General features: G+C 38.5%; 3 protein-coding genes across 21 annotated transcripts; 1 reads left to right on the forward strand and 2 right to left on the reverse strand.

Annotated features, from left to right (window-relative positions):
• Positions 1–280: 280 nt before the first annotated feature.
• AGPS (alkylglycerone phosphate synthase) lies at positions 281–51,931 on the reverse strand. The gene is made up of 20 exons (XM_082763451.1): positions 50,969–51,931; positions 40,296–40,385; positions 36,507–36,597; positions 32,897–33,017; positions 32,745–32,819; positions 31,092–31,163; positions 29,235–29,314; positions 27,082–27,162; positions 24,463–24,588; positions 22,461–22,569; positions 21,848–21,975; positions 19,160–19,211; positions 16,762–16,838; positions 14,759–14,871; positions 12,943–13,012; positions 11,840–11,901; positions 9,970–10,059; positions 9,397–9,496; positions 8,618–8,675; positions 281–570 (listed from the first exon to the last, which is right to left on the reverse strand). Exons 1-20 carry the CDS (start codon positions 51,139–51,141, stop codon positions 449–451), a joined length of 1,890 nt encoding a protein of 629 aa, XP_082619577.1. The 5' UTR covers positions 51,142–51,931; the 3' UTR covers positions 281–448.
• Positions 51,932–77,533: 25,602 nt separating this feature from the next.
• NFE2L2 (NFE2 like bZIP transcription factor 2) lies at positions 77,534–103,717 on the forward strand. Of its 4 annotated transcripts, none has more exons than XM_082763452.1 (5): positions 77,534–77,749; positions 98,748–99,017; positions 99,181–99,276; positions 99,848–100,027; positions 102,068–103,717. In XM_082763452.1, the coding sequence occupies exons 1-5, from the start codon at positions 77,720–77,722 to the stop codon at positions 103,274–103,276; spliced, it is 1,785 nt and encodes a 594-aa protein (XP_082619578.1). In that variant the 5' UTR covers positions 77,534–77,719; the 3' UTR covers positions 103,277–103,717. The 4 variants fall into 4 exon arrangements, with proteins under 4 accessions (XP_082619578.1, XP_082619580.1, XP_082619581.1 ...); XM_082763454.1 differs by lacking the exon at positions 77,534–77,749 and adding an exon at positions 77,836–77,983; XM_082763455.1 differs by lacking the exon at positions 77,534–77,749 and adding an exon at positions 78,004–78,142.
• A 3,137-nt stretch (positions 103,718–106,854) lies between these two features.
• On the reverse strand, positions 106,855–125,764 carry HNRNPA3 (heterogeneous nuclear ribonucleoprotein A3). Of its 16 annotated transcripts, none has more exons than XR_014317792.1 (14): positions 125,615–125,741; positions 122,004–122,115; positions 121,515–121,538; positions 117,474–117,596; positions 117,236–117,382; positions 116,943–117,153; positions 116,604–116,693; positions 116,435–116,542; positions 116,243–116,323; positions 115,058–115,204; positions 113,690–113,815; positions 113,525–113,596; positions 110,355–110,429; positions 106,855–108,182 (listed from the first exon to the last, which is right to left on the reverse strand). XR_014317792.1 is itself a non-coding variant. In XM_082763490.1 (13 exons), exons 2-12 carry the CDS (start codon positions 122,067–122,069, stop codon positions 113,544–113,546), a joined length of 1,176 nt encoding a protein of 391 aa, XP_082619616.1. In that variant the 5' UTR covers positions 122,070–122,115; positions 125,615–125,741; the 3' UTR covers positions 108,338–110,429; positions 113,525–113,543. The 16 variants fall into 16 exon arrangements, 13 of the variants coding, with proteins under 13 accessions (XP_082619616.1, XP_082619615.1, XP_082619620.1 ...); XR_014317793.1 differs by lacking the exon at positions 106,855–108,182 and adding an exon at positions 108,338–110,158; XR_014317794.1 differs by lacking the exon at positions 106,855–108,182 and adding an exon at positions 110,517–112,244 and having other exon boundaries at positions 108,338–110,429.
• Between the last annotated feature and the right edge of the window lie 18,415 nt (positions 125,765–144,179).

Raw genomic sequence — 144,179 nt, forward strand, 5'->3', positions numbered from 1 at the left:
GACGTACTCCTTGGTGTAATCTCATCTGTCTCCTAGCAGCTTTCCTGTAGCAAGAGGCTGGGCTGAGCAGCTGCTTCTGTTGTCAGTCTTTGTTCTTGCAGGGGATGCTTTAGTAAGAAACCGCTGGCTGTATCCAGCATTGAAAATACCATCAGCTGTGTTGCCTAAACCAAACTTGGAAAACCAAATTTGCATTTCCTGGTTGGTAACATACTTTGTGCCCACCGGGTTGTTTAAGAGTTTAAGACCATTGTAAGTAAAAATCCATAAACATTAACAGTGATGTTTACACTTTATTGGGGGGAGGGGGTGGCAAAATCAGTGTAAGATACTAGTTTTAAAGTTTAGGCTATGTTATATTTGATTACTGGGATATCAGTACAATGAAAGTTGCGGAATTTCAACAGTAATTTTGAAGAAGTTTTAGTACATCATATTGTGCAGGGTTTTATAAAAGATTCTTGTTTCCAAAGATGTTATTGGGGTCCACATATTCTTTAACAGATCTCAGCATTCCCAGGCCAACATCAGAGATGCTCTCCTTCATCCAGCGCTTCCGCAATTTGCCTACTGGAAAAACAAAAACAAAGCGTTTCAATATATGGCAGGATTCTAGGAGCCAATCAATCTTGTGACCATGAATGAATAAACACTGTGTGATAAATGCTTTTATTCAAAAATGAGAAATGTTTTGCTTTATTTGATTTATTGAGCCCACCAGACTATCAAGCTCATTAAGCTCAGCATACTCCCAGAGGAAGACTGTGTTCCACACTGTCTACTTTCTTTAGAAACTATGAAATTTAGATGAAGCTTAGGCTGAAATTACATGTTCTATTAAAATAGCAACTTGGCAGTAAGTCTTGAAAAGCTACCAAACTAATCTTTTGAAGTAGAAAACCGAAGATGAGATTGCTAAAAAGAAGAACCCTCATGCCTCTCAACTGCTTTAAAGTAAGAATGTTCTCAAAAATCAGGAACAACCTTAAAATAGCATTGGTTTAAATAATCAAAACTTATTTTCTGAAGAGAAGGCCTAAAGTCTAGTTTTCAGACAACAGAATATCTTATTTTATTCCAAAACTTCTACACGGGCTGGCACTTGCACATGCTATCACACAAAAGCTTACTTTCCATGTTAAAAATGTATATTCACAACAAACAGCAATTATAAAGCAAAGCTGAAGCACTAGCCATTTAAGAACTCATTTCACTAAATTCCCACAATAGTTCTGTTAAATGGCCAAGTGTTCATATACTAATTAACCAAGTCATCAACTCTGATTTAACAGATCATGCAAAATAAAGGCCATTCTTTCATTAAACACAGTATAGCATTTAGCTTGTCAGCCTAAACCACAATCCATTTGTCAGTATGATGTGATATAGTAAAGGTTTGAGAGGCAGATGCTTTAAGAATATCTGAAGCTAAATTCAAGCCATCTTTTGTGCCCTGTTCTCAGGGTAACCATCAAACTGTCATCAGAATAATAAATTACAGGGACACCTCTGGAGAGCAGAGTATATTTGTTTATACCTTAAGGGATGAGCTAGTAACAATGCCAACTGAAAAAGCAAATAACGTGAGAAAGAGTGAAATTTGCAGTTTAGTAAGAAAACAACTACTACCAGCATACATGTCAAGAGCAAAGATCATAACCGAAGGACAAAAGCATTTTTCATGCAATAGGAACTGTGGCTGTATTTTGAAGCTTGGCTCAGAAAATATCCCCATCTGTAGGAAAAACACCTCTACAATTAGACTGACCAAGTTGATGCAGTTGCATTTTATCTGGGAATACTCTGATTCTAATACTACCAACACGCACAAAAAAAAAACACCACACCCATACATATACAAACAACCAGAGATAGATGGATGGGGTCTGACCATCACCTCAAGTCACTTACACTGGCTCATACACAGGCAACTGAAGAACAGTCATTACCATTCTCAACTGTTATCTGTAATATAGTTTCAGTGAATGTGTCCTGTGGTTATGGATGTAATTGTCCTGAAAAGACTGCAAACAACTGCTCCAACAAGATGGAGCACATTAGAATCACAGCAGGATGCCCAACAGCTAGCATGCCTGCCTCTTTTACACCTCCAGTAATAATGCAATTCCACAAGGAACTGAACTACTGTCTGAGCAGCACCAAACAGTCGTTGCATATTTAATGAAGTCGCTCACCAAGTGCTGGAAAACAGAAGGTGCTTGGAGTGCATCATTAGTTCTGTCAAAGTGATAATTTACACATCTATCTTGTCAAATTTTCTATGGTTTATACTTTTGCAATAATAAATCTAACATACATTTGATTAGTGAACTGGAAAGAAAAAAAAAAGCTGTACTACAGTTACCAGTGGTCCTTCACAAACATGTTCAATGAGAAGATTTTAACCCCTTGATAACAGCAGGTTGAGCCCCTGCTCCTAATATTCTTACCACTAAGATATATGTGGATTTTTCAGCTACTCCAAGTTCTTGTACCAGAATTAAAAAATAAGCTGAAGCAATTTTGCTTTTCAGATTTTATGTAATTGGATGGACCTGCTTAGAAAACAGACTAAATGAAAGAACAGATTTGTGCAGATGACAGTAATACAGAGAAAAACAACATAGCTTGTTTCACTTCAGGTTCGTTCTGCCTTTTGAATATTCTTTTCCTCCTCCGTTGAAGGATAGATACAGTTAAGTAATTCTAAGAAGCAAAATCACTTAACTCCACTCTAAGCCTTGCCAGAGAACGGCTTTGGGCTCAAAGAAGACACAACCTCTCCAATAATAAAAGGTCTCAGTTAAGCCTGATTTTTCCATGGACTAGATAAAACCTTTCAGTTTCTACCTACAGAAAGTAGACCATTTAGTTTTAAGGCCTGGATGATGCCATTTATCTAGAACTGACAGGAGACAAAATTCACATGGTTTTATATGCTACATCACAACGGAATTAGTAAGGTTCTCAAATCAGCGTAACATTGTGCAGGCACTGTAAACTGAGCATACAAGTTACTCAGCTATACACACCATTATACACACAATATTTGTTGAAGCAACTGGCAACATATAAAGTCTTACATACTTCCATCTTTTTCTTCTGAAGACACCTAATTTGGCATCTTAATTACCCAAAATGAATTATGACAAAGTTAGTTTTCAAGTTTTAAGCCTATAAAGTACTCTGTTCCTGAGGTGTGCTACACAGACAGCCACCCCATAAAACATTAATTGCTAGGAAGCCAGAAAGTGTGTTAAGTAGGCAACAGGACTGAGACAAGCCAAATTCAATGTAAAGCCTAGCTTGTATTACATAGAGTGCAAACACCCTAGCATGACAAAGAATCCACTTCAAACAAATCAAGTACCTCGGACCAGAAAGTCAACAAGTTTGTTCAGTAGCAGCTTGAAAAAGACAGTCCACGACCTATTTTTGCAGTTAATTTTCAGGTTTTATTATCATTATGGTGCATACATGAAACAAACATGTAATCTGAAAAAAATAAATTATTGTCCAGCCCATAGCTGGTTTTATTAGAGAAGTTGTTCATGCTTTTAGGAAATAAAATGCCCCTTGGTGAAGTGAAGCCACGTACTGCTCCCATAGAAGTACTAACATTACATTCTCTGCCAAAAATGAGTTTCCTATGTGCATGAGTTTTTAAAGAGAAGTGCATTAGATGGACAGCACATACCTGCTGGCCACAAAGGAAGCTAAAATGGGAGAAAAGCTCTACTGGCTCATAAAGGCTATGCTTGTTTGTCTTTGAAGATGCATCTGGATGGCTGCAAAAAAATCTGGCTGTGAGTGGAGCTAGCAAACAGCAGGCAGCAATCAGTTTTCTCACTTTAGGAAAATCAAGTACATGAACACACAAATGGTCTTCTAAAGGAAGTTTTAGTGTAGCTGATGGATCCCAGGAATAACTCTACCCCTCGTGCAGATGAAATTTATAGCAGTGTGTGGTCCCAGAGGAAATAGGCTCTAGGGCCATGAGCAGTGCCACTAGGCTTCCTCTGCTCCAGTCCTTCCAACTTAAAGAGGCTGTTAGTGGAAAACAATAGCTCCGCAGAAGGAGAAACAGTAACATAGGTCATAAGAAGGACGAGGCTCTTCCAGCTGTTGAATGCTCTTCCTGAAGCTGGTTGTCTCTATGGGAAGCATCTTTCCTCTCCTAGAAGTTGCTTAACAGGTTATTACTCTTCCAGAGAGAGCTCTGGAAGAGAGCTGAGAAAGGTCAGTGCATTAATCTAATACTTCAGTAGAAATGGAGTACATTGCACCAGCATACTTGGAGTATGCTACATAATTAACACTTCCCATCACTGTCCAACATCTGGCACACTTTCACACGATGCCTGAACAACTCAAGTTCTTTCAAGTTCTGTGCTGAAGAATCAGAAAGCCTTTGTGTTTATTTGGTGAAAAGGAGCACTGAAAATAACAATACCATTTAGACTTTCTACAGACTACGGAAGAAAATACAACTGATTATACTATTTCATGATAGTGTTACTTCAGGTCTGACAATTGTCAGAATTTAAGCTTCTCATTCTAATTAACAAGTAAGCTCTTAATTTATAAAATGACGGTATGGTCAGTCTCCAGAGCTTAACTTAAAGCTAAGAGGATTTTTTTCATGTGTAAAGAAAAGAAGGCTGTGTCCAATTCCACCCTCCTGCCCCCCAAGGAAGTTTTATAATTGCAGATTTTGTAGTTTGTGTGGATTACTGTGCTATACGCCTTCAGCCATGGCCTCTTAATGATACCAAAGAATTGCAATGTCAAACATGCAACTGAAGGCACATCAGTTTTACCACTTTTTTTTTCGCCTAAATTTTTCTACATAAACTGCCAGGAAATTGATAGTATACCTAAACCTGTGGAGCCTGAGCTATATTAACCTCTATTCTAGTCAATCTGTCTAGAAAGTGGAAGAAAATTAGTTCTATTATGTTAAGTATCTAAATGGAGTCATTTTGCTCAAACCCACAAACTGATAATTGTTTCCTTACGTAACCAGTTGTTAGTTAGAACATTCCCCTCAATGGAAACAATCTATTTTTATTTTTACAGAAGTGCTTAGATTGGTAATACAGAAGGAATCAAGCCCAAATCCAGATAGCTCCCTTCAGATGGCATACTCCAAAGCAAATACTATATATATATATAAATATGATCTATATAATATTTATAAACCAGTCCTACCTAGTTATTATTTCCTCAACATGTTATTTTATATGTACAAAAAAAGCATACATTTTATTAAAACAGGGATTCAAGAATGCAAGGAGTGACATCATATGAGCAGTCAGTCTTAGGACTTGCCATTAGAAAAATTGTTTACCTAAACTTAAACTTGTATCTACATTAGGTTGTCATTTCTAATGCTGCATTGAAAATGCTGAGTTTTAGGTGCTAACTGACTCTAGCAACCTGTACATACAGGACTTTCAAGTCTAAGGACGCTCATTGGCCAGAAAAATAAAAGGATTAAAGCTGTGTTCAAAGACGTACATAATCACTTCCTAAGTGCATGGCATAGTAAAGGCAAGGTGAAAACCACAGTCAAGACTGTAAAAACTTATGTGGGAAAAGAAAATAAGAAATGATACAACTTATACATCTAATACCTTTCAAAAATGTTTTAGTTAATGGCATATTATGCCATAGCATTGGCTAAAAGAGACAAAGAAAGCATAAGAAACCACTTCAAAGTCACATTAAAAACTCCTTTAAAACCTGTAAAAAAAAATTCAGCAGTTTGTTCACAAAAAAATAGCAAGAAACAGACCTACAACATTTAGACAAGATTGCTGGGATCGTGAAAAATCTGATAACCTGCTCTACAAGGGATCAATTCCTGATGCACTGGAGTATGGCTAAATTCCCCCAGCATAAGAAATGTTTGCTTGGTCAGCTACTTATTTTGGGTGCATTTTTATAGCAACGCACGTGCCTTAGATTGCTCATAAATGCAAGTTCTGTACATTACATAATCCAGAAACACTAAGTGGAAAAAAACCAATTCTGACATTTAGTGATTAGATGTAAATATTTGAAAGTCAAGAGTGAGGAAGTTAATCAAGTCATTGTTTCTTTTTTGAAAAGAAAAAGGTCATTTTTAAATTGCAGCATAATAGAAATAATATTCAGATATTATCCAGAAGTCTGGATTCTCCACCCCAAAATACAGGTTATTGTTATATTGAAAGGGCAAGTTCATTACACTAATGTGTATGTCTGGCTTCACTAGAATGACTTGTGTCCCTAAGATGCTTGCTTTAAGAGGCTGGTATGGATACACTTCTGCGATTTCTTTACAGGAATGTTCTTCCACTTACATATTGCGAAGTGTGATCTGAAGTGTAATCCATTAACAAATTGCAGTTATGCTTCTTTTAAGTTTTAAACCTCAAAAGGTATCATGGAGGGGATCAGGAAATACTCTCAGAGCATTGCTAACTGAGTCCTGCCTAGAAGCTAGGATATTTTTCATTAGCTTGGGGGAGGAGGGGAAGAGAAGAGCTATTGGGATTAATTTTCTGAAGTTAATCCTTATAAAATTAAGAGCATCACTATTTTAGTTTTCATTACACAACAGCTACCATGGGTATCCTGCAGTTAGTACTTTTCCAGATGTAAAGTAATTTAGAGCTTTACACATCTCAAGCTGTCATATATGACCACTTCTTCACTCAGAGTGGATGAAGATTGACTTAAGCAGGCTTTGTATTTCCTATAGCCTCAAGTCCCAGACTACATCTGTTTTCTTTGATACACAAAACCAGAGTTAAAATAGCTCCATTTATCACAGCATGATTGTAGGCAGACAAACCAGCCTGTCTGTTTCCAGATAGTGAAAACAACTGTTATTAATCACAATTACAAGACAAATACTAAAAGAAATTGCACCACTATTTTCTTTTACCCCACACAATAGACTGGCCTTAGCAGTGCTAGGAATGACAAGGCCTGAAGGTCAGTAAATTAAATTGATACCATTAGGCTAATTTTCAGCAGCACATATACAAAGAACAGGGTAAAAAATGGATCTTGTGTATCATACACCGTCTTGCACTGCCAGACAAAAGACACTTAAAGCAGAAAATATTTATCAAGAATTAGGCAGTCATGTATCCAACACAAGTATGAGAAGTCTGATAGAAACCAAATTTTCTGAATCTGTGGAGCCAAAAAGTAAGTATGTAAGTGTGTGAAAATGCTACAGAAGTATTTTTTTTGTTGTTGCTCGACATGCTGTAAACAAGATTTCATATGGTGAGGGCAAATACATCCAATCGTGACAAGCTACAGCTGCTTCTGAGTTAACGGATGAAATGCTAGTCACAGTAAATCATGGCTGCCACAGCAGGAGAGAGCACACTAGTAGATCATGAGGGCAATTCCACATCCATGTGTGAGAACTGACCAGTCCACCAGAATAACATTAAAAAAATCAGTGGATAATAAAAGCATATTAGAAAAAATATTGAAACCATTTCCACTCATGTTATCACTTATCTACATGTCTTCCAATATCCTGATATTGCTGAAGCAGACAATTGCAATTTCTATCACAAAGATGTATGCCTGAACACAGACCTAGATTTAAGTTTCAAGCCCAGGAAATCAGCAACATGTTTTAAAACATTGCTCCTACAAAATTTTGATTTAAATTTTACACCATTAGAATTCTTCCCTCTGCTCTTATTTCTGTGGTCAGGCAATGCCAAGACAGTTGAGAGAAGAAATGTATTTTAAACTGAATAATTTGAAGAAGTTAGCTACACAAATCAAACCAAATTTAAAACAAATCTTCCTGACACTTGAGTTTATATCATTATATAGGGCACATGCAATCAAAATTATTAGGCTACCTGAATATGTGGAAGAAACCTATTTAAATTATCAGGGTAACACTTATACATGGCATTGGTTCTTAACATTATTATTGGTTCTTAACATTTAACTATTTAAAGTGCAAAAATAGTTTGCAAAGAGACTAACTTATGACAAATTGTTTCCAAACCACAAGAGAAGAAACCAAATAATCAGAAGTTAGCAGACAGGAAGACAGTACTGTCAATACTTGCATAACATCGATTATGCAACAGATAGTAACCTACAACATAGTCCAGTTAAAGTCTCCAACTCTTTTAGGCAGATACTTTCACTAAATGCTCTGGAAATAGGGCTACCAGTGTTCATCTAGCCACAGGGGACATTAAATTGCTTCTCTTAGAATTATGAAACTGGTATTCTAGTCTACACAAGTGAATGTGCCTTTGTTTGCACAAGGTTCAGTAGAAGCTTATTACTACCGTTTCAGGTTCTCAGACAGTCTTTAGACTTCATATCAAAGGTTGGCATTCATATATATACACCATATTGTGTGACTGGACATCAAGCAAACTGGGTCTAGTGACATTTCCCCTAAAAGTCTTTTAAAGGAATAGAAAGTTCCTTGAAAGACTTACAAAATATTTTTCCAGTAATTTCAATTCATATCTGTGAAATATTTTTCAAAATTCTATTGAAAAGTGTTTGATGTACTCGTGAATATTTACCAGTATAGAAAAAATTACCATTAGACTGAGAACAAGAACAATACCTCCATGATGATGTGACAAACTTCCTCCATTGGCAAGTATTTCTTCTCTAGCAGCCCTCTAGATGTGAAAGATAAGGTATTCAACATTAAATGCACAAGACATTTGGTTTTAGTGAAATGCTTGCTATGGTACTCATTTGAACAGGTATATGAAAAAATTCAGAAACATTTAGGGTACACACTAAAGGTGAACACTTTAGTTTAAGTCTGCATATATTAATATAAGTAGGGATTTTCAAAACAAATATTACTAAAACCAAGACATTTCAAAGCACATCTGTTAGAATAAAGCTATTTTTCCAGAATGGAATCACTTTCCCCTTGCCAAAATGAAAATAATCTAGTGGGCTGGGGAGCTCATCCAGAAGACGGGTATGTGCCTACTGAAAAGAAACCTAAAAAAGAGAAAAGTTTGAAAACAAAAATCCCCAGTGTGACTGAAGTTCTTTATTCAGGCTAGAGTTTAGACCAAGATTTTCAAGATTTTGGGGTCACAACTGACTACTCTGCTGCGTGTAAAGCTTTTGGCAGAAAGCAAAATTTAAATTTTTATGTTGATGAAGAAATATTCAAATACTTTCAAGCTAAAACACTCATCTTGCAGTCTTTCTACTACTTGGTGCACTGTTGAGGTGTACCTAACTAATGATCAAAGCTTTATTAACAGACTTTTGTGATCTTTCCTGCAAAATTCTGTTAACTTGGCCAAAGGGTCTGGCATATGCTAGAGAACATCAGCTTCAACCCTCCCCCTTAACTGTTGTTCTCGTATACATTACCTCAATTTCTTCATAGACATGAATAGGATCACTAATTCCTCTGTAGTTAAAGGCAAAGTAGAAGTAGACACATGCACCCGCATCGTAAGTCTGTGTGACCCTGTTGAAGAGAACTGTATTACAAACAAAACTTTATGGTATTAATCCAACCCCTATGTCTTACTACACAATCCATAATGTTACTCATTTTATTTTAAAAGGTAGCTTTTTTTGTTTGTTTGTTTTAAGAGTTTTGTTTCCTTTTTGCTCCTACCTCATAGGAGCAAATCTGAATCAAGGCTATCACTTTCAAAGAGCTGAAGCTCTTAAATTAATCCTGGTTTGCTTGTAGGCACCAGAGAGTAAAGTGTAAGTGTCAAGACTAATAAAGTGCCACTATTCCCTTGAAATAAGTACTCTTATATGTAACCTACTTGCAGGTTAAAGAGAAAGGTCACGATCAGTAGTGTTTCTACTATCACTAATAGATGCACTTTAAAATATCTAAGTAGCAAGTTTAACAACTTCTTCTGTAGTTCTGTTACTAATAAAAGATCCAGAAAAAGTGAATATTTAAGTTGTTGAATAGCTTACCTGCAGGTGGAAAAGGGAGCAAACTGAACACCCTTCTCTTTGCATTCTCTTACTATCCTTTCCTTTACATTCCTACAGAGGTCTAAAACTCTGCAAAAGAAAGCACATTAAAATATAAAATCTTAATACATGATTTTATACCACTTCCTAAAGAAAAATGTAACTTCAACATTGGTAAACCTTATACCTTTAAAAAAAAATCTAACAAAAAGAAAACTGCCGCATTCTAAAACTAGTTTTAACCACTTCATATTTTATTCTAAGAATAAAGCAGTCCTCCATCAAGACTTCACCAGCATACCGCTCCTGAATAGCGAATCTACTCTGAAGTACAGCAAGGAATGAAGGCTCTTTTCCATAAGGAATAGAAGGCAAAAAGAATTCAGCAGGAAATACAGGTTGCCCATTTCTTTCTTTATTTTCTCAGCAAAATAGCCTCAAACGTAGCTCACAAACACAATAACCCATAGTAGAAAGCTTGCAAATTGTAAGACCTTGTATACTTGGCTAACACCATAGCTTTAATATGTTGCAAGGCAAGAACTAGAGACTCCAGCTATACTCTGCCAGCTTGAAACATTATAGTCTTAATATGGTAGTGAGCCATTAAAGCTTGTCATAAGCCATATTTATTTTGCTTTTAGTGATTTGTCTTTCCCTCCCCACCTCAGCAGACCTGCCAGGTACATTCAAAGCACTAGAGCAATTTAAAGAAAGCATTTTTCAAATTGCTATTTCTTTAGTATTGTATTCTCCCACAAAGGTCTGCAACACTATCCATCCTGTGCAGTTCAGATTTTTAAACATTTATTGCAGATTTAAAGCTACTTTTCCAGCTGACAGGAGTAATATATATGAGAAATTTATCCGTTTAGTGGATGAGCAAGTCAAGCTAAATATTTTATTCAAGTATCTTCAACCAGTCAGGCAGAGTAACTGACTGATTTGTGGAAAACTGCATAGCTCTTATGAGTCAAAGTAGAAAAAAGTTTTGAAAGCAGTTGCTTTGGTAAGCACAATTTAAGAAAAGCATTTGAAATTTTTACAAAAAAACTCATTCTCTCAGGTAAAACCAAAATAAACTGGTAACTAACCAGTTAACATACTTCAAGATCTATAAAGCTAAACCAAAATAAACAGCAATTTTGCTTTAAAAATCAACCTCTTCAAATCTCTCCCACCCACTGGCTTACCAGCTTACATCACACTTTCCATAAATTCTACTTTACATCAAAAAATGTCAAGTTTAACTTAAAATCAGTTCAGATCCTGGTTTAAGAGGTTTCTGGCTTACCAAATGGACAGAAGCGACCAAAATCATTTTCTATGTTAAATTTTGCTATGGTCAAGAGTTTCTCAGCTACAGGTAACAGATAAAGTAACTTTTGCTCAGGATTAAGATATTTATACCAAGTTTATCTTTTTTGTTCTTTCATTTCCCTGCATTTCTGGGTTGAAAAACACCTTTTAAACATATCTAAATATTCTTGTGAGCTTCATTATAAACTTTTCTGCTTGAAATACACTGCTGATCCCATACATGCGGCTGCTTACCCCACAATACTGCTATTGAAACCATTACCCGACTTAGAAAGCTGGGCAATTTCAAGTCCTGGATTTGTTACAGTAAGTTAACCTAAACAAAAATATTACTGAATGCTTTCCTACATTGTATTTAGAAAACTGAGACATAATTTACCAGCAGCTTTAGCAAAAGCACAGCTGCAAGATTTGAGGCACATCAGGGAGCCTCTAATACACATAAGGCCTAAATTAAATTAAGTTTCCTCATGAGCAAGCATGAGTTAGGAATAATTTGAATGAAATCAGGTACAAGGTTTTAAGCAACTCTGAAGAATAGTCAGTTTACCTATCCCAAGGAACAGATGTCTCAAATGATTCTCCTATTACATAGTAATCCAGGCCCAGGTCCTAATAAATACAGAAAGGAAATTATCAGTAACATTCAGCACCAACATCTGGGATTCCAGTGTAGGCTACACAGCTAGCAGTTGAGCAACTTGAGATAGAACTGAATGAGAACAACACAGAAAGACGATTTAGTAAAAACAGCCATCTGTCCTAGTGACATTAGTTTATAGTTATGGATGTAGAGCAGATCTTCCAAGACACAGACAACAAACATTTTGATGTCATGGCTATAAGAAGACAGCTTGCCAGAGTGTCAGTACACTTGCACTAATCAAATATTTGCACCACTAGCATCAATCCAAGGGCTGCACTGTTCTAACCAGCAACATAACTAAATTTCAAATAAATATTTTCTATTAAGTTCTAGGTATGAAGAAAAAAGACAAGAAATAGTCTGCCCATTTTACCTATAGCCTGCTGAAATAAAAAGAAATTAAGAGCCTGCTGAAATAAAAAGAAATCAAGTGATTTGTCCCAAACTATACAAGCCAAGTAAAAAGTAGCACTCAGGATATATATAGCATTCCGAAAAAATCTCTTAAATCCACTAAGACTGAAGTTCATAAAAACAGCTGCAGCAGTTCAGACTAAGATCCATTTGTCCTGGAATTCTGATTCAAACCATGACCATAAGTGTATGTCCAAAGAGAAAGAACTGAGAGTATGTGCATATTTTGAGTATTCTCCCAGGCTCAGATTACTTTCAACCTGTAGATTTTTAAGTCTGATCTGGTTTATTTAGCTGCTGCCAGTAGATCCTCCTTCAAACTCGTTTTTTTTCTAACCTGTATCGGTAACTATTTTCTTAAGTGTTCAAATTAATGCTTTTAAGGTATTTTGCCGACAAAATTCTATGACATGGAAAAGATACAATCCTCTGGTGACAAGTTTAAGAGATCATTCAAGGCAACCTAAATACAGAATTCAGAGAGGATCTTCAAAAAGACATGTTTGGGTGTGTTTGTTTGTTTGTTTTGCGTTTTTTTTTTTATTATTATTAAATTAATATAAGTTTCAGCAGGAAGGCAAGAGGTGACCTACCCGAATGTAAGCAATGACAAATGTCAGCATATATCCTCTCTGTCCATTATCTTCTCCAGCTGCCAAGCCACTGCAATTAAAGAATTTAATTAAACTTTCCAGCAGAGTATACACAGGTTTCCAAAAATAATTAGAAAAAAAATATACTTTGATTATAAAAAAATATGTGCAAGTTTAGCTGTTTCTAAATTGTGTTACAATAGCCAATAGTCATAGCATCTCTGTAAATAAAATCATGTTTTCCACACTTTGAGATGTTCATAAAGAAGAAAGTTGGGCAGAACAAGAAACAAATCAGTGAAAAAAGTCAATTCTCATAGGAATAACTTCGTAGTTTAGTCATTCATTAGGCAACATCCTCCAGACTGTTCCTTTCTACCAGCTCAGCTAAGATGTCAAAACTAAGCTGAGGCCTTCAAACATCACAAAAAAACACAAAGGAAACAGACATAGTACATCCCAGATGTTCCTGTAAATGAACGTTTGTTCAAACTGTTTCTAAGTGCATGTTGGATTTGTGCACCTGTGTTCTTACATAATAGCAAGACTAATGGCTTAAGATCCCAAAAGTTTGTGTGATGGGTGGATGAAAAGGATTGAGCCCTAAAAACAAAAAGGAAGCCCTATTTTCACTAACCTACCAAATTAAGAGCATTATGAAAGTCTTTTTCGTTTGCTTTTAAGTACTGGCTTTTTAGAACAAGAAAGGGCAGTATATCTAAACTGTCTTCCTAGAAGTTCCTAGGAATCTGACATGTAGGGACATCCAGACAACTTTAAGGAAGATAAAACATTTGCCTTTTAGACACAAAACTAGAAAGTTAAACCATTAAACAACTAATAGTCTGAAATAGTGTAGCACAGACAGCACCCTCTAACAAGCCTTTAACAGCCAGATTTCCATCCCTTACCAGTACTTTGTCTTGAATTACCCAAATACAAGAGAACTTGTAGTTGAAGCCTCTTCTTGCACACATTAAAACTGAAGTGCCCTTTAAAATGAAGGGCAATGTTTTGTCACTGAAAGGTGACAAAAGAGGCTCACATTTCATGTGAGGAAGCAAGCTGCTCACGTGAAATCCCATTTTTTTTAAAGTGGAAAATTCAAAGCACAAATTTCAGAAGTTATAGCCTTGAATTGGATTTGACATATTTTTGAGAAGCTGAGACTAATACAAGCAATAACTTTCTTAAAAAGAAAATCGTGCATTTTTGATATATCACCTTTAATGATAGTTTTCATCACTGTTGTAATCAAAGCAGATAAGCAGAAACTCAGCCTACTGCTACAGCGAAGTATTTTCTATTCCTTTGTAAGAACAGAAAACAGCCTGTAGGACACAGAAAATCAGCACATTCCTGTAACTACATGAATGCGTCTTTTAAACAAGCTTTGTGTATTCATTTGCTCACATCAGCCATGCAAAGACTTAAGTCCTAATACCCTTATGATTTTGTCTTTCTATCCTCCATTTAAAAATAAATAATCTAGTTGTGCAAAGCATATAGCCTCCAGGCCCGTAAGCAATTACAAGGGGTAGTTTCCATTCTAGTAACATCAATTCTGTACTTAGTCAAATACTCATTTTGATGTAGTATATAGACAGCTGAAGTTTTTCTTTAAAGCTACCTATTAAGAATTAACACAAGACTTATTTATCAAAGTGAACACTCAGTACCTCATCAATTATTCCCACTTCAAACTAGTAAATTGAGAACAGATCTACACAGTAATTGCAACAAAAATGGTAACCTTGTTTTCTCCTGGACAGTTAACTCTCAGTTTCATGTGAAAAAAAATCTTTGAAAAGCATACCCAAACTTGGTGGCAATGTCATAGACTTGTTTTTCATGCTGAAGAACCTTCTCTCTGTCACCCTCGAAGAGCAAGGTAGCTACACACAGTATGTTGGGATCAAATCCTTTAAACTGCAAAGAAAAAATCATTGCATTATGTCATAGCTTTCGTGGTAGAATGCAATCAACAAGTTTTTGCTTTTCAAATACACAGTGTACCCTCTGGTTGGTAGGTGTAACTAAGAGGAAAGACTAGGGAAAAACATCTTTCAAAAAATCACCCTAAAAGCAAGTAAGTTTTTTCTTTACAGGACAAATATTTACAAGCCCACTGAAGTAATCTGTCACATTTTTTTCCTCCTGTCAAAAAAAAAAAAGGCAAGATAGACAACAGCTGTCTATCTACTCCTGAAGAAAGAACAGCTCATAAATGATTTGAGCAGTAAGGAGACATTTATATTCTATCAACTATTCCTTTATTAAAGCATGCGGATGACCATGACAACAACGTCACTGCTCTCAAAACAGTTGTATTAGTGGTGTACCACAGAAAATCTCTAAGCTTGGGCAAGTCCTACTGAGTGAAAATAACTTTTAAACTCATGGCAGGGAGCATAGCCCAGTGAAAATTAGAAAACAAAAGTTGTAACAGTAATGTAGTCAGAATGCCTGTTTGGCTTTCTTTCAGTAAAAAGTTGAAAAAGCAAGAGCCAAATTTGGAGGTGACACTAGTTAAAAGCATCCAAGTTAGAATTTCTAAAAATGATCCTACCACCCCAGGAAAACACCATGAACACAAATATGAAACTACACATCTTCCTAGGCAAAGAATCTGTCTCATTCATTAGTCCTACAAAGCCAGCATAGCTAACATAATTAGAAAGAAATACTGCTACTACAGTGATAAACTCAAATCCCAGGAACAGAAGTCTATTAAAATGCCATTCACTGTCCTTTCTCATTCTAGAACTATTTGTATTTGATCTAGAGTGAATCCTTCCTTCTGTTCTACTGTCTCGACTGTAATGCTCAGGAAGCACCTTACAGTTCTCTTGAAGAGGCACCAGAGGAACTAGCTACAGCATGATCTGGTAAACACAAACAATACCTAAAGCATTTGTTTATCAGTGAGGAGTCGCCAGCAATATGAAGGAATAAACCGGAAAGACTCTGTCCCTATTCTTGTAAGTGGTATCTGTTAAACAACTCTTCCATTCAATAAAAAGAATAGTGTTAGTCTAATGCGTTCTGTATTCTGATGTTTACTTTTCTTTAAGCTTAACTTAAAGTACTAGAGCCAACGTAATCAATGGTATATTCAAGCAAGAAACCAAGACACATGACAGAATCTTCATATGGCAAGAGATCTCAGAGGTTGCCACTATCCATGAGTCACAACGTGAATTAGGAGGAGCAATTCATAGATGAAGTGAATACGTGAAAATTTGAGTACCTTGGTCCCAGTACACCTGCCATATCAATCTCACAGTCATTAAAAATGCTTTCTCTACTCCCAGCTGGGAGTATCACTGTGCTATATAGTACTATATAATACTGTACCCAACTGGGAGAATCTCTGAAGTGCAAGTTGCTTACACACATCAGGAGACTGAGCCCTAGCTCCAGATGTGTCACCAGCTTGGAGCCTCTGTCAGTATTACATAGCATTTCTCTCATTTCTTGAAATGTTCTTTTCTACTTGCAGAGCTGGAAGGACTGGAATTGCAGTGGACTGTAAGCTGGCTAAATTGGTTCCAGTCTCGCTCTGTCACTGCCTTACTGTTAAGGCAAGACACACTAACCTCATCTACACATGTGAAAGGTGAAAACATCTGTGAGAATCTCTCATGGAGTAACTCCTCAAACAGAATATTATTTTGGATTAAACCACCCTGAGATTCTCTAACTAATCCTACAATCTGTTAGACAAACTCAGAGCTGCATGAGACGAAATACCCACAGTCTTGAATTCTAAGGATAGCATGCAAAGTTCCAAGCAGTATTAAACCCTAAAACAGTTACCTTTGTGATGTAGAATTTTTTCAGTCCATCCAAAAATGATGTAAAAATGGAAGCAACTTGTGGTTTAAGAGCATGACCTTTGGCAAGAAGTAGAAAAAAATGTGTTAAGATTATCAGTGCTCTTAAAATCCTAACTTCAAGGAACCAAAAAAAATAGCTTGACACATAAAATTGCAAGAATTATTTGGAGCACTATCATAATCAAAGGGACCTTTCTCTTTAGAAGATTTGAGAAAAGGTTTTTTTATTAATTTTTGAGAGGCATACATACAACTGCGCACAAATATTCCATTTGACACTTTAATTAAGGCTGTCGTAGCTTAGATCTTCACAAGTATATTGCACATGGAAAATTTTGAAAGAACACTTCATTAGTTTTATACTATAAAACTAAGCAAAACCACTGACCTTTTTAAAGTTATGCCAAAACCACTGAAACCAATAGCCAAAAAATGGTGCAAGTTAAAGAGTTAAGCAGTTTTTTCCTTAATGGTTATGTCACTTGCACAAAATTTTCTACATAAAGCTAGTAATTGCTTCCTTAATCACATACGGAGAACTAAAATTACCAGGATATATAAATGGTGTCTTGGAGTCTGTTAAATTAACATCTCTGCCTCAGGACTGGATTTAATTGAGATGAAAGCCTTTTACTGTTTGTTCCATTGTTTTCAGTCACAAGCAACTTCTGAACTCCCATTACTGCTTCATTTTTACAGTCTTGCATCTGGCCTACACGCTGTGAGCCCAATTCATAAAAAAAGTTATGCACCATTTACACGATACTTCCTTCTAAAATACTTCACGAAGTATTTCCTCCTGAATAAAGCATGAACTTCAGTAATTCATTTGCCTCCTTCCCTCTTCTGTAAAGAGGTACTCTCCTTGCAGATATGAGAAAACGCCAAGGAATAGGCCTCCAAGTACACTTAAGTGAGGATACAAAAGCAGCAGATAACACAAGGACATTAATTTATTAAACCACAATCTGTAAAAACTAGTGGAGTTAAGCCTACTTAAGAAAACCACAAGAAAAACTCCTCTTTTTCACCTTTTGCAGATGATTGTATAAGCTGCAACATCAGATCAAAGCCAAAGAAAAGATCTACTTATCTAGGGTTGGATTTAAAGCTTATAATTGGTCAAGTTTTCTCCCAAATAAAAATAAAGAACTGCATCTGCCTTCTGTTGTACACGTTTGTGAGAGAGTACAACACAGTGATGACCAAAGCAAGATGCAATGCTTGCTGGGCTCTCAGGTGTTAGAGATACTAACTTAGTTCAAAAAACAAAGCTCAGCTTTCTCATCTCCAGATTAATGCCATTTAAAGTCAAGATTCATTACTGAGGCTTTTCTTCAAACCAGGTATCAGATTCTGACTTGTTCTTGTAGTATTAACATATAGGTTTTCAAGGTCAATCACAATTCATTTTTTCATCTTCTGTGAATAATCAAAATCGCATGGTCTTAGCAAGTGCTTCGAGTCCTATGAAGTACTAGTTGTGTGTTGTGCAACTTTAGGTTCTCTTGAAGAGTGCCCTGAGCCAGAACACATCTCTTGCCAAAGTTTCTACCGTTAAAATGACAGCTTTCCATAAGAAGGGTTCAAAAATGATTGATTTTCATGTCTGACGTTGTCCTATTTACGTAATGTCTAGGTTTAGTAATACTCCAGTAGCTTTACTGACTTTCTATACTTTCTATATTTAAAAAATAAAAAAGCCAACAGCTTAATTCTGTTTGCATACAGTTATGGTATTTACCACGTCTGAACTTTTTTAAAAACAAAAGCCAGACAGCTCATTTTTGATGTGTCATTGCCTCACCCCCACCCAAAACAATCACTACCACAGTAGAATATTTTCAAAATAAACTGCTACTTCTCAGGAATCTGTACACAGACTGTGATGCTCTTAGGAAATTTACATCAACCAATTTACCTTCAAAGTAAGATGCCTGCATTCCGAATCTCCCCTGCACTCTGATACCTGACTACTTGTTAATATTCTTCACAACCAAATGTTTCAAGGACTATATTTACAAAACTATCATTTCCACGCCTTCAATAGCAAAAGAGAGGCAGTGCCTCCAGTTTTTCAAAATTCCCAGAAGACTACATGCTGTTAAATGGAAAGGTTGCAAAAAATCTTATACATCTATATGCAGAGCAAAGCTCTTTACTGACTATTGTAGTTGACAGTGTTTTTCCAGAGGCAAAGACAGATTTCTGTTTCTGAAAGTACGTATTACAGTACTACCTGGAATTTGAACGTAGGGATCGTTGCCTTTGTTGTCTGGTTTTGAGCAAAAGAATTCCCAGATGATACAAACTTCAAATACTAAGATAATCAAAGCTCTTGGGAACAGGTATCCATCTGAGAAAATCTACCTACTTACCAAACTGGAACTGTGCATTGTCAACAAGGCGAATTGATGCAGGAGCACATCTCTTGGAGGCAGAGTTAGGGGCGTTGGAGGAAGGAAGAATAAAAGATTTATGAACAGGTATGCCAAAAATCATGACAGTGACATTTTCATTTAAAAAGAGCATAGAAGAAGCAAACTTAACATCAGAGACCTATGGCCATTATCATCATTGAAAATTGGTGATGATAAACTTGTTTTCATTTGAGAAGCAACATCTATTAGGCATGTCTAAACATATCGCATAGAGAATTTTCAGTTTACACTCAAGGCAACACAGGCACAGTCCCATGATCTTTAACCTTCAAGTACTGAATGTTTTTCTATAAAGTAGCCATATTGCCATAATGCACTAAAGATACCATATTTGATAAGAGTATTGAGCTTAAAAATCCATTGAAAAGAGACTAACTGTTGTGCCTTAGCCCCAGTATGCAGTTAAGTACCACACAGCTGCTCACTCACTTTCCTCCAGTGGGGTGGAGGAAGAGAACCAGAAAGGCAGAAGTGAGAAAACTTACAGGTTGAGATAAAGGCAGATGAACAGGTTTTCATTTTTATTTTTTTCCCTTTTACAAGTAATGCAAAAGCAATTACTCACCACCAACCAACCAATGCCCAGCTAGTTCCCAAGCAATGGTAACTCCTGAGAAAATTCCCTCAGCTTTATTGCTGAGCTTGACATCATTTGGTATGGAATCTTTCTTTGGTTGATTTGGTCCAACCATACCAGTTGCATTACCTACAAACTTTTTGCCCACCCCCTAACTACTAGGGGAACAGAGTAGTAAATGTAGAAAGCCTCGTCACTGCATAAACACTGTTCAGCAACAGATAAAACCTTAGCGTGTATCACTGTTTTGGTCACAAATCCAAACAGAGCATCATATGGGCTGCTACGATGAAAATAACCACCCAGACCTGGTACACTAACATTCTGTCATCAGATCACAATTAAAATCCATGCCTGGGTCCAATCTAGTCTATGCACTACACAGAAGTCTGAAAAACAGTAAGAATAGCTGTCTTCTGCTAAGCAAGCTTCTAGGTCATACATATGCTTATAACATGCCATCTATGATGGCTGTGTCCAGTCACGTAGTGAAATATATAGCTAGAGGAATACGACAAAGCATGGATTTTAGGCTAGCCTCAACCTAATCACAAAGATATAGAAGTATTCCTCTATCACTTAATCTGATGCATGTTCACCCTCTATTACATTGATGATGTACATTTTGTCACACAACAGGAAAAAGGGCAGAAGGAAAAAATAAAATAATATCTCACCAGGCAGGTTGACAGAAAAAGGCTGAATGAGTGGTTCTAATGACAGCAACCCAGTATACAACCTGCAGGTAGCTTTTTCTTACATAAAAATAGAGTAATAAATACAAAAAATAGCTTTTCTGTTAGAGATCTTTGTAATTGCTAAAAAGATTGATGTGAGCAGCACCAAAAGAAAAGAATAAGTAGTTCAGGCTTTAGAAAGCAGTGAAACAGAAGTAGCAACAGAAGCTTAGAAATGGAACAATGTAAGCGGCTAATATTGTGGTTTTTTTTCCTCTTCTAAACCCATAGTTAGGGAATAGACACTAGTTCCCTAATTGACTTAAAATGTTGATCAGCCATTCAATTAAGCATTCCCAAACAGTCTGCTTAGATACCTTTAATAGGAAGAACAAGCACTAGCAGTAGAAGCATGTGACAGAAGAACTGGCAAGTGCTGCTGACTAGCATATACATGTCATTCACATACCGGTTTGAACATCTGGCTTGGAACATTAAGTCATTAATTTAGACCCATCACTGGAAAAATGTAAAGCTGTATTTAGTTTGGCATTAATTAAAACATTTCTGAAATTACTTCCCCAATTCAGGATATACAGTCCTCCTTTCACAGAAGTGATTTGGTATGTTTTGCACAGTGCCAAGGAAAGTTAGCCTAGGATGATAAAGAAAGAAGCTAGCCAGTGTAAGATTTGCTTGGAAGCAGAGCCATCAGGAAAAACATTACAATTTGTATACCCGTGTCCAAGTTCTGTTACTTGAAATCCACTTCCCTGTTGTCTGATCATGCTACTCAGAAGGCTCTACCTAAATACTAAGACATAAGTACAATTCCACCTTAAAACATCCAGCTCACCCAAATACATTTCTGTGCTTCAGGTAGTGCTTTCTACCCACTGCAAACATAGGTCACATCCTTCCACTGCATGACTTTTGTTCCTTTTCACTTTAGAACCATGAATTCAACTGTCCTTTACTTGTATGCTGCAACTGAATTCCTCTAAATGCTGGTCACTTTCTACATAGCCTTAAATGACTCTCAGGATAAAACTCTCCTTTGAAGGAGATAAAGAGCCAAAATCTCTGTGCTGAGATATGCTAACAACTCCCACTTTTTTTAAAAGAAGCCATCAGAAGGCATATCCACAATTTGGCTAAGAATGCCAAGCAAATGATGGTCATGATCAATCATCCATCGCATCATTTCCAAAAGCCTCATTGGCCATATATACTTATGAGGTTCATATCCTCTTAACTCCTTTCCAGTAATTGATAATTAAGACTAGAGCATCAGCATACTCCTAGCCCTAGATCCTGGACTAGGTTAGAACCAGCATTCTTGCATGAATTCAGCATAAAGCTTCTCCTTACCTGCTTTGCCACTTCCCTCAAGCAGGCCACCCCTCGTTCAAAGTTGGGGAAGACCACAGAGCCATACTTCTGGTATTCAGGGAGTGGGCGAATCTTTATTGTAACTTCAGTGACCACTCCCAACGTTCCTTCAGAAAAAAAAGGAAAACTCAGTAGTAAAGTCCTGCAAGATAGAATTCTTGCAAATCACACAACTCAACCAGTGTTTACCATAGCGTTATAAAGTACCGTAAGTCAGAAAAATTCAAAATTTCAGTATTCAAAAAATATTCAAAAAGTATTGACAAATCCAAAATTCAAAAATTCAGTACTGCAGTCGTAAGCAATTTATTCCTGACAATTTACATGGTGAATTCTTACAAACCCCCTCTAACTCATGATGTGTACAGTAGATGTGTACAGTAACTCCACAGATCTGTTTTAAGCACTTTTCAGAGTTGCGTAACTTCAGTCCTAAAAAAAGTCTCAATGTATCATCCTAACACAAAAATTCACGCCTGCAGAATGCCACCCATAGACACACCAGAAGCGACAGCATTACATATATTCAAACCATCAAGCCATTACAGAAAATGAATTCAGATGCACTTATGTGAAGTTACTGAGTTTATACCTTCAGATCCCATAATGAAGTGATGGATATCAGGTCCTGTTGACATGCGAGGTACTTGACAGTTTTTTTCAACTATTCCTCTGGGAGTTACCATTTTTATATGAATCACCTGTTTAAACAATATACAATAACTATACATACTAGCATTAAGTACAGATTTTTCTGTATATTTATTTTCTATCAAGCATGACATGCATTTTATACAGTTCAGTTCTGCAGACTTCATACTTTCTGTAGGCAGCCCCAAAAGAACTTTCAGAATAACCTCAGGACTGTTACAAACAATTATCTCTAATGCAGCATGGTTTGCCCACACAACAGATTGCTCCAAGTTCTATGCCAAATCCAATCAATTGTTGGCCACAAGCAGACAGTACCAGTTAAGGCTGTTTTGTTTCTCAGTGTAGACAGTGCTCACCATGAATACTAGCGTTTAAATTCAGAACACGCATAATACTTCAGAGAGGAAAAAAGAGATGGCTTGCAGCAGAAGAAATGTTATTTCTTGCTTAAGTTTTGCTTTAGAACTGTTGCTTGATAAAGCTAATTTAATTTAGTCATCAGCTGATACAGAAATACTTCTACTAGGAAGAAATAAAACAGTGAAATACTCTGTCAATATTAAGTCTTCAGTAAGACTCATACATATTTAAGATTTTGTTTTTATTCTGTACTAATTTCTTTCCAAAAAAATCCTTCTTTGGTGCAGGTGAAGCTTTCAACTACAGTAAAATTACTGCATTTCAAACAGTGGCACTAAAAATTTCAGGCACATGTACCTAAGTAATTTTCATCCTGTTCTGTTCGAGAATTTTGTTATATGCATTTTATGAACTGGTGATTCTGTAACAAGTGGATTTTAGGCAGCTTATATAACACACTATTTCTAGATGTAAGATTTTCTCAGAAAGTAAACACCTCCCTAAAACTTCTCACTGTGACATCAGGAAATTCCTGAACGTTTCTGAATCAACTTTCAAACCTATTTCCTCCTAATGAAAATTTCAGAAGCTACATTTTAGTCTGAAGTTATGCTCTTGTGATAGAAAAGCCTTCTGCTTCACATCTCCCAGTCCAAGAAAAACAACACCAGACAGCAACACTTCAGGCAGTAGGGTACAGATGATACTTAACAAGTGCTAGCAGTTTTAGTTCAACAAGACCTACTGAATAAAAACTACTTATTTGCTGCCAAGCTCATTCGCTGATAGTCAAGTGTTTGTTCTGTGCACAGAACAGACGTGTTTGTGAACTACAAGATGATGAAAAAGCCTGAGGTGATAAAGATACAACTCAAGAAAGTGTGCTGCAGTAAAGGGAAGGGAGAAATAGCTAAGAAAGGGCTATTATGAGAAGAGCTAGAAGTTCAAAGCAAGGAGGCAGGATTTGACTTCGGTATACTCACTAAAAAGTATGTTTTTAATTCAAAATGCTTTAGGAAACAATTTACCTGGGTTAATATGAAGATGAACCATTTTAATGCTTAAAACAGATTTAAGAGTAGAATAATGCCATTCCCAGTCCCTTGCTTCCTTCCTCATTGCCCCCATATACTGCGCAGTGGGATTACAATTCACTGTTGTGTGCACACAGGATCAATTAGATCAGTGTGCTGGTTTGAAGAAAAACAATCTACAAGCCTATGGAAGTGGGAAGGCAGATCAAACTAGCTTGCTGTCAACATGTAGTGATTCCACCAGACAACTTCAAGAAAGCACAACAGGTAGGAGAGAGCGTGCACCTTTTGAAACAACCCTACAAATTTAACAGAATTATTACACTGGATTAATAGAAAGCATCAAAAAAGTGGAAGAAGGCCGCAAGGACAGGATAAGACAACACAATTCCTGAAGTTAGTCAGTGAGTACCAAAATGAAAACTGTATCACTTGTTAACAGACTTGCAGTTTATTCTTCCTTCTCCCTCTCACTTCATGTCATTACATAAATTAAACCACCAATCAAAAGAATAATTAATTAGAACAAGTATTAAAAATATTTACCAGATCTTCAATGTTTCCATAGATGTTTTTTTTCATGCCTGATGCTCGTGTTGCTACCCATCCTCCTAGTGAACTGAACTCCATGGAGTCTGGTTCATGGCCTGTACAGAAGCCACTTTCACCAAGCTAAAGAAAGTAAAAATACGTTCTACAGAGCTTGCATTAGCTTACTATTGAATATTTTAGGTTTATTTTATTTAAAAAAGCAAATATCCTGATAACACACACAATTATTCTGGCACAAATTTTGCATTTCATTTATATATCAAAGACAAATTGATTCTGCTTCTCCTGTGTATATGTTGTGCTATATATCAACCTATAATACTCCTCCCCCATATTTTAAAACTAAGACCTCTATTGTTTGTAAGAAGGTGAGAATTCAGATACATACAGAAAAAAATTATAACTAAGTAACTGCCAACTTTGCACAAATGCTGCCAATAAATAAGGCACTTAATCTCTTGTTCTTTCCATTCTAATGTGATATGCAGCAGGTCTGCAGAAAATGTGAGCAAATTGCCTGTACTTAATTCTCTCAAGGAGTGATGTGTTTTAATATACAGCCATCTGGTTGGGCTTCCTGTATGCAATGCTGTCAACTATTTGTGAGGCAGATCATGCATTCCTGTACATTAAGTAGTCACTTGTTTCTCATTTTTCTGTATTAGCTTGGCTTTGCCATCTGCACAGCACCTGAGGTTGATTGGATGCCCTTCGAATTGCAATACCAAAGCTGTTGGACAGAAAGAATTAAAGACCCAGCACTTTCACGTTAAGTGATAACTGTGTTAGTGTTTGAGATGATCAATTTGCAGTGGGCAACTGAAATACCCACATCCAACTAGATACCACATAATGTGGGTTATTAACTATGTTCTGTAGCACAACGTGATTCTAACTTTAGTGACTGTTTATGTCTATGTAATGGCTACGTGACTCATCTAGCTCGTGGTCCTTTCTCTTACTGGAAGAGCTTGTGACTTTAAGTGCTTCCTGATGACATTAAGGAAGTGCTGAAGCCTTGTCATACCCGCAGAGGACAAGAAATTTGCTTCACTCACAGCTTACAGATTTCTACAAGTTGTACAAACATAAGCACAGCAAGAGACCATGTTTTTGAATACTTGTAACTGACTGGGCATGCACAAAGCAGTAGATCCAAACACTGTGAATAGTGTTGTATAAAATAGGACGTGCTACAGACAGAGTAGAGCAGAGATTGTGTTATATACTTTTCAGATGAAAGAGATAGCCAGCATGGCCTGCTTATCCACAATTTGTATATACTAGCCTTTCCTATCGAATCACAATAGGATTCATAATACTCCTTCCCAAAATAAATAAAAATAATATATATTGTTCTATCTTTATTATCCTTTTGTCACCTTTGATTCTTTCCTGTTGGCTATTAATCCACATCCTATTATTCTGAGAAAAGCAAGCAATTCAAGGCTCCTCGATAGAGTCCACTACAATATCTGGAATTATGAATCTATCTTCTCATCTCACATAAAATGGCGTCTTAATCACATGACTATCACATGTAATTTTAGCTAGTGTAGTGATCATTTATTTTGAATGCCCCATTCAAAAACAGCCTAATTTTTCATCAGTGTCTGTTATTTGTTTAGAATTCAGCTCCTGATTTTAGTTAGTGTTGTAAGGTTCAAAATAACTGTTAGTGAGGAAGCCTACTAAGGAAGATCAGCACCCAAAAAAAAAGTGTGGTGGCTTTTAACCTGTATGATTTTCACAGCACAGTTTCTAGATAATGCCGGTAAATTCAGTTATGAAAACTGAAGTTGGATTTTTTTTTTCCTTGTATGCTCACCAAAATTTCATGTCAGTACTATCTCCTAGAAGACAAGGAGGAACAGAACTAAGATGCTTTACTCCTGCTGCTAATACAGTCCAACCTTAAAGTAAAATTCATTTTACTCTTGCATTTACTGTTACTCCAGCAGGGACTCATGAGAATTACACATTCCACCTACCTGCCACCAGAACTCAATTTCTTCCCTCCAAGCCTTGCCTGTTTCATACACCTGTACTTACCACATGTTCATAGTATTGACCTTTGAGGTTTTTTTGTTTGTTTGTTTTTTGTTGTTGTTTTGTGTTTTTTTTTTTTTTTTTTTTACCCTACTCATCTCTATCTTGCTTATGCTGCCCTCATGTGAAAATCCCTCTGTACTCTAGTTAACACTAGCAAGCTGCAAAACAGTCTTTCAAGCAGTTCCCTTTGCTGCACTGTCCAAATGAATATGTGCATTCTGTCTGTATTTCAGTGGAAGTCTGCACTGGCATTAATCACAGTACTCAAATTGTACTACACAAAACAAGCACAACGTGTCACACCTGGCAACCACTAGAGTGTATCCAAGGTCTGAAGTAGAAAGCATAGTGATGTAACAACTTAGCGTACATGTATTTTACAGCTATATCTAAAAGAAAAATTGTTATTTAAAAATGTGTATCAAACAGCATCCGATGTGGTTCTTAACTATGCACATAATGTTCATAACCATGTATGTAATGCAGCAATTTAGACAAGATATGAGGAACAACAAAGAATGTTATGGAGAAATACTAAATGCTTGACAAGTTAAAAAATACCTGTTTTTCCAAATCTTGTCCAACAATGCCAGCTTCCACACACGCTGTTAAGTTTTTCTCATCTATCCAGAGAATCCGATTCTGTTGGAAAGCCAATCAAAAGTAAGAATATATTAACATGACAACATAGAAATGAAAATAATGGTATGTGTACTATGTACTATGTCTGTCTTCCTGAATAAAGCTAATATCACTCATTTTCAACAAGAATTACTATCTGAAGGACCACAAGAGCCACACGTTTACATTTATATATACTACCATATACTAAGTGTAGATATTACACATTCACACAGTGACTTGGTAGGAAAACTGCTGGCAGTTTGGTTATTCAACTTCAGTATCTTTCAGAAGCCTTAATTATTATACAGAACTTAAGCCTTGACTTGTTGACAAAAAAATACATCAAGCTTCATTAGCCAAAACAACACTGTCCAACCTTCTTCAGATTTCTGGATACAGTTCTTCTACAGTCATTTATGCAGTTTCCATTTAGTACAGTTAAAAACTCACTATTTCTTAATGCTTATAGTATTTATGCTTTGAACTATGTGCTGCGTGTTGCATTAGAACTGTCTACTGCAGCAGAAGACTGCTGATTCACCTTTTACTCAAAGACAGATTTTGTTTTTATATGTATGCCCAAACTGACGTCAGATGAGAAGTTTATTATTGAAATCAACAAATTTCATGACAATGAAAAGATACAGGGAGCTCCTGCAAGTGCTCCAAATCACTTCTATGGCACTTGTATAATTTTGCATTATTATATTACATAGAAGGAGAACAGCTCTAGCTTCAGTTTGCCTTGCTTTCTGAAGTGGCAAATTTTGTAGTCCAGCTTAAACTATGAACAATTAACTTTAAAACAATTATTTCCCCTCAATAGCCAGCTGTTTTTACTCAGAAAACACTTTCAGTTTCAACATGGACTACTTAACTGATCTGAGATGCTATATAAATGAGATTTTATGCAACACAGACCCTACATGTAAGACAAAGATAACCATTAACTGCGTATTAAAACAGTAAAATTTGTCTGATCAACTTAATTGCCCTGGGAGTGCTTTCCACCCTAGTTTCTTTATTTTCACTCCACATCAATGACCACAAAAATTGCTTGGCAGCATTATTCAAGAAGCATTCAAAAAAGCGGTCTGTTTCCTGACCTGATATATATAATTACATGTCTAGCCAACACAAAAGGACGATAGCAGGAGTTTAGTACATTCCTTTCCCACCCCCAAACCAGACATTAGTCAAAGCTGTGGGCGATGAGTCAGTAAGTTCAAACAAAGGCCTGAACCAATATTGTACTCCGGATTTCACCCCATAGGCGCATGAAGAGTTTCCTTCAATGCACAACTGCCTTGTAGAAGAAAAGTCACTTTGTAGCCAGAAACACTCAGAAGCTACTAACTTAACTTCATGGAATAAACAGAGAAAAGGGAGCCAAAACCCAGGTACTACCTTCAAGGACAAAGGAGTTAATAAGCATTGCAGGTGCTAGGAAACAGTACAGAATTACATTAAAAGATACAGAGCTGTTTCTGAAGCATCTCATTACTATGTAACCACGAAATAACCACAAAATGGTCATTTTATAACTACAAAGGTTCTTTATAAAGGAAAGCGGAGTACTAGGACTAAATTTTACAAAACTTAATTTCTGGAATGCCATAGAACTTCATGTTCTCGCGATGCTATCTACACAAAACCCACCTTTTTATTTTATTTCTTAAAAAAGTTAATACTGCAGGTTGACTTATAGATATTACACCATCTTATCAGCCTTCACTGTTGAAGTATATTTTTAGGTCTGTAAAAAACAGTATAATTTTCAAGAACAAACAGCTTCCTCCTAGACTTTCACTTAATTCAGACAATTCTGATATAGAAAAATAGCACCTTCTTCTGATTTTGATTTAAGGAAAGCTGCCGTAAGAAGGTTCAACAGTAGGATTTTTTTTTCTTACTCTAAGTAAGAAGTAAGGTCATATAAAGTACAGGGCTAGATTAAACAAAATATCACTGTAACTGAAGGAGCACTAATTTAATCATACATGGTACAAGTTAATACTTCCATCTTATATTTGTTCTTCAACAAAGAAAGAAATTTCAACTATTTTTTTCCCCCTAGAAGAGAGACATACCATTTGTGATGTATCCAGTGAGATAATTGTTCTTTTTTCTTCTTCAGGGCATTCAAGGGCACTAGAGACACTTGTTCCTCCTGAAAATATGCAAGGCATATTGCAATTGAAAAATTCACAGGTAACCTTTTCCCCACATACCCATCCTTCTCTCCCTCATTTGTAACATTGAGCTTAATAAAATAAGATCACTGAAATTACCCGTTTGAAGCTAATGATTAATATTCTAAAGCTATCCTGGTCAATTGAGAGTTTCACAAAATCAAGGCAACACTAGCAAACAGAAGGCTTTAACAGCACTTGATAACAAGCCATGAAATTGTGACCATCTCATCTGCTGCTCTAAAGCCTGGAGCAGAATTTACAAGCAGGGAGGGATAAGAAATGAAACCACCCAAGAAAGAGATAGCCGTTTCTATGTATTCTTCTGAGAGCACTACAAAGGGCACTACAGCCCACTTCCTAGGTGGAAGTGAAGAGGTCTACTTAATTTAGGAATGCAAGACTTACCTGAAAGCAAGAAACAAACTGGAAGAGTGTAACTATAAATATGGATGAATAAAAACAAATACCAAACTTTTCTGGCGGTTTCTAGTGCATCTTCATTGCATGTTGCAGAACAGCGTCCAAGAAGCCTTTGGCTTCTCAAAGACTTCAAATGCCATAAGAAAAAAGAGACTAGAACACTACAGAGAAGAACAAGCAGTGGCAAGTACAGAGATGATGCCAGCTAATAAAACACCAGTACTCTTCAGGTGCAGCAAGACACGTCATCTTTGTTTCCAATAATAGGAAAGACGATATTTTAATACCAACCCCTACAATAGCTTCAGAAGTTGACCGTAGTTAAATATACCAGATTGGACAAAACCTGAAGATCTTCCTGTATCCCAGTCAGTGAACATGAGCTAGTCAATGTTGCTGCTCTCACCTATACTCATTTACTGGTACCAAAGATGATTTGTAGCAGGCATACAGCTCTCCAAGTGTATCTGGCAAGCGTTTTAGGGAGAAACAAGCATCATATCAAACTAATGGAGCTGAAATGACATGTTTATATTCTCAAATAGTAAACATCCTTCCTAAATGGGCCTGCAGCACAAGCACAAAGGCACAGACTTATCACACAGAATTCTTAACAAAACACTTCTTACAGAAATAAGCTTGTGAGAGCCAACATCCCATGTTACCTGCTGTCCAAGTCAAAAACAGGTAACTCACACTACCTCTGCAGGTTTAGAGGAAAAACCATGCACAATTAATAAAGTGAACTTCCTCAGAAATTATTTAGACTGAGAAAGACCCAGATTATACAGGCTTTTGCTTATGTTCTACAAAACCCAGAACGTTTCCTGAAAACTCCTTACAAGAGAAACATCTACTCTAACTTCCAAGTTGATCAGTGTCTAAAAGGAAATTAGAATTATGGTTCACGATTTTGCAAAATCGCGTCTGACAACTATCCTCCACGGACCTATGAGATTCAACAATACACTGCACTCTGATGAACAAACTAATTTACAGGTGTTTTTGGAAACAGAGCACAAGAAATGTATCCAAAAAATACCTTCAACATAAAAGACTTGCAAGCACAGAGGTAGATTTTAACCTCTTATAATCTCTCCTCTTGCACCCCTAATATTCATGGTTTTTACACTTCTGCTAACTTTTGCTAAACTAAATAGATCAGCTTTTAATGCTGCAAGATAAGAAAATTGACAGCACTCAATGTACTAATAGATCTAACTTTTGAACTATAGATACAATATATTACTAAAACCACAGATTTAATTGAACTGCAGTAGAATACTTTTGCACTGGTGATGTTAAACAGATCTGAGATTTAGTAATACTTACCACCAAATGGTATTATGCAGAGATTATGTTTACATGCTAATTCCACAATTTTAACAACGTCTTCATGGCAAACTAAAAACAAATAACAAACAGTTAAAAAGAGGATTTGTGCTTCTTACTGTTGCTTAAAAATCAGAGTCTAGATACTTAGCAGCTCCTTTTCTGACACCAGAAAGGAAAACATTTCAAAGATTTAGACACTAAAGGGATGGACCAAAAATTAGCAAAGCTCTACAGTAAATGTAGAATTGTTTCACATCTAAACTATAAAGAAATTATTTTAGACTTGGTCACTGCTCACAGACTGAGACCTTCTGGCAGTTCTCATGGCAAGACAGGCTACCACACAGTTAACAATTGAGGTACCTTGGAGAACAAGTTAAGTTCAAAGCTTTATTGAAAATAGGTTGTCCAATCTCTTTTAAGTGAAATTAATCTTTTTTGAGAGCTGAACAAATATTTTTTTTCCTGGCTGACGTTCCGTTTCAGAAGTAGACCTACTGGTCAAATTTACTTTTTCAGAATGTATTGTACATCAGGTCAAGGGTAGAAGCAGACACGCATGTGCACAGGGAAGGAGAAGGACCATCAAATAAAGATCAGCTGCTACATGCACTTGAATTTTTGCAAACAGCAGAGAATAAGCAGACCTGACTGCATAGGCTTACAAACTCTGGCCATACAGATCAGCTCTAAACCAATATAGTCATTTTACTTCATTTGCTTTCAGAGCTGCACAAAATAAAGTGGAGTGGTAATGAACACTGTTCATAGTCACCAACGCTGTCATGTCAGTAACTGTCCTCAAATATTCAGAAGCATCTTATAGCGTCTCTTTTTATCCTTCCCATGCAATTTTGTTTTCCTAAATAAAGTATGAAAACTGAGCTAAGACTGATCTTGGGGTCTCTAATACAGTGCAGCTATTGAAATTTCAGAAAATAATAAAAGGAAAAAAAAAAAAAGTTGGATTCATACAGCTTAGGTACTTAGACCTGATGCCTTTTTCATTAGCTACTGAAGAACAGCACATGGAAAGTAGGTCCCAGTGACCTGAGAAATATGACTTGCAAATAGAAAATTCACACAAGTGAGCACAAAGTTTTATCAGTTTAAATATTTGTCTTCTACTAGATAAAATCAAGCATTATTTTCTGCTACATGTTCTTACCTACAACAGCATTAGTGATTATTCTATTTAAAATGGGTCTAGCCCGTACTCAGATTGCACTGCCATTTCTTCGAGTCAATGCTCCTTTGTAAAGTGTTCTGATTGGAGTTACAGGTGTCATACTTTTTTAATTACTTCTGAAGAACTGCATGTCATAAGACCAAATTCTTTACTACAAACATCTTACTACCTTCATATCATCACGTTCTCCTTTAGAAACAAGATTTAGGCTGTCATTTAGACAACTGTTCTTGCTGCACACACAAGTTCACAATATGCTGTGGTTACTCAAGTCAAAAATTCAGCCTTCATCTGAAACTTCAACTATATTTAATAACGAATTCAACTTCCTCATGAAGTGAATCCTTTAGGCTCTCTAAAGACGAGAGAAGTCGATGAACAAAGATAGCTTCCCCATGACAAGAAAGCACAAGAATTCATAAACAGTTAAGAAGGAAGAAGAAAAAAATAGTTAAGCTTACCAGGCCATACAACTATATCAGGAATTCGCTTAAACATTCCTTCCCTGAGAACAAATATCTCATGTAGGCAGTGACCTGAAATACAAACAGTAAGTTAACAAGTTGAAACAGGAAGCATCTAAAGTACACTTATATAAATGAAGTTTTCTTACCATGAGCTCTGAATACCCTATCTTCTGCATCCTGTGAATATGAGATATTAGTGGCTCTAAGATCCTGAAGAAATTCTTCATTTACAATGGATGGAGGTACATCATTAACATTTAAGGATGCCTATGATACAAGAAGACATGTTCATTAAGGGTAGGCTCCCTATTATCACATTTCTGTACAAAATAAAAAAATAAAAACAGTTTGCCACTAACTGATACCAAAATGTAGCTATTTAAGATTAGAAATACAGAAGTTCTTTTCCTCGTCTTCAGCCATTGATCCCATTTGTCCTGCTTGGTATTCAGCTGACTAGATGCACACAAAGTTTTATTCCAGTAGTGCATTCTTACCCTTTTTCTTCCTAACAGATTTGGGGAAATGAACTAGCTTATGAGGGCATTTTAGACAAAATACTTTGTTTTACAGAATTCAAGAAAAACAACTGCCTGAATAGGACTAAAGACTCTCCTGTTGAGAAAGGATAAGGTCAAAATTCCTTTTTGAACATAAATTCCTCCTACAATACAGAGAAATACATACTAAAGCCACCATATACTATCCAGATTCCAGTACTTCCAGTTCTGTTTCTACCAACCTACTTCCCCTCCTTCTGTCACATACCAGAAATTTAAGTGTGATTGATCTAATATAACAGGAATGCTTTAAGCAGACCTCACACATCAGCAAGACTTCATAAAATCCTAGTGCAATCATTAACATGCAGGTGTTTTCAGAAAACCTCTAGATAGAGGTCCTGATCAGCTCCTTGGAAAAAAAAAGTTTTTCAGCCTTTCACATATAAAAATATATATTATTATTATATATAAATATATCCACACATCCAAGTTTCCTTTCCTGGAATAGAGAGTTTCACTCCTCTTTGTTCTGCATATAGCCTCCAGAAGTGCTCATACTTTTTGCCAACATGTAACTGGTGGCTTGCTAAAATAAAAGCTTAGAAGATAGCACCAGTTACCAAGCTAACAGTGAGAGGGGAAAAAAAAGATTATAGTCTCACATCTGCCAGTATGGCAGTCTGTTCTGAACGGGATGGGTCACAGAGCAGTGAGATCTGAAGAAACGACAATTTAACCTTCACAAGGAGAATTTTCAAGTAATGAGATGCATAGGTTGCCTACCAGGGTCCACCTCAGAAGAAAGTATGTAAGGTTACACAGAAATTAAGAGTACTTATAGGGATCACTTAGGAAAGAATATTTGCATTAGTTAGGTTCATGTCTGATGGCTCACGAAGCCTCAGGGGCACAAAATGACAGCCAAGTCTTTGTTTTAACATTCTTCATACGGGGCACATGACCTAATGAAAATACAGTTTTAATAATGATTTACTTCTGGGAAAAGAGAGAGGTGCTGTTTTGAGTGGCTTTTTAAGGGTGATACTATACTTGAATTAAGGTGTCAGACATCTGAGGAAAGGGTTTTATCTGAGAAAAAGGCTTTTCCCTCCAACATATTCACACTGTCACCTACAAATATAGAAGCTAGTGATTGTGCTGTTCAGGTGAGAGGCATGCAGCTCTTAAGAGATCATGATTTTAGGGGCCAGTCAGAATAAACACAGGGGAAGTCAGGTCTTGGATTGCTGCTCTTAGCTCCTGCTAGTCTGCTATTAATGCAGATTCACGCAGCACTGCTTACTAACCCAAGGAGCAGAACTCTTAACAAACTTGGAAAACATGAGAAACAAACCAATATGAAATGAACAAAGACCTTTAAGCCGCTTTGGTAAAGAAAATCCCTGCTAGCTCTGTTTACATTTTCTAGTTTAAACTTGTTTCTTCATGGATTTTTGTAGACAGAACCATTTTGTTTCATTTCAAGTTGAACATCAAATGCTGGAATATCTCGGTTTTCAACAGGAGGAAGATGAACTACTTAAAGCTATTGCATTTCCCCATGGATAACTAGGTACCTTGATTTTTCCTTTTTTTGCAAGCATTCTAGTCCTCTAATTTTTCACCTTCAAGACTGAAAATTTAATATTCATATAAATCCTATGCAGAATGCCAGGCAAAAATAATTTTATTTATTCTTATGGGACTGAGATATTTTAAAGATTTATACACTTAACGGCTTGACAGGAAATCTACGTGAACCAGGTCTAAACTGCTGTATGTAATAAGCCTAGACTGAAAAGGAAAAAATGTCATCTCGCCTTGAGCATCAGAAAAGCAAGTACATTTACTACTGTTAATTACAACAGAAAGGTTGCATGCAACAGGGAACCCTGCAGTCCTACTGCACAGAGGCAGGAAGAGTTGAGACAGAAAGACATATGGGCCAAGAGATCCTTTTCCTGCTGTTGTTCCTATACCTGAGCTCCTTTATGCTCTGATGACAATAGATGGTGAGAACCAGTACAGTATGACAACCTGAAATATAAACCAGGAGCTATCAGAAAGACATGAAAATGGGACCTGCAGTAGTACCTGAGCATAGCTATGAGAAGTTAGATATGAGAAGTCCAGATACACACTGCTGGCAGATATCCTGTGAACTAGCTCTTCAGGATGTGTTGTAGAATCAAGATAATATTCAAGAATCTGCCCTAGTCCCCCAGTTCTGCTTATTCTGTATCTTCTATACATGTAGGAAGGGAACAACTGCCCTCAGGACCACTGGTCACAGTGAATTAAAGCAATTTTGCTCCGAGCACCTGCCAGTCAAGACCAACCTCAGTCAAGGAAAACAATCCCATCAAGACAAACATTTCTGAAATATATTGTCACATGGGAAGACCTCAAGTCATAACAGATGAAAGAATGGCTTGACTAGCAGAAGACTGAAGTGCTCAAGTTTTCAGGCCCAATGAGATGACCTGCTTCAGGGAAAACAAAATCTTGAACTCAAGTTACTCAAGTAATGGCTAAAAAAACGTTACTGAAGCAGTATCACTGCAGTCACTGTGCAGTCATCATACAAGCATACAGCACAGCCTGCTTCCCATGCTGCTTAGGCAGTTACTGAGTCAGAAGCCTGCAGCCTCAAAGGAATTCTTCCTAAAATGACCTCACTCCAAGTTGAGTTATTCTTTTTGAAAAGCATAATATGTATACTTCAGAAAACCCAGAATATTCTGATTTTTTTTTTAAACATTCAGTTCAATCTTAGGTATTCTGGTAGTCAGTTTTCAGCATCCAGATGTGGAAAAATATTACTGTCAAATAAGAACTTGGATAACATTAAATACACTAAAAACACCATACAATTGAATGTTACTGTATCTTCCACCTTTGTCATCACAAAGGGTGATTACAGTTGCATAAACAATAATTCCATCTAGGCTAACAGTTTCTACAATCTTGAAAAGCAGCCTACAAACAAGAACTAAAACCTCTCTGTGTAGGAGACATTTAGTCCAATTAAAGTACTACCAGTTGATGTAGGATGACAAGTCGAGCTAAATCACTGAAAGTCTCATGTAATATTTCTACACCAAACAGCAACTCTGAACTGTTACAATACACTATTTAAATAAATTATATAGGAGGCAATCTTCAGGACGAACAGCCGAATCATCTTTAACAATCTGTTTTTGACAATCACCACAACTAACGTTCAAAGGAACTGGTTCAGCTATTTACTTACTCTAGAGGTAGTTTTGTGCTCCAGACTTGCTCCAAAGGTTTTTTCTATCCATTCCTTAAAAGTAGGTAATACCATACCACCTAATCTGTACCTGAAAAGTCAATATTACACAGGGTCATTTTCAATTAAAAGAATGTATGTCAGATACACTTCTTTTGATTCTACATAAGCACAAATACTAAGTTAGATGAAAAAATGGATTTAAAGAAGTCTGCAAAGCTTCTGCTCATTTAGTTTTCATGCAACTGCGTATTTTTATTTATGTTCTATACTTCACACAAAAATCAAAGAAAATGTCAACAACTTAGAAATTATGTTCCTTTGTGATATTTGGGAATTGTAGCATGTGGCTTTTCAGACATTCCACCCTGCCCATCTTCATTTTTAAGAAAGATCTCCCAGTAATGTAGAAAAGTGTCATAGTTTACAAATCAGTTACAGACAGAGGGCATGTATGTACAGACACATTGCAATGTAAACCAAAGCAACCTCAGACACACAAACCCAGCTCAATATACCTTAGAATGGTTTCAAGAAAAACAGAGTCAAAGGTTCCTCTCTCATCCTCAAAATGCATCAAAACCCATCAAGTGCCATGAATGTGTCTGTCACAACCCCTCGGCAAGAGCTTAGCCATGTGACAGATGAAGAGTTAGTTACAAGACAAGAGACAGAGGAGCTGTTTATAGTCATGCATATCAAATGAAAGAACAAGTGAGGCTGGGCCCATACTCAAACCCTAGTGAGGTAGCAACTTAATTGCATACATCTGCACACCTTGTCCATGTTTATGATATATGCACAAGCACTCTCTGAAAAAAGGAAAACAAAGCCCCTCCTTTTGTATGAAGAGTTTTCAGCAGTTGACTATCCTATAGTATATAACATCACTGCATTAGGCCCCATGGATCTTTCCTCCAGGATTATTTAATTACCATGACTATCCAGTTATGACCTTGTCCTTCTCAGCTACAATTAAGTCACCAATTGTGCGAGGAGAACAATTCCTTTTGTTTCCTCATCTTAACTACCTTCCAGCTCACCTCGTTGGGATAAACAAACAAACAAAAAAGTATTCCTAGAGATGAAAGGCTACAACTATATCTTAATTCAGCTGGACTCTTCAGCTTGGAAGACTATTTTCTGTGATCCCTCCTGTGACTGCTGTTATGTATCATCATATCCATATAGAACAGGTAAGTGAATTCTGTAGACAGAAAAGCACAACAAGCAACAAATGTATACGACAAAAGTTTAACGTAAATTGTGAGTCTGCAGTGGTACAGAGCACTTTGTCTCAGCTTGGCGTTTCTTCTCTAGACATAGTTTTTGGTGTTGCCCACCTATTGCTACAGCTAGCTTACAAAGGTAATCTTACCTTTAATTTGTCCTTGAGTAAGTTCAAACAGAAATCTAACAACTAACTCAAGACAGACAAAAGTCCCAGGAGAGAGAGAGTTAGTGAATTTACTGCACAAAACACAATTACGATTAGTTACTCAGGGGTAAGCTTTGTACATATGTTGATTGTGCAAGAAGTCCCTGAAAACACAAAACAATAAAACACCTTACTTTCCTCCCTGGAAAAACGGGTTTATTTGTTCAGACAAGTATCTTCTACCTCTGCTGAGATAGTAGAGCCAGTAATAAAGATCATTTGACAGGTAGATAAGCATGGTCTATTGGGACAGTCAGCACAACTTCCATAAAGAAAATTCCTGTTTCACTAACCCCTCGAGCTCTATGACCGTGTGAAAAGAAAGTGAATAATGGGGATGCAGTGAACACACTCCTCTGGATTTCCACAGGGGTTCTACCTCAATTGCTACTAAAGAAAATACATTGCTACAGAACTGAAGGAAAGGTTCTTCTTCAGGCTGAAGGGTCAGGGCTTATTGAGCCCTGAGTCCAAGAGAGACTCAGGAGTGCAACTAGCTACACACTGGCCACACACTGGTCCAGTTTATATAATTCCTGCATCAGTGATCTGGAACGAACAGTGGACTCTCCAAACAGGTGAATGATACTAAGGTCTTTCAGGTAGACATAGCACACTGATGGTATTTTTAAGGTTCCAAGCTCCTTCCTAACTGAGCAGACAAATGAAGAATGACGAGCTGTGATGTAACCACAAGAACAAAAAAATAAACAAATAAAGTGTTACATGCATATTTTGCTGAACTAGACTAGTAGTCAGTACAGGAAAAAAAAAAAATCAAGGCATCTTCATTTATACATCATCAAGGCAGGTATGAGAAACAAGACAGATTATTTTTTTACACTGATCTGCAGAACCCTGGTGCATCCCCATCTTGAGTGTTGTGCACATTTTTGGCTCTGCATTTCCAAAAATATGTCAAAGAGCTGGAGAAGTTTCAGAGAACAGCCACTGTAAAGACCAAAGGGCCTTACAAGCACAGACTAGAAAGGGCCCAGGACTCCTCACAGCATGGAAGGAAGGTAGAGGAGGGGATACAACTGAGTCTTGTGCAAACAGCAAGAGTAGATACTAAAAGGCATCTCCAACGTAATCTTCACAGATGCTACTGGATTAAAATCGCAATTGATCACCAGAAGCCAGGCTCCCATTCTTTCTTTAAACAGCCCCACCTTTCTTTCACCACTGAGAGGAACTACTCCATAAAAACTACACTGGTGGGGGCCAACAAGGCCTTTCTAATACTTTCTCATACAGTTAGAGAAAATGCAGGTGGGGGAAAAAAACACCATTCTCCCCTACACCTAGCCCTACACCTTTACCTCTTTCAAATCACCCTGATAAATTCTTCCTGTGCAGCGTAACCTACCCCAGATAAACAGAAGATATCAGATGAAAGCATGACTGACAGAGTAACAAGGGCTAGAATCCTGGCAAAAGGAGAGATCGCCACGATCTCCCTGAATAGCATACAGTGAACTCATGCCTTAGTTAAGGCTTTGCATTTTAACCTGGGCCTGAAAATTAAGAGATTCAGCATTAGTATTCAACACCAGAGATAGATTTTTGCAGCAATTCAAACTAGCTAATGCTAGTTTACAGAAACTCAAAGAACAAGGAGGAGCTTTTCTGAAGGACAGTACCCTAGCAAACTTATTGATCTTCCTTATCATTATCATCATTATTTTTACTCTTACTGAAAGCATATTTATTATTTTTTTAAACTAAAAAGACTGCAAGACTCCTTTCCTTTCAGGCAAAAGGGAATAATAAGATACCAGGTGACAGACTTAAAATACACTGGAATAAAGTAAAGAGATCTTGAAGTAGAATTAATGCTGTATTTACTGAAATGGATATTTCTCAGAAAAACAAACCTGCTCTATAAAGGGCTAGCAGGCAATAGATCAAAAATGTATGCTGCCACCACAAAACACACAGCTGTAGAGGAATTTTTGTTTTTAAAACTAGGAGGATGGAGTAGCTCCATGCACAAAGTTTAAGAAACCTAAAACAAATCAAAAGTTAAAGTAAAGTAACTTGCTGACTTTCATGAGATTCTCAAAACTGGCACAACTCCACAGAACTGCTGCATGTTTTCCTAAATCTTTAGGTGGTGGTGCAGATTCTTGGTCTGATTCTACTCCTCCAGGGGAAGTTTCACTGCTGTGTGTAAAATTCAGTAAACCTGTTAAATGCAGAACTAATGACCTATTCTATGAGATAGAGGAAGCTTTCTGTTGCTTTCAGCTTAACTGAACAGTGCAGTTTTTAACCTCTTTTCAAAAAAAAAAAAAAAATAATTTACTACATTAAATATTTTACTCCAGTGATATAAGTTTCCAGCTTACCTTTTCCCTGTAAATTCTGCTTGACCCTTCTTATTGAATATGAATTTTGAGTCATTATATCCCCATCCATTCCACTTCAGAAGTTCTTGCCTTAAAGGAGAAAAAATATTTATATAAATAAGAGTGTTAGCATACTGACAATGATCAGTGATGACTATTTCAAAAAACAAACAAACAAAAAAAACCTGGAACTCAAAGAAACCTCTGCCTCAAGGCAGTTTTAATTCCAGCTTTACATGCAAGGTAACTGGGTGCTGATCAATTACCAAGGGCATTCATTACAGAGATAACACTAACATGTGCTGCTGACATACTACAGGTGCTGTAATTAGACTTGCCTTAATCAAAGCCCATTTTCTTCAAACTGCCTGTACACATGGCCTTTAAGGAATCAAATGGAAGAAAACACGGACACTTAGTACAGCTGTTTGAAACCGACATTTCAACAAGCCTTTGACAAGCTTAGCACTTCTTAAGCAAGCTTTACAGGGAACTTCAAGTACTTCATAACTGATACGTTTTTGTCAAACAGCCAGTGCACGTTGCTCCTACACGCTGAGGAATTGACTAAAATTGCAGCCAAATTAAACTGTTTGATGAAACAGTGTCTAGGACTGCAGTCTTTGTCAAGGCAAGATTTCTCCCTCTGGTGACTGAATGGAGTATTTCTATACACCCGATCTCTTTGGTTTATCAAATTACGTAAAGTCAGAACAGACTTGATATTAATAAACCAAATTTGACAAAGGCTTACGCAGCTTCCCCCTATTTTTGAAGGGTGGCTCCTTCAAGGCAGTGCTGCTAAGCTGCTAAGTGTGATACATGGAACAGGGCAGAGAAAGCAGCAACAAAGCTAAAGATGATCAGACAGATCAAGACACAAAGGACCAGGCTCTAAAGGAATGCCAACATATGGTAAAACAAGTAAGTGCAGCTTTGAAACTACCACCAGTCCTGATGTCTGTATGGACAGACACCTCTCCCCAAATTCAGGGGAGGCACTATTAGGGCCCTGAGCAGAGATCCACTTAGGAGCTCTTTCTGCTAAGCTGACTTGGTTCCCTGTTCCCTTCCTGCAGCCCTGCTTTCCTAGGTTGGTGTTAAAGCACCTGGTGCTTTCATCAGGTTTTAAAATACCAAACAGAGGTTAAGAAGTCAAATTTTGTAAGTTTTCAGGATCAACTATTCCTGAATGAAATAAGCATATAATGGTTTCCTCTGAAAGACAACACAACTCGTTAGTGGTGTGTTGAGAGTAATTACATAAAACTAACACAACAGTTAACATGTTTGCAGAACAGCAGGTTCTGAAACATCTCAGCTACCTCCTACCACAAGGTCGGGCATTCCCCCCGACATAATGGACGGCTTTGTACCACCTGACAGGTAAACACAATAGAAGTTCATTGCAAACATCTAATTTTTACATTCGGTGCTATACCAAGCAATTCCGAGGTTTCTGTTTGGAGGCAGCAAGGGCTGTTTTGTACTGAGTCATCTGGCATTTATTTCCTCCTTTGATCCATCACACCAGGGAGCACTGCCAATCTAGGAACCGCTATCTGATTTACGTATAGTGGTTCCTAGCACCTCACGCCTACGCTGCACGGAGTTAGAGGAAATACTGCATGTGGCTTCCTAAAGAAGAAGCCTACAAAACCAGAATATAAAAGGAAAGTGTCTGATTACTCAGCTCCAATTCATAAATGACAGGGCCTCTGGTAAGCAACATGGCCTCTCTCTAACACTTGTCATTATTCTTGTTTTAAACTCAGTGCTGCTAAGCTTTATATCGTGCCCAAGCTGTCTCATTTAAAGATGACAGCTTTCCTGTTCAGGTACATTGACTTCAACAAAAAGTCAAGCTCATTAACCCTACTTTTGTCTTTGACATATATGGACTATTTTAGCCAGAAGTGTCAGAAAGTGACCCGTTCTTCCTTGCCTTCTAACTTTGAAACGATAATTTCAGTACAGAAATGGATGAAGTGCTCAACATGTCAAAAGCAAGCTTTGGTTTACATTTTTGGTATTGTATATACACACTTACATATCACACACACATAATATATGTGTAAAATAAGTAATGATATTGCCTGAAAGGAAAAAACCTGAAAGAAAAAAGTTACCATGGAAACAGTGACAACAGGAGCAAGTGTTGCGGAAACAACTTGCTTAGGTTAACTGAATTTAAACATTCCACTTTCATTACAATGGGCAGCATTGAAATACTAGTTTGACTCAATGTAATAAGAATTTATATATATTTACATTTTAACAGCAAAGTCTTTTCAACAAATAAAATATCTCTTCGCTTTTCTGAAGAACTGCCTATTGAATAACCACAGAGACGCGAGGCAAGAAGCTGTGCAGACCACAGCACACACAATAAATAAAATAAAGGCGTTGAAAAATCGCACAGAAACCCACGAGGTGGCAGCCTTCCCCCAGCCGGGGCAGGCTGAATCCTCCAGACCCAAGCATTTGAACTAAAACATCTGCCAGCCCTCTCCAAATCTCATGTTTTAGTGACAGGCACTATGACTGCTTGAAAATGTTTTCCTTTCCCTAGAAAGCTTAAGCAGCAGCACAGGGCCTCCAGCAGGTACAGAAGCTGAGCATCCAAAAGTTTAATTCCCATGGAAATTACAACATTGATGCGATCTTTTAGTAGTTCCAAATTCATGCCATAATTATACACCAAATAATTACACACACAATACAGAGAACTGACAGTCGAGGAGTTTTTACTTTTAAAAGAAAAAATATCACCAACAGTTATTATAGCCTTTTATCTTCCAGGGTAGGTTTAAAACACGTTGATAACATCAGAAGCAGGCATTTTTTCCACTTATGGTGAAGTTACAAGATTATGTTCAGTGAAATACTGGAACCAAGTTAAAGTAATCAATGAATTTTACTTCAGTAGCAGCAGGTGATTTAATGAAGAATGCCAATGCTGAACTCCTTGCCTTGTTATACAGATACACTGTCCAAGCACACAAACCTCAACAGAACTCCCTCGGCCTTCTACCAAAGAACTTGAAGATCTAGTGCTTTCTGTTCCAAACTGAAACAGGCTACTTTGCTAAATGGGCAATGATCATTTCTCTTATTTTCTTCAGTGCAGCCACCCTACAGCAGTATGGAAGACGGTGCCATCCAACCCATCAATGCGACGCGGCGGGAGCAGAGCCAAAACGCCCACAGTGATTTCCCCACAATACCCACCAGGGTTTTCAATTCAATCATTAGGTGACGCCTTGCCTTTAAGCACCACTCCTATTGTGCTGCCCAAGAGCCAGCAGATCTTGGGAACAGGACTGAAGCAGCAGCTGGAAGGGCTCGCACGGGCTGCTTGCCTCACGTCGCCACACGAACGCACATGTCCTCCTGGCTGTGGTGCTCTTGCGAGGCCGGGAGCAGGTGTGCGGTGTTACAGTGCTGTGTAAGGAGTTGCAAGGCAGGACGTTACCCAAACAGCAACTCAAGGCTCACCTCAGCTGGACTTTCGGCTACCAACTCGGAACACCTACAGGAGAGGGTTCTGAACCTCCTGAGGTGACCACATAAGGTTGCCCTCCCTCTGCTGTGGGGCACGGGCCTGTGTGGGTCACACAGGCACACCTCTCAACCACTACGCCGGCAAGCCGCTCCAGAGAGCTTCCGGAGACAGCAGTAAATTAGGATTAGGTGTCTGGAAATTATGAAAGGGAACGTAGCCCAAGGAACCACTTCAAGAACTGCTTTGTGAAAGCATTATTTATCCGGAGAAGAATGACAGGCTGCAGGCAGGGAATATCTGCTGTGCTCATCATACTTCTGCCCTCTCACCGAGCCTTCCCCTGCAGCAAACCAGAAGTAACCACTCTCAAGTCAAATAAAATGCCTGTTTTTATAAATTGAGAAACACTGAGGTTCTGCAGCCTGCACTCCAGATAAACCCCTGCACTTGCACATACACCTAATACAGCTGCTATTCTGTTTGCTAAATACCTGGTACAGCAACATGAACCTGGGTTCACATTTACAGTAGTTTAGATCTACCATAAGCTGAAACTGTAGACAAAATTTTAGGCATAAAAGACTTGAAGGAACCAGGTACTCCAGAGTAGTGTTGTGTGTTTTTTTTTTTATTTGTTTAAAACTGTTCTGACCAAAAAAAAGGAGATACTAGCCTCAACTACTTCATTACTCCACATTTCACCATGTTTTAATTAGCAAAGCCCCAAGGAACAAGGAAATTGGTGTTTCTCCACTGTTCTCTTGTAGAAAGCTTATGTCATTTAGTGAATTAAGTGAATTAATCTTTAATCAGTATGAAGAAAGTCAAGATATTATGCCTATACTACTCAGTACGCACTTAGCCAAATGATGATTCTTATGCAAGGGACTACCTTAAAGGAGCTATTTCTATTCCAGATACATGTACTACTTCAGTCAATACCAGTTTCATATTTATCTTTCAAGGGACTGCTCTACTGCAAAAATACGTGCACATGGCTACTTCCAGGCAGTAAAGGAATAAGCACTTAAACGCTTTTCAAACAAATGAACAGTATGCTGTTTATTTTTTCAAGTAAAACAAGCTCAGATCCTGGACAAGACTGTTTTATCCATGACATAGAGGATTTTTAGCATGCTCTATAGCAAATGCATCAGATAACCACTAAAGAATACTTTTTGGCCTATACAATCAACCCAGAAGGCTTGCATACAAGAACAACTTTTGGATGTAACAAGGCCATGGAGACATCCATCAAGCTTGTCCATCACATTGAACCGACAACTGATTTTTAGTATTTCACATTATTTATTCTCTACTAAGATGTATAGCAACATTACAGTAAATTCCTGTTGACTGCAACTCTTACACACACGGCAGATGTCTTTAGTTTACTCCTGGTCAAAGTAGTTTCTAGGAAGTCAAAGTAATTATTGTTGTCTATTGTGTGAGCAAAGACTGTTCTACTCAACTTACGCAAATCTTAGGTTTAACTACATAGCTATGTACATTCAATTTCTTGTACAGGAGTTCAGACCTCAGTAGATATCAAGAAGTTGATCTACAAAATTCTGCTTTTCAGAAGTAGCTAGTTATTTTCCCATAATAATCTATATTGTACTTTAATATGTTGAGCATGTTTTACACTTTTATTTGCATGTTTTTTCTAGTAAAATTTAACCAATTAATACATTCACTTTGGTTTACTTGATATAATAACTATTCTGTTGGATCTTTTGATTTTTAAATTAATTCAATCCTGACATTTCTTACATGCCATCTGCTCAAAGACATGACTACTTAGATAACAGATAGCAGTTGAAGGCAAATGCAACTTCATATGCAACAGCAAATGACATCTTTAATCAGGCTAGTGTTTCCGTGAGAGAATCAGATTACCTTATCTGTTCCTATACTTCAAGCAATAACCTTAACAAGCAATTACCTGCTTTGATGTAATCACAAAAGCCTCCTGTGAACTGCCACACCTTCCTCAATGCAACAGGCTTGTGCACTTTGATTTAAGACTCTAGAGGGATCAGCCCTTTCCTTCTTTGCCTAAAGTTTCCACTACCTTAAGCTCAGAAGCCAGCTATGTTAGGATTTAGCTTAATGTCAAGTTTTGCTTAAAAAACACTGTTTCCTAAAAAGCTAGTGCCATTACAAACACTTAACAAGTCACATATGGAATCTAACCTTTCAAACAAAATTTTGATGCTGCTTACTGAACTTCAGATACCTACAGAAGAAAAGCTGAATCTAAGAAACATTCCCTCGACTCCCCAGACTTCCTTCAACCTCTGTTGCTAACCTTACACTTTGGTGTTATCATCCTTCAGTCTCCAATCTAAACAGACCATGAATTTAGCTCAGAATAAAAACTGTTATACAAGAAGTCTTTAGAAGTTTTAAAGTACTCATAAGAGCATAGATGTGTATTCCTGTGAATACCAGGAATTCCTCTTTATCAACTGCAGTGAACTATCCTAAGGAATGCAGTAACCATGAAATCACAAATCAAGCCCTTCATTCAGGGTAGGTTTCATAGAACAGCACTTACAGATGAACTAGAATAATGCACGTTTACCTCATCAATTATAAACTAGCATTTGCACTAGACATCATTTAAATTTACATGACACAAAAAGCATACTGCAAAGAAGTGTCTCAGTATTGTTGATGATATGATCCCTCTTTGAAGTTACTTGTTAAGAAGCATCTTTATACATCGATTCACGTTCTGCTTGGCATTGTCATCACTGTTATCAGCAAGAATTGCAGAAGTCTAGATAAGGGCATGTTGATATTAACAAGTTACCTTGAGCAGCCTGGGTTTTAACTTGCTAAAGGGCAGATGGCTGCCTGTACGTTCACCCCTTGGCTTATTCTAGTTAACAGTGTGCCTGTAACAACCATAAGAGAGCCACAAACCTCTCTTCATCCCACCGGAGAAAAGCTTCCCCACTAAGAGATGGGAAAGTCAGTGCTTTTTTTGCTCCATTTGCTAAATTTTTAGCATAAGTCTCACCAGGAAAATGGACTTAGCAGTCACCAAAAGTCAACAGTATAACGTAAAGTTTTGAAAAAACACTTAAGGAAGAATTCTTTTCCAATTCAAGATTTTATTAAGTTTTTTAGTAGGCCCATCAACTTTTTAAAGCTTAGACACACAACAATTTATAACTGTGACCCCCACTTTTCACTGCAGCACTGAATTAATAAAATTCAAACCAGGAATGGTACAAAGAAGTAACATCTCTCCACTCTTGCTGTGCATAAGGCTCTCCACTCATACAGCACACTTACAGTGCATCCTTCCTTCAAGAGGATGCTCCTCTAAGCATAATGTAGCTTATATTTTCTGATTTTTTTTCCTTTTGATAATAGTAATTTTATAAAATAAGAAGCATGCTGTAATCTTTAAACACATCAACTTGCAAACATATTGGTTTGCCTTCACAGGCATTTTTATTTTGAAGCAGGGACAATTAGGTGAACACCCACAGAAACTCAGATACTCTCCTTCCTATCCTCACTGGTGATGAAAAATGGCTGGGTAAGGTCCTTATCAGCATGGTCTTCAGACTGTCAACAAGAAAGCAGTGTTTCTACAGGTCAGTGTCTAGTGACTACAGGATAAGTATTAGAACAGTTTTTTTTAGTCATAGCAAGTTTTCTACTTTGCAGAAGAAATACAACACAAGGAGAGTGTTGTATATAGATCTGGTGTAAGTGTCTGTCAAAAGCTTTGACTATTTCAAACACTACAGGAAAGATGCAACCGGCCTGAAGAACACAGAGAATTTTGATTAAGGTACCTAGGCTGAAGCTTTGCTAGGAAAAATTAAACTGATAGCTCAAAAAGAGGTAGAAAAGCTGAAGCATCATAGGCAGATTTAATAGGAGACCACAGGAAGAAAGCATCTGGGTTTGGATTGTCGTAATATTGCTTAAAGACACACAGCATCACTGTACCATCTCTAGGTCAGTTATGCTTACCAGATTTTTCAGTCGAGCTTTTCAGTAACTTATGAAAACATTGTCTTCAGGATATTTCTAACACAGGATGTCACATCAGTTTCTGAAATTCTCATTATTCTTCTCCTGAGACGTAGGAAAAGTAGCTGCCAAGTTCAATATTGTGTCTCTCTCAAGTTGCAATTATGCAAAGATATACACTTAAGCCCTATTAAACTGAATAGACTGCAAAAAAAATATATTAATTCGATATCAATATAAAATTTGGTACGTATTAACTTGTTTCAAGCCTAAAGGTAACTTACAACTTGGTGCAATAATTGCACACTTGGGAAGTGTGAATATCCATACAGACCAAATATTTTCCAGAAGCAGTTCACAAGTTTCAAGCTTTATTTTAAACAGTTTCAGGACCTTTTAACCTGCTTGAAGACCTAAAGACACAACTCTGACAAAGTTAAAGTACTTAGGTGTCTTCTGTTATTTGAAAGATCAGCTTCACTGGGGTTTAGACACCTTTGAATTGAAATAAAGAAGCGTTTCCAGAGCATGTCAAGCACAGAACATGGCACAATCCCTTTTCAGTAAAATATAATTAACCAAAGAACCCAACCTCCTTAGACTTGGTTTTACACTTCAAAGACCTATTGTATTTAACTGGCTTATCTTCTGCATGCTCCATTGCTCAGTACTCACAGCCTGAAATGCAAGTTCAGCTATTAACCTTTCAGGTCTAACACATTTTCTACAGCTTGTATACACTCAAACAAGTGCTCTAGCACTCAAGTTTCTTTATGCCTGATCACCACCTCAAAACCCCCGCAGGAGCTCCAGGCCTAGCCTCTTACACCCGACACATGACCTCAGAGGTCAGGCTGTCTCCCTGCCTGATTCTCCAAGCTTTCATTTAAGAGGTGCTTTTTTGTTGTTGTTATCAGTTTTGCTTAGGGACTTATATCAGTGTATATTCAAACAAGGACTGTTAATTATACTTTTGCCAAATATTTCTGTCCATACAAAGAACTCTGGAAAAAATTTCATTGCATCCATCATAGCCCCTAGCCTTATACAAGTGTCTTCGCACTACCCAAGTAAAACTACCACACAGGTAAAAGTGAGCTTACCTAAATGCTGAGAGAGTCCAGTACTAAACCTCTCACTAACTGAACAAAGCTAATAAGCTGATTTTAAAAAATTCCTTACTTTCAGCAAGCTTCAGATATTTGTTATAGTCAATCTGTAGCATTCTTCAATTCCATCCCAGTAATTTCGTTACCTTCTCATTCAAGCAAGAGCACCTTTGTTAGAATTTAATGTTTTTAAGGTGAACAACTTCAGAAACCATGTTATTTTTTCAACATAGTTTAACTTCCATCTTGAAATCTTACCCTATCCCTCCCACGTCCTCTCAACTCCCTTATCAGCCTTCAATTTATAAGGCCTCACAGACCTTCCCACCTGTCCATGGATATTCCAGACCCCCTAGACCTTCTCCATCTTCACCAAGTAATCTCAGCCACCAAGACAGCCACTCAGACCCACCTATAACTGACAAGAATTCTGGCCCAGTACATTCCCAATCTTCTGAATGGGTCAGCCAGCTCCGGATCAGCTGGAAGTCGCTGGAACAGGACTCTGGCATTCATCACTTACCACCTCCGAATCACTACAGGCAACAGAATCATCTCCACCCTATCCCTACCCTCCCATCACTCACTTCAAAACTCATTATCTTGAAATAAAAACTCCACCTAGATCCTCATACCCAAGCTAATATTTAAGTATCACAGACTTTTTAACACCTACCACCTGAAATACGTTTCAGCTAGATCTCATATTCAGAGTGAACACCTAAAAATAAGAGGTACAGATCCTGCAAGGTTCTATTTCCATACATACAAAAAATGCTGGGTTCTAGATATATCAAGACAGCTGCACCTATGATGGGCATCAAACTTTCTAGCAGCTTCTTTACACCCTCACAACAAAGCATCCTGCAGTTGTTTCACTTTGATCATAAATTCCTTGAAGCAACATAACATTACTAATCTAGAACAAGTTGTATGGTGCAGAAATATCAGTTCTTCACGTTCCTACAGCGAATAGCAGTATGGGAGGCCAACGTCCTTAACTTGTAGAAGAAGTACAGGTGTAAGGTCACCATGCCTGCGTTTCCACAAAAGAAGCTATCTTTAGGGTCATACGCATCTTCACAAAAGCATGTTTCTGCCGCTCTTCAAGGATGCAGGAACTGGCTGTAGAAATTACATGAGAATTCATTTAAAGTAAATTCATTAGAACTAGCTAAACTGGCATTTTTCAGAAACAATGATTTCTTCCTAAGCTCAAACCAAAGAAAAACTCGACCTGGAATCCAACGATTTTGGCACAACCCATTTCTCTTGGTGAGCAGTGCTCTTGATGCATCTCCTGCAAGAACATCAAATCCCCTCAGCAGGAGGGGATATCAAAGGCTTTCAAACTTTGTCATAGGCATGAAGTCAAACGTTACATCCCAGTCCTCTCACAGCAGCAAGCTCAGCTTGGGCCACTAATGATCTGTTAAAATAATTCAGATCACCCCTTGATCTTTGATCCCTTGATCAAAGCTTGCTTGAGAAAAGAGGTTCATAGCAAATCATGGGCTGAAGGGATTTTCCTCAAAGGAACATCAACTCTTTTACCCGCTGCTTGCCCTGCCTGCCTCCTGACCACCTCCATAGGCTACCGGAGCAGACCAGTGCCTGCGCACAGCCTGATGGAGAGGAACAGGTTGGCTACAACCCAGACCGTAAGATGCTCCTGTGGGACTGCAAGCCAACACGTGCACAGAAAATCCACATCTGAAAACGGGGAAATCGTGAAATAAACACGAGACCATCCTGAGAGGCGAGCCTCACCATGGCAAGTTACACGCACCTGTACCACGGTTACGGTGCCGTGGTACTCAACTTACCAGCGAAATGAACCCCAGAGCTGCCGTTCGCCCTGCCGTGAGCCGAGCTGCTGGGCTCCCAGGTGCCACCGGGCACGCAAGGCGCTCGCAGCCCAAACTTCGGGCAGGGCCGGCACACGCCGGGTCTCCAGCCGGGCTCACAGGGCCCCTTCGCCGCCCGCCCCCCGCGGAGCCCCCCGCGCCCCCGCCCCGCCGCCCGCAGCGGGCAGCCCGCGGCTCGCCGCCCGCACCCACCGCTTCTTGGGGATGGAGCCGGCGGCCGGCCCGGCGGGGCCGCCCTGCGCCTTGCAGGGGCTGGGGGACAGCGCGGCGCGGCCCGAGCCCCGCAGGTGCCCGGAGATGATGCGCAGCCGCCGCCGGGCGGAGGACGGGGACCCGCCGCCGCTTCCCGCCGCCTCCGCCGCCATGGCGCTTCCGTGTTGTGCCGCCGAGCGCTGCCGGGTGAGGGGTCAGGCGGGCGGAAGGCGCCGAGCCCCGCTCCCCGCCGAGCCCGGGGGCCGGGGGCGGCCCGCGGGGTCCCCGCCAGGCTCCTCCCGGCAGCCCCGCGCCGGGTGCCCGCTCCCCGCAGCGGGGATCGCCTCAGCTCGTTACGAAACGCTCCGTGGTGGCGTTGGCGTGGGTGGGGTGCCGAAGGCGCTGGTTAGTGGGGTGACAGGGCGCTGCCTCCTGCGTACTCCCCTCAGCTTACAGGTGCCTTGCTGACAGGGGCAGGGAGCCCGCGCCTCAGCACCTCTATCTGCGCTGAGCACCAACAGCTAAAACTGCGAGATAGGGCTTCAGTATGTGCATGTGTCAGGCTGCTTTCCAATAGCAGTGAAAATGAAGAGCAGAATGAAGTCACCCCCATCAGCTTTAAGGACAGACAGCACACCTGCTACCAGAGACGGCTCCGGTGTGACCAGACCCGCGCAGGGCAATGCAGGGGTGGGCTGGCGACCTGCTCAGAGTAACTCCAACTTCGTGAAGTGCCATACCTTGCACAGTTGAGGCCTACTTTGTTATCACACACAACCTACTTTCGTGATGAGCTTTTGCAGGTTGATGGCACCAGTCAGCTTTATGGAAATCTTGAAGTGGAACACTGCTATCTGTGTGATTATTAATACTTTCATAATGATCTTTTGCCTATCACTGCTGGTTTATTTGCTCATTCCTTCCTCGTGCACCCCTATGCTTGTTCTGTCGTGTATGTGAAATAAAATCACATGAAAATTCATAAAACTCTTACCTTATCCTCTTTCAAATCCCTTTCAAGGACCTATTTCTCCCTTGATAGTTCGGTGTGATACCTTTCCATTAGCTAAGTAACTAGCAGAAAGTTCTCTAGGGAGCAGCAACTAGCAGAAAGTTCTCTGGGGAGCAGTATGTAGTGCACAAGCAGAGAGACTTTGGTTCAGTTCCCTACTTCACATGCAATATCGGTGTCTCTTTGAGTCATAGCTCTCCATAAAGAAACCAGGGATAACAGTATCTCCCTGCAGAAATTGACCAGAAGATAAATACACTAAGGTCTGTGTGACAGTATAGGATCAACCACTGTAAGGCCTTCTGATTGAAAGCTGTACATAAAAGCCAGGTATTGTTACTATTTGTTTTGCTTTTATTCTCACCATGGCTAATTCATCTCACACCTTTTGTGTACTTTGACTGGAAAATGGCCTGTAATTTTCCTGGGGCAGGAATTGCACTAGTTGCAATGTGGTCTCAGCTTTAGGTTAGGTTTCTGGTATTACTGCGATACAAACAGCTGTTCCGGCAGTTTGATAGTTTGGTTATGGAGTTAAATTTCCCCCTGTGAGTAATTTGTATACTACTTTCTGAATTAACTCATGCATATCTGCATTTAACTATCTGCTGCTGTGGAGGCAGTCTTTAGGGAACAAACACGGATCTCTCGACTGAGTTTTCATTCACATTGTTCACTGAAGTGCTGGATATAGCTGGAGGGATTTTAAGTCACTGTTATCTAAACCATTCCACATTGTGGAAGGTTGGCAGACAGATATTACGTTCACTGTAGTAGGCTTCAGATTTTGCTAGGCTCTTTCTCTGCATTGCACTCATTGGTAAGGAACAATCATTTGTAACGGGCTCATTTATTTGATCCTAATCATAGGAGGTTGCAAGTTAAAAATAGAATCTAGTATCTGATGAGAAACATTTATCACTACCTCAGAACCTGACTCTCCAAAAAGTTCCCTATTAGTTTTCAGTGTGCGCACCTGGAGATTTAACTGAGGGCAGTAAGGGCATGATACTGTGGTTCTTAAGCCAGAGACAACCCTTCCAGAGAATGGAGGTATAGCTAAAGGACACCTCAGTTCTGTGCAAGAGACGGGTCTTTTCTTACTGTGAGAATGAAGAGTTCCTGCCAGCACTGTGAGTGCATTCCTCAGCTCCCTTTTGGAGGACGGCAATCTTCATGAAAAGGAGTAGGAACATAATGTGTTGGCAGATCATGAGCCTGCTCTTTCTCACCATTTGCCTGAAGTGAACCACTGACGTATTTTCCCAAAAAAATGTCTAATTGGTTTGTATAAAGTCTAACTGATCAGTAGAAGTGCTAAAAAGAAAACTTAGCCAGCACAACAATGTTGAAAGTAATGTAATTGTGCCAACAAAGGGAAATACAATTTCAGTAAAAAATCCAGCAGATCTACAGGGTGCAAGTTTGAAGCCTGCTAATTGTTGCCAAGCCAAAGCATCAGGATTTACTGTTCCGTGAGCTTTCTTTCCCACACACCTGAGTGAATCTAAAAGTGTGAGTGGGATGCAAACTGCATTGCAAAAGCAATGAGAAAAGCAACCTAAAGAATCCTCTGTTTTCTAGAAAACACTCTGAGCTTTAACTTTTAATTGCCAAGATTTCAGCAGGTGAAGAGCAAAAATCATGGAGCAGTTTACAAACAGATTACAAACAGTAACTTCAGTTTACAAACTTCAGTTTACAAACAGATAAACTTTAATTTAAAAGACTTGAATGACCAAGAAAAATGTTGACAATACCCAAGGAAAAAGCTATGTGAGTACAAGGGGTACTAACAGACCTCACTGGCCCTGACCAGCCTCACTTTGCCTGTTTAGGAAAATCCCTAAAATGAAAATGATTAGGTAATGGCAGAATATCAGGGGGAAATATCACACATGCTTTATCTGTTCTGATTCTTCCAGTTGTCTGTTTGTGGCCCGCATCAGAGATGCAATACTCTGCAGGATGGACTGTGGTCTGAAGCAGCACGGGGATTCTTCAGTCCTTATCCCTGACAGGTTTTTAAATGTTAGCTTAAATATTTCATGTAATGCCATCAGTAAAATGCCATTTTTCTCCTAGATACACTAACTGAAAAATACCATTTTGAATCAACTTCCAAAGGAACACCGCTACATTTTTCTGTACGTTGTTTGGAATGACTATACCCTAATTAAAATGATCTTTCTTAGTTCTTTAGTGTACAGCAAAAGTAAGGGATCTCTTCATAACAGATAAGCAGGACATGAACAGAGCAAAAGAACTTTTTTTTCAAGATTCATTTTGTGGAGCTACTTGCAAAGTTAAAACAGAAAAAAACGCCTACTGGAATAAGGTGTGTTTTAGAGGTTTCTTTCTCCAGTCCAATTCAGATGTGATTGACACTAATGTATGAGGAACACCTTTTTGTTCTGTATTTCTACAACCTTGTACAATAAGCCAGCACCTACAGAAAAGGTGGGGTTTTGGCTGTCCTAGGAACAGGATGGGTGTGGAACATCCACAACTGAATCATGAGCTCAAAAGAGGCTTATGAGGCAAGAGATGGAGTAAAAGGGCATAAGCCTTTGAGCTCCCCTCTGGATTAGTCATTTTATTCACCAGAAATGAAGAAAGTTTACACCTGTTGATGAACATGTCATTCAACACCAAGTCATTCATGCCCTGGGAGGAGCATTGTTAATATTTTAATGAGCCCATAAGTTTTTCTGAAAGGAAACAATTTGTCCAAGATTTATTAGGTTTTGTGCCATTTTTACAGTCAACAGAGAGCCTGAGGGAAAGGCAAAGCATCCATCCACCCATCCATCTACTACCAGCTTATGACAAGAGGAGGCTCAGGTGGCTGAACAGCCTAGAAACATGTCTGTATTTGAACAAGAGCTGATCATTGAGAAGCAAGTGTTAAGTCCTTATCAATGATATATTAAAAAATGCATATTGTGAAACTGCTGCAACTTCACTAAGTCCTCCGTTATGACCCAGGGCAGAGTTAGTAACAGTATACTGTTGTTATACATATTTGAATAATATATCTGGATCTATTTTGTGTATATTGTATTTTGCACACAAGAAAAATCCTTGCTAAATAATTAAATATATGCGTGGATGAGTTCATGCATCAATTGTTTCAAGGCAGGCCATTGCAAACGGAATTAGAGACATTTCTACTATGTTAGCTTCTGGTAGTAAATCCAGCTAAACACCACTGGTAACAAGAGTGGCAGATAAGTTTGTAAGTTTACATGCGCTGGAAGTTCCCAATGAATTCTTATTTCACTTTCTTCATTCTACTGTAATGACAGTCCTGATAGCATCCAGATAACTGAAGGGAATAAGGGCAAACTTCCTAGAAAACTGTGTGGAGATGTGTATCCCTGCCCCGTTTCAACCCTTCCACAATGCGTGTCAAAAGCCTGTCAAAAGAAAATGCTTTTGTATTTGTTTACTGAGGCAATTCAGTAAAACCAAACATAGTTACCATGTACGGCTTCCTGTGGCTTTGTTGGTAAAAGTAAGCATAATTTGACATTTACAGACGTTTAGCTCTCAAGGTGTGCATCCCAAAGAAGCTCAAGTGTGGTTTCCATGCTCTTTTTTATTGCCCCAAGACTTTCTCTCCTTCTCCTTCCTTAACAGAGCTGTCAATTAAAGTGAAATGCAACTGCCCAGCATGACAAGGGAGCCTCTATGGAAACTATTTGCCTCCTCTATGCTTTCTTGGCTGTTGCAGCTCTCGTACACCTGCATTTCATCTTGTGACTTCATTTAGTAACTTTTCTCAGTTCCCTTTATTTGCTTCCAGAACATCCATTTTTCATTCCAGCTTTATGCCCTTTTTTGGAAGAGTCTGACAGGAAGTGTGAAAATCCATTTTGAGAATGAGCATTTCATAGCTTATGAATTTCTCCTGAATAGAGTTGGCATTAATTCATAAAATGATGAGTCTCTCCTCATTCAAGTAGTTGTTTGTGTTTGGAAAGGAAATATGCCTTCCTTCCTGTGTTTTTCTAAAACGTATTGCTTTGTTAGCAGACAGTTGAGAAATGTTCCAGAGAAAGGTAGAATTGATGCAGGAGAAACTGGACGTAGTGCACACTAACCATGTTCAACAATGTGCCCTGACCATCCTGTATCCTGGCACTCTCCTGTCACCTACGTTCTGAGGAGTATGGACTGTGAGATAACTCAGGATACAGCTGGGATCTCCACGTACATCACACCTTTAGGGGAGACACTGGAAGCTAGGTTGCATTATAGCACTTTGTTAAATAATCCACTCTAAGTATGCAGTTGGATGCACTAAAATTCTCTCAATCTGCTACAATTTCTCAGAACTTCCAAAAAAGAGAAATTGCCTAATAATGGCACATACTTAATTCTGTATCTCCTTCGCTTATATCCCTAAGCATACTGTTGTTCCAAAAAAACATTGTTTTACCTCCTCAGGCTATGCAGCATACAAACTGTACTGTGGAAGGGAATGTTGCGTATGTTTTAAATAGAAAGTCAATTCTCATGTATCTTTTTGAGAAGTCTGTAGGTATGACAAAAGCTCTACTATGCCTGGGTGAGAAATAACACCTCAGGAAGAGGAGAAATACAAGGGTATAGAAAGGGCTGATGGTGCTGGAATGCAATTTAAGTCTGTTGGATTTTTACTTGTTTAATTAAAATACAAAAAAAAGTGCTGATGGAAAGTCTAGTATATTTGTGCAGCTCTTGACTGAGTCTTAGCACAGAATTCTGTACTGTAGAAAATTAACATTTGCCAGATAACTGTAAAAATTTTTGACATATTTCAGTTAAAGATACAACACTTAACTGTTGTGGCTAACTCAAAAAAAAAAAAAAAAAAGGCAATGAAAACACTTCCTAGATCAGATAGTAAGGGAGCTAAACAAACAAGTCAGCTACTGCAAATCCAAATTCAGAGTTTAATGAGAAGGAACAATTTCTTCTAGTGTCTATTACATTTTAAGACAATTACCTGAGTGTGCTCTAGGGAATACCAAGGTATACAACATCAGACACACAATTAAGCAGTGTAATTGTGTAAACACCATATTTGGGACAGGAGAAGTGTTTGAATACACCATGCAAAAACTACTCCCAAATGGAGGCTGATGAGTAATCATGTGAGTCTTTAAAATAAAATAAAATAAAATAAAATAAAATAAAATAAAATAAAATAAAATAAAATAAAATAAAATAAAATAAATGATGTTAGCTGTATTTGAATTAAGTGTTTGATTCTGTCAGGGTTCCCTTCACATAATTCACAAAAAGTTTTAGCCACTTTCCACTTTTTATGTGAGACAATTGATATTTTCTCCCTCTGCTTAAAATCCAAGTTTTTTCCATGATCTTTATGGAAAGAGATGTCAAAGGAGAATTAAGCATCTGCAGCTTAGAATAAGAGAAAACTGTTAACATCGTCTCAATATTATCTATATTCTTCTCATATGCTCCTATATTTCTCCATAATTATCTCCCACACAATAGTACAATTGTCCTATAAAGGTAGTTACTAATGGAAAGTTAAGCTTTTATAACTAATAAAAAATAATGTTATTAAACATGTGAATTTCACAGTGCACCTTGTGAAAATTGTAAGGACAGAATACTACTACCCTGAAGCCTCTGCATTTGTTCTTACAGATGTAAGCACCCATATCCTTTTATACTTCAGATCCATAGTCTTTCAACACACAGCTGGGAGCAAATATAATCCCTGCCATTAAGGTCTGCTGCAGTGCTAGGGGCATGGGTAAAGCTGTGTCCTAACATCCTATAGTAGATTTGCAGTTTATGCAGTGAGCTATATGCACTCTTATCCATACAGCCACAATTATCCTAACCCACTGTAGCTGTATACATATATATACATATACATATATACTGCAAAGTATCCTGCAATGTCATATCTTCCCTCAGTGTTCATGCAGTAATTTCCTGTCCAGCCTTCTTTCTAGATTAACCCAGTTTATTTTTGCATTGCTACATCAGAGATGTAGCAACACAAATTTCTCTTATTCTATTTTCCTGGTAAATCAAAGATGCTTTCCCAGCATGCACTAACTAGATATAGGGGAATAATACATTTTCTGTTCATTTTTAGAGACATACTTCAGGACTATAATTTTAAAAACATATTCAAGAATATATGCAAAAGATGATGAGAGTCGATCAGGCAAGTCAGGAAGAGTGTGTATGGAAACAGGTGGTAGCACTGGGCATCTAATGGTCTCTCTTCATGTGCTGTCCCAAGAGTGGATCAAGAGGACCTGGAGGCACAAAGCTGCAAACAAGGAACCTAACCACAGCTGGTGAGTGCAGTCCACAGCATGGTGTTGCACTTGTGGCAAACCACAGCAGAGAGAGGGAATTTCCTAGTTTACATTCAGATACATTATCATTATACCAGTAGCGTACCATTTGACTTTTGCTTTGAGCAGAAATACACAGCATTCACACCTTATTTTCATCCTGCTTTTCCTGGACTTGTATCCAAGCTCTTCAGTTTTGCCCTATCTGAGGAACAAAAACAAGGAGGAGGAGACAGGCTGAAGTAGTAATAATGAGATCAAGAAGTAAATCAAGTTCCTCCTATGAAACAAAACAGATGTTGATTCAACCATAATTTAGACTGGGGAGTGAAGGGCAGCTGAACAGAACATTTGTATGAGTGAAAGCAACATTGCTGCTCAGAGGCAAATCTGCTGCAGTTTTTAAAATACACTTTTAGCATCAGAGATGCTAGTGAAAAGAGATGATTTTTGGGATTTTGCAAATTACAGCACAGTATATTAAGAGGAATGAGTGGCAATTTATCTGAATATGCTAGGCTATAAACTGAAGCTGTTCAGCAGCTGCTCCACAGGCAGTGAAATTGTCTTTGTGATGACAGTGAGAGCCTCCTGGAGAAGGGCAGGGTGGACATTCATGGGTAGGAACCATTAAAAAGCATCATTACCTATAAGTAAGCAAGTGCTGCTAAAGCATACTGAACCATATGAGCCACTAAGGCAGTCTGGAAGGCCATCTCCCTTTCACTTTAGGAATTATTGAGTATTTGTTGGTTTTAACTTTAAAAATTTTTATTTAGTTCCTTACTATAATGTGATTTTAATTCTTCTGCATATTGTAGAAATTTAATTAAGTATATAAAATTAAAGCATAGCTTCAACTTGTACTGTTGAATGTGCACCAGCAGGACACCTTAAACACTCTTACTGCTGCTGCTTTGCCAGACCTGAGGACTCCAGTCTCAGGCACTGTCAAGCCAATGCTGTTCACCAGTGCTTTGTTTCAACAGAGAAATGTGGTGCATACAAGGGATAACAAAGGCAGCTCCTTTTTCTGAAGAACACAAAATAGATTAAGCTGGTCTCAGCTGAAAAGGATGCCATCAATTTAGACAGCAGCCTGCTCTTTCAGCTGAAAACATGGGAAATGGAGCAGCACAAATGGGTGAACTGCTTGATTCTCCAAAATATTTGTGAGATAATTAATCTCTACTGCTTTCTCTGTGTGATAGGGGACCAGCTTACTGCTCCATTACATGCAATGATATCGTTGAAGAAGGTAGGCACTTTCAAATGAGTGAGAAAAAACAGAATTTATTTTCTCTGTAACACAACGCTCTTTGTATGTTGAGAAGTTGAAAAACAAACTGTCCTTGTGTGCATGGCTCCGCAGCGCAGGAAGCTTAGGGGCAAAGGAACAACTGGAAAACAGAAAGTGGGGGTAAAGAAAGCAGTGCCAAACTTAGAGGGAGAAAGTACTACTGTAAATATACCTAATGACTAGGCATAAAAAGAAGTACTGAGTGACTCCTCGTGTTCTTGTGAGCTGGAAGCAGCTTGGTGAGAAACCTCAGGGCAATCATTCCCAAGCCTGCTGGAACAGGGCCTGTTAAGACTCCAGGATAATAGTGTTGGCTCCCCTACTGGAGCACTCCCTCCTGGCTAATGTATGGATTAGTTGGAAGAGGGCAGTTAAGGATAATGGTACAGCCCTGAGACTGAGGGAGGAATAAAATCGTGATAATAAATTCAGCCGAGGGAGAGTTAGAAAACTGAAACATTTATCAAGACGATTGTCTTGCTGTGACAATAGCAGGACTTGCCCTGGATATCATGACATGAAGCAGCTTGGGCAAGAGCATTAAAACTGCCCTAAAACATCAAATCTTAGCTGGAATGGAGAGAGAGAGACTTCTGGTACACAGGACAGCAAGACACCACTGATATGCCTATTCTTGAGTCACTAATCCGAATTTTTCTTATGTGCTTATGGCTAGAGAACATTGCAGTCATTCCTCCAAAAAGATGTTTAGATTTCCTCATGTACTGCTCAGTACGTCACTCAAACTCTCCAACAAAAGGATCCCTGCTGAAAGCACTGCTTTGTCATGCTGGATCTTTGATGCAGGCCTCTCTGATCTCAGAGCAGGAATGCACAGACATAGCATGTTTCTTCTGTAGAAAGCTTTTTAGCAATTGTTTGTTAATTAACTGAAGTGTGTATTTGTTTATTAGTATTTTAAAACTTTATAACTTTAAACCATTTTTTTTTACTTTAAACTTTTGTTATAACGTCAAAATATATTTTAATGTAGCTTCTAACCAGTTTCTAAATGTTGTTAAAAAAATTAAAAAGGAAAAACTAAGGGCCTCAGGGTTCTTTTTCTGGTCATAATATGTATCCCATAATGTATCCTGCAATTCCTAAGCATCCCTGGACACAAACATCTCCCAGACTTCTGGAGTGCTGAACTGATTTGAATCAACGTTCAATCAATGCTGTGAACTACTGATGCCCTCTCCTCAGCCCTGCAAATCCCTGCAGCAGGATCAGTGGTTCTGTCAGACTTTGCTGCTTTCAAATCCAGTACCAAAATGCTCTCTGAGGACTACAGATGCTTGCTTGCAGATGTGCCCGCCTTGAGTAGCTGACGGATTCTGTCAGCCACGTGCACTAACAGCCAGCTTCTGGCTGCGGAAGACAAATGGTCCTAGCCCAGGACCTGGGACCCCCTGGTAGCATGGGCATCCCTGCCTCATGCACCAGCATGCAGGGCCTGAAGCTGTACCCCAAAATCTCATCTTTTCATATCTCCAACTGCATCTAAGGGCAGCAATAATCTTATATAGGCAGCATCTCTATGGGAACAGCATTTCAAATGGCACAATACTGAATTCTGACCTAAGGAGATCTGGTAAACTCAGCAGGGTGTTTTTTTTTTCTTTTCTTATCATTTATATGTCATAATCAGTAAGTCATTTTCTTATCAGAAAGAAATTACATGGCCCAAATGTATAATTTGCAAGGACTGTGTGGTATTTGTAACCTTTGCTTCCAAATGCAACAAGGCACAGCTTTCTTTTTACCCAGCAGATGGCCAACTGCTCTTGGTTAGAGAAAATAAAACCTTAGCAGAAGCTTTCTCACTAACATTTATAGCCCTGCAGATGGACACATTGCAGAAAAGGCAGCTTTGTTAATAAATCAAAAAAACTACAATAACTTTAAGTTCAAGGCCTAATCAATATTTTTTTTTTTTCTTTAGACGACTTTTCTTGAGCAGTAAAATACATGCAAGGCCTCAGGGAGCTCAGGGCCTTGTTGTGTGCTCCAGGGATGTATGGTATTTTACTGCCCTAAGGAGTATGAAAGGCTGAAGTAACAGAAATGATATCCTTTGTACCACTGGAAAAAAAAAATCAGAAATATAAACCTTAATTACAGGAGAAAATATAAGTAAATGCTTTGAAGTTTTGCTCAATACAACTCTATCCACCATGCCCTGATCTTGTTCCCTGAAAGTTCCCTTTATTCACCAGGGCATTGAAGATTTGGGTAGTCCCACCTGCATTTGGTGACTGCAGTTCTGTACAACGCCTGTGACTCTAGATGAAGTCAGAGGGTATTCCTAGAAAGGAACTTGGAAATCTAAACTTGATCTAGTATTTTCTCCAAAATTCACATTCTGGATTAACCCAGCAGTTCAGAGATGGTGTTAGTACGTACAAACACTCATCCTTAGGTGACAAGCTCATCTTGCATAATGAGAGTTACCCCTAATGTTTAGTCTCTCACTATCAACTTTTAGGCAGTAGGTAGTTACCAGCATAGGCAGACTGGCAGGCACCTACCAGCATCAGTAAAGGTCTCACAATGACAAAATGGACCAGTTAATGGAAGAACAAACTTTCATCCACACCCAGGACACCACACAGTCTAATCTAGCATAGCAACCACTAGCAGACACTCAAAACCCTGGGCATGGGACGCTCAAAAGGCTTAAACTGACCCCGGTCACAGGCTTTGTCCACCCATATCTCCAGGAACTGAGGACAGAGTAGATGCCTGTTCTCTTCCCAGAGTTGCTCTACTCGCAGTAGTTTTCCCCCTTCTGCTTTTCCCCCGACCACAGAGCTGTTATAGTGATATTTGGTCACCAGGGAGGTGTATGTATGCCCCATCAGAGATTACTGCACTAATCTCTGTAGTGCAGAGATTACAGATAAATTTCCTGCTTTAGTAGATATAATTTTCAGCAAAATTTGAGTTACTGTTTTATTATTCTTACATACAGCCAATTATTTTTTTCTGTCTAAGAATCTTTCAGATGGCAACACAGCAAAGAATACAGAGTGAGACAGTATGACTGTACGTTAGGAAACTAAGAAAATTAGCAGGACTCGTACAGGCAGATAAAGTAAATAAAATAGCATTAACACTCTTAGCGAAGCATTACAGACTTTGAAATGACAAAGTCCTTTTCAATAAGCTTTGTATTACTTACACACCAATGCAACGTGTTGTGCAAACAGTTTTAACTCTAATCTTACTGAAACAGGAGATTAAGTAACCAGGCCACAATGCACACATGGCCTTTTGAAGGGAAGTGTAAAAGGCAGTAAAGTATTACGAAAGTGTTGTTACAGGAGTAAAAGCTCTTTAGAATCATTCTAACTCCTCCTTTCACAAGAGAAGGAGGTTGTTTAAACTCTGTGCTGTGGTATATTATGCATTTAAGCCATAAAAATAAACTTTGGGAGATAGATATTGCATGCACAAGTCATAAAGGGTGCCATAATCATTTGCCTTTCAGAGGTGGAAAATTATATTGAAAGTTATACAAAAGTATGTGCAAATGGGATAAGAAATGCCAAACAGGAAGAATGAAAGGTTTCTGGAAAGCAACTAACCCGATGGGAACTTCTGCACAAGTAAGGTCAAGCGTGCTTCCCCACTCTGCCTCCTGCTAATGTTCTCTGCCATTCTGCCCTTCTACCACAGCATCTGTTACCATGATAGGATTTTACTGTTTCTTGCCCTGCCCCTCGTCTCTAAACTTAGTTATTGATTTTTGGCACCCTTTTTCCTTTCATGCTTATGTTTGTTTCAGGCAACAGCAGCTGCATGGAATAAATCCTTTGGGTTTTATAGAGCCATTGTTCAAAGCTGTTTTAAGAGTGTTACTACATGTTTGCAATAGTAAACAACAACATAAAGAAACTGGAATTAATAAAAAACATCATAAAAAAGCAGAGCTATATATTGCTATACAGTGAAAACAATTAGAAGTATGCATGTACAAATACACTTCTTCGATTAGCATGTCATGAAGGAATCATCATTTTTAGAGGAAGCATGCAACACTTATTTCATCCACCAGGATGTGTCATTGCTTTTTAAGATTTGGAACCATTTTTGAATAAGCACCACAGGGCAGAGACGTTAGATTCTCTTTCTTCATTTTGTAAATAAATGTCACCTTAGGTCCTCTTTCAACCAATTAGCCAGTACTCTGTTGTGTACTGGAACAACCACTGGGATGATCTAGCTATGTTCAGAAGACAATTGTTCTGAAGGGAGAGATATTCCAGCTAAGAATACAATCTACCTTCCTTTCTATTATATACCCTTCCTGCAGAAAAGTGTTTGGCAGACAACTACTCGGGGATCACTATACCAGCTCAAAGGCTGCCTTACAACACAGTTATACCTGGAAGTCCATATTGAACCTCACTGCTGGAAAAGGAGAATGGCTTGGCTGTACCAAAATTTTCTCTTTTTTTTTTTTTTTTTTTTTTTTTTTTTTTGACTGGGTTAGCCAAAAATTACTAGTTAAAAGAAATGTATTCATTTCTTTTAAGAATTCAGAGTTATCAGTGAGATTTGCTATTTTAAGGACTGTTCACCATTTTACAAGAAAGAAAATAAAATGACAATAAATATCTTTTGATAACCTTGCATATTCCACTAACATAGCCAATTCCTATTTTGAGAAAAGCTGCAGTATATAGTGTGCATTTTTGTATTAGCTAGAACTTCAGAACACAAGATGGCAGTGTACATTGCAGTGAATTCAGGCTTCTAGCTGCTCCTGTTACTCAAACAGAACATATAACATTTTATTCTGTCACATATTAATCTGATCGTGTAATTGCAGTATTAGAAATAAACCTAAAAGTATTTATCAACGGTAGAAACAAATGCAATTTGCCAATAAATGAATATTGCATGAACAAGTGTTAGGTAAAGCTTAATTCAAGCTTTTATGGTACATAACAATGCTCTGGAGACATTAAAGCCTCTTATGGAACTCCTCAATTGCAATAACAAGAGAGTATCCCTTTATGAAGGAATGGAAGCTGGCTCAGTCATAAGAGCTTCAGAGCAAAATTGGCTGCTGGGGAAAAGAACATAAGAGAGCTGGCAGTCTAAAATATGTAAAAAGCTCAGGGCTCTCTGAGGAGCACTTCAGACCACTGAAATGGAACAGACTGAACAGTATCTAAAATTGAACAGGTGCCTTTCCATGAAAAAAAAAAAAAAAAAAAGTGGACAACTGTTTGGCATGACAATTCAGAAAAAAAATCCACTGAGAAGCACTGAATTAGAGGAATAAGTCTCTGTCTGAGGACAAAATTTCTTTAACAGATACAAGGAGTCAGACCTCTCTGTACACAACTTCAGTTATGCAAAGTCTCCCTGAGTACAAGTGGCCAAACAGAACTGCAAAAACAAACTTTCTCTGTAACTACTCACTACTCTCTCTTCTGAGGTTGAGTTGAATGTCAGAGTCAGCAGGTATAGCTTGAAAGTTGTCTTAGCTGTCTTTCTGAACTGAATTACTAGCATTTGGTTATACACATGTCAATGTATTAGAAAGGCTTGCTACATAGTAAAAAAAGCCCTAAGGAAAAATAGCAGCATTTCAGAGTATAAAATCATCACAGAAGGCATTATCCCGGGCAGATGTGTAACACTGACAAAATTCCAGGCAGCCCTGCTCTCTCCATAGGTGCTGCTCAGGTTACCTTACCTCCCTACATCTGAACTCACAGTGCTAATGACAAGTGAAACCGACCTGGATCATCAAAACTCAACACCATTGGTTTTATTTCAAGACTTTTTTTCCTCTCTCTTTCTGAATTTGCATAAGATTGCATTTGGCATTGATTCAAGTCAAATAATTCAAACATCATTTTTTGCCTGGTATTTAAACTAAGGCTGGGTGTGGGCTCATGACTAAAATAAAGTGTCTAACCTAGCTGTTTCAGTCACTTGGTCTATTTATCACAGTAGATTACAGTATGTGTGGTATGCACAGAATTATGCATGTATTTCTCAGCCATCTAAAATGGAGGATAAATTGAATGTGTCATGGTTTTAGGGCAGTAATTTATATTGAGTACAGGGCCGACAATGGACCTGAGCCAAAACCTCAGATCTAAATTACCTTGAGTTCCAGGGAAATTTTAATCCAAATAAAAACTTCACAGCTGCTCATTATATAATTAAGTGAACCAACAAAAGGCCATTTCTCAGCACTCTCAAACATTTACATCCACATTTAAACTCTGTGGCTTCATCCATGGATGCCCTATACTGACCCTCATCATGGAAGTTCTTGTATGTAATTAGTGCCTCTCAGATTCTGCTGTCTGATACAACCATTCTGAATGTTTCTGCTGGCTTTGAGAAGTTACACCATTATGTATATTAGTCTTTAACCTAATGGTATTTCCTCTCTGAGAGTATGTTACAACGATTCACAAATTAAATATTTTTCATGTATGAACTATTGAAGTTGGTCTCACGGCCTCCTTTTCATTTCAGGTTCTTATTCAAGATTTGATTTTCAAGAGTACGTCTTCCTTTAGCAACCATGGGAATTAACTTCTGAGTTTCTGCGAATGCACTTGGGTTGTCCAGTCTGGAGAAAAGGAGGCTGAGAGCTGTCTTCGCTGCTGTCTGCAACTTCCTGAGGACAGGAAGCAGAGAGGGAGGTGCAGCTTCTGCTCCTTGGGAACAGATGGCAGGATGCACAGCAAAGGCACAAAGCTGAGCCAGGGAAGAGTATTCCACCCCATCCCATCCCACCCCACCCCACCCCACCCCACCCCATCCCATCCCATCCCATCCCATCCCACCCCACCCCATCCCATCCCATCCCATCCCATCCCATCCCATCCCACTCCACTCCATTCCATTTTATGTTATTTGTCAGCCCACATAGACATACAGTGAAATTTCTTCTTTAGGTAAAATAGTTCTTACTTTTCTATTCAGAACAAATCCTAAACTAACCTTCTTGTGCGAGGTATAACCAATTTTGATTTCTGATTATAGGGAACTATAATCAGAGATAACTTCCACTCCCCTCACAATAAAATTTTGCTCTAAGAGCCTACCCCATGAATGATCCATTCCTCCCCGGACTTTCACAAAATCATCTCTTTGACGTAGCCCTACATAAATCAAAATTAATTTGTTTCCTGGAGCCCAAAACAACTTCTTCCCTCCAAAATAAATACTTCTCTGAACATTAAATCCTGATTACACTTGTGAATTCAGGAAGCTGTGGTGCAGCAGAATGATAGCAGTCCTACAGGCACTGTAACCTGTTCATTTACTGAAAGCATCATCTCTCTGCCTTTCATCAACTCATAATGTGAAAGACTAGGTCTGGTCTATGAGGGCATGGAGCAGGAAATGTGAGTGGGCAGAAGACTGCTACCTTTTGGTCCAGCAAGAGGCACCCAGGCTCCAGCTGTGGCTGCAGAATTTAGAGCTGTCGGGGCAGGGGGTAGATGGAAGAAAGGATGCTGGGGGTTAGTGCTGCCCCAACATTCCCCAAGTAAGCACTGATTGTAATAATTGTTAAAAGTAAAAGGCAATACATTTAAAATTGGCAAAAGTAATATGCCTATGAAACATGCTGGCAAATGGTATCGCTGAGGCCAAGTGCTTAGCAGGATTTAGTAAAAGGTTATACATACATATTCATACATTTATGTGGGGAATTAGATTGGACCCGATAAAAATTCATAATGGATATAAATGTTCACAGTTCAGGGCATAAATCAGCCACCAGCCTGAGGTTAGAAAATAACTTCCCCTATAGTCAGGTTGTTATATAATTATCCATTATAGTGGTGGAGGGGGGGGGAAGAGGTTGAAGAATAGGGCAATTTCCTCAGCGACATCTGGGAATTACTATTGTCAGACAACTAATTTAGATTTGATCTGGTATGGAAGTTCTTATTACATCAAATAATGTAATTTAGAATTAAAGAATATGATTTATTTTTTATTTCTTACTCTTTATGTAATCAAGTTCATGCCTGAGGGTAACTGCAAGCCTTTCCCATATAGCAGGCCAAAGTTAGTGAAATGTATTCTGCTGTGTTTTCTCACAGAACCTCCTTAAAAACAGCTTCAAATTTTCCAAGGAAGTCAGGCAGAGTCCCAGGAATTCAGTTTGTTGAGATGCTAGCCAACTAATATAGCCAACTTACTGGCTATATTAGAAGAGACAAATTTCTGTGCTTGAGCTACAGTAAAAATCTCACATCCTGAAAAGTTCTTATTTTTGTTAAATTTGTTAAATTCACAAAATAACATAAAAAGACTGGCAGAGCTCCCGAACATCACAAATTATAGCACTTAGGCTACTTTGTGCCTGTTTTTTCTACTTGGTATTGTCAGCACACCTAAGTAAATCATACACGTTCCTATGGACTTGTTTACATGAAGCAATGTCTCTTCAGCTCTCTTGTTGAACTTACAAACTGTGAAAGCTAACATAACACACACTACACTCTAATAGAAACATCCTTTGTGACCTTGAAAACAGATGGTTTGACTGAAGATGGTTTGATTAAGAATTTACAAATGAATACAGGAAAACATTCCTGTGCAGGAAGTCAGTGGAAGAGTCAAGGCATATTGGCTGCATTCCGCTACCGTTTCTAGAATGTATGTGCTACACCTACTGCAATTGTAGCATAAATTAGCAACACAATAGATGTGTGAAACTACGGGACATTTATTAACAGCACATCTCACAAATTTTCCGAGAAAAAAAGTGTGATACTTGGCATCAGTCTCTTAGAGTTTCTGTTCCTAGTGAAGTAATACTAGAAACACTAGACAGCACTCACACTCTGGAAGGTTCAGGACCACAAGCAAGAAACATTTTGATTTTATGAAATAAAAATCTTTCTGTGCAAACTTGTGATCTGTTCAGAGAGATTTATAGAAGGAATAGCTGAAGAGAAGGCAGCAGATGTAGCATAGCAGATTTTTTTTTTAGTTTCCGTGTTCCATAAAAATCTTAGTTGAAAAATTAATTCAAACTGGCTTTGATAAGAAAGCCATAACTTGGCTTGCTGCTACAGACCACCTGTCCCCTGAATGCAGGCAAGCAGGCGTCTCCTATCAGCCGGGGTCCCCCCAGCTCCGTGCCAAGCGCTGTAGGTGTTGCTGGCACAGCACTTTGCAGGCTCTAGTTACCAGGGTGTCCTCATTTAACACACAGGGTCTGCAGAAGCAATGTGGCTGCTTTATGGCTTTCTCAGAACAAATAGGGCAGCTCCCTTAAGCACAATTAACTCTTAACAGTGGCAGCATTACCAGCCCTGCAGATGAAACCCAAATGAGGGTTATGACAGTATTGGGTGGGTCTTGTTGGGGCCGTTTGACACCAGTCCTCTGCCAGTCACATATGCAGTTTTGTTGTGTCTCCTGCCTCCTTATGTCCTCCTGCTGCCACTAATGACACCCTGCCAGCAGCAAGCTATTTCCCTGTGAAGCTCCCAGGCTGTTTATAACCCAGCTGCCTCATCCTGCCAGCCACCAAACTGCTGCTTCTGCTCTCGTGTAGGGTTCTCCCTCTGGAACTTGGCTCACAGTACACTGGAAACCCCAGCACAGACTGGGAACCTCAATACAGTGTGGCTAAGACGTAGGATATGTTGAACTGTGAGGAGGTGTTTGTGGTGTGACAGATATGGGTGTGAGGTCTCATTTTCTTAAATGTCTTTGCTGGGAAAATAAAGCACACTCTAGTTTCAAACACCGGTGAAGAGAGAATTATAGATGAGGTGTAAAGAAATTAACACCCAAAAAGTAATAGTTTTGATCTACAATAAGGCAAACTGATAAATATTGTACAAAAAATCCAAATAGTATTCCAGTGGAAGAAATAACCTCAAAAAAGCATGAATTGGAAAAGAGAACGATGGGAAACTCTCCTTTTTCTCCCCCAGCAACTACAAGCAAGTTTGCACAGGATATGGCAAGGCAAAAGAACAATATAATTTTGGCTCCATATGAGAAGCTGTAACAGCAGAAGGTTAAGTCATTTTCCTTATGATTTTGGCCTTAAATATTCAGTTCCATCCACAGCACTATCAAAGAGACAAAGATAAATGAGAAAGAGTTATGAAAAAAGCCAGGAAAATAATCAGTGGCTAGAGGGCCAGATTTACTTGGAAATGTGTGCATATGTTTAACTTGTCCAAGCCTTTAAGGGTGGTTAAGGCGAACTCATATTGGACAACTTCTTCTGGAACAGAGCACTTAGAAATACAAAGTTAAAAAAAAAGAAAAAAAAAAAGGTTAGCTGATAGTGGACTGCCAGAGATCCCAATACTGCTTTATTAGCTGCTGCTTCTGAGCAGCCACCAAATCACTCTAGTAGCAAATCCCAAAACAATGCATAAAAATAAGGGTTGCATTTGTATTCTGAGAAACGAGTTTAGTTTTTATGTCCTCAGAAACTCACTTTTGGAGACAAACCTCCCTGTCTCTACCTTATGCTTAAATAAGTAGTAGGCATGCGCACACACACTCCAGTATAGTGCTGAGGATCACGTTGACGGCTTGATATTACTTGGCATTCAAAACACAGTCCTCACTCATACCAAGGCCTATGTGTTACACTCTCCATATAGCACACTAACAGAAGATGCTGATGAGTAGCAACACCACCTACGTAATAACATATTTAGGCCAGGACAAAAAGATGTACCTTAAGATAAAGAAAGGTTTAAAAAAAAAAAAAAGAGAGAGAGAGAACTATGCAAAACACGTCATGAAAACGTCAAGAAATGTCATGACTCCAAGTATTCTGCATTTCTAACCACTTTTTTCAGATAAAGGCATGGAGAACACACTGATGCTGGAAGCAAGTCTATGCAACTTGTTCAGGCTATTACCTACACTGCCTAGCTCAGAGTGAGACTGGAAAAGCATTCTTGGGCAGAACAGCAGTCTGCTCTCCTGTCTGTGCCAACCTTCACAAATACGAGCATGTTTAGAAGTCTGTACTCCACCAGATCCATCAGGATAGTCTTGCCACAGACAGCTGCTGATAGTTAACAGGCTGTCTGCATAACAGTCCTGCGGACAAGAAGCAGAGCATCCTGTGCATGTGGCTGCTCCAAGAGCAGCTCTTTCGGAACAGCGTGAATAGTCAGCAGGCTGCTTTTATTTGAAACATAGTAGGTAAGGATTGCTTGCTGGATTAGCAGAACACATGGGGCATGACAAGAGGGTGCAGTAGTGAACAACAGATCATATTCCCACATAGTACGACTATCAGGAGGAAAAAAAAAGGGGGCTACAGAACACCCAGATTCTCCCTTTCCATCTGAAAACTGGAACAGTAAATAACTTGGATTTTGCCCTATTTAGCAAACACTTTTGTTACAGCAGGGGATATACTGAGTTTAGAGAATAAGATCTTATCTAGGAAAGGATTATGAATATTATCACAGATTAAACACTATTTGCTATTTCTATAGACACATCCAGTATACTAAAATACTTTGATAGGGCAGATATTCTAACCAATGCTTATCTTGTCTTTGGCATCACAAAATGCAAGTCAAATTGAACTCAGTACTGTTCTTACTTTCACATTTTCTATTTTTGGGGAGTGGAAGGTGCCACAAAAAAAAATCATGAACAATTATAGTGTGCAATTGTGAGATGCCTAGGCTCTCTGAGTTCCTGAGAACACGTGAAAATTGAAAGGGAAAGATGGGCAGCAACTAGGTCGGTACACTTATGACATAAAGGTATTCAGACTTTGAGGATGGTGGCGAGTTCAATAACTTATCAAACATGGGAGTCCTACTACAAAGCACGTGCTACCCTTCAAACTCTTCGTAATATGTTTATTTATAGTTAGGTCAGTTTCAGCAGTTGATGTTGCAAAACCTAGCCTTTCAAAACTATTTGGAATACATTCATTGAAATACAGGTTGAAAAAGTTCCTAGTCATGGAAGTTAATTTGGATTTTAAGTTGCTATATATACATGGTTATTCATTCTGGAATAAGTTCCTTCACCTATTTTAGCTTACTTCAGTATTTAATTCTGGGACAGTTATTCTGTTCTGGATTTATTCCAGAATTGTCTTGGCTCCAGAAAGTCATGAAGCATCTTTCATCAGACACACCTATAAAGCAGTATGCCCTGGGTAAAACAAGAATTAGGATTCTAGTTGAGTTAGGAGTGCAGATCACATAATTTATCATCTACAGATGCCAGGACGCTAAAACTTTCAATTGTTTTCCCACCAAACTGAATGAGGCAGTTCGTTAATACAACTACATCTGTATAATTGGAAAATAAATCAATGACGACTGCATGATTTGGATATTACTTTAAATAATTTCACTTTTATTATGCTATTTTGTTGTACATTGTACCACCATATAGCTTATTCATTTTCCTGCTGCCTGTGATCTGAGCTTGTGCTTTTCTTTAAGGAAGAAGCAGCACATTTTCAACCTTTCTAATTTTCTGGGATACACTACGCATTGCTTTTAATTATTTAGTCTGATACACATTAACACTAAAAGTTCATAGTGCACAGTGAGATAAGCAGGCAAGAAGAACTGGGTGGACTGTAACTGACCCAAGAAGCAGAGTGAGTACCAGCAGTCTCAGGCAACACCCTTGCAGGAAAACAGGAATTTGGGGTAGACAACCAATGCAGAGCTTTAGTACTGGGAAGGAGCTCCCCTACTTTCAGAGTGGCCCTAATCACTGCCTGTTAATTCTTTTGGAAAGACACAGCTTTAAAGTATTTGGACAGGTAACAGGAAGAAAGGCCACAGGCTACTTATTCTGCCACAATGGGTCTTCTAGGAGAGCTTTGATGGTTTGTTTGTCTTCTCCCACAAATTCAATGCTCAGTTCCTGACTCTGTAGATTTTCCCTGATCTGTAGAGGAGTTAGAGAGCAATGCAAGATAGCTGAACAATTTTTAGCCTGACTAGGCTAAAAGTACCATGGAAATTAAATTAAAAAAAAAAAAAAAGTTTCATTGACCTTTCCCAAAAATATGCTTTTCACTGTATAAAAGACATAATAAGCCCAAAGTCTACGAAATGTCCTTTATTTTGCTTTTTATCAAGCTAACTTAAAACTTTTATGGTATAACATTGTTAAAACGTGCACCCAGAACTGCATGTCCATAAGCATTACAAAAAAGTCTTCCGAGTATTGTTATCTGCTGAGTAGATCTGCCTGATGTAGCAAAATTAAGTACAACTGAGTGATACTGTCACAACAGCAGGCCTTCTCCACTGTGAATGGAAAAGGGGGGTCCTCCAGATCAAAGTCTTCTAAAATACTAAATCAAAATGGCCAAATTGTCCTTACAAGCTCTTTTATCTGTTTTAAACACATTATTTTCAAGAATTTCTCAACCTGAAAGGAATTTAATTTCTAAGTTTAAGCCATCAAGCCTTAATAAAATAGAAATTCTGACCATCATGAATTCAAAGCATTGCAGTGTCAGTTTATTCTACAGTACAGACAAGTACTACTACAGACAAGTACCAGCAGAAGATAAAACATTTCTGACTCCTTGAACCTGAATTGTAAATTGAGCCTTCCTCAGGAAGAAAAAGCAGAGGTCTGTACTCTGCTTGTTCATACTCATGTACAAAGTCCTATGACTTCTCTTATTACCACGGCTGCGGGGAATGAAATCATAGCCAAAAGTTTAGGGCACAGAAAAAGGTTATAGGTATACAGTTACTTTTCTGGTAACCACGGAGATAGAGTCTTCTTTGAGAAGTGAAGAAAGAACCAGATACTGTACTTTGAACAGGACATTAACTTCATCTAACTTTTAGATGGTAAGGGTTAGGGAAGATGAATTCCAGCCACCATGGCTGGGGACATACCAGCTCTTCTGTCAACAACCAAGCGCTGATCCATGGTCCATCTTATGGCTTTATAATCTAGGACAGGAATGGAGCTTGTGGCACATATGCTCATTCCAGGTCCTCGGTTTACATCTCATGCAGACCTCTACAAAACAGAGAGGATGTGTCCCTATCACTGAAAGATGAAAGATCACTCTTGGTTGAAAATAAATTTTGTTTCACTGAACCCTTCCATCCATGTTTTTCTAGTTTCATCATGGGGACTAATATTAAAATGAAAGTCCTTGTTAAGAACATAACATCAGAAAAAGTTCTAGCACAAAATCCCAGATCCTGAAAGTCATTTCTCTGTACAGCCTCAGTCAGAATAGTCACCGATTCAAAGCTCAGAAATTTAGTGTGACTGAAATTCACTCAACAAATCAGCTTCTCCAACATTTTTTGGATGTTTGAAAGATAACAACAGAATAAAATTTTCCTCCAGTGCCCTTTTACTTGAAGATACCCAAACTAGCAAGGTTTTAAACATTTCAACGGTAGGTGGCACTGTGAAGTTTCTAGCTTCATAATTATTCTAATATAAAATTATATAAAATGTTATACAGATATGTTAGAAAGAGCTTCATCAAAATGTTAATAGTCCTCCATCTAAAAACACTACCCAAACTTTCGTTTTTCCTTTCATTTTAAAAAGAACAGGAAGACATTTTAAATTCTGATAACAAAATAAATGCTTTTCTGAATATTGACAGAAATTCTAAAACAAGAATAGGAATAACAAGAATGTCACATATAAAAACAGGCAACTAATAAAATTTAAAATGTCATAAAAATATCCTCTATGCTCTTTGTTACTCTTCAGTAAAGTACCACTATGGTTTGCTTTTAAATACAATTAGCTCATGTACTGAGCTACTTCAAATTTCCTGGAAATTATATATATCTTAGTGTATGAACTATAATATCACAATAATGAGTGTCAAGGTAGATGAACATAGAGTAACAGGAATATCTCAAATGGAGACCAAAGCATTATATGTAGGCCCATAATCCTCTTTATATACAATATGATGATGCTACTATATGCCAAAACAACTCCCAGATCAGACACATGCAATATTGATTGACAATATTTTTTTCAAAACCTTACCATGCTAAAAGCTATGAAGGGCAACTAACAAACAAGCATGTGTTTCCAGGTATTTCAGATCCTCTAAACAAATTAAAACAACAATATGGTAAATGAATTGCTTACATTGATTCAGAAAGCTCTGAATGCCATACACCCAGCTCAGTGGTGGTGTAGGGGAGGAACAGTGCAGCAAGATACAGCATTTTCATTAAGATGAGTTTTGGATGGCTGCCTTGCTCATCAGAAATGATACACTGGTCTGCCTAAGCTCAGGGTATGAAGATAAGGAAAGGAGAAAAGAAATTAAGCAAGGAACACAAATGAAATATATAGTCAATACTCTTTTATCTGGCCTGGCCAGCAAGAGTCCTTGCTTTTTTTTCACTCCAGGCTCCAAGCAAGCTGCTTAGCTTTGCATGGAATTTCTGCACTGCGATACAATCTACACCAGCGCCTAAGATTCCTGTTTGTTTTTATTTTGTTTTCTATTAAATAAAACATGTAGAAAAGACACCTTTATAGCTTCAGGGCAATTTTTCATTAACTGACATTGTGTATTACTCGTTTTATATGAATGCGTTCTGTCTTCTGATTGCTGTTTCTTTTATAATACTGAAAAAAATCAAAAGACATCATTTGCAAGGAGCCCTGAGCTGGGAGCAGCTCTACCCAAAAGGTGTTTTTAAACTGTGACAGCCAAATTGTGTTTTAGAGGCCTGTTTCTCCAGAGTCTCCAATACGTTATTTTCAGTTGGATTCTGTAGGGTTCACTTATAGACCATATAATAAATTGGTAGTACAAAAATAATAAACAGAAATATACTTAAATTTTTGCTGCTGGTTCTTCATTATGGATGATTTATTGTTGCCATGCATTATCCCTCCATGGAATTGAGGACACAGTATCAGAAGAGCTACTTCAGTATGCCTAGTCCGTTCAGTCATGCAACACGTGTTCTGCTTGGACCTCCACAAGATATTTAGTGGCTCTATGTATGTGTTTTAGCTAAACTTTCATTGTAAAGCAAGTGTTTCCACTGTATCTGGTACAGTTATCAAACATGCTTCTTATAAATCTACCGATATCACAGGTTCTTTCTACAAATGGATTTTAATTTTGCATAATTGCAGCAAGCACCTTCTATATTTTTGGGTAAACACCCACCTTCAACATGCTGGTGCTAAGAATTTTTAAAAAATTATTACATATTTATCAAATGTATATATATATATTAATACTAGCCCTGTTTTACATTGGCAAGCGGAACTAACGCAGCTCAAGCATTGTGAATACCCAATACAGGAGTTTTGCACCAGTGTGAAGTAACACCCAGGCTTCAAGCCACAGAAGCTAAATAATTGCCTGCAGTGGAATAGTTAGATTTTTTATTAAAGATCGTAAGCATCCCAATTTCATCTTATTTGGTTATATCAGATCATTGAAAGGAACCACAAAAATGGGCACAAAGGATGATCCAAGGATCATTTGAAAGTTGTACACGTAAAACTTTAGGAAGGCATTTTTTCAAAATGTGCTTTGGAATGAAAAATTGCTGACACTTAATTTATTACTCCCAAATTAATACTTCCTGAGAAAATACTCCCTGGGGAACCTGCTGCAGGTGTTGTAACATCTTGAGCAGGGCATTGGACCAGACAACCTTCAGAGGTCCCTGCCAACCCCACCCTTTGTGCAACGTACTGCAGGGCAGCCTGCAAACACAATGGCAGTGGCCGTGCCATTTCAGACCCATATTGAGAGCACTGAACTGATCAAGCATTTGACTGCCACTTGAATTTCCAGGAAGAATTCAGCTTGCGTTCTGATGCATGTCATTTGTCAAGCATAGCAGGTTATTTAAGATAAAACACTCCAATAATTTGGTAACTACGACACAGCAGGGATGGAAGCCTGTGGCCCACTAGCTCTAAAGCATTCCCACCACACACTTTTAGGTGTGTTGCTCCTCCCAAGATATACTATATGCTCTTGAATGTTCATTAAACAGCTGTAGAAGTCAAATCCTTGACGTGTTTGACAGGGACGTTATCAGCACCGCTGACATTACTGCAGTGTGGGGGACAGAGTCTAAAGGTATAAATTCAAAACAATTTGTGTGTATCAAACCCTTGATTTCTTATCTCTCTTTTGGCTGGTTTGCAAGTGTGGTCACTTGTTTGGAATTCTCCTACCATGAGGAAGGAGGCTGATATGTAAGCAGGTCTGCAATGCCATTAGTGTTGTTCCAGCTTTGTGATTCTTAACAAACCTCCCCACAGTTAAACACCACCAGCTGTAGGTTACGTCTGGCTTGCATGGGGCTTCAATGTGACTTCCATCTTTCCTCTGCCAGGGCTGAACTCGTTGTACAACTGGACACTGCGGGCACTTAGCAAGTGCTACATGAGCGTACATAGAGGTGTACCCACAGGTACACAGCTGTGCTAAGGCCAAGAACCTGCTAATGAAAGACTGAATAGGGTATATAGTGATGAAGTTTTCTCCTAATCTGATCCATGCCAACTGAACACCTGGCTGATGAACACTGGGACTGAATGCCGTGAGCATTCCTATTACATCTATCCGGAAAATACTATGTGGGAGATTCAAGTGTGTAAGTCAACCCACTGTAACAGTTACACCACACCTGTAGCATTGGCCGGGGCCGTAATACAAGCAGCAGGGGAGACGAGGTCCTGGGGGCACCCTCAGAGGAGACATTACCTCGACACACAGGGGCAGGGCACGCAGACAGCCGGAGCAGCCCGCAAGCCGTGAGCCTGCAGCCCCTCCTTCCCGCCGGGCCCCCCGGGGCCGGGCCGGGCCGCGTTCCCGTCAGGGCCGGCGCTGCCGGGAAGGAGCCGCCCCCTGTGCTCCCGCCGCCGCTGAGTGGCCAGGCCACGGCGGGGCGGGGAGGGGGGCGGCCCCCGGCTGGGCTCGGCCCGGCCCGGCTCTGCCCTGCCCTGCCCGGCCCGGGCCGCCCCCGTCCCCGAAGGGCGCCGCAGCGATCGGGCGGGCGGTGCCGGCCGAGCCGCGATCGCACCGCACCGGCTTCCTCCTTCTCCTTCTCCCCGTGCCCGCGCCGCCGCCGCCGCTTCCCCCCCGCGCGATGGAGATCGAGCGGCCGCCCGCCGCACAGGTGAGGCGGGAGCGGGGCCGCGCCGGGGGCCGGGGGGGAGCGGGGGCACCGGGGGGGCCGGGGCGGGGCGGTCACGCGGGCGGCGGAGCACATGGCACCGCCCCGCCCCGGGCCCGCTGAGTCACGGCGGGGGCGGCGCTTGCGGCCCCCCCCGAGGTCTGTCCGTCCGTCTGTCCGTCCGTCCGACCTGCGTGGGCGGCCCCGCCCGCCCGCCCGTTCCCCCCGGGATGCCCGGTAAGGAGCCCGAAGCGGTGCGGCCGAGGGGCTGCCCTCGTGTGTGTGACCCCACGCGTGCCCGGTGCCTCCTCGGGGCGCTTTGGGGTCGGAAGGGGGCTGTGAGGTCGCCTGGCCAGACCGGGGGCAGCACCGCGTGGCACCAGAGGGATCTGAGAGGTCAGCTTGTGTGACCCCCGGTCTTCTCGGGCTTGGGGGCGGGCAGCGGACCCCATCAGCGGGTGTCAGGTCTCACGATGGGTGCTGGCAGCTGCAGCGTGAGCGGTGTTCCTCTGTAGTACTGCAAACCTGGAGAGCTCTGGGGTTCCTTCAGCGCATATCTGTGCAGTAGGTGCCGCACCGCGCTTTGTAACACCAAGTGTACTTCCAGCATACCGTCTGCCCTGCCTTTAGGGTAAAGTGAGTGGTTCCTGCAGGCGGTGTCTCCCTAACAGTGCCATGTGAACCCCATGCAGCTCGCTGAATACCACTGCCTGCCCTAGGCCGTGGCGGTGCCACCTGCCAGCAGGTTTCTCTGCCCCAGGTGGCGCAGTCCGGGCCTGCGCCTCCACTCAGTGGCTTCTGGGAATATACAACAGCAAAAGTCAAACCCATGGGCTGGATTCCTCATTAATTTATTCTTGCCCATACCATCCAGCCACAGCAAGTTTGTTCTCACTTCTGACATAATCTTGATGCTGCTGATTGCCATGTACCTGCTTTTGTGCCACCTTGCCCCATCTACCAGGAGTTCTCTGCCAGCACACCTAGACTTTGTCACTCATTTGCCTGGTTTATCAAACTCTTTACAGAGCCACCCGTTACGACTTTCCTCCCTGAGTTCAAGAGTTGGTGGCTTCTCCTCTCAAATGCATTCTGAAAAGGCAGTGTATTTTTTGGGTGGTAAATGGGTTAACTTCTTTTAGATATAACTTAAAATGTATCTGTTAAATGGGGAATTCAAATATATTTTCTTATAAATTGTTCCCTTAGAATGAAAGACAGGGAACACCGTGTTTAGTCCTTCAGATGTGGCAAGGCAGTGACTGGGAGGGGTGTGCGCTACTACAAACACCGTGCTGGCCCTTCGTCTTTCGTGTGCGTGGCAGCAGTTGTCATAGCACTGAAGGTGAACGTGGAGGACTGGGACTGCTCTAGCTCTGTAACCAGAATGTAATATTGCTGTTTTTTTGCTACATGCCTCAGTGGGAGTTAGCACAACTGCAATACCCTTGGGTGAGAATACTCCTGTTGTAGCGCTTTTCCTGTAAATAGGGCACATCTCTGTGTGCTGAGCTGAAGTGGGATGTTGCCTAGTACACACTAGTAATGCAGGTGTCGAAACACTTAAGAAAAAATGCACAGGAACATGTGTCAAGATGTTTCAAACCAAGTTTGTAAAACCATTATGTTCTCATAGTAGTTGTTTCCCTCTTCAGTAAACTTGAAGTTACTGAAATTGCTATGCGTGCTGCTTTTAACCTTGTAAGACAGAGCAACGAGCTTATCGGTTATCATTCAGTGCTGAGCCTTGTCAGAAGAACAGACCAAAAAGAACTTACTTTCCAACACAAAGAATGAAGCTATGAGCTGCGTTTACACTGAAGTAACACCAAATGTATGACGTAACCAAGCAAGCGAGTAATTGAGTATATATACTTAGGGTTTTCCTACCTACAGAACTGCCCAAAGAGTCTCTAGTGCAATTAGTGAACTCTTCAGTCTAGAGGGCTTTAAGCAGATATTACACACGTGTTTTTATGATGTGCTACATTAAGTTGTCAAGTGAATGGGTTTATTTTTGACTCCCTAATGGCCTATCATTTCCACATGACACAGATTATGTAGGCAATGACAAACAAGTGTACTGATCAGGCCTGGCAACAAGCCTTTGATTTTTTTGTTGTTTCTTAATAATGAGATTGAATAGAAGCATTGATTGATAGATGAAGATATCTGTAGAAATATCTATTATCATAGATATTAACTATTATTCTCTGAAGGAACTGAAGGCACGGGGGCTGTTTAGTCTGGAGAAAATGAGGCTGAGGGGAGACGTTATTGCTCTCTACTGAAAGGAGGTTGTGATTGAGAGGAGGGTGTTGGCCTCTTTTCCCAGGTGACAAGTGATAGGATGTGAGGCAAAGGCCTCAAGTTACACCAGGGGAGGTTTAGATTGGGTATCAGCAAATTCAGGGAAAGGGTGGTTAGGCCTTGGAGTGGGCTGCCAAGGGAGGTGCTGGGAGTCACCCCCCTAGATGTATTTAAGAGAGAGGTGGATGTGGTGCTTAGGGACATGGCTTAGTGGTGGACTTGGGTGAATGGTGGGAATTGATGGTTTTAAAGGTCTTTTTCCAAGATAAATGATTCTGTGATTCTTAAAATTACAGACAAGTGTGGCTGAGGAGGTAGATGAGAGCATCACGAGCTCTGTCCTAACTATGAATGCATTTATTCAGACCCTCTCAGTTCTTATGTGCTTAACCTTGGCGTGATGCTGCACCAAAAAAGGTTTCAGCAAAACCCACAAAACAATGCCTTTCAGTTAAACTAGTGGTAGATGTAATGCAATGCAGTATGTTCAGCTGAAACAAATGTAGAATAATAGGAGATGACCATGGCAATTCTTTCAGGAGAACAACTAATTGGGTATTTTTTGTAACTGTAATAAATGTCCATCATATGGACACTCTTCTGCATGCTCTCTTTGAAATGAGCTAAGAATTTACAGTTATATTGGAAATTGGTGGTAGTGCAAGAAGTTAGCTGAGTCAGAAAATGAGACGTGAAGAAGCTTGTGGTTAGAACCCAAAGTTGGAGAAGACTTTGGCTTTGGAAGTTTGCTTGAAAAATATGTGAAAGAGACCAAACTGGAATGAAAAAGAACATTCAGTATAAGCAGAGAGCAGCTGGATGATTTCGTGTGCTTTAAAGAACTTTAGACGTTTTTATAGGACTATGTGGGTGGTTAGGAAGGTTTGTGTACATTTCCCACCAGCATTCATGGGCAAAAATAAATTTTATCTCTCTGTCCATAACTTTTTTTAATTGAGAAAATAAAGATGGTACAACATTTATCTTAAGTAAGAATGCAGCAGGCTATATATACTCCTGAAAGCCAATGATATTGTGAAAATCATGTTAGATTATTATAGGTGTTGTTGCCCTTGAATACCCTTTTGATTTCTCCTAGTTCTTTTTTCCTCAAGGTCTATATCTTAAATTTGCAAAGCAAAATACTACTTGGTTGATAGGCATGCTACTTCTGTGATCCTGACTAAAATTAGTGTAGCAATAGTGCATTGAATGTACTTTGTTAAAGAAGTCTCTAGTACCTTTGTGGAATATGCTGGGGTTTGTGAGATGATGAGGAGCACTAGTCCAATTTCAGGAGTTGGACTTGATGATCCTTATGGGTCCCTTCCAACTCGGGATATTCTATGATTCTATCCTAGAAGTGGAAGGAGCTAACTGAAATACTTCTTAATTCAATTTCTCAGCCAAAGCAATTTGTATTCTTGGTTAATATCATTTTTTCCTATATATAGTAGTCAAATTTTGTTAGATTTGGTCCTTCAAAGTAAACAACCCCCAAAACAGCATATCCTGCCACAACTTGTCATTGAAAAATGTTTGCAGTGCATTGATTTTTTTTTTTTGAAGGAGGGTGAAAGAAGTTGATTGCAGGTCCAGAAAAGGGTGAGCTTACACAGGGGAGCAGGAAATCTTGTAGAAAATTCAGAAGAGAAGAGTCATGATACCGTGTGCATGTTCATAGCACTAGATGCATCCTTCATTGAAAAGGAGGAGTTTGTTTTTTGTATCTAGAACATTGCTTCTTTCCCTTTTTCTTTGAAATTAATAAAGATAAGCTCTATGGTGACTAAACCATTCACTAAAATTAGGCCAATTTGTGAAAGTGTGTTGTATTTACAGTAATTGTGCTGGCTGAGGCTAGTGCAGAACAAGTCTAGGCAGTAACCTGTTGGCATGGATTAAATATTAATCCCCTGATGCTGTGGTTGAATTCCAGCCAGCAAAAAGCCCTCCAGAGTCTCCAGGTTAATCACCTAGTTAAAGTTTGTTTTGGCCTCCATCTCACTCCAACCCTAAGTAACCTGTTATTCTAATACAACACATTCCTAGAGAACTTAACTGAACTGACAGCAAACTGCTTTTTCTGCTACAGGATATTATATCCAAGTTGGACTTTGTGCTATGGAATTCAACTTATGGTGAAGGGAAAATACAACACATTGGTCAGCTTAGTTGTTTTTCTGCAATAATCTAGTTTAACTGGTTTTGGAAACAATTCATCTGCTACTTGCGCAAGTCTTTTTCCATAAACCAATGAGAAGTCTGGTGGGAGTAGTTGGAAGTCATGACTTTAATGCTGTGTTATCCAGAGATGACTGATATACAGTGGTAAACTGAAATCCTGTTCAGTGTTGCTCAACAATAATAGCTTTATGGCATATTTGTTGATGAAGGCAAACAATTAAAGCATCCAATAAGAAATGAAGCCAGCAAAATTATCTGTAGTGTATAAAACTGTTAAAACATGAAAGGCTTATTTGAAACAGATATGGGCAATTGCAATTCAAGTAAAGACAGTCGTTTACTTTTTTGCTTTCCTACCCAGTACCTGCTTTCTGCACAGGAAAAGCAGTAGTAGTAGTACTTGCTAACTAATAGGATAGTGTGTGAGCTTTTCTACGGTGCAAGAACAGTGCTGGTACTCCGTGTAGCACAGTACTCAGTCAAGCACAGGGGCAGTTCTGTCCCTGGATTTCTTTGCTGTGGAGGTTTTTAGATATAAATTTCAAGTTTTTTCTTTACCACCTCTAGAAAAAGAAAAAAAAAAAAGAAAAATACATTTCCCAGCAGAGTGTGCCATTTTAATATTAATTTAGTTTTACCATGATATACATAGCCCATCAGTGCGCGTTTCAAATAGAAGCAAACTCTCTCAATCTAAATTGGCACCATATATTTAAATATTAATTTGGATAACCAAGAAATGTATAACAATGTCAAGTAAGGAGAAAAATATTTAGTGTATTTGACTCCTTCAGCGAAGAGGATTTGTCTTCATGTTATCACACAGAATCACACAGAATGAAGCGTGTTCTGTTCTCTGTCCTTAGCCCTTTTGAATACTTGGTAAAATGTTTGGTCAGTTTTCTGTAGCAGATCCTGACTTTTGCATCAAGTGTTGTGTTTATGCATGAGCTTTGTGTTCAGCTGCTAATTTCTACTTTAATATTCAGTTTAAAAGAGTTAAAATATTTCAGTATGTTGACCATAGAAATGTTGGAAAGCTTACAGGAGCTATTAAGAGTATTAAGAGCTCTTAAAGTTAAGTTAGCATTGTTTTATCAGCAGAGTATAAATGCTCCTTCGTGGTGTATTGGTAATCCCCAGCGCAAATACGGATTGGCAAAATGGTATTTGAGAAAAATAGTTAGTGGGTACAATTTATATACTACAGATATGTTTGAAGTCTTTCATTACCTTAGCTTTTTTTATTTCTGATTTTGGCCTGATTAGCTGCAATTTTTGCTTGGGAAGAAGGAATATATAATAACGTTTATTTTTAGTAAAGTAATTGGAAAAGCAGTATAAGTGACTGTTAATGTCTCCTATCTTTCCAGCTAAACTAAATCACTTCAATAATTATGTCTTTGTTTTTGATGCTATTACAGTAGTGAGGGAGTTGAGACCACCCAACTTTGCACTTGTTTTGCAGAGTATTAAGACTTTTAATCCCACTTCTGCAGTATTACTATAAGCAGTGAAATTAAAAAAGACGAGAAAGGAAAAACTTCTCTTAAGTTTGATGTTTTAGGAACAAGTTGTGTACGATCAGTTTGAAATGATCGCTTTCAAACCTTTTAAGGAAGTATCTTCTGTATGGCTATGAAACATAAAAATAACAAACTTTTCTCCGTTGGCCTCACCTCTGTCTTGTAGTTTCAAAGTTTTATTGCTGTTTGCTGTATTAGTATTACATGCTGTCTCTTGTAAGTATGAAAAAACCCACTCATGGAGACCGCTTGCAAAACGAAGTTTGCATACTTGAGAAATTGACTCAGAAGGAGCTTGGTTGATAGCCTGCCTTTGAGAAGTTTGTTTTGTGTTTAAGGGTGTGCCTATTTGCTGTGTTTGAAATTAATTCCCATTAAATACTGAAGCAGCTACTTTTCTACGACTGAGTTACATGAAAAGTTGCCGTGACTTCGATTTGCTTCCTGCTCAGGTTATCACTGTGTGAAGCCATAAAGAGCTATGATAAAAAGATCCCCAGGAGGGTCGCTTGTTTGAACTCTTAGGGTAAAATTAGTATCTCCCTACTTACTGCTATAATTAGAGTGGAGCAATTCCTGTACTGCTTTGGCTGTTTGAAGATCCCTGCCGTGAATTCACAGGCAGCACGTGGCTGATGCATGTCTGCTGGTCCCACGTAAAATGGCGGCCTTTGCTCCACAGCTGGTATTTGCTTCTGTGCCACCCGGGCACTCGGCCATTTCTTCTTTCTGTCTTCAGGAATTGTGTCCTTGAGTTGTGCCCTGTTGGGTAAGAAGGGTGAGTTCTGTCCTAAAACAGGGTATTTCCAGTTAGATCGTGTGCAGTTGTATGACCAGACACAAGTTCCCCAGTCAGTTGGGTAATAAAGTGAGGGGCAAATGTGGGTGGTGGGGTTGGGCAGGCAGCTTTGAGGGTTGATGCAGCTCAGCTGGGTAAGATTTCCAGGAGCTTCATCAACAGGAGAACATGGGAACCTTAGAGGCAGAGGCCATGGTGTCAAGGTGAGTGCACCCCACCCTAGCTTCTTACACTAATACTCATCTTCACCAGTATCACAGAAGTAGTGACAGATAAATCCCAGTGCAGATAATGCAGCCATTAAGTGGACTGTAGGTCCTGGTGCAGTTGTCTGTGATTTATTTAATGCGAGGTGCATGGACACATTTGCTTAAAGCTGTTTTATAATGCTGAGTTTTTATTGGCAAATTATTTTTTTTTCTGCTATAGTTGGGCTTCAAGCAGGTCTGTGTGTCAGCTGTGGAATTTCTGGGAGATTGTCCTGCTGATACTTTTAAAAACAAAACTTGTTTCAGAAGTTTCAATTTTTTTTTTTTTGATTTAAGATACTTAAGGATAAGGATGTTTAGGTGTCTCATACCTGCGTGTGCTGAAACACAGTAACTTCTGATACTATACTTTGTAATTTGTTTTGGCTATTTGAACTAGAATATAATACAGTATTATTGGGTTGATTCTTCAGCTTGTATAAGGTGTCGTGACTCTGGACTTCTGTGGTTCTGTGGAATGTTTTCCAGCTTGATTTGTGATCCTTTGTGATCTGCCACATTAAAAATATAGGCTGCACAAATTCCACTTGGGAATCTTTGCTGATCTGATAACCAGCGTGAACATCTCTAGATATCTATCATCATCTCTGTTTCTTTTTGCTGGTAAACTGAAGAATGAAATCTAATTAATGAAACTGTTAAGGGAGATACAAGAAATCACTGAAGTACTTTAAATTATTCTGAAAAATGGCGTGCTGCTAGGATTAGAGCCATAGAATTATTTTAAATTCAAAATGAAGCTTGGGATGAGAGTTTTTGATAAATTGTGCATGTATGTGGCAGAGATGATGAACAAGGTCTTATAAAATGCAAGTAGTAATGACAGAATTAACACTGAATATCTGACTTTGTGAGTAATGATTTACCCTAACAAGATAGCAGTCTCTCATTGTCTGAATTATTTCTGGTGTAGAGAAATTGTGGTCTTGCCTTTTTTTTTTTTTTTTTTTTTTTTTTTTTTACAGGCAGTTTGCTGTAATCTGGTTTTCCCAGTAGTTACTGAGGCATAAGGAAGTAAAGAAGGAAGTAAAGTGTTTTGGTCAAAGACTAAAAACTGTTTGAGATCCAAACCTGACGCTTTCTTTGAATTCCATGTTTTCATGTGTTTGAAGTGATCTGCATTTTTCCTTTTTGCTTAACAAATGGATTTCAATTATATCTGGAAAGCAATTAAATCTTCTGTAATTTCTACCAGAAAAAAAGTCACCTGTAAATGCTGATTTTAGAAACAGGGTGCTAAATAAACTTATTTTGTTTAACTGGGGGACTTGGCATGAAAATTCCAGTTTGGCGGCAGATATGCAGGACAGTTACTTATTTTCTATTTGACACACCAACCGGTTGCTGCCCTTCAGCTGCTGATAGATACGCCTGCAGTGTGCAGGGATGTTTCACCCTGCCTTTAGAGATTAGACACTTTCTTCAGAGGCAGCAAGGTAAGTCAGTTTCTTCTCAACCTCTTCTGCCATCAAAATGGGATCGTTGTTAAGGATTTCCTTTTCATTTTATTATGCTGGTTAGAGTGACTTTTACAACAAAAAACGTGTCTTACTCGAATGGCGTTAGTGTAGTTTACCCCAAAGCCCAGCTGCAGAAGATGGCATACAGAAACTTAGAGGCAAAAATAGGCAAGATACCTCCTTGGACCCACAGCTCCAAGGAAGAAAGTCCTTCTTCTGCAAAGCAAGGAAAACAGAAGGAACACATGGAATGAATTAAGAACTTTGAACATTGTCTCTGGGGTTGGTCTGCTGTTGGGACGGCTCTGCCTTGACTCACCACCACCTCCTTCTGTGCCGATCTGGGAATACCTTGATGGCAGAGTAGAGGAACAGAGAGCAAAGGTATCTTCGGTTCATGTTACAGGAGACGTTAAAGAATTCACGAGGGCATTTGATATAAACTTCAGTAATTTTTGTTGTGATGATGCAGGTGGAGGGGAAAGGACACAGGTAGTTTGGATACTTAAGCCAAGGATATGAAAATAGTTTATTTTCAACTGTTTGCTTTTGTTCCAGGATAAAAGATTTACTATGCTGCTTCATTGGATACAGAGTAATTGAAAGTGTAGAACTTTTCTGAAGGAAAAAGGAAGTTTAGCACTCTCCCTAATACTCTTGGCAACCTGTTTTCTTTATCAGAGTTCAACATTCTCCTTTCAGAAGCTGCAGTGGAATGCCTTATCAGGCCGCAGCTTGTGGGCATGGGAGATAAAACTTTGCAGCTCTAGAAAATATCTAAAATGCTCTGTGTTGCCCTCCAAACTGTTTGTACAGAGCACCCCACCAGCACATGCTTAAGGTTTTAACTAAGATAATATTTATTATGTAAATATATTGCTTTATAAATGTTCAAAAGATCAGTTTTTGTTGTTTTTTTTGTTTGTTTGTTTGTTTGTTTTTCAGATAACAAACCCAGTTATCAACTAAAAATAAATGTTTAACGGGCAACACTGAATGGCTTTGAATTTAAAAGTTCTTGATTTTCTTGCAAGCTGAATAGCTATCTCCTCTGCCCTTCATCCTCCCAAATATTTAATGTTTGTTAATCAGGAGCATGTTTGCTTATAGGTGGTAGAGGTGTATCAATGTTTATTATTCAAGACAAACAGTCTTGTTTTGGTCATTGTAGCTGCTGGTAGAGGGTATGAGGCAAAATGTGTCAGGGATTGGCACCCACCTTGGTTTCTCAGGTACATCTATTTGATCAGAAGGCTGAAGGAGGCAGCCCTGTTAAAGCTGGCTGTATGGGCTGAGAGCCAGTGAGCTGTTGGTCTGGGTGGAAGGACAGAATTATCGATGGCTGTGTTTGGGGGGGGGGGGGGAGTAGGAGGGGGTGTTCTTCGAGGGCATGAAGAATTATTGTGTTTATAGTGTTTGGTAAGAGCTTTAAAACCGTTTACCTTTTCTGGTTCACGTCCTGGAAGATGAATTAGCTTCTCTTGCTTTCAGAGTTTATAACGTGAGGACTACACAGGAATTTAAAAAGTGAGGGGTGGATTGCACAGCACAGATAGCTTTACTTTCTTGTACAGTGTTCAGTTCCTCAGTGTTTACCTTGTTTAAGCAAAAGCCATCCTTGTATTCAAAAATGATAAATCGTCACATGGACGTGTGGCATGGTGGCCCTTCTTGGCATTTCTTGTTTTAGTTGTTTAATGGTGTAAGACCTTCAGGTTGGAAGAGTTTTCAGAAACCTTCATAGGGATTAGTGATTTTTAGAGGATTGCTTTTTGTTGAGAGATATCAATGACAGTGCTTAAGAAAATGAGCAAATAAACACATCCTTGCCTCATTCTGTGGGAAAACACGTCATGCATCTCTGTGGCTGAAGGAGGGGGAAAAGCTGTACTAACTCTTCATGCAAATTTAATCACAATTTCTATGATGTCTTGTAAATTTGGAGAAGGCATTTTTGGTCATCAGCATGCAGTTGAGCTATATTGTTATTTACTGAAACTTCAGTATGTCATTAATGAAGGTTGTGCATGGTGTCAAATACACCATTTAACCGTGAATTACTTTGTTGGAAAGGTAAAGTGTTACCACAGAAAAGCTTGCCATGCTGGGCTCCCTTTCTCAAATCTGTCGCGATCCTGTTGTTCCCAGTGGTGAGCAGTTGCATAGCAATGTATTTTGGCCTTTTCTGTCTTTTTGTTCCCTCACAGAAACTAAATTGCCTTTCCAAGTATATTTGACCCACAAAGGTGTTTTGTACCTGTGCCCCGTAGAGTTCAGTGGGAGGCAGGCATTGAAGCACTGCCAGATGTGGGGTGCTGTGTATGATATGGAGCAAGGTATAGCTCAACGCCTCTGCAGCAGCGTAACCGTGTGGGTGCTGAGTGTTACTGTCTGCTGTGCGTGGGCACGCTGGGCATTACTGTGTGCTGATTGACGTGTTTTCTGGAACTGTAACTTAAATATAAAAAGGAAGAAGCAACAAGACAAGAACAATGTAGAGCTTTGAACTGGGAAGGCAATACAGAGAGTGGGTCTGGTCAGGCTTGGGTGCTATTGGGCAGTACTGTTGTACAAGTCGTCTGAGATCACAGAGAACATCTTGGTAACTTCCAAAGCAGTGAATTTACTTGGTAATTACCAATCTCAACAGAACAGCAAAAGCTCTTGCTTTGTGTCCAGGCTACTCCTGCAGGCTGCTCTGAGGATGAGGCTGACAGATCAGTCCTGCCTCAGAAATAGGGGACTGGGATCCTGTGAGTTGTGGCAGGCTTCTTTCTGTCCAGTTAATGTTTTTGTTACTTAGTCCTTAAAAGTGTACAGTGCCTCATTAATATTCTCTTAATGGAGTATTTTTAACGTAAAACAATCTCTTATTTTTTGTTTACCTTTGAATTATTACTTTTTATTCTCAGGCTCATATTCTTAAGGCATGACTTCTAGGTTGATGAGCTGTTTGTGTGGTTGAGTTCTCTGAGTTTGAAGGCATCCTTGCTCTTTCCTCATCGGCTAGGTTTGGAAGCATGGAGGAGTTTTTGTGATGTAGCCCTACGGGGTCAATTTCTGAAGGAGGGCTGATGGATGCGTGCCGGCAGTGCAGTTAGTGAACCTCCTTGCTTTTCTAACCCACACAGATATCCCAGTTGTTTGCCCTTCTAGTTTGGCCCATAAACAACGACAAAGTTGCTTATGAGATCAATGGAGTGAAACTTGGTGAGACAAGCTTCTTGTAATACTAGAGCATACAGTTTCCATATCCAGGCTGTTGTGTAGCTGTAAAAACCCATCTGGTGCCTGTCCCCATAACTTGCCCAGCCATCAGCAAAATGACAGCTTAGTGTGGGCCTAACAGTAAGATTGCTTTTGAGTAAAAACTTACAGCTCAAGAAAGAGTATAAGTAATTCTTGAGAGTATTTTGACCCATAACAGATACTGTGTTCTCATGTTCGGCTTGAAACACACTTTTCCAAAAAATTTAATCCTAGTGAAAGCAAAATAGTGGCTAATAGTTTATAACCTGAGGTTAATACAACCTTATAAATGTTATTTACAGTTTAATTAGGTTCTTTTCTCCGTTTCTGTGTCCATGTTTTCTTACTTCCCGATTAGTTTCATTGGACATAAGAGCATGTTATAATTTGACTGGGTTGGGTTTCCCAGATGACTGAGCCATTATTATAAGCAAATCCTCTCCTAGATAAACTAATGAGCAGTGTCCGCTCACAGTACATGCCTGGCTGGGAACAGCAGGATAGCTTGAAGATAATTGTTTAACAGGTAATTGTTTTCCAAGTACTGTAGGTTCCATATACAAAATGAATCGGGACACAAAGACTTCTCTGTTACTATGGTTGAAAGATCAGCAGTACTTTCAGATGCTGTTTATTTTTTTTTTTTTTTTTACATTATTTGTTACTTTTATGTTTGTTTACCTGTTAAGGATATTTTTGCTGTATGAATGAGAAAATCCATCAAATGCCTTTTTTTTTTTTTTTACGGTAAAGTTTTTAACTTGTGGGAAAAAAAGCAAAGCTATTAGGACCAGCTTTTCCTGAAATGAAATAGACTTCTGGCTGGCTGCTATTTGAATGTCTTTCAAAATGGGGTTACGTGGTGCAGTACATGGTGATTAGACAGCAGCTAGAAATTAAGCCACAACAGAATCACTCATTTTACTTGCTGGGGCAGCAGAGCAGAGTTTTGTTGATGAATCAAGCATGTAAAAACAAATACACAGCCTAACCCACTCTTTTATAAAACAATCCCATTTTTTTCCCAGCCTCATTATGCAACTTGTGCAATGGATTGTAACTTGTATACATACTTTGTGTGCTTATTGACTTAATCATTTTGTAATGCTGCTGGTGAAAGAGTAAAGAAATTGCAAGTAAATGGCTCTGTTAAGTTGAAAGGGATTCACAATTTGAGTAGAGGGGGCAACAACACTGGTATACCAGCCAAATACACTGCAGAAAAGTGAAATTTAGATGAACACAATGTAATTATGATCTAAAGGGGGAAAAGGGAAGAATGGAAACCATCTGACTGAAACAGCAGAGCAAAGAGAACATGTCAGATTCATTGCTTTAGACACTCATGTTCCAGAAAGCAGAGTGGGACTCCAAGAGATTTAGGATGAAGTTTGAAGAAGCTGGATGACACCCATAACCACTTTTGGCTTTTGCTTCGTACCCAGGGTAGTACTTATAAATATGAGCATAGTTAGAGTTAGTAAGAAAAGTTTATTGTCATCAGCTTACAACATTAGACCTCACTCTGTCATTTCCTTTAGGCTAGGCAGAAATAAGGGGATAGAATGCAAGACAGATTTGGCCATGAATACTAGAGAATAACTTTTGATATCACTCCTTATTTTGTTTGTATAATATCTGATTTTTCAGATTAAGACTCTGTGTGCTGCAAGCCATGGAAATGAGTGTGCTTGGACAATATTTTTTCTTGAAATTTCAAAGATTTTGAGGGATGATCAGTAGTGGGATAATTCAGCCCCTGGAAATCGCATCCTCTATATTAAATTCAATTAATGTAAAGCTACTTCCTAAAAATTGACTAGACAACTTAGAAAAACACAGACGCTTCTGGAGCGTGCAAGAAAGAGTACCAAATATCTTTAGCAAGGAGATCTGCAGTGCTGAGGAAGAATCCCCTCAGCTGTTGTACCAGAGATGGCCACCTCAAGGCGGACCAGGCATGGGGGGGCAAAGGATGCGTATATGTTTGTGACCATGGAGGTGGATGAGCTGGAGAGGAGGATGCCACCACTCCTCCTGCTGCTGGGCACTGGACTGTGAAGGGGTGCCAGCGGCCTTCTGTGTGTGTTCAGTGTTTTAAGGAGGGGCATGGAGGTGGGGGTGGATGGATTTTGCAGAAGAGAAAGCTATCGTTGAAGTAAACTGCTATGTATGCCCCTTCTCCTTCTCTTTGCTGTCTTTGTGATGTGATTTTCATCACTGGTGGGCTTGCTCTACTGCTTGCGTTAGGAGTTTGCAGCTTTTGGGGTTAGAATGAAGGTAGACCTGGCCTATGCATTAATGACCATAAACGTCCTAAAACAGCTATTCTTTATGGCAGTTGCATTCTCGCTTGTTTTACATTCTTCAGGCTTAAAGAAAGCTAACTGTATTTTCACAACTGTTGGAGAATATATAAGGTATGTTTTGTTCCTGGCAGTTTGGAAAGCTTGCTTGCCATAGCATGTATCATATGGAAAACCATCACATTGACAGCTGTAAGCAAAACCAGGTCTTAAAATCATTGCCTTTGTTGTTACCATTCTTGCAAGAAGGCACTTCAGGTGAAATATATAAATCATCCACTTTTCAGAGGAGTTATTTCTGGAGCAAGGGTGGCAGGGCCAGGGGTGGTACAGGGGCAGTGGCTGAGTATCGTTTGCAGAGGCAGATTGTCCTGCCTGCTTGTCTGAACCTCTCCTGGTCTGTGTCAGAAGAATCCCAAGACAACACTCACTGAAGCTTTCTTAAGAACACTGGGCAATCTAGCAGAGTGGTTTTTCAAGTGATTTAATTTATAAGAGTATATTCTGCTGATTTGGCATTTATTAGGAAAGCTTGCTCGAGTACAGTGGGAACTACAGTCTGAAATACGAGATGTATGTTAGGAGAAGACAGAGGCTAAACACTTCTAGCTAATGAAATACCAGAACTTCTTGTGTTCCTGGCCTGGCAAAGCACTCTAGAGCTTTCTTCAGTAAGAAAATGAAATTTGTGTACAAACATTTATGTTTCAGGGACTGAGCTTATTTCATCTGTCTCTGTTGGGGCAGAAGAATGTCGCAAGAAACATGGCCAGCATTTTTCAATGGGCTTGCTTATATAGACATGGAATGGAAATTCTCTTACAGCACTTGTTCTTTAAAGCTGTGGCTTTCCAATCCTTTTAGAGTAATTTTTTTTCCAGGTAAGCCAGCCTTCTGGGGCGTAGATCTTGGTCAGCAAACTCTTTTTAAGGCAGCCAAAGATTAATGAGGGCTAGGAAGACAAATGGGCATCAAGAAGCTGATGCAGGCAATACCTGAGATGTACTGGTTTAGTGTTGGGCATACTAGTAGTGCTAGCGGCACAGGTATGAAGGACAGAAGAAGGACCACTCCTACCCAAGCATGCGGTTTGCTCCTATGCTGCCTGGAAAAAGGTCTTGGTGAAGAATGTGGGACAGCAGGCAGTTCCACAGGGTGGTCAGGGACTTGACCTTGTGGATTCACGAATCACAGGTTGCTGTCATGTGGCATTCTTTGGCAGCCGTCTGTCCTGTCACGTTCCCAAATCCTAAATCTAGACATCTAAAATTGATATTGTCCCTCTGCCCTCCAGCATAAATAGCTTCTGCCATTCTTTTCCCCATTTTTAAGTGCTGTTTTTTCATGTCTCGAATTAACTTCTGTTCTTCATGTTTCCAGTTGTAAGGCATTGAAAATTTTGGGTTAGCTTTCAAAACTCGTTGTTTGTAAAAACTGAAAGTGTTGGGATAACTTTATCTGCTTTCTGTGTTTTCTCTGAGTCATGGGGCTTGTGTGTCCAGGGTTTTTTTTCTGTAATTGACTTGCAATTAACTAAGTAGTTTAACTCAGTGAAGAACTGCCAGACTGGAAAATCTGGAATATAGAAAAACAAATTGGTAATTATAGTGATTTTGGAGGTCATATGAAAACATCAAATGATTTATAAACCATCCTTAAAACCTACTTGAGCAAAATCAGTTCCTCTTGAGGATAATGAAAGGAAGATGTTCAGCCATTGCTCCCACTGCTTTTTTTGAGTGAATGCTCAAGAAGAATGCTTCCAGCTCTGTCTCTTGGACTTGCATTGTTACCTAATCCCCTCCCTTTCATTCTTGTCTTGAAGTATTTCAGGACTTTGATCTTTACTTCCTAAACAGTGTTTTGAATACAGCAAAAATTTAACATGCTTTCTGTTTGTTCCTTTCCCTTTCTGGAAAGCAAATGGAAAATGGGTTATATGTTGCCAAGCTCTTTCTGTGAATAAGCTGTAGGAGTGTTTCCTTGCTTCTTCTGGGATCTTCTGAGCTCCCTGCTGGATGCAATATCCATCAATTCTATTGCTCTTTCTATTTATTCATGCTGGTATGTGAATTTTTCTCTTATAGTTAGGTGCTAAGGGATCATGGGAAAGAAAAAACATCTTTGTCTGTTGAGAGCTGTTGCTAATGTCCCAGTTTATATTGCAAGAGGCATGACTTCAAAAAGTAAATGTGCCAAACCCATGGATGTGCTCTGTATTAAGGGGATAGTGAACAGATTGAAAGCTCTGTCAGAGATAGCAGATTTTCTCTACTGACACTTGGGCCACTGGATGTTTCCGCCTTGATGACTACCTGTAAGTGGCTTATAGTCCAAACAAAAATGAAACCAGCCAGATAAAGCAAACAGACATGAAATGGAAAGATTAGCATTTTATTTTAAACCACAAAAGTAAGTCTAAGAAAAAAAAAATAATAACACAGGGTCCCTTTGTTTTGTTTACTCATACTGCAAGTATGTTTTCTTAGGAGCAATAAGAGTTAATTGTCAAACTTTACAACGTAGTCAGAGATTTTCTCATAAAATGTATAACAGACTCTGCCCAGATGGCAAATGCTGATATGTAAATCTAAAACATGAAAATTTCCATTGGGGGCCAGATGGTGGCTTAATGTGAATTGTTTAACATTTATGTTTATCTTATTAAAACTGCCTTTATAAGTCCAAACTAAGCTATCAATGTGGTGGGAAGAGCATATCACTAAATGAACAAAAAAGCAAACCATGAGTTCGAGGCACCTCTTATGTGGATCACAGGAAAGCAAAACGTGTCCTCTGCTGAGAGGTGGTCGTCTTCCGTTTACAAAATTGTGAAGAAAACACTAGAAATAAAATCACTGCTCATCTGCACAGGAAAAATATTAAGCACATGTTATTCTCCCAGAAGATAGGAATAGTGGGCAGCAGTAAGTGCATTAAATACCCTCATGTGTTTCTCCTCAGAACCTGGGGCTCAGGGGGAAGGAGCCGAGCTGTGGTGCAGGGGGAAGCAGTGCGGCCAAACCCCCGCTCCTCGTGCTGGGGAGGGCCGGCTGTTCCCGGGCCTCCTTTGGCTCCTGCCAAAACAACCACTTCCTCTGATGCAATTCAAGAAATTACACAACGGAGGAAAGAACAAACGGGCACTTGTGGACTAAGTCACATGAGGGGCTGCTGGCGCCTTTACAGTAAATACGTGGGATATTCAGGAAAGTGGTGAGCGGGGCTTCGCAGTACAGTAGCCAGCAGCTGTTCAGGTAAATCCTCCACAGAATTCCTCGTGCACACGCTGAGCTGGGCTACAAACCTCTGCTGGGGTTTCCCTCCCTGTGAATCTTCTTGAGCCCAGCACCTCATGTTGAGTCATCCAAAAATCAGAAGGCAGCTGTTGCACAGGCAAGAACTAAAACACCTCTTACTGGCTTTAGTTAACCACTAAATACAGTAACGGGCATCGAATACACGGTCACTTCTGTGATGCTTTCACGGTGAAAGGCTACAAATGCTTCAGTGATAACCTAAAATAGGGTGCCTGCATAATGCGGGTACATCTGTGTGTGTGTGAGTTCTCAACAAGGCTGAGAAATAACTGGAAGTGGAAGGCTGTGGGAGGCCGAAGGAACAAAATTGCAAAATATTTTCTTCAGACTGCAATTTCTTTTTTAGTTCTTTGCCATCACCTCATGCTGGGGGTGGTGAGTCACCCATCAATGAATCACTGGTCATTGTTGACTCCATTAACTTTGACCTGGGGCTTTGGCCTAGTGCCCAGAATTTTTTATTTTCTTGAAAGGGCTAAAATCATTGGCTGAAATTATAGATAAGTGTTAGATGACAGGTTATATTTAAATCAATTTGATGATTTTAAATATTAGCTTTCTGAGCAGTAGAACACTTCCTCCATGCAACCCATTCATGTGAAGAGTAATGACTCGCACTATTAGAATTCAAGGCCAATGTTGCTGTATCTGTGTAGAACTCTCCAAGATGGAAACAGCAGGACTTGTTTCCAGTTATAAGGTGATCATTAAAAGCAAACAAACCTTTTTGGTCTAAGTGCCACAAGAAGAAATACATTTAAAAAATAAAAAAATAAAAAAAATGCTTCTGACAGTCATCTTTCTGAAGTGCAGAGCCACGGCGCTGCTTAGCAAAGCTCTGAGATTAGCCAGAGTTTTGATACTGAGCTTCGTACGGGGCCTTGAAGGGCGGCAATACAAGTTGGTCAGTGCTGTGACATTCCTCAGCCAACAGCCTTGGGTCCTGAAGAGAGACAAGCGTGCTTGCTTCCTTCCCTCAGTTCCAGGACAGTGCTGAGCGCGGTGCTGCAGCTTTCCAGGGGCGGCGTGCAGCTGCACCATTCCGCTTGTCCAGCTGCCGTCTGCAGAGTGCTCTCACCCCCCGACAAGGCAGCCCCTAGAGCTCCTTATTTTGCTAATGAATGCATCCAGTAGCTCCTAAATCCTTCAGCCATGCTGTGCCTTAAGGTTTTGTATTAAGGCAATGTGGTTTTCTTAAGGAAAACATGCTATGCCTTCTGTACCTCTTTTTTGATCGCTTGTGTGTTTTGTGATTTAAAGTGAAACTGCACAGCAGTTCTGCTATTTTTGTGCAGTAGTCTGTTGCAACTCAGAGAAAAACAGCTCCTTTAATTCACAACCTCATGCATTATACACGCACACACGCACAAATCTTTTGAGTCACATTTGTAATGGTGCCTTGTAAATGAATAATTCAGAAGTGAGCCCTAAAATCCAGATCCTGCAGTTTTATCCAGAACATATTGCAAATGCTCTGAGCCTAGGAAACAGTTTTGAATCTGCTGCAGAAGGAGACAGTGAACAGCTGGTAAACTACTGGCCCTTAATGAAGCTATACCATATTGTAGCATCTCCAATTACTGCAGAACTTAATTAGTTCATTTTACCCTGCCAATCTGGAGAGACCAAACATTGTCTTGGGCAGCCACTGCAATTATTTCAGCTTCTTCATGGCTGGCCATTAAGTTTGGTCTCTCCCAGCAAGGTATATTAAATATGTCTTAGATTTGAGAATTGCATTGTTTCATAGATACTCTACATAACTGCCTGATTTTAGAGAAAAGTCATTTTTTAATAACTGATGGAATAATTCATGTGACGTGTACATACGAGTGTTAGTGGTACAGACTTTGTAATGAAGAAAAGACTGCCTTGGTTTGTAACTCTTGTATAGAAGTGGTCTTTTCAGATGGCAGCATGGCGTGACACTTAGGTCGCTTGGCTTCTCTACTTGAAAATACTCTTGAGAGAAGAGAATGTTTTAGTTTGATACGGTGGCAAAATTAAATCTCTTGTTAGTATAAAACTGTTAACTGGGTCAGTAAAGTTCTGTTCAAATGAAATATGCAAGGAGGGTGTTGGTCCCTCTTCTCTGGTGACAAGTGATAGGATGCAAGGAATTGGCCTCAAGTCGCACCAGGGGAGGTGTAGATTGGACAGTAAGAAGAATTTCTTCACTGAGAGGGTGGCCAAGTGTTGGAATAGGCTTGGCTGCTGTCATGTTTTTGGCTGGAATCGAATTAATTTTCTTTGTAGCTGCTGTGTTTTGGATTTTTGATGAAAGTTGCAGTGATAACAGCGATGTTTTTCGTTGTTGCAGAGCAGTGCTTACACAGAGCTGAGGACTTTCCTGCTTCTCGTGGAAGGGAAGTGGAGGAGTCCACTGGAGGTGTTTAAGAGACACGTGGTCCTGGCACTAAGGGACATGGTTTAGTGATAGGACTTGGTAGGTCAGGTTCATGGTTGGATTTGATGATCATGAGAGTCTTTTCCAACATAGATGATTCTGTATTATTTGTAGTGTACTAACCCGGTAAGAATGCCTGAGACTAAACATTTTTGTGCGTTGCTGCTAAAGGGTAATTTTAAGAATAACAAATTATGCCAAAAAATCAATGTTGCAGGCACCAGCTAGATTTTCTTGTCATTTACCTAAATGACAAATGTGGCTACCAAGTATTAAAATTTTCTATCAGCTAACATCCAGATTAATGATTTCTGAATGTTGTTTTTACCTTGCAGAAGAAAGTAGTCCAAACATCGGCCCTTAACAATACTGAGCTCTTAAACAGTTCAAGAAAAAAATAATAAATTGGACAGAGCCCAGTTGATTAACAAAATTTGACACCAAGTTTATACTCAGCTCCAAACCAACCACACTTACAAGGTCAATTTAGACTAAGCTTTAAACTACAAATTTTTAGTAATAGTGTTATTAATGGTGTTTAATTTTACTGTGATAGTATGTCAAGTGGTGACTTTGAAACCAGGTTATTCTCCAACTTTGTAGCCCTGTTCTGTTGATCTTTGAGATTAATACTTAATACCAGCATCAAACATAAATATTTTAAAATGTGTTTTGCAGTATGGTTATTATAGCTACTTCAGACAGCCCCCTATAATGTTTTTAATCAGTTTTTACTATTTCATTAGATAGTGCTGAAAAAAAATTACACGGGCAAACTTTTTAATTTATATTTCTTTGTCTTTTTTTTTTTTTTTTAACTTTGTTAATGTGATGTAATTCCTCCTATAGTTTCATGTTTCCTATAAGATAATGTATTAAAGAAGAATGTATTTATCCTCTGGCTAGTTTGTGTATCACCTTATCTGTTTTAACAAATTGCTTAGTTTCCGTGAGCCTGTGTGGGGGCCACCGCAACCAAATCATCATCAGTTCACACAGTTAAGGTCATATAGAGACATCTTTTATTTAGATAAATTTTTAGGATTAAGAGAATAAATCTCGGATACATGAGTCTACATGTTTAATACAGAATTTAAAAGCTTTCTTATTGTTCTAAATGAGTTCTTCTGGGGAGGAGGCTTGCTTCAAAAAAGCATTTCTATTACAGGACATGAACTTGATTGACATCCTTTGGAGGCAAGATATAGACCTTGGGGCAAGGCGTGAAGTTTTTGATTTTAGTCAACGACAGAAGGAGTATGAACTCGAGAAACAGAAGAAACTTGAAAAGGAAAGAGAAGAACAGCTCCAGAAGGAGCAGGAGAAAGCCTTGCTGGCTCAGCTGGAGTTAGACGAGGAGACAGGTGAATTTGTTCCAGTTCAGCCAGCTCAGCGCATTCAGTCAGAAAACACTGAGCCACCAATCACTTTTTCACAGGTAAACTCTAATTGTGTTTGTGAGCGTGTTTCAATCTCTTTCCATCCACAGGAAGACGTAATGGTAATGGTTACCTAAAATGAATTTGCATTCGTTGGTGTAATGGAAGATTCTTCAGTTATTCAAAGATAGTGACATGTTTTTTCATAACTTTCCTATTTAGAGCACGCATACTTCAAAACCAGAAGCAGAGGCCTTGTCCTTTGATGACTGCATGCAGCTCTTGGCAGAAGCATTCCCGTTTATAGATGATAATGAGGTAAATGCTCACTACAGCGGTTTCGTGGGTGGTCTTCTAGGGGATCAGTTTCACATTTTGTCTTCACTGTAATATTATTTTGTGATATGATTTGTTTTGTCCCCAGCCAACTCCGACTAGAATAAAGCAGCGAAGTAGGCTTAAACTAGGGCTGTATCAGGCGCGGGTGGCATGGTGCTGTTGTGAGTCCTACTGCCAGGATTCAGTGTATAGTACCAGCTGATGGCAATCATGTCAGTTACTGCAAATAACAATAGCAGTTTTGCAGCTTGTTGCAGCGAGCTTAGTTCAGCTCTCTGAAGTTAGTGTATTTGGGTTGCTGCATTTTGATGTACTGACCCGGACTATATGATGTGTAAAGATAAGTCCTTCATTGGTCAGTTTGTACTTTTTTCCCGTTTTTGTCTTTAATGTAAAATCTGTCACAGAAATACTTTTATATTACCCCATTATTTACAATAAATGCTTTTGTTAAGAAACACCTGTCTATTCTGCAGAAATGGCTGAACAGCAAAACCAGATTTTTGTTTGGGGAAATTCTAAATGTATGTGTGTTTGTTCAATGCTCCAGGCTTCTTCAGCTGCATTTCAGTCAATGGTTCCTGCTCAGATTGATAGTGACCCAGAGTTTATTTCCTCTAATCAAACTCAGCCACCTGAATCACCTGGTATAGTTCCACTTACTGATGCGGAGAATATGCAGAACATAGAGCAAGTCTGGGAAGAATTATTGTCCCTTCCAGAGTTACAGGTAAAAGTTTAGTATGATACGCATCTGAAAAAAATTGCAGGTTATTGCAATAGAGTATGGTATGTCAGATAATACAGTAAAATAGCATCTTAAGCTGTGGTGGTTATGGCTAACGTGTTGCACCCTATACTTGTAGGATGTCTGTAACTGAATATGAGCTTTAATTTTAAAAAATAAATTGAAGAATTTATAGGGCAAAGGAAATAGTGTTTCATCAGAAGGCCTTAATAAAACACAATATATCTTCCCAGCCAGAACTTCCCCATATTTGACAAACCCTTGTTTGCATCTATAAGCAAGCTATTATTGCACAATCATAATTGAAATTTCAGCTGCTTAAAAAGGAACATTTTTGAATTACAGAATGTGAATTGTTTCTGCAAGCATTACTGTAAATGTCTTTTTTTTCCAGTGTTTAAGTAGATTGAATGCAGAAATAACCGTAAATGATTTACACAACCTTTATCTAAGGAAAAGATTTTGTGAAGATAATAGAACATATAGTTAGATGTATAATTATACTTGACTCTTAACACATGTAAGCAATAGCTATATGTAATGCTAAATATAATATATATAAGCTATATAATATAAAAGCTATGTGTAACGCACATGAACTGAATATTTCAGAGGAACAACAGACAGCTAGAAAATCACTGACATTACTAAATTGTGCATTACAGAGGGCATCTAGTCTGATTTTTTTTCAGTATTTTCTATTTCTCTTTTATTTAGATTTGACTATAAAGTTGAGCAAATTTATTTTCATGTATATTATTGTAGAATATTGCCATTCTTTGGCATGATGTTGCCCTATGTTATGCTGTTATCATGAGGTGAATGCTTGGTGGAATGCCTGTGAACCCAAATTGTATTTAAATTTAGAGGAAAAAGTGATTGCAGGAACTGCATTCTTCCTGCCATCCTACATTTTCCTGTTAGTCTTTTCATATATTTCAGAAATTTCCTAGTTTTCTAATCTGCGGTAGGTTTAAAAGCCCCAGATAAGTTGCAAGAAAGGACTGGCTCTGAAGAGGCAGATGAAAATATTGTAACAAACCAAACTAAAATTGTCTGTTGTATTAATTCTGAATAGTAGTTCAATAATCTTCTGAAAGTAAGATAATTAAATTGAGGGTGTTGCCTTTATGAGCTGTGTTTGAAGGGGAAAAAAGCTCTCATTCAAAACCTTAGCTTAAGCCTTGCATGATCCCTGGTTAAATAGTTGGTGTGTGGTCTCTTCTTAAAAGAAACAAACATTTGGTAGTTGCCCAATTCTTTGGGGACAGCAGGCGCACTCACTTCAGCTTCAGTTAAGAAACTGCCACGCTGTTGGAAAGAACATTGGTCTTGTAGCCAGTAAAAGCCCATTAATGTAACAGCCTTAGACACTCGCACTGACGTTAGCCAGCTTAACTAAGAGTATGTGGGGTGAGTTAATGTTTGTAAGGTTTCATGCTTTTTTTTTTTTTTTTACTTCATGGAGAATGACATTTCTCTGCAGTGAACAGCTGCTTCATTCAGTAAATCCTAAAAGAATCTTGTCTATCAAGAAAAAGGGATCATCACATAAAATTAAGTTAAAGATTGCTAAAAATACTTTGCTACGAATGCTGAGTAAGTCTCATTCAATTATTGTACGTTTGCTTTACTGAGGCTATTATTAGCAGTGGTGCTTGTGAGAAGTTCAGACCTGACTGCCCCACAATCCCCACTGGCATCTTGCCATGACAGGAGGGCTCTGTGCAGTTTCCATACAGCAGAGTGTGTTGGGATGGATATCAGAGCCTCCATCCAGACGTTTTATTCTAAATAGTGTTGTTCAGAATAAGTTGATTCATACTCTGCTTAGGTATCTATTCTTCCTAGATTATCTCCCCACAGTACAAATACGTTCTAGTCATCTAGGTTACAGCAGTGTTACAGTACCCCATGTGCACGTTGATGGCTAAAATATTTAATGGTTGTGGATTCTGTAAAAAGATTTTATCATCAATTGGTGATGTGTTGTTCAATTCCTCTCTTACATTTCCCATGCAGTGTCTTAACATTGAAAATGATAACCTGGCTGAGGTAAGCACAATCACAAGCCCTGAAAGCAAGTCAACAGAGATGCACAACGGCTATAATTACTACAACTCATTACCCATCATGAGAAAAGATGTTAACTGTGGTCCGGATTTCCTGGAGACTGTTGAGAGTCCTTTTCCCAGCATTTTGCAAACAGAAGACAGCAGCCAGCTGGTGGTGAACTCTTTAAATAACACATCCACCTCAAGCCCTGATTTTTGTGAGGATTTCTATACCACCTTTTTGTATTCAAAGGGGGACAGTGACGTAGCAACGACAAACACTATCAGTCAATCCCTTGCAGAAATTTTAAGTGAACCTATTGATCTTTCTGATTTCTCACTGTGGAGAGCTTTTAATGATGAACACTCAGAAACTGTACCAGAATGCAATGATTCTGACTCCGGTATTTCACTGAATGCAAATTCTAGGGTAGCATCACCTGAACACTCTGTTGAATCATCTGCCTGTGGAGATAAGACTTTTGGTTGTAGTGATTCTGAAATGGAAGACGTGGATAGTTCTCCTGGAAGTGTGCCACAGAGCAATGCTAGTGTGTACCCACTGCAATTCCAGGATCAAGTACTTTCTTCCGTGGAGCCAAGCACTCGACCACCTAGCTTACAATGTACAAACACACCAAAGAAAGACCCTCCTGCTGGTCCAGGCCACCCCAAAGCACCGTTCACAAAAGATAAGCCTTCAGGCCGCCTTGAAGCTCATCTCACAAGAGATGAGCAAAGAGCAAAAGCTCTGCAGATCCCTTTTCCTGTAGAAAAAATCATCAATCTCCCTGTCGATGACTTCAATGAAATGATGTCTAAGGAGCAGTTCAGTGAAGCTCAGCTTGCTCTTATTCGAGATATACGCAGGAGAGGCAAGAATAAAGTGGCTGCTCAAAATTGCCGTAAAAGAAAACTGGAAAATATAGTGGAACTGGAGCAAGATTTGAGTAACCTAAAAGATGAGAGAGAGAAGCTGCTTAAAGAAAAAGGGGAGAATGACAAAAGCCTTCGTCAAATGAAAAAGCAACTAACCACCTTATACCTTGAGGTTTTCAGCATGCTACGTGATGAAGATGGAAAATCTTACTCTCCTAGTGAATATTCACTGCAGCAAACTAGAGATGGCAATGTCTTTCTTGTTCCTAAAAGCAAGAAGTCAGAGACTAAACTTTGAAGGGCAGCACAGCTGGCTAGTGTTCTCCGAGTTACTATTTTTGTACCATTATCCTGATAGCTTTTACTGTGAGGTGGAATGCAGAATTAGGTAATATTTTTCAAGTAATTTCTATGCAATGATGATTCTAAAATTAATAACTAAGTTTAAGGAAGATGCAAGTTTAATAGTGTAATGCAGATGGATGTATGCAAAATTTGTAATCTCACTTTTTTAACAGGCATTTCTTCCTTTTAGCACCACTTTGAGTAGTTTCCATATATGTGTAAATACTTAAAGATACCATATTTATATACTGTTTCTATCTCTTGTTATAGATTTGATATATATATATATATATATAAAAAATGATTTTAGCCTCTGAATATAATTTCTTGCAAGACAAACAGTATGGCTTCTGACACTTTTTTAAAAAATAAATATGCAATAGTGTTTCCCCTTTTTCTTATGCATTTATATTTAAAATGATTTTAATTTAGTATAAAAGTTGATACTTAAGTGTTTGATTTTGGTTTGTCTTACCAGTTTATTAAACTTTTTTTCCACTCTACTTTGTATGCATTTATTTCCCTTATGTAGATTATTTGCTGATTCAGATACTCTCACTTGTTTTCCAAGGATAAGTCTTCTTGCAGCAACTATGCTTAATAACCAGAGATGTATCACACAACATTGTCATTGTTGTTAGTACTTAATCATGATTTTAACTCCTGTTTGGAAGGACTGTGAAATCTAAGTTTCAAGTGTATGCTAAGTTTACATAACTTGTTTTGCTCTTTGAACACTACCTAAAAGCTCACGATGAGATCTTTCCTCCAAAGGCATTAGAAGTTATTAGAATCTGTGAAATAAACCTTGTCAGCATTATGCATTTTTCCAACTAAAAAATTCTGTATGTTTTTCAGTAATTGTTCTAGAAATACATTATGCATCTCTGATCAGCAAGCATTGTTTGTCACTGCTAGTACATTTGAGGTCATGCAAAGAGACATACTAACTTTGAGGCAACTGCACTATTTGGAACATGTTCTCAGTTAATTGAAAAAATGTTGTGGAGTTTGAAATTGAAATAAGATTAAAAATTGGTCAAATAAATATTGGTTCTTTTACCCTTCAAATAGACTCACTGTAGTTGATCATTGTAGAATTTTTTAATACAGAAAATGTGCAATTTTTAATTTAAAATACACATTGATTTGAACAATAAAAATATATCTTCATCTTTTCTGTGAAACATCTAAAAGGAACGTCTACTCTGAAATGTTTTTCTGCCACAGGTGCTCTGTATCATCTTAAGTATATTTTATATCTTAAATATTTTGCATAATTTCATTCAATAAACACCCAAGATGTTCTGCAAGCCTTGCTTGACCTATTGCACATTTTCTTAAAATGAAGATGATCATCTTTTTTTTTTTTTTTTAAAGTTCAAGAGCTTTTTGAAATCAGCCAGCCTTGTTTTTCATTTGAACTTAATCTGTAACTTAAAATGAGCAACTTCAAATGCACTTGAAAGGACTTAAGTTTTCAAAGAAGAGGAAGGATGGGGGCTAGTACAGAAAGCTATAGTTTCGATGAATATTATTGTATCACGGGATGCTATGGAAGTTCTCCTTTTTTCTACTGTTCTCTGCTGGTTTTGTACAACTCCATCCAGTGACTCCAAGCCCTGTTGCCCAAATATTATGTAGTTACCAGTTTTGTTTTTCCCTTCATGCACTGAATTTCACATGGTATTTTGTCTAGTTGGTCACAGTAATATCAGTGTAACTCTTCATAGTCAGCTTTTATTTTTATTACAAGTAATTAGTCACCCGGTCATTTACCTTCCTGTTCTCATTTACAGATTCTGCCTAAGAGGCCTTTCTGCTACACACGGTCTCTGTTGTGCTTCATCTGCAGTGCAACTCTTAGCTAACCAGAGAAGAGCCAGGAGTAGGAAAGCAGATCAGTTACAGCAGCTTTACCAATAAGGTAGCTATGCAATTGCAGGAACCATGATCCTATTGACTGTGTCCTCTTTAAAAGACAAGGTAATGGCATAGCGCCAGTATGAGGCGACAGTCCTCATCACTTCAGCATGCAGCTGTCAGAGGCTCCAGTCCACCCTGTCCTTAAAGATCCAGAGCACAGGTAACAGTTTCACACAACTTTTCATACTGTGTTAGTTCAAGACTTTTAATGTAAGGTCTTGCATCTAAATGTATGTATCTGAGACAGCAAGACACAGGGGTCATGAAGGGGTCAATAGATATGCAAGAAAAACTGCCTTCCTTGAAATCTTATTTTACAAATTATTTAAAAATCTGGAAATTCAACTTAATGCTATGAAAACAGGTAGTGCCATTTTATCAAACTAACCTAAATTCTGCTTTGGTGTTGTAACAGCAGCAGATGAATCCAAACACATCAACTGCGTTAGTACTTTATCATGTTCGTCAACACTTCTGCTAGAAAACAATGATTTCACTTGTTACATCCATGATCTTTACCACTGTGACTGCAGGCAGCGGGAAGGGTAGTCCTTGAGCAAAAACAATGGTAGTTTCACTCTGCATTATTTATAAAAAGGGGAAGAATAACTAATTCTCAAAAGCACCTCTGGGAAGTTCAAAACTGGAGGGAAGAAAAACACTATCGTAAGTCTTAATCTCATGTAACACAGCTAAAGAATAGCATAGAGTATCCCAACAGGTATCTGTCTTTTTTCATCCTACAGAACAGAAGCTATTAAGCCCTGAATAACTGTACTGGCAAAATGCTCTCGTTCAGTTGGGTCTCCAAGCAAAGCAGCTTTGGAGAGGCCTGGCTGCTCTGGTCAGACACTCCAGGCTTACCCAACTGCAGAGATTTTCTGTGGCCATTTCCTGCAGTACTTAGCAAACCTTTGCAACACTCTGCAGTTCCTTGAAATGGCACAACTTGATCTAACAGCTCACTGCTACCAAAAGGGGAAGAACTGGCTTCCATCCCTCTCCTCAGTGATGGCTGCATGTTCCCAGTTTCATGCTAACTAGAGTTTGTTAGATGCTGAGTTGGGTTACTAACTCTCCAGAAGGCTACACTGGTGGAGCAAAGCAGACAGTCCTTACACATACTGCAACAATTGCAAGCTCATACAACCATACATAGAAAGCAGGAAAGACAAGACTTCTTTTGTAGTAATGTGAGGGCACTGAGACAGTTCAGTCACGTGCAAAAACAAGGGAAATCTAGGTGACCTAACTGGCACTTTGAGGCTACTTACCTTTACCAACCTTCTTCCTTGTTAACAGCATGTCAGTCCATCCCACTGCACAGTCCTTGACATACTCCAAACACAAGACTACTCTTTTTTGGAGCACATGGTTAACTACCAATGGTTGAAAACAAAACAGCATTTAGATTTGATAGATGAAGCAGCTTTATTTGCTCCAGATAGCACAGCCAGTCACCAGATTAAATCAAAGATACTGCAGCAGTGAGGGGTGTTTTTCTTGCTCCTGTTGTTCAAGTGCGTCTGTGTTTGCTTTGCACTCAACACTGCCTAGGAAAGCAGGAAGAGACTGCTAGCAGTTACCAAGCCTGTCTGAAACACTAGAGGAATGTGAGATTCCAGTGCCATTTAAAGCAAGACAATCTAAAATTTGTCATTCTTAACGTGTTAGAGCATAAGCATTGAGGAAAAAGCACGCTGAGCTATGGCCCTGAACCATCTTTCAATAGTGATACACAGCAGCTCTAACACACAGCTACATTTGACAGCCTAAAAAGGAAAATATTCCACACACACAGCCATTAACTAAGCTATATCTTCATCTTGTAGAGAAAATGTTTTCTCTACATACCATATAAATTCACAAATTAGGTATAAACCAGCCCTTGGTAAAACCCTGCCCCCAGTTTTAATTTGGTATTTATTTTAGCACTAACACAGAAGCCTATGGCAAACACACTTGCAGCCTTTGCGGAGGCTGCTGTATTTGTACTCCACACGTTTATAAAATAATGTAGGGATACTTACTCCATTACCAACATGAAAAGAGCAATAAATATATACATATATATATATATATATATATATCCCCAAACTGCTGCTAATGCAGAAGACTTGTTTGAATTCCACCTGGTAAAGAATCAGTCTTAACTCAAGACTGCAACAACATGCATGCAGTTGAAAGCAGTACTTTTCATATGAACACAAAGTTGGTTGTACTTGCATCCAAACATCCAACATCATTAAAGAAGTATTCCACATTAATCATTTTGGTATACATGACAGTATCAGCTGGTGAACTGTAGCCTTCATTTTATTACTACAACTAATGTACAATGTGTTCCCAAACCTGGGAAAGACCAGTGACATTGCCAAGTCCTGTAAGTTGTAATGCACCCCAGTGCTGCCCTCATACACTGACATGTGCAAACCATTTATTTCTTTATTAAACCATTCAGTTGTGAAGCTGCTAGAACTAAAGTTCAGGAGCTGGGTTGAATCAAGGTTAACTTCTGACTTGCAGTTCCCAGTTGGAAAGATGATCCTGCCACTGTGTTGCAATTTAAGATCAGTTTGTGCTCTTCACAGCACTAAACAAAAAAAGGTGATGGCAACACATTTTAGATTTTAAGTCATTTGACAATGTACACTTTATTTTGATACAAAAGTGAAATAGTTTTAAACAAATTCCAATCCATTATGGACTATATTGAAATTTTTAAATTCCATATTTTTAAACTTGTTTAACCACAAGTTGTAAGATTTCACCATACTAGCACCATTGCTCTTCAAGTCTTTGCCAGTTATTAAAATGTTATTCTGTTTCCAATCTTGCGATATTATCTTCTACATGAAGGTCATTTGTCTTCTACGGAGATACTTGGATTACTTTAGTTGAGGAAAAAGCTAATCTTAGATAGAGATGTCAACCTGTAGTACCCACAGCAGAAAAAGAATCATCCATCAGATATCTGAATTTTAGTGATACTCAAGATCTTTCATGCTCCACACAAGATACACACATTTGTCAGAGATCACAGATTGATATGTAAGTGAATATTCCATTGCAGTATAGACAGTATATGAATAAAAGTTAATGTTAAAAAAAAGTTAATACAGGAACCAAAGACAGCAGCAAGTCAGTATATCACACAAGCGATACTTGAAAGACCAGGAGCATTCCCCTTCCCACACCTTAAAATATTCGAAGGATATCCAAGTTAAGATACTATGATTAATTTGTTATCTAATAACAAAAGGTTTATCAAATCTGCATCAGCCTAGTAGCTCTAAGTATTAAATAGGGTCATGTAGAACTCTAGTCTGAGGACCAATGCTTTGTAATTTTATTTGCATCTCCATTTACAGCTGCTATTTTCAGTAGCAACTACTACAGAAAAACCTAGTCATTAAATAATATTCTTAACTCTTGGAAGTACCTCTTGGACAAAGATATACTTGACCAAATATTCCTCAGTATTAAGAATTAATGCTTAAGTATTCATCTTTGACAAGGTTTATTTCTGAGAGAAAAAAGTGATATAATTGAAATGAAGCAAATAAATCAGTAAGAGTTGTAAAGCCTACCGTGAAAGTAACTCTGGAAGTGAGTATCTAGTTACACACTTAGTGCAAAAAGAACCCTCAAGAGCACAGTATGTAAAGGAAATTTACACACAGGCCTCATAATGGGATACAAACCAGAAAATTTTGCTTTAAGAAAAAAAAAAAAGTAACATTCCTCCTTCCCTGCAGTACAAAAAGCATTTGCCTGTAACTGAGTAAGCATTAGCCACATAGATGCCTTTCCCTGTTACATATTTTTACCTGTACATGACTAGATGAGTTCACAAGAGCACCTCTGCATAGCCAAGGAGAAGTATTTCACCTCTGGGTGAGGAAGCAAGCTAGTAATCTAAGCAACAAGTTACCTAGTATACTACACAAAGGAGAGACTGGGACCTCACTGCAGCAGGTTTGAATTTTAGCTCAACTTTGGCTAAGTAAAAATACTTGCCAACATTTTTATTTAAGTTGGGTGTCTCACTGTGAGATTTCCGTTTAGTAAGTAGCTCCTAATTATATGAAAATTGCACATTACCATTGTAAAATACTTCAAGTTAACTTCTGATTGTACATGTTACAATGTGAAGTTTGCTTTCTAGATACTCAAAGACAGTCAGAAGTAACAAGTTTCACTAGTGGAATCAGTCTGCAAATTTTCCTAAGGCCTAAGTTAAACTGAAATGCATGTATTCAATTTGCCTTTTTCTGAGTAACTTAAGCATAACCAACACTAAAATGGAAGCAGATTTTTGCAGGAATAATGCACAGATGTGAATATATGCTGATAATTTAAAATAGGTAACTACTATCCCAAAAGGAATGAAAATACCCCATACCTGTAATAGTCTATGATACAGAAGGAACAGCAAATACACATTCCAAGAGTTAAGAACCCATATGCATATAAAACAGATTCCATGAAAATTTATTTTATTGCCATTCATCCATATACACTTGTGCTTTCAGCTGGGTATCACTTGTCAGTATTAGCCTCCACTAAACTACCCTGAAAGCATCAAAAATCTGAACAGGAACTAGATATTTACATTTGAATACAAACTCATTTGGCAAGCTAAAATTCATTTATCAAGAGGGAAACCTGTTTTAATAAATGCAAAACGTGTTTATGGAATTACTGCAGAATCAATACAATCTGTGAATTGTGATGAGCTGCTTAAGAGTGTCATAACCTTTTCATGTCACAGTGGGTAAGGCTTCCGTTTCTGTTACATTTTTTTTTTTCAAAAGCAGACTGCACACTCTTCATGGTGACTAAGAGAATGTATTTCAAAACATTTATCGTTCCTTTTTGTTGATCTCTGACACACAGCAATTTGTACCTGCCAGGAAAGGAAGATTCTTGAACAGCAGTTATGTCAGCAGACACCCCTAATCCAGAACAAGAAACACTGTACGACATACACGGGAATACTTCTTCCTTTATACTTAAGGCTTTCCCTACTATCAAAAGGCTGGTAAAGGAAAGCCTAAGGAAATGAGCATTAAATGTGTTTTACTATGCACTACAAATCTTACCCAGTCAGAAACCTTCAATTGAAGAGGATGTGCAAGACATTCCCCATTTTGTCAAGCAGCAGCTTCTCATTCAACCTGAAAATTAAAGAAATTACTCTTACCTTGTTAAAAAACCTCCCAGTACTATTTTTAATTCATGAAAAATTTAAAGGCAAACCTTACCTATTCTCATTGCCCTTCCTTTCAGGTCTAAATGCTAGACCTATTGATTTTGAGTCAACTCAAGTAGCTATCACTCAAGGAGGTTCCAAAAGGTGAAGAACTCTTCCTAGACTTTCTTCTCGACATTTCAGCTGTGATAAGCGGATTTAACTAGCCTTTGGAAAGCTGCTCACTATCAGCACAGTATCTTATGCCTTCACTTTTCTGGAAGTTGAAGCTGTTGCTCCTGCTGCCTTGTCATTCTTTAATTATGCTGACTTCTCCATACTCAATAGGCTGCTGAAGTCCTGTCTTACGAGTCTCCTTAGCAAAGTATGGATCAAAGAAGTACATCCTAGGTTCTTTAAAACTGGTTAATCACTGTCCTCACAGCTTACACTTTTTCCACATCACAAACAACAGCTAAGCTACCCCAACCCACCTACAAAGCGGTCACTTACACACTCCATCTCTTAAAAGGTTGCATACAGATCTTGTTCATAAAGTTTATTATGACACTATTTTTCAAAGTTAACATTGTTGTCACAGTACAGCTACAAGAGGCCCTGTTAAAAAGAACACTGTCAATACATTCTAAAAAATTTTAGAAATACCAGATCAATTTTCAGAAGGGACATCAAACCCAACCTCCAGTTGTCCCTGCAATCAGATGCAGGCCCCAGTTACAAGTCTACACAATCTTCTAAGTGTAGTAGTATACAGAGCAGGTCAGTAGTTAGGTGTCTCACTCCCTAGTGAGATGTGTTTTGGTTTTGAATGTGTTTTCAAACTCCAAAGGGGTCATTTAAAAAAATGCCTTTATTGACATACAACCTCCCCACCCCCACCCCCACCCCCCCCCAATCCCAAATTATGTACAACAACAGAAGTGTTCACTGAATCAGCAATTCTTGCTTTAAGTTATAGTTTAAAACTCCACAGAAAAGAATAAGCAGACTTTGAAATCCAGTTTGGAGGCTACCATCTTGACAGCGGTTCCTTGTTTTAGTGTACTGCAGTCTAAATACACTCCAATAACATTGTTTAAATAACATTGTTTAATTTTTTCAAACAACACACTCATTTTTCTAATACTTCTTAAAATTATAATTAATAATTAATATGACTGATTATGCCTTGAGTCATTTCATACATCTTTGCAGATTCATTCCTACACTGGAATTGCATTTACCTTATACTGCACATTGACCCAGAAGTGAAACAGGTGTGAGTAATTCCAATATCAATCACATATTGTCAAGTGTCTGAGTATTTCTTCTATTGACTGTGTCCCTACTCTTCTGATTCTGAATTGTCAGAAAGCACTGTCCTGGCAATAGTTGAGAGAAGTCACATCAGCTGACAAAAGCACGGACTGTAGTGCCTTAATTTGGAGGTCAGAAGTGAGAATCAAGTACAATTTCTAGCCATATGTGCTGATAAGATTTGCTACTCCAGTGCATCAAATCAAATTGTAAAACACTATCATTCTGTCTATGGAAACTTAAGACTGTACCATTCTATGTTGTGGGAAGTGTTTCTGGTCAGTAAAATACAACTAGATCATGTTTTGTTTCATCTTCAGGCTCTTACCTGAGCTTAGATATTCATAAGGGAAAAAGCTTGAGGACTATGCTACTTAGAGAGCCCATTGAAAATGGGCTTTTGGAACGCATTACCTGGGACTGTCAGTGATTACACCTGTGCTACCCTTGGCTCCCAGTCAGAAGAATGTGTCCAGAAAATTGCCTAGGGTGCATGCAAGAAAGTATATAGCCATTAAGTTATTTAGGAACATACCTATTACTCTCACTATGACGCCTTGTTTAATTGAAACAGTACAATCTGGTGTGAGGGAGAGGGAAATGGGGAGAAAGGAAGGGGATGAAAATTCCAAGCCACCCTCCCCAAAATATCGTTTTATTGAAACAGAGTCATTGTATATCCCAAGGAAACAGGCACTTGATTCCCACCCCACCTTAACTTCTCGGGAATTACAATAAATAAAAAGGTAAAAAGCAAGGTTCTTTTTCTCTTCACCCAGAACTTGAGCAACTGCAGTTATCCCTTACACATCTCAAAGGAGACGGGAGACAGCTTGAATGTGACTAAAGTTGGTCTTGTTAAAATATTTATCATGCCTTATTTTCTTGAAGCGCTAGTACTAATACAGAACTACAAATTAAAAAAATATGCACAAACCAAAAAGTAATTTGAAATTTTCATTTGAAGGTAAAGCTTAGTTCTATAATTCACAAACACTAATTTGAGTAACTCAATCCTAGTTATACATCTAAACAAACTATAATGCAACATACAGATGTTTTCCCTCTGTATGCCTATGTAACTCATATCAATGACAGTTACATATATACACTGAGACTAGACCCCTTTAAGACTGCAAATCAATAGGTGTTTCTATTGTTAACTTTAAATTAATACAAAATAGTAATTGAGAAATGCATTAATCCTCTCTATTAACTAACAAGGAAACACCCTAAACTACATTTTATTTCTGTTATAGAGTTCTCTGTACTAAATGTGGAAAAACTGAACTACACAAATATTGAAAAGTTAAAAATTCCTTAATTTTTTTATTCCTGGTACCACTACCACAATTTACAGGGCAATATACCTGATGTAATGGGAAAATAAAAAGAAAAAAGAAAGACAAAGCTACAACAGATAAAGACCTCAGGAATGTACATCTAATTGACACTACATTGCATTAATCAATAGCTGCACTTTTTGCAAACTGTGGCTATGACAGTCCTGAACAAGAAGGGTTTCCTGTTTAAGCTGCAGTAACTTTTCTGACTATGGATCATCGTTCCTTCTGTGGCAGATTTTACAGTTCCTCTAATGCATTTGGGACGACTGTCTCAAAGTAACCTGCAGCTTTCCTGACAACTCCTCGCTCTCTCTCCTGCTAAGAACTGTAGCCTGTTGAATACAGGATAAGAAAATTATTACTCTCAGTGAACAGTTGTACATTATTCATCATCATCATAAATATGAATTACACCTACCCTTTTTCTGGTAGCATTTTTAGAATCTTCTACCACCATAGCCCCCACTTCCACTTCCAGATCCATAACCACCTACAAAGAAAACAGGGTACATATTGAAACTTAAAGATTAATAACAAGTAGTATTAAACAAAAGAAGTATTTTCTGTACAGAATTTTATTTACCACCATAGGGACTGCCTGAACTTCTACCACCAAAGCTGCCACCACCTTTCATGGGACCATAGTTAGACTGCTGCTGTCCACTGTAATTGCCAAAATCATTGTAGTTTCCACTGCCACCATAATTACCTAAAACAAAAGCAAGTGTGTGAATTTAGTAAGTCTGTAAGATTATGAAATTTCAGTGTAATTATCAGTATTTTACATCATTTTAAAATAGAACTGTGGATGCTAGCTCTACTCACAATGTGCAAGTTACACAAAACCCTTAGCATTTTTAGGATTAGAAACTGGTATTTCACTGAAAATGAGAAGTAGCAGGCTATATTAGAAAGTTCATACAGGTTTGACCAGCAGTTTGAAGTTACCCCAAGAGGACAAATTTAATGCCTCCAAACTCAGGAAAGCACAGTAGTTTCACTGCCATTCTTCCACATTGCTCAGTGCTTTGCAGGTAACCATGTAAACTACAAGCCAAACATTCAATTTATTTGCTGTAAATTGAGACAGAGCTGTATATGCGCTGCATACCCACTACATCAAAGAGTATTAATAAAATATGCAGCAGATTTTGCAGCTAAACTGCCCGAACTTCCACTAGGTCCATGGAAGTTCTCTTCTAGAATTCTTGGGGAAGAAGCAGTAAGAATCTTGTATGTTTTAGTATTTGTGGTACATTCTAATCGGAAACATCTGCCATTAAAGGTCTCTAAAGAAGTTACAACAGGTCTAAAAAAATAACCTTAGCATTCAGAAACTCCTGTAAGGAAATTAACACTGATAACACAAAACAGGAACATGTCTAAACTGATCGTTTCGCAGCACATAGCTATATTTCTTTTGATTTTGTTTAATGTCTTCCTTGATAGTATCTACTCATTGAGGGTTTACACTCATTAACACTGTAAAAGAGTACTGTAATGAAATGGCATCCAGTCACTCCAATTAGAATGTGTAACTGGCAAAAGAACCACTCTTACGAAAAAAATTAACCAGAGTACCTTGTTTCACAATCAAACAATAAAAAGTGTAACTTTAGACATCTAATCCTCATGAAGGACATGACCTACACGGTGTGAACAGATACCCAACAACACCACCATATTTCAAGTGGTCAAAATTTAAATTCTTCTACTCTACTTCCACACACAGGTTTACAGCAGCTGCTTTTAGAAAAATAAGTTACAGGCAAAGTAATATTCTGTAGTTTAAGCAAAGCTGACCCAGATGGACGAGAATTTTCCTTGTTTAACACACTAATCTACATTAGCACCTCATTGTACAACTCATCTTATGTAGCACCATACTTCAGCCACTGTACTACTCAAACCTGACTAAAAAAGTTTTGGCTAATTACAGCTGTCATCTTACCACCTCCAAAATTTCCTCCTTCGTTGTAGCCATCATATCCTCCTCCTCCACCTCCATATCCACCACCTGGGTTTCCATATCCTGGTCCTCCACCACCACCATAACCTCCTCTGCTGCCATACCCAGGACCACCTCCATAGTTGCCACCTTTGAATATAAAAAAAGGTCAAACTAAGCACATCAAAGCTAAATACTGGTTAAAAAAAGCCCATTAACACACAAACATAACAAAAACACAAGCACACAAAAATGTCCCAGTGTTTCCCCTACTGTGTATCCATTGTGTTTGCACTATTTACCTAAACTGTTTAATCCAAACAAACAAAAAAGCATTAGCTTATGTCTACTCTCGAAGCATAATACTTGAAGTTTCCTAGCTCATGCACAGTACATAGATATACAACATGTAACAGCCGCCTCTTTGCACAAGTGGCTGTCACTACCGTGAACCATCCTCTTTAATCCTCTGAACTAAAATTACTCAGTAGACAAAGCTCTCAAAATAATTCTGGTTTATATTTTTTATCCAGACATACAATTCTATTTACACTTGTGTCTAAGCTACCAGACGCTTTTTTTCCCAAGCCACCAAGAGTACCCCAAAGACTTAATATTCCAGATATTGACTTTTTCTCAGATATATCAATGGAGTACTTGCGAACTGGGAAACAGTCCCAAAGAACTCAGGATCATTATGTGTATCTCCTTACAGAATCCGGACAAACAACTACTCGCTGCTTCCCTTATTTCCCCACACAAACACACAAAAATGCTGCTATCACAGCTGTTTGGCAGCTTCCACACTTCTTTTCAGGTGGATTTTGAATACTCACACCAACTCGATCATGAAAAGATAGTAATGAACAAGTCTTAGAGTTGACTGAAAAGACTTCTAGTATGCCAGGTGGTCACTGCTTTGTTTAGTTTTAGTAATCTCAGCTGACACCAGTATCTTCAATTTTCTCAATGACAAACAATTGCTACATGACCTCACGACATGAAGTCAAAGGGTAAATATAGGGGAGTATTTTTTCACCCATGATTTTGTAGGGAAAACAAAAATCTCAACTCTTCACAGCATTACAACGTATATTATCACTAAAGTAGAGTTGGTGTCCAAGGTGGAGGTAAGACTTCAGAGTTGGATATGCTGGCATGAAGCAGAAGAAGGAGCAATACACTTACCATCACCAAATCCATTGTATCCGTCACCACCCCCAAAGCTTCCTCTGCTCCCACCACCGCCACCACCACCCCCATAGCCGCCTGGAACACAAAACAGATGAGATTGTTGGCTTAAACACTTAGCACGTGTTCAAGAAAAAAGACTCGGCAAATGTGAAAGTTATGTTCTACAGAAACATTCTAGTCATTTACCTCTTCCACCAAAGTTTCCTCCTCGGCCAAAGTTTCCTCCACCGCCTCCAAAATTTCCACGACCCATGAAATTGCCTGAGCCACCCCCACGACCTACAAAATATTTTGCTTAAATTACATTAAATGAAAACCAGTTATGTAACATAACCCTGCCTAACTCTAAACTTACCTCTCTGAGAGCTAGCAGTCTGCATCTCTTGTTTTGAGAGTGCTTTTTTCACTTCACAGTTATGTCCATTTATAGTATGGTATTTCTGAACTAGAGAAAAATTGAGAAAAAGGACAGCATTAGAAATTCAAATAATTGAAAGCAATATGCTGTACAACTCTCATAGAAAGCTACTGTAAGGCATGACCCCAGTTTTCAAAGGAATATTAAAGGCAACCCATTGCTCATAACAGTCAAATAGCTCATCATGCCAACATCTTATATTGCTTGCACTACTTTTCTGAAAGCTCAAGTTACACTTTTATCCTACAAGTCATTTCTCTTTAAAGAATTACATACCAACAATTTTATCAACTGTATCATGATCATCGAAAGTTACAAAAGCGAAGCCTCTTTTCTTTCCACTTTGCCTGTCTTCCATGACTTCTATGGTTTCAATCTTCCCATATTTTTCAAAGTACTCCCTTAAGTTATATTCTTCTGTATCTTCTTTAATTCCACCAACAAATATTTTCTTTACTGTGAGATGCGCTCCAGGCTTTACAGAATCCTGCAACACCAAAAATTACATTCAGCATTTTAAATAACTAGGTAGAAATTAAGAAATAAGCTTAACTAAAACCCTAACTTACCTCCCTTGAAACTGCTCTCTTTGGTTCAACCACGCGTCCATCAACCTTATGTGGTCGAGCACTCATGGCAGCATCCACCTCTTCCACACAGGAGTAAGTCACAAAGCCAAAGCCTCTGGAACGTTTTGTTTGTGGGTCTCTCATCACCTAAAAAAAGTACACGGGGCACTCTGCATTTCTGTACTCGATTAAGTACCCATATCCTTTCAAAAGCACAAACTAATTTTGGACACTTTACCACACAGTCCGTGAGCGTGCCCCATTTTTCAAAGTGTTCTCTCAAGCTATCATCTGTTGTTTCAAAGCTCAGACCTCCAATGAACAGCTTTCTCAACTGCTCTGGCTCCTTAGGCTCATGGCCCTACAAAATCAAAAATCAAATACATATTTTGAATACAAACCACAGAATTAACATTTCACAGATTTACTAAAGCTTATCTGTGCACATAACTACAAATAGGTGGAACACATTTACATAAAAACAATGTCTTCTAATGGTTGTAGACAGCAGCATAATAAGCTTAACAACTAATGAGGTGTGATTTTAATTAAACAGTAACTAACTAACAACTTAAGAATGCTCAAATGCAAACAACAGTAAAGAGATTTCAATCTACTAAATAGTTTGGTTGCTTACTTTCCTCCTCTCCAAGAAGTGCATTTGTTTTATGCTCATTTTATGTTCGAGTTGCATATTGCTCTGTAGGGATTAGCAATGAAGCACTCCTAGATAAAAGGACGTTCTAACACTTAATGAAGCACAATCATAAGGAACAATCAAAAAATTAGGCGCATAGTATGCAAATAGCAAAAAAAGGTTACTGACCAAATCAAGCACTTAAGTCTTTTGGACTATCTGATTTAAAACTATTTTAAAAGTTTATTTTTATGCATTTTAAAGAAAATGTATAAATTCCAAATTATTTAATAATGCAAATTTGTACTTGGATAAATTTGTAAGTTAAGCACACATAATCAATAAAGTGGAAGTACCAATCTGGTTTTCAGTGTTGTGGACAATACCTCTTACATCTGAATTAACAAGGATTTACGTCTTACAGAAAAAATATCTTGAATGATGATTAATCAATGACCAGGAATAGGGATAACTACTAGAATAAGACTTGTAACTTAACGAGCAAACTTAAAACTTCAGTTTAATTGAAGCTCTTCACAATATCAAAAAGGTATCTTTACAGAACAAATAAAGTGGGCTTAAAAATGCATTAGTGTTTCTGCTCTGTTACATATTTTATTCAGTGTGCATTTAAAAGGACCTTTCCAAAAATCATTTTACAACTTTCTCCCATCCCCAAGAGAGGGGAGTCTTCTTCTAACAAGCAACCATATTAGGATCTTATTTTACAATCTGGTACTTTTGCGAGTGTAAGACATCCTGCAACAAAGTGCTGGCCAGCTACGTCACATATGACTTCAATTCTGCTGCAGGAATGAACAATGGGCTTCACTGTTTCTGCTGTGCTGTGTTAAGAAGCACAAACCTTAGAGCTGAGCTACATAAAACCAGCTGCAGACTTCTACATATAGATGCCTTGCTTCAAGCCTGCAGGTGAAATGCTTTAGCTTCTAGAAGTTTAAATAAATGTGGTGGTAGTGCTAGTGTTGGTCAGGAAAGTGTATATTCCTTTGAGTACTACACAACCACCCTACAGAGCAATAAATACTGTGATGTGATACATAATAAAAGAACATTTTGGAATTCTATGCTGCTTTAGATATCCATTGGTTTGTAACTTCTGGGTTGAACTACAGGAAACAATGCCTAAGATTATGAGAAGTTGGCTGGGACAAATCCTCACTCTTATTTATACCTTCTAAACTGAGCAAGAGCTAGCCCCAGCATTTTTAGTAACAATTTTTTATTTAAGGCACTAACTGCATTACTACAGGATTATCTGATAGTCAATGGCACCATGACTAAAATAAAACTTCTTTTCCATGGTCTCCTAAGTGGTTTGAACTACAGAAGTATTATTAAAAAATCTCCTTTTTGTATTACATGTAAACTTAAAATTTTAAAGGGTTAATACACTTACTGTATATAGAAACTGTTTTAGGTTCAGTAAAATATTATTTTCCGTTGCTAACTTAATTTTTTTAATTTACTTACACTACTTACTTTTTAGCTGGTTACGTTAAAGCTGGGAATGCTGGCTCTTTTAAACTCTCCTATTCTTAATCAAAGGAATCTATTATGACTTTACTATTATTATTGTATTTAGACTTCTCCAAAACCAGAAACCTAGGAAAAAAATTCTTTTTATTGCTCTCTAATGCTCCTTAAGTCTGTGGCGTTGTCAATTAGCAAGTCAGACTGAATTTCCATTTAAAGAATGACCCCAGAACTCTTCAGGTCACTCCTGAAAGGAAAAGAGAAGTCCTTTTCCACTTATTACACGCACACGAACTTCAGTTCTCATATTAGAAGAAAAACACTTAATGTTACAACTTCTCTCTTCCATCAGAAATGATTATCCTCAGAACACATCTATGTTATAGGAAATTCTCCAGACAAATAGAAGGTGGTACTTTGTTAGGAACAAGTTATTTTTCAAGCATTTTGTTTTCGCTGGGGATAAGCATCTCTAGGGCTTTCAGAGTGCTCTTCTGTCACACAGGATGCTGTTTCTCAATCCTTCCGCTGCAAACTAGTTACAGCAACAGCCTTTCCTGTGCAGCAAGCCCTGCACAGCACGATGGCTTTTCCTCTCCCTAGCCTAACTATGACACTGCCTCAGCAGGATCAGCAGGCTCCCTCCCACTCGAGGCTGGGGGCCAGCACGCCATTTTGCAGTGCTCCATCCGGGGCCGGGGGGGAGGGAGGAGAAGCTGGTCAGTAATTCCCTGCCTGCTTGCAGCCAGCAAGCTATAGGGAGACTACGTTCCTCCCCTTAAGCATTTTAAATGCTTTCCCAAATGTATTAATAGGTTCTGCGGAGGCGGGGAGCTTTTCTTCCTGCCGTGGCTAGCTACTTCCTTCTGAAGCCAAAGCCCCGCGCGGCACAGACCGCCTCCATTTTGTGAGCGATCCGATCTTGTCTCCTCCACACTCAATATGGAGCTGGAGGGGTGGGGCCACAGCAGAGCGGGATCGCGCACACCAGCAGCCCCTGGCCACGACCCAGCGCCGCAGTGGCGCCGCAGGAGCAGCCCTGCAGCCCCCGCCTGGCCTGATGGGGCGGGGTGGGGGGGGGGCACGTTACGGCCAGCAGGGCAGCTGGCGGCAAGGCCAGCATCTTGGGGCTGCGCCTGGTTCTCTCGGCACCACCCTTTCTCACAATCGAAATCAGACTACAGGCTTCTATATCCTACCTAAAACCCCGAATGCTCGGTTTAGTCTGCCTGTACCTCTCTTAGAAGAGGAGGAATAAAAGGCAGCTAGCACTCGCATGTGATTCCCATAAAAATCACAGTCTGGGCAAAAATCAGATCTTTTTGACAATACTGCTGCAGATACGCACTGCCTTTATTCAGAGTTTGCAAGAAACTCCACCTTCATGTGGCAGGGGTTTTGCATGATCAGCATTTTGAAGTTGCAGCATTTCTCTCTAAAGGCCCTGTTTTGACATGAAGTCCTGCCATGCACTGTATCTTTAGGAACAAGCTAATCCCAAAACGCCTGTCACTGTGGCTAAGTTTATGTGCAGCTAAACCCTAGACTGACTTCTGGAGCTCAAAAGCTTGCAGACAACTGGGGTTAATCAACTTTCTCTGTGAAATATTTTCTCTAGAAACTTAATAGCATTTATGTGGATTCCAGGCCAAGCTACTTCAGTAAACTACAAAAGCTCCTTTTGCAGCAGCTGAGGAACCCCAGTTACATTCTAGCCGAAGTCCAAGGGCAGCGAAACGGTTGAAACATTTGTTTGCAAGAGAACTTTACACACATTTCTTCAATACAAAGTAACCATAAGCTACTGGATACATGCAACTCAAGAAAAGGTTTGTTCTTAGCTCTAAGGCTCTGGCACTACAGCTGTGTATGATCGCCAGAGAAAGATGGGCTTAAATAGCTAAAATATTCAGGCATCCTGGAAAAGTAACGTTAGATAGCAAATAAATCAAAGTATACAATAAGACAGTGTCTCAATTACAAGGCATACAAGCATAGTTAATACCCTCTTTGCTAATCTTAAAATTGAGTTTATACTCTGAAGGGTATCAAGACTTTTCCCCCCTCCCACTTCCACACCCTGCCCCACAGTAACTAGCTCCCATCCTCCCAGAACAGCCCCACCATCTTCTCTATACTACGCACCTTATTCAGTCTACGGTATTTCTGCTAGAAGCAAAAGAAAACAGTTATTTTTACTTAGTACAGCCTCGCTTTCATTTGCAGTGACTATTAGGCAACCATTTTTTATTAAAAAAGAACCTGTCTTCATTCCCACTAAAAAAAAGATTGTGAAAATAGGAAAGAATCGAGTTCCTGCCAATATTCTGAGGATGCATCTATTTCTTTAAAAGAAAAATAATTACACCTTTAGTCACAAACATACATTTACACATTTAGTTATAACAGAAAACTATGCAAGCAAAGTTTCCCCACTATACTTAACATCCCACCCCTTAAAATTGTAACTACTATACAGCACTTTAAAGTTATTCTGCTACTATGGGGATGAAGAAGGTAGAAAAAAAAATTCTGAATTAATGCATCAGATAGAAACAGTTAAGTATTACTATTTTTATTAATCTCTTCCCCTTAAAGCTACTTGTTTTTCATTAAAAAAAGCAATTCTCTCACCTGTGAGGATCGTCTTCCTTTTCTCTTGTAGTCTTCCACCTCTCTCTCTTCCTTAATAGCAGCCATTTTGGAAGGGTACTCTAACTCGGCCTTTCTTTTAGATTTAGGAAACCTAGAAAACAGGTTGGATAAGTCAGTACTTACCCCAATTCCTATGAAGTAGGGCCTTTCTCTGGCTGCAGTGCACAGGTGTGGCTTTACAGAAGGGGAAAGGGGCAATGAAAGTATAAAAAAAAAAAAAAAAAAAAAAGTATTTCGAAGGGTAAAAATCCTCAGCCTATTTTGCCCAAGAGTTGCTGCACAAAAAGAACATCTGCTACCAGGTCAAAGTGTTGGAATAACTTGGTACAATCTTAAATTATAATCTGCAGAGCAACTTATTCCACATATTGCCTGTCATGTAACTATCATGAATACGATCTGTACATAATAAGAAAAAATCAAATTCTACTTCTCCAGATTTAAAATCCAAAATTTTTGCAAAAAAGGTAATTTTAATAAGCATTATTTGCAAAATGTTTATGTGTAACCTACTGAAACCAGTAATCCAGCAGACTACAAACTGGAATATTATAGGATGTGAAATGTTTTCTGTACTGAAAAATATTTTCTACTAACACCAGTGGAAGGATTTCACCTTTTCACCTTTAGTGATTCTGTTCTTGCCTAACTAGAAATTTTAACACTTGAACCCTATCAATCTGTAGCACTGGTCATTTGTGTTACCTTTCCTTGCAAATTATTTATTCCATTACTACTTTGTACTCTATTTATGTGCCCAATTTTTATTAATGAATATTTATGAAGTTTTAAGAAGTATTTCACAAGATAAACTCAGTCAATGCATCCATATATAAGCATTCAAACAAAAATATATATATTTGCTTTCACTTCTTTTTTTTTTAAATCAAGTTTCCTAAAAACATTGTTACGTGATTTCTTATTATGTTGTATTACTATCTTTGGAAACAATTCACTATTAGTTCAGGTGTTTCTTGAAAATCATTACAGTAGTCAAAGTAGTCAACTAAATAATACGATACTGTAAAATTGCATTTGTACTGCATTAAAATAATTGATATTTACAAGATTAAGTGTATTGTTTTTAATTTTTTGTTTTTGAAGTTCTATTGCATAGGCAAAGACAGGTAGTGTGACTCATTTATTCAAAGTTAAATAATATAATTCCATGTTTAAATTCAAATTAAGGTTCAAATTAAGACCTACATATTAAAGAGCTGTGACATCATGAGTATCATGATTGAAGGTGTTACGAATCTTAAAGGTTTTATGAACTAATGCTAAGGTATTTGTATTATCTTCAGTTCTTCTCTATGCCATATTAACCTGCTCTTGAAATCCTTCAAATAAAACTTAGGTTGACTTAGCTGAAGGACTTAGTATCCTAATACCTCCTGAACTGTTCACTTCCTCAAATCACACAGCAGTCAAGGGCTTTTAAAAAAAAATAAATGTTGCTGTATGGTGAAATAAATCTTTTGGAATTATTAGGGGGGGAAGGGCTAGGCCTAGATACCCTTTTAAGTAATGAAAAGTATGCAAACACTCTCTGATTTCATGACCTGCTGCTTCCCCAGTGGGGCTCCATACTGGCCACCATAAAGCTTGTAGGCATGGTCTCTGCCATGATGGCATCTGAAGGCCATGACGCACAAAAAAGAGCTGTTTCATTACTGATGAGTACCATCAGCTAAAGCAGTACACAGCCCTGTGCAGCTTTGTTCCTACTTTGTTTTGCAGGAAGCTTAAACAACTGTAAATACCAGCATTTTTATGATTTTTATCAACAACATATTGTTTTTTGCTTTGATTTAAAATATTCAAATATCAATTGAGGTTAACTAGCATTGAAGCAGTTGTATATTGCAACTTAAATGACAGAAAGGAAAGCAATCAGAAGAATTTGTTGGCTGTAATGGACAGAAAGTTCCCAGGAACTACCTAGTTACTACAATGCTACTCTGTCTCTTAGAGAGACAAGTGCTGGTTGAGGGGAAACTGACATTCCCAAGATGGAAATTTACTTGTCCATTCAGAGAATACTCTGGAGATGTATTGATCTTTTCTGTAAAAAGACAAAGTTGGACCTAACGTGCACATAGCTTATCTTGCCAAATGTAAGATTTAAAGCGCCAGAATAATAGGTTTTCAGCTCTAAGTGCATTTGCAGTTTATTCCCAACACCAACAGGAACATTTCCTGGGAAGAAAAAACAATATATTAGCTTAGTAACTTATGTGATGGGTTACCAAACTTGACTGAAGCATGTTCAAATTCTTTGAATTCATCCTCCCTCCAGTTTGTCAGTGTTCAACAACCCTGAAGCAACTAAGACAATTGCTTACGTGGAAAACAGAGCTATTTTTAGCTGTTTTGCTTAGGGATCCAGTTTCTTCTCGACTTTTAATGGAACAGAAACTAGTATGAGCGGTCACGTCTCTGTTCTCAGTCCTACAAGGCCTGAGGAAGGGTCACAAAACCCAGGAAGAACACCGCACCGTTTTTACTCACCATACTTTGAGCATTTCAACTTACTTTGAAATGCTTAAAAAAAAAAAAAAAAAAAAAAAAAAAAAAAAGTTTTGAAAAGAGATGGAAAGGAAGCAAGAGGGGGACGTGACTGCGACATTTCTCCCCGGATAGGGCACAGACGATTGCCCCGGCCTGAGTTTGATTTTGGTCTGGTTCCCGCTGGGGAAGCTCTGAGGCGAGGCCTGCGCGCGGGGCCGCTCCTTTGTGCTTCCCCCCAGGGCCGCGGGGACAACGCCGAGCCCCCCGTGCACGGTGCGGCTGCGGGCGTGGCAGCAGGGCAGCGGGAAGCCATCCGGGCTGCCTCGCCCCGCTCCCGGCCATGAGGGGCCCCACGCGTGCCGGCGGCAGCGCCGCTACGTGCAGCGGGGCACGGCACCCAGCGCCCCCCCCCCCGCTCCAGCTGCGCACGAAATGGCGGCCGCAGCCTCGGCGCCCGCGGGGCCTCGCGGCGGAAGCGCGGCCTCCCCCCCCCCGCTCCCCCCCCCTTTCCTGCCCGCGCCACGCCGCAGGGAGGCGGCGAGGAGCGCGGCGCGGCCGCCATTACGCGAGCCCGCTCTGCAGCGCGGCGTGCAGCAGCCCCCCCGCAACCCGCTCTCCCCCTCCCGCCTTCCCGCCCAGGCGCGGTGCTGCAGCCTCGGTGCACCGCCACCACCGCCACCACCACCGCTGCTGCTGCAGAGCGGGCTGCGGCTGTGCGGCCCGCCTGCAGTTACCTCCATTTTGTGCACGCACCCGCCAGCGCCAATATGGAGCCGAGCGAAAGGGGGGGGGTCACGTGGCGGGAAGGCGGGCTCGGGGCTCCGCGCCACCAGGGCGGAGAGGGACTGAATGCACTCGGGGGAAGGGGGGGGTGCAGGGCTGGCAGCAGCGCGCGCCGCGGCCGTTGCCGCTTCTTTTTTCCCGCCGCTCCTCCCCTCCCCCCGCCCGCGCCATTAGCCCCGGTCCCGCCGTAACGGCCGCGAGGAGAGGGCGCGAGGGGGGGAAAGAAGAGAGCGAGGATCAGCCGCGGAGGGAAGGTGGGGATGGGGGAGGAGAGGCGAGATAAGAAAAGATATAACCGTGCCAGCGTCCGCCCGAGCGCCTGCCCGCCCTCTCCTCGGTCCCACGCCGGCAGCCGGCCTGGCGCACTCACCGCCGCCCGCTGAGGGGGTGGAGATGCCGGCGCGCAGCCGTTACTGGCGACGCCCGCCCGAGCACCGCCTCTTCCCCTCACGTCAGGGCGGCCCCGACAGCCTCCCCCCGGCCGTCCCCTTCCCCTCCCTTCCCCCGCCTCGGGAGAGAGGCGCCCGTGAGGGAGGGGCGTCACGGCGGTGTCCCCGAGGGAGGGAGGGAGGCAGGAAAAGATTAAAAAAAAAAAAAAAAAAAAAAAAGGAGGGGGGTTGCGGTGCTGACGGGGCGCCCCAGGCGTGCCTCCCCGCCAGACTCCGGGACGCCGTGAGGGGCCCCCAGCCCGCCGGGGGAGGCTTTGTGTCTCCTGGCGTCGCTTTTGTCCTGGGGGTGCTGTGGGAAGATGGCTGCGCAGAGCCCTTGGGAAGCGGGGCTGGGTTAGCGTGGGTTATGTCGGATCGGGGACCGCAACTAATCTCTAGCTCCGTGGGCAGGGGCATCGCCGGTATCTTTTAGTGGGTTTTGTCACCACAAACTAACGGAGGTGAAAAGAAGGGGTTTTCTTCAACAGTTTGATGGAGAATAAAACAGAGTAAAGAGTTAAGCACAAACATAAGCATTTTTTCCTTATCTGGAAAATGACACGAGGAAAAAAAAGACATAAAAATGTACCCTCTTCGGTCTCGTTTGTGCCTATCCTCTCACGGTTTCAGCAACTATTTCAGAACAATGACCTAACCCAGCTTTTGGCACTTAACCCAGTAAAACACACACACACACACATGCAAAAAACACAAAAAAAAGAATCTTTATGCATCACAGATCAGTACACTAACTGATGTGGTTTCATGGAAAGGCCCCTAGGTGGGTACCCCCATATGAAGCACTAGACTGAAAGGGTTATAAATCACTGGAAGTTCACTATTAGCTGCAGTTTCATGTGTCTGTGTCGTTAACCTGCATTTACTACAAAGAAAAATTGGAGAATGCAGTCTTGGAGTTTTCAAGTTAGCACCTTTATTTTGACTTATGCAACAGTGTTGAAACCTGTTTAACTTCTCTAAAAAGATTTTTTAAATATGTAGAGATATTTACAATAGGTTTAGAAATGTTCTTTCTACTATAGCATACCTCAGTTGAAATAAGTTTTTGAAGAATTAAATCTGTCGGAAGATGGGTGACTTCTTACGAACTAACATTGCATGGAAATCTTAGCAACCTCCAGATCATCTTTGTGGTACAAGTAAAACCATCAATTTCTCATCCTCATCTCTTCTTCCCAAGTGTAATGCACAGTTTAACTTTTTATTTCAAATAAAATTATTCATGTATGTGTCACTTACATTCCTTGTTCTCTTGGCCTTGAATACTGTGAGACAGACAACAGCGCTGGCAATATGTGTCTTAAAATACTTGTCAGTTGCAAAGATTCTTGTTAGTTTATACTCGACTTGCCTCACAATTTGAAGAAGACCTTCATTAGTCTGATGTTATTTGTTTACCGCTTACGTATCAGTCATGGAGGCTGAATGTCTTGTAGTCTGATTTGGTTGCACAGCCATAGGGAGATCCTGTTTGAATTCTATAGTTTCGGTTCATGATTGTCCTTCCCCGTGTGTAATCAACTGTATATAATGTAATCATTTTATAATACTGTGCTAGCTACACTAGCATAAAAGGCAAACCAATAAATTAAGGAGTTGCTTATTTTACAGAGTCACAGTTGCTTATGAAAATTGTCCGCAAACAAGTCTGAGGTTTTAGATAAAAAATTGTACTTTTGATTTCAGGCAAACAATTTTATGCTGGTAAAGTGTTTTGAAGTTGGTTGGTACCCAAAAGAATATTGCTTCATATCTTGGATCACACAATTCCTTCAGAGAAAACGTGGCATTTAATACACTTCTATCTATTCTGGCTGATGTAGTTTCATCATTATATATAGTTTCAAATTATGTAGCAGACCTAGCGTTGGTTATCTGTGCAGATGATTGACATGATTTTTTTTTTTCTAGCAGTGTTTGTGAATGTACGCTTTGTAATGTACTCTTTGTAAGCCATAGGAACAGTAGATTGTACCTGGTTCAAAAAATGTGACAAAGGCCTTTAACTTTTCATGGCTGAAATTTCAGTCTTCATCCTGCTCTTTTAATTGTTTGTTTAATTATTTATTTTTGTTTGGCTCTTACATGGTTTTAGATTGTGAAAAGATTCTTTGTGTAAAGAAATATTATTGGTGAAATTGTCCAAAGGTTTTATTTTGTTTGTTTGTTTGTTTTTATTGTTACACAGAGATTATGAATGTGACTATGAAATTGATCTTGAGTTCTAGTCTCCAGAATAGTAATGTTAATAGAATCCATTCAGTGAACCAAGTATGTTTTTCATAAGCCTCTTAGATTGCAGAAACAAAGTGACTTATTATTAATTAAATTATTGTATTGTGATGGTAGTTTTGTAAATGTAGTTGGTCTAAATATATGTAAATTTCCTATGTTGAAAAGGACACAACTGCAATTTTGCTCAGAAGGCCTGTGTGCTGTATACTAAAATGTTCAAGTGATTTTCAGGACAAAAGATCATTTATCATTCTATTCTATTTTTTTTTTTTTTCTTTTGCATTTTGCATTTTTTTTCCTGGGTTTTAGAAATACAGTATATTCAAACATAGGTGTTACTGTAGATGCGTGACTACTGTGCAAGCAACTGCAGCTTCTGTTACCTTCTTCATTTAGAAACAATTGTTTTCACCTCTGCGCTTCATTTAAATTGCTGAGCTTCACTGAACAAAGACAGGATAATATATTCATGTAAATTCTGATAACAGGTTGGCAGTTCCTGTGCTCATATGCAGCACAGGCTACATGACATACATGACAGGCTATTGACATCATTTCTGAAGGAAAAACACACATTATGGTCCACCAGACTAATACAGGCTTAATAATCTCAAGCAAACAATTGGGGAAATAACACCGAACTCTTGTAACTAAATCCATTAGACTCCATCTGCCAGAGACCTTAGGTCGTTTTTGCATGACTTATATTCCTCAAGAGTTACACCTTAGAGCTATGATCTAGAAATTGAGACAGATCGATTAGCAACAACCTCAATTAGAAATACTTCTAAACTGCTTTCCCTTTGTATATTTTGATTTTATTTAGGGACGTGGCATTATTTTTTTCTACAAGTTGTATCCTATTATAAAATGTTTGTTCTTTTGAATATTTTATATGTGGGCCAGATATGTACCACGGAAAATAATCCTGCATTTGGGATTGCTGTAGAAATGAATACAGTCCTAAACATTTTTCGCCCAATTGTTTTTCTATTCTTTGGGTTCTAATTAAATCTGAATGTATTTAGACTCTTTTATTCCATAAACTGCTTTGTCTATTTTTTTTATCTCAGTTTTTCTTAAAATTTTATTTGTTAGAAACCTTCTGACATAAATTAAATAAGAATTATTATTGGGAATGATAATGAGGACTAACCAAAACATAAAACTTCTAGCAGGGAAGGAAAGACCACTGAGATGCCATTTTAACATGGCCGGCTCTGTAACTTTGTGCACATTTCGTTTACATTTATGGTCTGGATCTTAGGAATTTTGTTACTAGCACAATTATGCTCTAAACAAAGTGTAAGGGTGTTATGTTAAAGTGACAACGATCACATTTATGAAGCTTACTTGCACTAAAATAATGTATGTCTAACATCGTCTTGATGCTTGATTTACTCTAGGCTCTAGAGTAAATTTAGGGCTCTCTTAAAAGGAACATACTTTGTTTATGCTAGACTTCTTGTGTTAGCAAACATATTTTCTTTAAATCTAGATCAAACAGAAAGAAGCATATGTATTAGGGGAAAAAAATATCATTTTTCAACAGCTTTAATCCTGTTGTAATAGCCACCTACATGTTGAAAACTCCAGTTAAAATAAAAAGGAATATGTTGTGTTTGAGATATAAATATATGTAATAAAATCATCACAGCATGCATAAACGTAAGAAATACAAGCTATCTAGAAAGAATTTTAATAAGAGTACATGCTTTCTTTACAGAAAGAAAAAATCTTATAGAGGAAGGAGAAGAATGAAGGACATAGCAGGTAATATCCGCTGTTCTTGAGATCAAAATTCTTGAAAGTGGTATATAATTTTACTTGACCTTAGTGTTCATTCTTTGTTCCTATGATTTGGAAAACACTATTTAGCAGTAGTTGTACTGCTAAACAATTATTATTGGGCATGTTTTATTAAGGGGAGGAACTGCAGATGGATTTCCTGTTTGCCTATGTAGCTGTGCAAGAGAGTAAGGCAGGGGAAATAAATCTTGTTCTTTCCTTGACTGCAATGCAGATCTGGCTCTGGGAGGGGTTTTCGGATCTGCATGGCTCAAACACATGGTCAGTGTTCAGCCAATAGTTAGCCTTACATCTGGCAGTGGATTTGCGCAGCTCAAAATGTATTTTTTTCTGGCTGCTAAACATGAAAGCCTCTCTTTTGTTTATTTATTTATTTTTCCCTAAATTGAATTTGCACACATTCTTCAGATTGTGATTTATATCAAACGTAATTTTAACTGTTTATCTGGTATACACTGTGGCTACCCTAACAACTACATGGCCAAGGACTGTCACAGACAGTTTATTTATTTATTTATTTTTTAATAACAGCTACATAAAAGATTCCTTTCTTGTGCTTACTCTCCCAGCTATGCTCAGGATGCTAGGATCATGCTTTTTGACGGGTTGCTATGTTTTAATCTGTTTACATGTTATACTCCAATTTTGACTATTACACCTCCCTGGGAAATCAGATATTTGAAAAGACATAGAATTGATTTTTTTTACATAATTATTTACTGTTGCTGCTGAGAAACATTTATTTGTATTAGATTAATGTAATGTAAGAACATATGTACAGTCCTCTGCATACGGATAGCAAGAAACACGTGTGAATAAGATTATGCATTTCAAAAGTTGCCAAAATTAGTTTAAATTCCAAGGGGTAATACCACAAGCTCTAATGTTTGCATCTGGAACTTTAAGTCATATCTGTTAAAAAATAAATATATATATCTAAAGTCTACATAAATGTTTTTACAAGCTATGTATCTTCTTTCTTTCCTAACAAAGAGATTTTGTATTAAGTTACAAATGGATACTGTTAAATACAAAATATTATCCCCTAAAATATGGGCAGTTGTAATTTAAACCAGTATCATAAGCATTGTTATAGTTTCTGCTACATATCTTTTAATTCTTTCTTGCTACATTTAAAATGATTGTACTGATCAGTACCAGGAGCTTAGTGAAGATGCTGGGTAAGTAGAATAAAACTCTACAGAATGTCAAGAAACAACCTACTCATTGTGGCTGATTAAATCATTTAATTAAGAAAAATACATTGAAACCACTGAAAGAATATAGCCTGAGGTGAGGAAACTGCAGCTGATAGTTAGTCATTTGTACATTCAGAGACCTCAAATGTATGAACTGATGTATTCCATGGAAAATTGTGGTACAAATTTTAAAAATGCACTGTAATGCTAGAATATTCATCACAGAAACAGCTGTACACACTTGTTTACCAAATATTGTAGGTCATGTACAATAAACACAGTTGGAAAATGCTGAGTAGTAGAAATGTTTATGGCAATATATAACATGATGACATTCTGCCTTCGGGACACACATGGCTTGAGTTCATTGGACATATAATTAATCATTTTCTATGTGTTAGTAAGAGGATGGTAAGTAATATAAGCAGATTATGCAAGAGAAGTCTAACCTAAGGTAAACTGTCTAATACTTTAAAAGGTATTCATTTTTAAGGCTGTAACTTTTAAAGGAGTGATGTCATGTAAATGGGAGCAATTCACATTTTAAATGTTGCCATTTTACTTTGGGGAAAAAGACAGATGACTGTTTTTTTGTGGAGGATCATTTGACCTCCCCTGAAACCTGTTGAAATGTAATATAGACACTAACACCTTTTTAATGTTTGCAAACATAATTATGTTGTAGCTGTATCATCTGCATTTGACATGTATTGTATCAATCTATATTATCCAGATGTCAGAGGACTTGGTTACAATACCTTGTACCAGATATTTTTACAATATCTTGTAAAAGTTGAAGTTTGAATTTGTGGTCTTTAAGGGATTTAAACAAACCATGTCACAATGTCCCCAAAATGTATAAAAAATTCTGGATGACTGGATGAAGGATTTAGAGTGATGGAATCAGAATCTTATCTGATGTTCATTCCTTGGACTTTATGTTGGCTAAGGATGAGGCCTACAATCTAAGCAGTCCTAAGGTACTTGCAGATATTATCCATTTCCATATTCTTTTTGGGTGCAATTTCAGAGACTTAGTATATAAAACATGCAGATAAATGGATCTGTTTGTTTCACTGTAGTGGGACCAACTTGAGGAAGGATCACCTTGGACTCTGTAACTCAGAAGTTTGTAGGTTTATTCAATAAAGAGGGCTATACTATTTCAAATACTAGATGTAGTTTTACTATAGATTTTCCAATGGTAAAAATGGTTTGTTTGCTTTCTAATATATATTTTGGTGTCTCCCAGGATACAATATTTTATTAAAAACTCAAGAAATGTGCTTGTAGTATAATTACAGAAAACACACAGCTAGCTATTTCTCTGAAACATGTTTAAAGCTTCTATTTTATCTGAGAATTAGCTAATTCTTGTGACCTTCCCATACAGACATATGCTAATCCTCCAGCACACCTTTTGTTTTTATTCCCTCCCCTTTGTTACAGAATCAATTGAAGTTACTTTTTCTTCTGTTCTGTAGTCCCATGCCCAAACAAAGACTTTGTCTTGTCCCCCCCCCCCCTTTTTTTAAAAATTTTATTTAATTTTTAAACTTAATACCCTCCCAAGTGTTTAAGCAGACATGCAATTACATAACACATCCCAGTGGAAAACTGGAAGCACTGTATCAGGCCTGGAGCAGTATTCCAGGATGGCTGCTGGAAACCGCAAATCTTGGCCATTACTGCAAAACTTGTGATAGGAACACAGAGGAGAGTGTTATTAGCCAGTCATGGGGTATTAAATTATACATGACTGCAGCACTGCTGAAACACCAACCTTTTTCTGTTTTGTTCACTTCAGTGACACAAGGCAGATTTTTCTGTTTTGACCTTTGGAATAGATCTGTCAATATTGATTCTAAAATTTGCCTACACTCCATCTTCTGAATCCAACTCTTTCTGAGTGTGTGTGTGTGGAATACCTATCTGCGATCCTATCTACACTAAAACACAAGCATGTATGTTGCCAAGTGGTTTACATGCACGGTCTTAGGATGCTGAGGGAATTTTGCAGTACATAAGGAGAAAAATAACTGTACATTTCACCCCATTGTTAGGGTTTTACTTCAGTGGTGTTCCGGTAAAAATAGAACATAAACTTTAGTCCATTCTACCATGACCTGTGCCATGACTCTAAATGTCTACAGTAGCAGTCTTCTTTACTGGAAGTAAATGATTGGACCAAACAACTGTTGCTGAATTACTTCTCTTTGAAGGGTAAATAGGAGAAGGAAACATTTTGGTATTATGCACAGTTTTGTTTGGAACGAGTGTGTCACTACTACATGCTGCCAGTTCTTATTTGTTTGATAACAGTCCCACAAACATTCGGTTTGTAATATCAGGGATCATGTTCCTCTCTTGTCTGCCTTACATAAATGATATTAGTATGCCAGAACAACCAACATTATTAACCACTGCAGGAATGCCAGCGTGCAGAAGTCTCCTTAGACCTTGCTGAGGCCTTCCTGAGGTTATACCATTCACTGCTGCTCTTCCTAGAGCTCTGTGAGTATTCCTACTTCTGCTGAGGACAGTATAGGAAACTTGCAATCCACATGAGACTGTAGGACTGCCACCTTGTTACTTCTAAATCACAATTCAGTCTTATAAGGTTAAATCTAGTATGCTGATGTGGGAAGAGGAATAGGCTAGAGTTCTATCTTTGCTGTGACAACCAGCAGTGCTTTGACCATTTTAAAAGGAACTGGATCATAAATACACATGGAATTATGAGTACTATGAAAAATTAGAATAATACATAATTGCTCATCGATACTTCCTAGAAAACAACGACAACAAAAAACAATTACCTCTTTCTAATAAAATCAGTCAAAACACTGTTTTCATAACACTGAATTTGAATACCTTTTTTGTTTGCTTATTTGTTTGTTTTTACTGACAGATTGGTTGTGACTTCAGCTATGGTAATTGAGGGTGTTTTCCTACATCCCTAAATCTAATGTGTTGGATAGTGAACTGGCTGACATGTAGGCCCACATTCCTCTTTTCTTACTATTTTCTGAAGATGATAAGTTCCAGCAGGGGAGGTGTCAGACAAAGGCAGTGCACAAACGACTTAAATCTCTGCAGCTGTTGGCTCATTTCTATTCTGGTGCCACATGTTGTTATCAGTAATTTGTGACATTCATCAAAAGGGGAAAGCAATATTTTCTCCATTAAAAAAAAAACACAACACACAACAAAACACTGTGATTTTTTAGTTGTTGTTGTAATGTGTGTGCTACTATTGCAATTAAGCTGAATGTTAAAATATTAATGCAGTTTGTTTGTCACTTTGGCAATACTGCCCTAGCAATTACTGCTCAACAGGCAGACTTAGTTCAGAAAAGAAAGTCAAGGTGATAGTAAGGAAAAAAAGTCATTAGCTGTTAGCTAATCAGAAAGAATACCTTACTTTTTTTTTTTTTTTTTTTTTTCCTGTTCTTAATAATTATATATAGTAAAGGAAAATGATATTAAAAAAGGGGGCTTGATGAATTTAATGGCGGGGGGAGGGGGTGGAGTTCACAGAAAGAAACAAAAACCCTTTGTTTTCTTTCCATATGAATTCTTGGTGAATTTCAGACTCTGAACCTTACTGGGACTGTATTTACAGATAAGGTAGCTGATGATAATTCAAGTAGAATTAGGATCAACTTAGAGCACATGGCATCAGAATAAACTCTCTGAGTACTTTGCTGAAATATATTTATATAATAGTCTAAAACTTCTCCACAAAACCTTGTATCCATTATATTAGTGATATGTCCTGTTTCACAAAATTTAGATTCAGAGCTGCATTTTCCAGAATCTGGAGTAGTTTTGTTTGCAAGTTTGCTTTCTGATGTCTTGATAGAAATTGTCTATTACTTCGTTTTTACTCATGGATGAACTGCAGCCCAGTTCTTTTTTTACCTTCCCTTTATTTTCAATTTTTGATTGTATCTCCAATTCTTATTGCTATCCTCTATATCCTGTTTAAAAAAAAAAAAAGTTTTCAAAAATTTTATTGTCAATCATACTTTTATTTTTATATTTATCACATATTTTTCTTCATTCTTTTGATTTTAAAATCAGATAGCTGATGTAGCTCTGAGTAAGCTTAATTAAATGTTAAAGGGTAAGAGTGTAATAAATATATTTTACTTGCAATGCCACATTAGTATTTTGTTCTGAGGTTTGAATCTGAGACTTTACTAATTGTATGCAGATTTCTAATCCTTGCACAGCATTCCATGGCAGTTGGTACTTCATAAAGAAGGATTCCTTCTTTCTAAAACTGATTGGATGACCAAGAACCCACATTATTGCTGAATGATGGATCTAATCTAAATTATCATAATTCCATAATCACAATGATGGTGTTTTAATATATCAGTTCCATTGCAAAGTAAAATATTTCAAGCCATAAATTCAGTCATCTTTGTTAAAATAATCTGTTAATTTAAGAGATGTACAAAAAATAGCTTACCTTGTATGATTCTTTAGATACTACATTCCTAAACCCTGTAATGTTTCTGCTCATTTTGACAGAGATCTAATGGACTTCCAAACTTAAATGCTAGCTGTAGGAATACAATTTGTCTTTTACTAATAAAGAGGGTGGTAGCATTAGTCTGTCTGTTTATGTGTGGCATAATATTCAAAGCTATTTCCTCATACCTAAATTAACTATTTAAATAGATTAAGCAGCATCAGATTTAAAATCTTGTATGTTTTGGCACACATCACAAATATGCTAGATTTGTACTATACTACACATTTTCTATGTTTCTTTGGGAAGATTCAGAACTGTGAATGCTAGATCTGAATCCCTTTTGCAAAGTAAAAGGAAGAAATTAAATGTTTTTGACTCCACTACAACAGTATTATATGAAATAATGTTATCATCTTGAGTAGAAATCGTTTGGGTTTGTAGTACTAAGGCTCTCATCCAACCAACTTTGTTGCTGCTTAGATGTGAAGTTGTACTGTAGTAGGTCACTTACCAGACTTAATGTATACTAGAACTGAAGAAAGGGTTACTACATTCCTAAAAAGAGGATGATACCTCAAAAGTATTAAGTTAAAAACAATGCATTTGTCAGATGAACCTTGGACAGTGATATATACATTTGTTTTATTCCCCAAAAGCCTTGTATACAATTTAAAGCAGTGAGAATTGCTGGTATTATGAAGCCTGGTCTAGCAGCGTGAATGACTTTTTTGGCGCTTTTTTTTTTTTTTTTTTTTTCCTTCCTTCTCACAATTCTACATATAAATACTGAGAAGCTTGGCATAAAGAACGCAGCCTGGGGCATACCCCATAAAACTTACAATGCAATTAAATGAGCAATTTCTACTGGAAATAAAATGGGTATGTTGAGTAGAATATGAATTAAGCCAAGCAAGAACAGAGTCAGACAACCTTTGATAGTACTCCAGGCTCTTCAAAAGAACCCCCAGGGTCAGCAGTACCAAATGCAGCTGACAGGTCAAGGCCAATCAGTAAAGAAAGATAACTGCAGTTTGCAATGAAAAGCAGGTCATTCCAAATTTTGATTAATGTAGTCTCAACGCTGTGGTGTCCACTTGAGTGGGTTAGCAAAATAAAGACAGATAGCAGTGGATTAACTCTAACACTTCTTTATTATTCTGCAGCCGTTACAAGCTTCTCTGCTGCATTTGCGAAGACTAGGTTTTCTCCAATTTATGATCCTCCGTCTCACATTGATGTCTGTCCTGAATTCTATGGAATTAACTCAGTTACAAGGGGCTGCCCTGTTGACTATGTACAGAACTGCCAAAATGACCTCAAAACAACTTTGGAATAGGGCAAACCCACCATCTTCTTAAAATATTATGATAAGTTGATGTTGGCAATGTGTTTATGCTGTGGAGCACATGGCAAAAAGGTGTCTGCTCCCATGGCATTGGAAAAACACTAGAGACAACTAATTTGGTGTTTGTTTTCAGATTTTGTTACACAAAGTGGGGACTCAGAATCCCTGGTTACAGAGTGAACATTGCAAAGATAACTTGCCAGTGGCAGGAATCGGAGAGGTTCAGATATAATGAAGAAGTGTTGTCACATAAACTTTCCTCCTATGAAAGAAGAAATGTGTTCCCTATCTGTGTTCCTTAGATGTTATTTTTTTGAAGTGGAAGAGAAACAAATATGGTCTCAGTTTTTCTTTTCTGTTCTAAAATAAAGTTAGCAAAGAAGCATTCATGTGCATACCAGCCAGTGTGGAATTGAAATATGCTTTTACGAAACACAAAATGCCTATGAGAGTGAAGGATAAAATTCACTAGCAAATGTGAAACTACTCCAAGAGATTTAAAATACCAAAATAATTTGACATAAATAGATTTCTTTCATTCCTATATATATATATATAAATAATATATAATCATAATTATATATAATATGCTATATAATTATATATATATAAATATATATATATGTTATATTTTTTATATATACATATATATATATAATTTGGGGAGGGGGGAGGGTGGATGTATTTTTTTTTCCTTTTGGAAGGTAAGAATTTGTGCCATACCAGCTTGAATATATTTTATAATTTTGTTTAATTTTGTTTGTTAACCCAAATCCTGGTGTGCTTAGTTTTCCAAGTCAGTTATATAGAAGGTGACCTGTGAGAATTATTATTATTATTATTATTATGATGTAACTGTGAGTAGCTCTTATTCTGTGTGTTTGTTGTCATTTTTATTTATTTATTTATTTTTTAATTGGGTAAAGAATACACCTATTGAATAGTAGAGAGTAGAGAGCAATCAGCTAGATATTTTAGATATTTCAACTGCAGAATTTGTAAATCTGCTGTTCAAAGTGTGTTATCTTCTCTCTGGTTGTATGGAACACTGTAAAAAAGAATATGTGTAACTTTATGAGCTATGCTGTTTAATGATGCCAAGGCCAGAACAGCAGGGTTCTCTTGAGGTAACTGCCATTACAGACATAGAAATCTTCTCTCTATGTCCCAGTTTTCAGAGTCACTTTGGTTGGACAGCTGCAGAGAACCTGCCCTATGATTGGAGAAAACTTCATTTTTAGAGAGGATTTTCTTGCACTATAGAAGTATTTCATTGTCTATTCACACCACAGCTGACAGATCAGCCACAAATATGATGTATTTGTACATGAACAGTGCTCTGTTATTGGTATTATGTGAACATTTATGGGTTTCTTTCCCCAGCTTGTAAATAAATATACAATTCAGACAGTTGGCAACAGTTGCCTGATTTTTTGCTTGCTATCTTCTAAGGCAGAGGAGTAGATGACTAGCTTGCTGAATTCCTTTCTTTGAACTTTGTGTGCATCTGGATTTGAGTGCATGTGCCAATGCACATGTGAGATCAGTATGCAGTGACAGCCTGAAAGAATCAGAGTAGAACGCAGCCATGAAGTCTATTGCAATGTCAGGACCACTGCAGTTAGGGAATGGAAACCTAGGACTTGCCTCTAAGGGCATCTGTGTCCTGCCAGCAGACAATGAAAGCAGCAGTCTGATCTGAGAAAGGGAAGCCAGTAAAGGAGGCAGACTGTGTGCTATTTATTAGCTAGCGCAATAAAGCAGTTTCTCTACCAATGAACCTGAAGTGTCCATTGAATTAGTATAGGATAAAAAAGCCCGGTGAGGTAGGCCGTTTACTGGGGTTCATCCCCTTCATAATCCAACATAATGATTCTATGTTGTACTGAACTCCCAGAAAGTAGCAAAAATATCAGACTCTTCCGTCTGTGCACAGTACAGTTTATTTTCATTTAATAAAAACAAGCCCTGAGTCTGTTAACTATTATCCATTTCCCTTTACAGGATGTATCTTACCAGTCATCACTGAGAATATTGCTTTCAGACTCATTTTAGTTTATAGCTCCAAATATTTCTCATTTGCTTTGAATAATTGTTTTCTGTTGAAAATTATATAGCTGGCTTGTTAATTAGTAAGATATAAACAGGACACATCACTGCATTTTTAAAGCTATGGTGCCAGCTAGTGGTGAGAGATGACAGACAGCATTTCAACCTTGAAATTTATGTAAGTGTACATGTACAGTCTGTTTTTATTTGCATCGTGATAATGTGACATTAAATTTTATTTTTCAGTTATCACTACTTTGTGATACAAAAAAGGCAAAATAAAATCAGCAGCTGCTTCCATTTTCCAGTCAGATTTTAATTGGGTATTGTTTATTTGAAATCTTCCTGCCGTTATTGATGGAATGGTTGCATCATTCATCAGGCCATTTGCCAGTGAAGTTTTTTAGTCTGTAGTTTCTCATTTGTGAGCATCAGTTATGTGTTATAGACCTGCAGGTGCTGTTTTAGTTTGCTAGAAAAATGGATTAAAAAAGAAAAAATGAAGTAGGGTTCAGTTTTGAGCAGCAAAAAAGATGCTTATATAGTCTCTTGAAAAGACTGGGGAGAGCTCTAGTGTGGCTAATACAAGGTAAAACTCTTCATTGATTGTACTGACTTGTAACTGATGCACCATGTTAAGATGAAAATCCCATTATTAACATATAAGGAAAATTCAAACAATTCATTATTCATACGCACTGTCTGTATCCAAATGAGATCACAACAGAAAAGGAAAACAAGCAAACCTTAAAACATTTGTAGAGAAATGGAAAAAATAATTAATATTTTTTATGTTTTTTGAACAAAGAGTCATTGACAGGCCATCTTTCCTAGTTTAATTAAGCAATAACTGATCTCAGTGAGGATGTGGAAGGCTCTTGAATACTAATAAATAAAACCCAAAGATGAAGCATTTCTTTCATTAAATAGTGGGAGCTGTTTATAACTCTATTACTTACTGCTAAAATCAATTATTATTACTAATACTCTACAAGTAATTTATAACTGATGGCACACTGAAGGTTGTAAAGCAGAACTTTTCTTTTTAGATGTCAGACATAGCCATGAAGGTCAGCTGTTGTGAATAAGGACACCTCAGATGAACACACTTGTAATAATATTTGTGAAGATAGATCTAGTGTTAGTGACAGCTGCACACAGTAACCAGAGCTGTCACAGACTTACTTCCAGTCTAATGTGTATCACTACACTGGTGTAAAAATACAGTATTTAATCTAAAGAAATAAAGATATTTTTTTTTTCCCCAGAAGATTTAACCAACCAATGTAAACACACAGGCAATTTATTTAAAAGAAGATGCTTGAAATATTAACCTATGGAAGAAATACTCTTCTATTATTAAAATAAATTGTAATCTAATAGGTATGAAAGAATTTCAGGGAGCCACTGTGCATTTTTTTTTTCCTTGTATGTAACCAGCTGAAATATACTGTCACATTTTCATCATACACTCCTTTTCATGCACTTTCCATGGGCAATATGTTTGTGATAGATGTGCACTTTTTTTTTTTTAAGGTGCTGTTGCAACATAATTGTTTCAATTTAATATTGTGGGGAATATCTAGAGGAAAAATCCTCTCTCTCTTAATGTATTAAAATGCAAGCATGACTGTAACTGATTTCTGTTAACTGTGGGTTTTATAATACATCTTTCATGCACTTTCCTTATCTTCTACTTAAATATAAATCCTAGATTTGGGATATTCTGTGAGTTGGCACAGTGTCTTGAAATTTTCATAACTATTGATTCAATAAGATTTTAGCTTTTCAGAGAACTTATCATGAGTTGCCCAACCTTGAGAGTTGTAGAAAATGAGATGTGCACCTTTGACATCTTGTTGAATTTTGAGACCAACAAGTGGTATTCTCCAGCTTCATTTTATTTATTTATTTTTTCTTTTTGGTGATTTAAATTGAGTAACTGTCCATAAATGTTGTATTGAAATGTAATTAGAATGACATATATATCTTCAGAACTGATGACTATAATCCTGTCAATACTGAGGTTAAATTTCTAAGATATTAGACCTTCAAACAATGTAAAGTGGAGTTCAGAGATCTAAACACAGTGACCAGTATTTGTAATGTTGAAGTGTCCATTTGGGTCAACAGTTCTTTAGCTATCATGGTAAAGTCACTCTAAATTCAGTTCCTGTCCAAAAGACATGGTTTATGCAGATGACAGGTACAATATTGAAAGATTCTTTTATGAACCATTTTTAAAGATCTTTTAAAGTTTGTCTTTCATATATTTACTGGATAAGGTACAGATTTCACAGTTTACTTTCTTTGCTACTGTAGAACATCTTGTTATAAGCACTGAGATAATATATTTCTAGGGTATTCTAAATGGGACACCCTTGTGCATCTAATAAAACCCTAAAGTTTATGAATGTAAAAAAAAATCAATGTAATAGTTTAAACTCAGCGTACTTAGAAGAATTCAGTTTTTAAGTACAAACTTTAATTTAGGAAAAAAAAGAAAGAAAGGAAGAAAAAAGCCCAGAGGATATTGAATAATTCCTTTACATCCACTGATGTTCTGTTGGAGCTAAAACTGATGCCATGATTGATGAAAAGGAAAAAAAGATTGGCAGTAGTTTGGGAGTCAAACGGAATGTGTTTGAAGGCTTCATGGCAAAAAAAAAAAAAAAAAAAAAAAAAAAAGGTGCATCAGAATTCGCCCAGTATGGGAGTTGGCCACATCTGTCAGGAAACTTACAGATGGTTCAACTCATTAGCCGACAGAACTCCTAGCGGACATCAGCGAAGAATATGGGGGCCTCACTTGGACTAAATGTTAAGCTTGCCTCCTGTTCAGTGCTGCTACATTTCTCCAAAATAAAATCCTTAACCATTTCTATTGGGCCCTGGGTACTCTTCTGAATGTAACCAGTCTGCAACCCTGTTTTACACCATTTGCAAATGTGACAAATTTAAATTAATAGTGGTTGCAACATTACAGGTCCACCAAAACAGTGTCTCAAGCATAGCTCAGCCTATCTTTTAAATGTTGGCAGTATCTGATATTAGTATGTCTCTATAATAATAGAAAAAGTGAGATGCATGAAGTCCACTGCATTTCTAATATAGATCTATAAAACCTTCACCTCAGTATCATTTTTATATTGTTACATGTGGTAGCCATGCATGCAGTACTTCTTATCCTACCTTTCTCTATATCACTTGGTGTTTCTAGCAAGGTTGTAACATATTTATGTCAGCGTAGTTAGCAGCAAAGCACTTAACAGCAGGTGTGTTTCACAATTAACTTTGCAGCAGAGCCAGCAGGGGGAGCATACACTTCAGTGTTTTATGATAAGGATTTTGGCCATTTTTTTCGTGTTTTTGCAAAGATGTATTTTCATATATGTAGTTATTATGGAGGACAATGTAGTCAAGTCTTTGTGCTCTGGAACTGCAGTAACTGTAGAGGGAAGCTGAGCTGTCTGTTGTTTTATGATTACAAAATTAGCTTTGATTTTGCAAAATCTTACATACATGTATATCACTCTGTGTGATGGGAGTAATTCTTTTTGGACCAAATCTTTTTGGACCCTGGACAGAAGAGACTTTCCTCCAAAAAAAAGCCAAAAGCCTTCCATTATACCCCAGAATACACTTTTTTTTTTTTTTTTTTTTTTTTTTTTTTTAAGTGACATAAATTTAAGGACAGGTTAATATGACTTCACACACTTGCAAGGTCAAGCCTTTAATAAATCACTGTACACAATGTGTACAGTTCACCTGTGTAAAACAGGTTTGAAAAGACTGTTATGGTTTTAGTTGATATTTGGAGATACTTTTTGGATGTATACAAAATATAGTGTGCAAAGATCTCTTTTTTGTTTGTACAGATATTTGGAATGCAGAAATGGTCTGAAATCCTTCTCACATTCTCAGTCACTGTGTTTTCGGCCTACTTCTAAAGTTGACAGGACTTTTGCTAGGTGAAGTTTCAGGCCAGAAGGGTGGTTCTTTTTGCACAAACTGATGTGTGTTTAAACAATATAGTGAATCAAGTATTAACCTTGGAAATTATGTAGTTTGTGTCATGATTGAAACTTTATTTAAATACTTTTTTTTTTTTTTTTTTTTTTTTTTTAGCATTATTATACTATGTGCTTGGCTAAGCCAGGCAGGGTTGATTATCATTAAAGTGTTATTTATTTCTATTTTATTAAGCCCCATTTTACATTCATGTTACAGGTTAATTTATACTTTTATTTCATGCACTACTTGGCTTTACTGATTAATATGCCCCATGGCATTCAATAAAGCCAGGCAGTGGAGGAAATAAGAGTGGTATTAATTTCTAACATTGCTATAAATTTGCCTTAATAAAACTAGCTCAATAACACTGCAGTAGTAATACAATGGATGCTTCCAAACTGTTAGCAAAGACACAACTGAGAGAACAACATTTTTTTTTCCTGAATTTAAGAATGCTGTGCTGTCTTTTTACTAGTTTTCAAATTAGACTACCTGTTAAAATACTTAGTGCTCTTACATTGTGTTCTAAAAATCATCATGCATTTAAAAAAAAAAAAAAAGAGTTTTTTTTTTTTTTTCCTTAATCAATCAATTCAATGAGATGTAGATAAATCCTTTGGATTATGCAATCCTTTCAAATGCCTTGCAGATTTTCCTGATCACTGTTACTTCACAGACTGCCTAAAATCAGCTTTTAAAATATCAAAGAAAAAAAGAGAACATTCTAGAGTGTGAGGGCAAACAGCAAACAAGAAAAATTAGAATAATGGATTTTCTTTTTAGCAGTAAAATAACTGCTATTGATTTACAATTCCCACTATTTTCCATTGATTTACATGTTGTTTTGTGGCAGAGTGAAATTCTTAAGAAAGAAACACAGGTAGAATTGCTGAATGTTAGCTTTTGTTCTCCAAATTGTTCATTACAATGTAAATATTCTTGCTATATTTTATTTATTATTTACTATAACAGCTATAGTTTTTTCAGGTGTAGACTGTGACTTTTTTTTTGCAATGAAAATCTCAAGTAATCTTTGCCAGATAAAAACTAGCTGTGACAAACTTCTTACTCATGCCTGTATTCCTTTCTTGCTCAAACTCATATTAATTTAACTGATTTTTTTTTCCTCAGTTAGAAAGTTTTGGATACAGCTTTTATTTGACCTCAGTGCAAAATGAAAGCATGACGAAGAAAGTTAGCATACAAAAATCTGAACACAAGTGTAGTCCAGGAGGACTGCCGAATCCTCAGAACTTGATCCTGGAAGGTGCACGG

This window comes from Aythya marila (genome assembly GCF_965140915.1).
Source record: "Aythya marila genome assembly, chromosome: 6".
In the NCBI taxonomy this organism is placed as follows: Eukaryota; Metazoa; Chordata; class Aves; order Anseriformes; family Anatidae; genus Aythya; species Aythya marila.

What these genes read in the sequence shown, in the direction of transcription:
- HNRNPA3 (XM_082763490.1), bottom strand. Translation starts at nt 122,069, where the DNA reads ATGGCTGCTATTAAGGAAGAGAGAGAGGTGGAAGACTACAAGAGAAAA. An exon ending in AAGGAAGACGATCCTCACAG is followed by an intron (nt 121,539 to 122,003) that starts GTGAGAGAATTG and finishes TTTTGCTTCTAG; the next exon opens with CAGAAATACCGTAGACTGAA. An exon ending in GCACGCTCACGGACTGTGTG is followed by an intron (nt 117,383 to 117,473) that starts GTAAAGTGTCCA and finishes TACTTTTTTTAG; the next exon opens with GTGATGAGAGACCCACAAAC.
- AGPS (XM_082763451.1), bottom strand. Translation starts at nt 51,141, where the DNA reads ATGGCGGCGGAGGCGGCGGGAAGCGGCGGCGGGTCCCCGTCCTCCGCC. An exon ending in GCAGAATTTACAGGGAAAAG is followed by an intron (nt 36,598 to 40,295) that starts GTAAGCTGGAAA and finishes TTGACTTTTCAG; the next exon opens with GTACAGATTAGGTGGTATGG. An exon ending in GACAAGATTTGGAAAAACAG is followed by an intron (nt 24,589 to 27,081) that starts GTATTTTTTAAC and finishes TACTTTCTTTAG; the next exon opens with CTTGGTGAAAGTGGCTTCTG.
- NFE2L2 (XM_082763452.1), top strand. Translation starts at nt 77,720, where the DNA reads ATGGAGATCGAGCGGCCGCCCGCCGCACAG. An exon ending in AGCGGCCGCCCGCCGCACAG is followed by an intron (nt 77,750 to 98,747) that starts GTGAGGCGGGAG and finishes TTTCTATTACAG; the next exon opens with GACATGAACTTGATTGACAT. An exon ending in TGTCCCTTCCAGAGTTACAG is followed by an intron (nt 100,028 to 102,067) that starts GTAAAAGTTTAG and finishes TTTCCCATGCAG; the next exon opens with TGTCTTAACATTGAAAATGA.